Source organism: Scyliorhinus torazame, chromosome 7 (assembly GCF_047496885.1).
Source record: "Scyliorhinus torazame isolate Kashiwa2021f chromosome 7, sScyTor2.1, whole genome shotgun sequence".
In the NCBI taxonomy this organism is placed as follows: domain Eukaryota; kingdom Metazoa; phylum Chordata; class Chondrichthyes; order Carcharhiniformes; family Scyliorhinidae; genus Scyliorhinus; species Scyliorhinus torazame.
Genome location: NC_092713.1, coordinates 131,621,764 through 131,765,942, shown reverse-complemented (window position 1 = coordinate 131,765,942; position 144,179 = coordinate 131,621,764).

Below are 144,179 nucleotides of genomic sequence, written 5' to 3'. Positions count from 1 at the left end.
ACTGCCCTGTCCGAAAGGCCGCAGTGGAAACAGATTCAACAGTCACTTTCAAAATTAAATCAGTTCAGAATCATCAAATTTACAGTGCAGGAGATTTATAATTAGATTAAAGTTTTTGGATAAATACTTGAAAAAGAATACGTGCAGGTCTTTGGGAAAGAGCAGGAGAGTGGGATTAAATGGATAGTTCTTTTAAAGGGACGACACTGGCATGGCAGACTGAAAAGCCCATCATCTGTGCTGTGTGATATGATTCCAGAAAGCATGCCATGTCATGGACCAAGGCAACTAAATGGGTGTCCAGCTTATCACTCAGAGGTTGTGTTGACTTGAAAACTCTCTGATGAATAGAGTTTTGCCAATTCTTCCCAGAAGAATCTCCTTTGGTTTATCAATCTAATAATCATGAAGGAATTAAGGGCTCTTGAACTGAGCATGTTATTTGAGGTAGATTGGGATGGTAGGACCAGGACACAAGAACATAAGCAATAGGACCAGGAGAAGACCATGTGGCCCTTGAGCCTGCTCCATGATTCGATATGTATCTGGGCAGCCAAGTGCCAGAAACGTTGGGAATTTCCATAAGAATTATTGATTAATTCACTTGTGCTGTGACTCTGGGGCACCTGGGCTGGAATTGACCACACACTTGCCCAGGGTGGCATAACATGTCCCACTCATTTCCCATTCCCCTTGATTCCTTGAAAGACCAAAAACTGCCAGACTTAAATGTACTCAACTGTGGGGCATTCACAACCCTTTGGGGTTGAGAATTCAAAACATTCCCAACCCTCTGAGTGAAGAAACCTCTCTGTATCTCAGTCCTAAATTATCAAGCCCCTTACCTGAAACTGTTCGCCCATGTTCTGGATTCCCCAGCTAGGGGGAACAACCTCTTAGTGTCTACCCTGTCAACCCCCTGCAGAACCCCTGTTTCAATGAGATCATCTTTCATTCTCCTAACACCGAGAGAGGATACGGGCCATATTTACTCAGCCGTTCACCATAGGACCCAGGGACCAATCTAGTGAACTTTCGCTGTAACTCCTCCAATGCAAGTATATCCTTCCTCAAGTATGGAGACCAACACTGTACAGAGTTGCTCCAGGTGGGTCTCATCTGGGCAACTGTAACAACTTTCTTGTTCTTATTCTCCAATCCTCTTGCAATAAAGGCCAACATGTCGTTTGCCTTTCTAATAATAATAATAATCATTATTAGAGTCATAAGTAGGCTTAACACTGCAATGAAGTTAGTGTGAAAAGCCCCTAGTCACCACACTCCGGCGCCTGTTCGGGTACACTGAGGGAGAATTCAGAATATCCAATTCACCTAACAAGCACATCTTTCGGGACTTGTGGGAGGACACCAGAGGAAACCTATGCAGACATGGGGAGAACGAATAGATTCCGCACAGACAGTGTACCAAGCTGGGAATTGAACCCAGATCCCTGGCGCTGCGAAACAACAGTGCTAACCATTGTGCTACCATGCCGCCCCTAATTGCTTGCTGCATCTACGTGCTAACTTCCTGTGTTCCTTGTATGAGTAAGCATAAGGTTCCTTTGCAAGAAACTTGCCTTTTAAGAAATATTCAACTTTTCTATCCTTAATACGAAAGGAATAACTTGCTCTACTAATATTAATCTCCTGACGTTCCTCATTCTTATTAATACCTTGGATATCCTGTATTTCTGCTGTGTAATTTGTGTCTTCTACTGTGAAATCAGACACAAAATATTCGCTCAATGCTGAGGTGAAAAGTTCATGAGATGTTCAGAAGTAATTCTTTTCACTGAGTTAGTTGCGCTTTGGAACAGATGATTAAATATGAATCCTCTGAGATTCTACTAAAGGGACTGGGACAGGTTCCTGAGAGAGGAAAGCATTTCCATTTGCAGAGGGCAAATTGTGTGTTAGCTGAAGTTAGTAGAGTTTATGGATGACTGTAACCGTTGGAGATTATTTGATCGCCTTTGGGAATCAAAGAAATTTTGCCAAAATCGGCCTGAGGACCTTTCTATTTTCTTTGATTTGTCCTGGGACCTTACATGACTGAACAATGCACATGGCTACACCATATTTAAATGGGATGGATGAATACATAGAAGACATAGGCTTTTTCAGGCCAACCAGTTAATTCCAATGCTTAACTTCAAAGGAAGTAAATACCACAGTTCTAATTGCATTTACCCAGCCTGCCCCCATATCCTCCATTCTTTATTCCTTCATCCACCTATTGAACCTATTCATGAATCTCAACAGAGTTTCTGCCGGAACCATAATCAGAAAGTGAATTCCCATCTCACAACCTCAGACTCAATTCAAACATATGAATCAGGATGAGGAGCATACGCAGTGGGACCGGCGCCAATGCGCGCATGCACAATGGCTCCCTTCTCCGCGCCGGCCCCGACGCAACATGGCGTAGGGCTACAGGGGCCGGCGCAGAACAAAAGAGGCCCCCAGCCCGAGAGGCTGGCCCACCGATCGGTTGGCCCCGATGGCGGGCCAGGCCATAGCGGAGGCCCACCCCCGGGTCAGACCCCCCTCCCCCCACCAGGCCGCCCCCGGATGCATGCACGCTGAGATCCCGCCGGGGAAGAGCAGATGTGAACGCCGTCTGCGGGACTCGGCTTTTTTGGCGTGGCTGCTCGGCCCATCCGGGGCGGGGAATCGCTCTCCGGAGAATCGGCGGACTGGCGTCGGGGTGGCGTGGTGTGATTCGAGCCCGTCCCAGCGATTCTCTGACCCGGCCTGGACTGAGAGAATCCCGCCTAGAATTACCTGCCCTGCATTCCCTACTTAATCTAAACCCTGTACTCTGGCACCTATCCTGGATTCGATGCCTGGGCCCAGTTTCCTGAAAGACAATCTGCAATACCCAAAACACAACTTTCAGCTACTCTCTACCAGCAGGCACTGATATCTACATTATTATGAGGCCTAAGGCCTAATATCCAGGAAGGCTCAGCCTCACTGATTATGTGCTGTTGTCTCCAGGTGTGATAAAAACTGGGTGTGCCCAAATACCTCGTACAATAGTACCAGTTTTTGGAGAAAACACTCTTTTGTACTGTATCTGTGCACACTCTGTGTTTTTCTACCATTCTCTTGCACTTCCATTTGCTTCGTTCCTCTATATTTTTTTCCTCGCATCTTTCTCCATTTTTATTTCTCCATTGCTTTCTTTCCTATCCTGTCCTGTAAATACACAGGCTTACATCACCTTGCAGTGCCTCAGCCAATCAGCCATTATTCATTCCTGCTTGTATCTTGACAATGAGCATTCACAGGCTGTTAAACTGCATGTATATCACGCTTATGTGTCTGAAGCCAATCCCATCCTTAACCGACACCGACACAAATAATGGTCAGGACCAGGAATGCCAGCCACTTTAATTCACCCCTGGTGGGGCGGTCATTTATTGTGTTCCTGATATATACTCCCCAGCGTGATGAATGTCTAGTTCATGGTTCATGCTAATATTGTGGAGGTAATCTGCAGTTTTGGGAAGAATATCATTGCGAAGGTAAGGCAACTAAAATGCTGGGTTTTAGAAATTGCCAGGATACCTAAAAGAAAATTGCAGTTCAGAAGGTTTTCAATGTTCGTTTAATCGGGGCAGAGTAGAAGAGATGGAGCCAGAACATAACGGGTGGGCTCATTTAGATGAGAAATGGAGATGCGGAGCGGGACTCTCCGCTGGTGGGATTCTCCGTTTTGCCGGCAGTGCACCCACGCGAGTGGGTTTCCCAGAAGTGTGGGATGGCCACAATAGGAAATCCCATTGGCATGTAGCGGGAACAGAGAATCCCGTTGGCAACAAGGGCACGCCACCGAGGGACATGGGGCTGGCGGACCGGAGAACAGCCCGCGATATCTACACTGCTCGCAGAGATTCGGCTTCCGATGGGGGAAGAGGAGCTCCTGGAGGGGAACAAAGTTGCGTCTCGCTCCTCACCAAGAACTTGCAGCCAAGCGTGCAAATTCACCCGTTTGGGCCCCCCACAACAAGAGAGTGGGGACAAAGAAAAATCCGGACACCAAAGCTCATTAAAGCGGGATAACTGAGCGCTCAGGAGCAGAGCGATCCGGTGGCAGACCCCACCCCCCCCCCCCCACCCCCACACCCCCCCCCCCCCCCCCAACACGGCAGCATAGCACAGGGCAGGACGAGCAGCAGCCCGGACCAAAGCGGGGACCAAGCCAGCAGCAGGGACCGAGCCAGCAGCAAGGACCGACCCCCCCACCCCCGACGGCGACCACCACGAGGCAGGAACAAAGAGGGACTCCCGGCCCGGCCAGGAGCCTCTCTCTCTCTCAACCCTGGGTAAATGAGGGAAAAGAAAAAAGAACTTCCCCTTTTTCAAAAAAAAAACTTTGAAAAGAAAACTTTAGAAGAGAAAGAAATGTTTTCACTTTTTAAAAATAAACACATTCTCTTGAAAATAATTTTATTTTTTAAAAATGTGGTAAAGGAGAGAAGGGAGGGGAAAAGAAAGGAAAAAAAAGGGAGGGGGAAAAAAAATGCCACAAGAGAGTCAAAGCCGAGGGAGAAGGGGCACCAAAAACAGATGGGGCAATGTGCAAGCCCATTCAGACGAGCTAATCAGTGCACGAAGTGGCGGAACGGAAGGTTAGCCACAACAAAAAGAAATGGGCAGATAGGAGCATTTTCCCTCTGGGCAAGGGGGGAACTGGAACTGGAAGGCAGCCTTTGCTGAGGTGCTGGGGGAACTGTGGTAGTATGTATTGGGGGTCATGTGGGACTGGAAGCCCTAATGTCATTGGCTGACAGATCCCGGGTCCTGGTTGGCCGTTGACCTCTCGCTCCGCCCTGAAGGCGGAGTATAAGAAGCCGGAGTCCTCCCCCGCTGGCCATTCTACTATCTGCGGGGGAACAGACACGCTTAATAAAGCCTCATCGACTTCACTCTATTCGTCTCACGGAGTCTTTGTGTGCTACAATTTATTAAGCGTGTCTGTTCCCCCGCAGCTCGATAGTCCCTGGAGAGCGCAGGTGGTAGTAGTGAAGACAGGGGAGAAACAAAGGATAGTCATAGACTATAGCCAGACCATCAACAGGTACACCCAACTAGACGCGTACCCTCTCCCCCGCATATCCGACATGGTCAATCGGATTGCCCAATATAAAGTCTTCTCCACCGTGGACCTCAAGTCCGCCTACCATCAGCTCCCCATCCGCCCAAGTGACCGCAAGTACACAGCCTTCGAGGCAGACGGGCGATTATACCATTTTCTAAGGGTCCCATTTGGCGTCACAAACAGGGTCTCGGTCTTCCAACGGGAGATGGACCGAATGGTTGATCAACATGGGTTGCGGGCCACGTTCCCGTATCTTGACAATGTAACCATCTGCGGCCACGACCAGCAGGACCACGACGCCAACCTCCAAAAATTCCTCCAGACCGCCAAAGCCTTGAACCTCACGTACAATGAGGACAAGTGCGTTTTTAGCACCAATCGGCTAGCCATTCTGGGCTACGTAGTGCGCAATGGGATAATAGGCCCCGACCCCGAACGTATGCGCGCTCTCATGGAATTCCCCCTCCCGCACTGCCCAAAAGCCCTGAAACGCTGCCTGGAGTTCTTTTCATACTACGCCCAGTGGGTCCCCCAGTACGCAGACAAGGCCCGCCCCCTAATACAGACCACGACCTTCCCTCTGTCGATAGAGGCTTGCCAGGCCTTCAGCCGCATCAAAGCGGATATCGCAAAGGCCACGATGCGCGCCATCGACGAGTCCTCGACGCCACAAGTCTGTCGGGCGGTCTGGTCGTCCGTGTCGATCGCCTCGGCCCCGGTGGTGGTGGTGGTGCTTGTACCGGTGTTGTCATCCCCGGTAGCCTTACGGTTTCAGCTTGGGCTTTATCCTTGGTCGGGCCTGAGGGAAGGGGAACCGATCCTCCTGGGAAGGGGGCGGTCGCGGGGTGCGGCGGTGGCAGGAAGGGGGGGGGGTTGGGTGAATGGTGTCAGGGGGGTGTGTGGAGTACCCCGACGGCCGACAGGACACGGTCTCCCTGCGGGATCTGGCGCCCGCCGGCAACACACACACCCCCCCGACACCATTGACCCAACCCCCCCCCTTCCTGCCACCGCCGCATCCCGCGACCGCCCCCTTCCCAGGAGGATCGGTTCCCCTTCCCTCAGGCCCGACCAAGGATAAAGCCCAAGCTGAAACCGTAAGGCTCCCGGGGACGACAACACCGGTACAAGAACCACCACCACCACCGGGGCCGAGGCGATCGACACGGACGACCAGACCGCCCGACTGACTCGTGGCGTCGATCTAAACCAAAATATGGACTTTTCACAAGAACATTTTTACTTTTCTCCCTATTCCCTCTGTAAATAGTTGAAACAGGACAAAATTGTACAATGCTGTATTGCCATGTGAATGTTTTTCCTCCCAGGACCAGCCCTGTAATCCCTTACCACCATATGAAGCATCACCCCGCCGGGTTCATTTTTGACAAGGGGTGAATGTGGTAGTATGTATTGGGGGTCATGTGGGACTGGAAGCCCTAATGTCATTGGCTGACAGATCCCGGGTCCTGGTTGGCCGTTGACCTTTAGCTCCGCCCTGAAGGCGGAGTATAAGAAGCCGGAGTCCTCCCCCGCAGGCCATTCTACTATCAAGCTGCGGGGGAACAGACACGCTTAATAAAACCTCATCGACTTCACTCTATTCGTCTCACGGAGTCTTTGTGCGCTACAGGAACATCAGCAGGAAAACAAGGCAGAGGCTAGGGCAGACATAGAGGCCACAGTGCAGGCAGCAATGGCCAAGGCCCTGGCGGAGGTGCAGATCGCCCTGGGCAGGGCAGAGGAGAAACTGGAAAACCAAGAGGAGAAACTGGAAACCCAAGGGGCGACCATGAAGGAGCTGGAGAAATCCGCGACTGTCATGAGCGACCTCAACACGGCCCTGAAGAAGGACGTGGCGAGACTGGGCACAACACAGGGGAGCCTGAAGGGCAGAGTGGACGATCAGGAAAACCGCTCGAGAAAGCAAAATGTCAGGATAGAGGGCCTACCAGAGGGGATCGAGGGTAGAAACCCCACGGCATACATGGCCAAGATGCTGGGCAAGTTAGTGGGGAGGAAAACTTTCTCCAACCCACCAGAAATGGACAGAGCACACCGGTCGCTGTGCCCGAAATCCAGGGCGGGGTAACACCCGAGAGCAGTTATAGCTAAACTGCACCGGTACCAAGATAGGGAAACAATCCTACGCTGGGCCAGGAAAAACAGAACCTGCAAATGGGAAGGACATGCCATTAGAATTTACGAGGACATTGGGGCAGACCTAGCCAGGAGACGGGCCGAATTCAATAGAGCGAAAACAGCTCTTCACAAGAACGGTATGCCGTACCCAGCGAAACTCTGGGTCACATACCAAGAAAGAGAATACTTCTTCACAGCCCCCGCCAAAGCAAACAAGTTTGTCGAGGAAAACGGGCTGGAAAACCAACAGCTAGGGTAGAAATAAGGGGCCCCTGGCAAGGGGCAACAACATGCGGACTGGGGGGGGGGGGGAGGCAATGCCAGGCCCCCCTGCCCCCACCCCCACCATGGCGAGCACTGTGGTGGTCTGTATTAGGGGTATTACGGTACCTAGGTTGAGGCTGTAAGACCATTGGTGTGGGAGGTACCTGAGGCATGAAGATCATTGGTGAAGCCTGCCTGCTGGTTCCGCCCAGTGAGGCGGAGTATAAGAGCCTGTGTCTCCCTAGCAGCTGCATTCTGTACCTGCGCTGCTGGAGGAAACATCTAGTCCAATAAAGCCTTCAATTGTCATCCAATCTCGCTTCTGGAGTTATTGATCGAGCATCAAGCACACCCTGAACAAAAAAACAAACCACTGCCTGAGGGATCGCTTCATGTGTGAGACTAGGCCCCAGCGGAGAAGGTAGAGCAAGCTAGAGGAATGCAGGGTAGGATGGGGGAAGAGCGGGCAGAAAACCACAGAGGCTGGGCAAGGGAGAAGCGAGACAGTAACTCCCGAGAGGAGGGCCACCTCACTATCAGGAAAGCTAGCGCCGGGGACATGCAACAAAGCAGGGCCGCAGTGCGCCCCCAACAGGGGGGAAGGCGCCAGGCGGGGGGGGGGGGCACTCAACAGAGGCGGGAGAGCAAACGGGGATAGGAACAGGGGAAAGAGGGACAAAGGAGGGGTACACGGGAGAGGGGGGAAAAAGGGGGGAAAGGGAGAGACCAGGGGCGGGGGGAGACACAGTGAGGCAGAGACCGGGGGGGGGGACAGGGAAGGAGGGACAAACAAGGCTATAAAAGGAATAGCAATAGGGCTACAAAGTGCCACAACCAAGGGCTCGAAACAAGGAATCGCTGCAAGCACCCACCCAGTACGGTCTCTGGACGAAGGGAGACCGCAGAATGCAGGAGACTACCCGCGTGGCGGACGCACAGTAGGCGGCCATGTCGGGTGCCCCCTGGACAAAGGGAAACCCCAGAGTGCAGGGAACTGATCGCATGGAGAGAGCAGTGACAGCGGCCATCCTGGACAGCCCCCTAACAAAGGGAAACCCCGGAGGGCAGGGGCACATGCACCAGGTAAGTATGGTTAATCCCACAGGTGCGAGGGAGCAGAAGTCCTCCACCAGAATAGTCACCTGGAACATAAGGGGACTCAACGGCCCAGTGAAAAGATCCAGAGTCCTCACCCACCTAAGAAATATGAGTGCCGACATAGTCTTCCTCCAAGAGACACACCTGAGAGAGCAGGACCGACTGCGGGTAAGAAAGGGCTGGGCGGGACAAACCTACCATTCCTGCTATGGGACGAGGGCCAGGGGGATGTTCATACTGATCGGCAAGAGGACGATGTTTAGGGCGACAAAGACGGTTACGGACCCAGGGAGACAGTACGTCATGGTCAGCAAGGCCCTGGATGGGGCACCGGTAGTACTAGTTAACGTGTACGCACCCAACTGGGACAACACGAGCTTCATCAAGAAGACCATGGCAGAAATCCCTGACATAGCGACGCACCGACTAATCATGGGGGGGGGGGGACGGGACTTCAACCGTGTACAGGATCCAACGACAGACAGATCAAACCCCAAAACGGGGAAAACCTCAAGCATGGCAAGGGAACTCAGTCACTTTATGGAACAGATGGGACCGGTGGACCCCTGGAGGTTCACCCACCCAGGGGAGAAGGAGTTCTCCTTCTTCTCCCCGGTACACAACGTATATACCAGAATTGACTTCTTTGTGGTGGGGAAACGATGCTTCCGGGGATAGACAAAGTGAAATACTCCGCAATTGTGATATCCGACCACACTCCACATTACATGAACGTGAGGCTGGAGACGGGCAGGGCCCAGCGTCCCACATGGAGGTTGGACACTGCCCTACCAGCTGACAAGGCCTTCAACGAAACAATATCGCGGGCCATTGCAGAGTACACGGAGAACAACCAGAACGGGGAGGTCTCACCCTCCACGTTCTGGGAAGCGCTAAAAGCACTAAGAGGGGTAATCATTGCTTTCAAAGCGTGAAGAGATAGGGTGGAAAGGGCAGCTGGGCAGCAGCTGGTCGACTCCAGAGTGGAGGTAGACTGTAAATACTCCGAGACCCCGACCGTAGAGCTCCTGGCAGAGAGGAAAGAGCTGCAAAGGAACTTTGATCTGCTCTCCACCAGGAAAGCAGTGCACCAACTCCGCCAGGCACGTGGGACCCTATACGAACGCGGATGCAAAGCCAGCCGCCTGTTGGCACACCAGCTGAGAAAGCAGGCAGCCACCAGAGAAATTGCACAAATCAGGGATACCAGAGGCACATTAGAAACAGAACCAGAAAAGATCAACAAAACCTTCAAGGCCTTCTACCAAGGGCTGTACACCTCAGAGCCCCCAACGGGGGAGTCCAGGATGAAACGGTTCCTTGATGGACTGGACATACCAGTCGTGGGGAAGGGCAGGAAACGATGCTTGGAAGCACCACTAGCACTGGGAGAGATCATGGACAGCATTAGCTCCATGCAGGCGGGGAAGGCGCCGAGACCAGACGGGTTCCCGGTGGGCTTCTACAAAAGATTTGCGACAGCCCTGGCCTCGCATCTGCGGGAGATGTTCACAGACTCGCTAGCTAGGGGCACACTGCCATCCACGCTAGCACAGGCCTCAATCTCGCTGATACCTAAGAAAAACAAAGACCCAACGGAATGTGGGTCATACAGACCCATCTCACTGCTGAACGTAGATGCCAAAATATTGACCAAAATCCGAGCCAAAAGGCTAGAAGACTGCGCACCAGGGATGATCGCAGAGGACCAGATGGGCTTTGTCAAAGGTAGACAGCTTACCTCGAACATCAGGCGCCTGCTGAACTTGATAATGACCCCCTCCGGGGAGAGAACACCAGAGGTGATCGTCTCCCTAGACGCAGAAAAGGCCTTCGACAGAGTCGAATGGAAATAACTCATAGAGGTACTGGAGCGGTTCGGGCTTGGAACTGGGTTCACCTCCTGGGTAAAGCTCCTACACAACGCTCCCATGGCGAGTGTACGGACCAACAATACCATCCCCCGATACTTCCAGCTGCACAGGAGCACCAGACAAGGATGCCCACTGTCCCCGCTGCTGTTCGCTCTAGCGATCGAACCACTAGCAATTGCGCTCAGAGCAGCAAAAAGCTGGAGGGGGATCTGAAGGGGCGGCAGAGAGCACAGAGTCTCACTCTATGCAGATGACCTGCTCCTCTACATTTTGGACCCACAAAGCAGCATGGACGGAATCATCGCGCTCCTGAAAGAGTTTGGCGCCTTCTCGGGCTACAAACTCAACATGAGCAAAAGCGAGATCTTCCCGGTACACCCACAAGGCGGTGGGGGGTACTGCCGTTTAAACAAGCCCAACACAAATTCCGCTACCTGGGGATCCAAATAGCCCATGACTGGAAAGGGATCCACAAATGGAACCTCACCAGTCTGACAGAGGAAGTAAAAAAGGACCTGCAAAGATGGAACACACTCCCACTCTCCCTCGCGGGGAGAGTCCAGACGATCAAAATGAACGTACTGCCCAAGTACCTCTTCCTACTTAGATCCATCCCGATCTACATCCCCAAGGCCTTTTTCAAAGCGCTGGACAAACTAATCATGGTGTTCGTATGGGGGGGGGGGGAAAAATGCTAGGATCCCAAAGACGGTCCTACAAAAAACAAAATCCAGGGGGGGCCTAGCCCTCCCAAACCTACAATTCTACCACTGGGCGGCGACAGCCGAGCGAATAAGGGGATGGATCAAGGAGCCAGAAGCCAAGTGTGTGCGCACGGAAGAGGCCTCCTGCATGGGGACCTCCCTCCGGGCTCTCGCCATGGCAGCACTCCCATCCCCACCCAAAAAACACTCCAGCAGCCCGGTGGTGATAGCCACCCTCCAATCCTGGAACCAACTACGGCAGCAATTTGGCCTGACCAAAATGTCGGACAAAGCTCCCATCTGCAACAACCATAGGTTCACACCAGCACTGACTGACACCACCTTCAAAAGGTGGGGACAGGACGGAGGGACACTGACAGCCAGGGACCTATACACGGACGGCAGGATCACAACACTGAACAAACTGACAGAGAAATTCCAGCTAGCCAGGGGGAACGAGATAGGGGGCGGGATTCTCCGATATCGGCGCAATGTCCGCCGAACGGCACCAAAAACAGCGCGAATCAGTCCGGCATCGCGCTGCCCAAAGGTGCGAAAGTCTCCGCATCTTGAGGGGCCGAGCCCTCACCTTGAGGGGCTAGGCCCGCGCCGGACTGATTTCCGCCCCGCCAGCTGGCGGGAAAGGCCTTTCGTGCCCCGCCAGCTGGCGCAAAACTGACTTTGCCGGGCAGCGCATGCGCGGGAGCGTCAGCGGCCGCTCACTGCATCCCCGCACATGCGCAGTGGAGGGGGTCTCTTCCACCTCCGCCATGGTGGAGACCATGGCGAAGGCGAAGGAAAAGAGTGCCCCCACGGCACAGGGCCGCCCGCAGATCGGTGGGCCCCGATCGCTGCCCAAGCCACCGTGGGGGCACCCCCCGGGGCCAGATCGCCCCACGCCCCCCCCACTTCCAGGACCCCGGAGCCCGCCCGCGCCGCCTTTTCCCGCCATCCCAAAGGCGGTTCAATCCACGCCGGCTGGTGTGGGTTGACAGCGGCGGGACTTCGGCCCATCGCGGGCCGGAGAATCGCCGGGGGCTGGCGCGATTCCCGCCCCCGCCAAATATCCGGTGCCGGAGAATTCGGCAACCGGCGGGGGCTCGGAGAATTCGGCCCCCGGCGATTCTCCGACCCGGCGGGGGGTCGGAGAATCCCACCCAAGGTATCTACAACTCAAAATCTTCCTACAAAAGGAGACAAGGACATACCCACAACCGCCACGACAGACATTACTGGAAGAGTTACTGGACGCAAGCATACTAGATAAAGAAAACTGTCGCGACATGTATGACCGACTGGTAGAAAGGGCCGACACCGTACTGGACGCAACAAGAAAGAAATGGGAGGAGGACCTGGGGATTGAAATAGGGTGGGGACTCTGGAGCGAAGCACTGCACAGGGTCAACTCCACCTCCACGTGCGCAAGGTTCAGCCTGACGCAGCTAAAAGTGGTACATAGAGCCCACTTAACAAGAACCCGTATGAGTTGATCCTTCTCGGAGGTGGAGGATAGATGTGAACGGTGCCAAGGAGGCCCAGCCAACCACACCCACATGTTCTGGTCTTGCTCCAGACGTGCTGGGTACTGGACAGCCTTCTTCGAGGCAATGTCCAAGGTGGTGGGGGTGAGGGTGGAGCCATGCCCGAAAGTGGCGGTCTTCGGGATTTCAGACCAGCCAGATCTATTCCTGGGGAGGAGGGCGGACGCCCTTGCCTTTGCCTCCCTGATCGCCCGCTGCAGAATCCTGTTCGGCTGGCGGTCAGCAGCACCACCCAAAGCTGCAGACTGGCTGTCCGACCTCTCGGAATCTCTCCAAATGGAGAAAATCAAATTCGCCATCCGAGGGTCAGACGACGGCTTCCACAGAACGTGGGAGCCATTCACCCAATTGTTCCGGGACCTGTTTGTGGCCAACGAACAAGCAGAAGAATAGCCAGGTAGCCAAGGATCAGGGGAAAGTAGCCAAACCATGAGAGGGAGAGATAGACCGGGGGGGGGGGGGGGGGGGGGGGACAGCTAAACCTAAGAGGAAAGAAAGGCGGACCACAGGAAGGGGGAGGGGGCAGAAGTGGGGGGGGGGGGGGGAGGGAGAGGGAAGGGACAGGGAACAAAAGAGGAGAACCAGGGAGGTGGGGGGTGGTGGGGGGGGGGGGGAGGCAGGGAAATGACAGCCGGAAGGAGGGCACGGGATACGATAACAAACTTGGCATCTCCAGGAACAGAGAACAAGGAGAAATCAGGCGAAAGACGGGAGGAACGGCTGAAGAGTAGGTGAGCGCGAGATGACAACGGCAGTGATATCCGCCCGGGAGAAGCAAGTGACAACACCAACACCAAACCCATTCACGTATTCCCCACTGTAATTGTTTCTCCCGCACCCAAATGTATATTTACCTCCCCCCCCCCCCCCACCCCCCCCCTCCTCCCCCCCCCCCCCCCCCCTCCTCCCCCCCCCCCCCCCCCCCCACACACACACACACAAACAGTCGCCTACTTATGTGTTGTAAATAATTTTGCCAGGTGTACAGAGCTGCTGCTGTTGAGCTGGTGCACAATACCCTACCAGTTATTCTATATTACTTTTTATTTTATTTTTTATTATTACTTTTTTTGGGGGTATGTTTGGGTGGGCCCTTCTTTTCTATATATGTATATATATATATTTTTTAATTCTGTGTACATAACGGTAAATAACTTTGTTCAAAAACCCAATAAAAAAACATCTATATTAAAAAAAATACTCAGCTTGCAGAGAGGTGCTTTGTTTTGGGAGTGCTAAATTAGTCGAAATGCATTTATTGAACCTTAAACGGCTACATCATTATGGACATGGATGAAACTTAAGGAGGTCCTCTGGTTTCAATTTTCTGGGAGAGTGGATTGGTTGCAGTTTGGACCTCATGTGATGTGTACTCACCGAGAATCCCTGGGAGCTGTTAGCAGGCTCCCGGCAGCGGGGGGGCTCCGAATGTTTTTCTTCACATCTGCCATTTAATTGACAGTGTGGTGTCTGCAACCACTGTTTGTCTATTCATTCATATTTATCTTGTGTTAATTCTGAATGTCTGAGTGCTAAATCGATATTGTCGATTGATTTTGTTTTCAAACTTTGTGCAGTAAAGTTTATTTTGTTTGTTTAAAACTGTGGAACCTTGTGGCCTTACTCTCCTAGTGGGGAGCCGGGATTTCAAGCTTTGTTTACTTTAAAGGAAAAGTTACTGATCCCTAACCAGATCATAACACGTCAAATTTTGAGTTATGCTCAGAAGCACTATGATCCTCACAAAAGATGACTCATGATTAAAGTAGTTAATGCTTTGTCAGATGACTTTGCTCATTAAAGAAATTGCTAAGTACAAAGCTCCTCACGCCCATCGGAAGTTAAACCATTTGGATAACTTTATGCCCTGTTTAAACAGCTTACCAAAGGGCAAAGTATGAGCAATGACCTTAAAATGGCAACTACACCACAATCCTGTTCTCCAGCCTTGCTCTGAGCAGCATGACAGGAGTGTGCAAGAATTGGAAGGGACTGTACATTCAGTCCACTTTGACTGTCTTGAACTCTAGTTCTTCAGAACACTGCAGATCATGGGCGTGATCTACCTCAATGGAAACGGAGTTCCGTAGCGAGTGGTTAGCCAGGGGTTTCATGGCGTTTGGAGCGCCATGGAACACCCTGCTATCTAACACCCACCTGGGTAGATCGGGGTTTCAGCAGGGAATACGTAGCCGAGGCCGCACTTAACGGAGCTGAGCTCCTCGGTGCAGGGAGAGATCGGGGCGCCATTTTGAAATGACATCCTAATCTCTTAAGCCCGCAACGCACTTCCCGAACCTCCTCCTAAAGCCGCAACTCACTATAAGAGGGTCCTCCACTTGTGCCCCCACACAGAACCCCCCCCCCCACAAGCCCGATCCCTGCAGTGTGAAATATGCCAGCTTGGCACCATGGCCATGCCAGACTGGCACTCTGGCAGTGCCCCTGCTAGCTGGCAATGCCACTGAACACTGCCAGGGTGCCAATCTGCCCAGAGGGCATGCACCTGGGGTCCTCCCATCCTCTGGGAGACCCCAACAAGTGCCTTCCGTCTGGTCCCTGTTTGTGGAAACCAGCACTGATTGGCACTGGCCCAGGGTTTCCAAGGCGAGGGGGTTAGATCCCACATCTTGGTTAGATCTCGGGAACACATATTAAAGTGAGGTTAGCTGTCTCACTCTAACATGCAAATTTGCCAGAACGCCTCACAAGATCACATTAGATCTCGCAAGACATGGTGAGCCGGGTAGATCCCAGAAGTGGGATCGCCCGGCATCTGCCGGCTGCGCTATGCTGTCTTTCGGGCACAACGGGGCTAGTAGATCCCCCCGCCCCATATTTTGGCAAATCCACCTATTCCCTTTACCTGTAGCAGGATATGTTCCAGTTGACGTGATCATCTATTTTACTTGGCTAAGCAGCTAAATCAGGTAAAGGTTTTTTTTAAACTCTTTTTATTGGCTTTTCTCATATTTATGAACAGTTACAGTGTATGTACATTACATTTTTCTTGCCCACGCTAATTTACTTTATTTTACAGAAGTTTGTTTTGTCCTTCATTTAACTAACTCGATGTACATTTTGTTGCCCTCTGGATCGGTCTATGATTCACCCCCCCTTCCTCTCCCCCTTTCCTCCCCCCCCCCCCCATTGGCTTCAGAGCCCTTCCTCTACTCTTGTGGTTTCCCCGCCTTCCTTCCTTCCCCCTCGTTGGTTACTCCTCGTTGCTGGCCTCGAACAGGTTTTGGAACAGCCCGACAAACTGTCCCCAAGTATCCAGGAAGCCTTCCTCTGACCCTCGGGTGGGGTACTTAATCTTCTCCAGGTGCAGAAATTCCGAGAGGTCAGCGAGCCAGTCTGCAGCTTTGGGTGGTGCTGCTGATTGCCAGCCGAGCAGGATTCTCCGGCGTGCGATTAGGGAAGCGAAAGCGAGGGCATCGGCCCCCTTCCTCATGTGTGACTCTAGCTGCTCCGATACCCCGAAGATTTCCACCATTGGGCATGACTCACCCCCACAACCCTGGACATTACCTCGGAGAAGGTTGTACAGAACCCAGCAAGCTTGGGGCAAGCCCAGAACATGTGGGTGTTGTTGGCTGGGCCCCTCTGGCATCGTTCACATTTATCCTCCACCTCCGGGAAGAACCTGCTCATTAGGGTTCTGGTCAGGTACACTCTGTGCATCACTTTGAGCTGTATTAGGCTGAGCCTTGCGCAGGAGGAGGTGGAGTTCGCCCTGCTCAGTGCTTCGCTCCAGAGTCCCCATCCCACCTCTGTCCCAGTTCGTTCTGCCATTTTTGTCTGGTCTCGTCCACTGGTGTTCGAGCTCTGTCCAGTAGCTGTCCGTATATTTTCCCACATAGCCCCCCCTTTTCGCTGCTTACGCCTATCATGTCCTCTAGTAGTGTGTTTTCTGGGGCCCCGGGGTACCCTACTGTCCCTTTGCAGAGGAAGTGTTTTATTTGGAGGTGTCTCAATTCCTGTCTTTTTGCTAGTTTCCACATCCTCGTCAGTTCGTCCAGTGTCGCCAGTCTGCGCCTTACGTAGAAGTCCCCCACCGTCAATGTGCCCCCGTCCCGCTTCCATCTTCTGAAGGTGGTATCTAGCATGGCTGGGGGGAATGTGTGATTGCTGCTGATTGGGGCCATGGGTGACATTTTGGTTATCCCGGTGTTGTCTGAACTCGGTCTACGCTTTCAGCGTGGCCTCTACCACTGGACTTGTTGTATATCTCGTTGAGGAGGATGGGAGTGCTGCTGTAGCCAGGGCCCAGAGGGTCGGTCCTTTACAGGATGCCTCCTCCATTTGTGCCCAATCTGTGTCAGCTTCTTGTACCCATCCCCTCACTCTCTCTGCCGTTGCTGCTCAGTGGTAGTATTGTAGGTTCGGGAATTCTCAGGTTCTTACCCCCCCCCCACACAAACGCCATGATTAGACTGTCTATGTTTTGGAAAAAGGCCTTCGGGAAGAAGATTGGGATGGATCTAAACAGGAAGAGGAATCTTGGCAGTACATTCACCTTGATCGTCTGCACTCTCCCCGCCAGGGAGAATGGGAGTGAGCCCCACGGTTGAAGGTCTTTTCTTACTTCTTCCACCAGGCTGGTCAGGTTCCACTTGTGGATCTGTGTCCAGTCTCTGGCTATTTGGATCCCCAGGTAGCGGAACCTGTTCTGGGCTATTTTAAATGGGAGCCCCTTCAGCTCTGTCCCTCCCCCTTTTGGGTCCAGCCTTTTGGCCAGGACCTTTGCCAGTATTTTCGCTCCCACATTCAGCAGTGAAATGGGTCTGTATGATCCACATTCCGTCAGGTCTTTATCTTTTTTGGGTATCAATGAGATTGTGGCCTGCGCTAGCGTGGAGAGTAGGGTGCCCCCCTGCCAGTGAGTCCGCGAACATGTCCCTTAGGTGTGGTGCCAGGGCTGGTGGGAACACTCGTGGGAAATATCGCAGGTTAAAGATAGGAAGACTGGTAACAGAGCCAAAGGAGGTCAATCGGGCATTTAAGACCTTCTACCGGGGACTGCTTTTTCAGCTGGTGAGTCTGGTGGTGTATATTAGGGGTAGTACGGTACCCAGTGATGCCGAGAGGCTATTGGTGGACAGACACTGGGTCCTGATTGGATCTGCCGCCTACTGGCTCCACCCAGTAAGGAGGAGTATAAGAGCCCGGGTTCTCCCAGCAGCCGCATTCTGTAACCGAGCTGCTGGGGAACAAGTCTGCGTAATAAAGCCATCGATTGACTTCATCTCATCTCGCTGCCGCTCCCGTCCCGGGTGGATCGGTCCTCCTCCCGTGCTCGCCCAGGAGTAGTGAAACAGGAACAAACATCACAACGCTCCCAGAGACGACAGTGCCTGAGCAAGCGCCTGCACCACCACCGGGGCTGAGACGATCGGCAAGGACGACCACGGCACCCATTCGACACATCGCATCTGCGTGACAAAGCAAGATCTGTAAATAATTCAGTGGCCCAGTAAAAGCGGCATTGTGAATAGTTAACAGTTGATATCGTTGCATAGGCACTGTGTTAATGGAATCCCAGTACCGACCTTGTAAACCCCTACCACCATGCGATCCACCACCCCGCCAGGTTCTTTTTTAACAAGAGGTGAATGTGGTGGTATGTATTAGGGGTAGTACGGTACCCAGTGATGCCGAGAGGCTATTGGTGGACAGACACTGGGTCCTGATTGGATCTGCCGCCTACTGGCTCCACTCAGTAAGGCGGAGTATAAGAACCCAGGTTCTCCCAGCAGCCACATTCTGTAACCGAGCTGCTGGGGAACAAGTCTGCGTAATAAAGCCATCGATTGACTTCATCTCATCTCGCCTCGTGAGTGATTGATTGTGCTACAATTTATTACGCACACTTTAAAAGACTATGGAGCTCCGGATCACCCCGGAGTGTCTGCGGATCAGCCCCCACGCAGCAAACTCAGCGGCCACTTTTAAACACTGGCTAGCGTGTTTTGAGGGATACCTCCGAATGGCCCCCAGCAGACCAACAGGAGACCAGAAAATGCAGGTCCTGCATTGCAGGGTGAGTCCGGAAATCTACACGCTCATAGAAGACGCGGAGGATTTCCCGGCGGCGCTCACCATTCTGAGGGGGATCTACATTCGGCTCGTCAATCAGGTCAATGCACACTACCAACTCGCGATGAGATGACAAATCCCCGGGGAATCGCTGGACGAGTTCTACGGCGCGCTGTTCATACTGGGGAGGAACTGCAACTGCCCACCGGTGACGGCTAACGAACATACGGAACTCCTCATCCGGGATGCTTTCGTAGCAGGTATGACCTCATCCCAAATTCGCCAGCGACTGCTGGAAAGAGACTCACTAGGGCTCATGGAGGCATGGGCCCTTGCGGCCTCCTTCGATGTGGCATTGCAGAATGTCCGGGCTTACGCCCCCGACCGCGCGGCAGCCCCTTGGGCTCCGTGGACTCCCCAGCACCCCCCATCCCCCCGCAAGCCTGCGCAGCAGAGCACCAGACCACCCGGGGGGGCACCGCTGCTACTTTTGCGGACAGTCGAAACACCCCCGGCAGCGCTGCCCGGCCCACTCGGCCATCTGTCGCCGCAATCTCCGGGGGAGAACTGGGACCACAGACTCAACCCCCCCAACGACTCATGTGCGGCTAATGGGCGCCGCCATTTTGGGTCCCGGACTCCATGCGGGGGGAATGGGCGCCGCCATTTTGTGCACCCCCGGCCGCGTGTGATATGTGGATGCCGCCATCTTGGCTGACAGCCAAGGACCCCAGCATGGACGGCTCCACGGAGCCTGAAGAAAATGCCCCGATGCAGCAACCGCAGCTGGCTTCAGTGACCTTAGACCAGTCGCAGGCCCGGACGCTCCAAACGGCAATGACGACGGTGCTGGTTAACGGGTACGAAACGCCATGCCTGATCGACTCTGGGAGCACGGAAAGTTTTATCCATCCGGATACGGTAAGACGCTGTTTTCTTTCAATCCACCCGAGTACCCAAAAGATTTTTCTGGCAGCAGGATCCCATTCCGTAGAAATCAAAGGGTTCTGCATCGCGGACCTCACGGTGCAGGGGAGGGAGTTTAAGAATTACCGACTTTATGTCCTCCCCCACCTCTGTGCTCCCACACTCCTGGGGTTAGATTTTCAGTGTAACCTCCAGAGTTTAATATTCCAATTCGGCGGCCCTATACCCCCACTTACTATCTGCGGCCTCGCGACCCTCAAGGTTGAACCTGCCTTCCCTGTTTGCTAACCTCACCCCGGATTGCAAACCCGTCGCCACTAGGAGCAGATGGTACAGCGCCCAGGACCGAACATTTATCCGGTCAGAAGTCCAGCGGCTGCTGAGGGAAGGCATAATCCAGGCCAGCAATTGTCCCTGGAGAGCTCAGGTGGTAGTTGTAAAGACCGGGGAGAAGCAAAGGATGGTCATAGACTATAGTCAAACCATCAATAGGTACATGCAGCTGGATGCGTACTCTCGCCCCCGCATATCAGACATGGTCAATCAGATTGCACAGTACAAGGTCTTTTCCACGGTGGACCTTAAGTCCACATATCACCAGCTCCCCATCCGCCCGAGCGACCGCAAGTACACTGCCTTCGAAGCAGACGGGCGGCTCTAACACTTTTTAAGGGTTCCATTCGGCGTCACTAACGGAGTCTCGGTCTTCCAACGGGAGATGGACCGAATGGTTGACCAGCACGGTTTACGGGCCACGTTCCCGTATCTTGACAACGTCACCATCTGTGGCCATGACTAGTAGGACCACAACGCCAACCTCCGCGAATTCCTCCAGACCGCTAACGCCCTGAACCTCACCTACAACGGGGAAAAATGCGTGTTTAGCACCGACCGTCTAGCCCTCCTTGGCTACGTAGTGCGTAATGGAGTCATAGGCCCCGACCCTGAATGCATGCGCCCCCTTATGGAGTTCCCCCTCCCTCACTGTTCCAAAGCCCTGAAACGCTGCCTGGGCTTTTTCTCTTATTACGCCCAGTGGGTCCCCAACTACGAGGACAAGGCCCGCCCGCTAATTCAGTCCACGACCTTCCACCTGTCGACAGAGGCCCGCCAGGCCTTCAGCCGCATCAAAGCGGATATCGCAAAGGCCACGATGCACGCAATCGACGAGTCCCTCCCCTTCCAAGTCGAGAGTGACACATCCGACGTAGCTCTGGCGGCCACTCTCAACCAAACGGGCAGACGCATGGCCTTTTTCTCCCGTACCCTCCACGCTTCAGAAATCCGCCACTCCTCAGTGGAAAAGGAAGCCCAAGCCATAGTAGAAGCTGTGCGGCATTGGAGGCATTACCTGGCCGGTAGGAGATTCACTCTCCTCACTGACCAACGGTCGGTAGCCTTCATGTTCGATAATGCGCAGCGGGGCAAGATCAAGAACGACAAGATCTTGCGGTGGAGGATCGAACTCTCCACATATAACTATGAGATCTTGTATCGTCCCGGAAAGCTGAACGAGCCGTCCAAAGCCCTATCCCGCGCACATGTGCCAACGCACAAGTGGACCGTCTCCAAGCCCTCCACGAGGACCTCTGCCACCCGGGGGTCACTCGGTTCTACCACTTCGTGAAGACCCGCAACCTCCCCAACTCCGTCGAGGAGGTCCGAACAGCCACCAGGAACTGCCCAATCTGCGCAGAGTGCAAGCCGCTCTTTTTCAGGCCAGATAGAGTGCACCTGATAAAGGCTTCCCGTCCCTTTGAGCGCCTCGGTCTGGACTTCAAAGGCCCCCTCCCCTCCACCGATCGCAACACGTACTTCCTGAATGTGGTTGACGAATACTCCCATTTTCCTTTCGCCATCCCTTGTCCTGACATGACCGCGGCCACGGTCATTAAAGCCCTCTGCACCATCTTTACACTGTTCGGTTTCCCCGCCTACATCCATAGCGATAGGGGGTCCTCCTTCATGAGTGACGAACTGCGTCAATTCCTGCTCAGCAAGAGCATTGCCTCGAGCAGGACGACCAGTTACAACCCCCGGGGGAACGGTCAGGTAGAGAGGAAGAACGGAACGGTCTGGAAGTCCCTCCTGCTGGCCCTACGGTCCAGAAGTCTCCCAGTTTCCCATTGGCAGGAAGTCCTCCCGGATGCCCTTCACTCCATCCGGTCACTGCTGTGTACCACAACTAATCAAACACCTCATGAGCGCCTCCTTGTCTTCCCTAGGAAGTCCTCCTCCGGAATGTCACTTCCGACCTGGCTGGCAGCCCCGGGACCCATCCTGCTCCGAAAGCATGTGCGGGCGCACAAATCGGACCCGTTGGTCGAGAGGGTTCATCTCCTCCATGCGAACCCTCAATACGCCTATATAGCATACCCCGGCGGCCGACAGGACACGGTCTCCCTGCGGGACCTGGCGCCCGCCGGAGCTCCCCACACCCCCCCAACACCAGTCCCCCTCTCCCTCCCGCCGGTGCATCCCGCTGCCGCTCCCGTCCCGGGTGGATCGGTCCTCCTCCCGTGCCCGCCCAGGAGTAGTGAAACAGGAACAAACATCGCAACGCTCCCAGAGACGACAGTGCCTGAGCAAGTGCCTGCACCACCACCGGGGCTGAGACGATCGGCAAGGACGACCAGCGCACCCATTCGACACACGCATCTGCGTGACAAAGCAAGATCTGTAAATAATTTAGTGGCCCAGTAAAAGCGGCATTGTGAATAGTTAACAGTTGATATTGTTGCATAGCCACTGTGTTAATGGAATCCCAGTACCGACCTTGTAAACCCCTACCACCAGGCGACCCACCACCCCGCTGGGTTCGTTTTTAACAAGGGGTGAATGTGGTGGTATGTATTAGGGGTAGTACGGTACCCAGTGATGCCGAGAGGCTATTGGTGGACAGACACTGGGTCCTGATTGGATCAGCCGCCTACTGGCTCCACCCAGTAAGGTGGAGTATAAGAACCCAGGTTCTCCCAGCAGCCGCATTCTGTAACCGAGCTGCTGGGGAACAAGTCTGCGTAATAAAGCCATTGATTGACTTCATCTCATCTCACGTCGTGAGTGATTGATTGTGCAATAGTGAGCCAATAGGCGGCCAGCCTTGTCTCCGTGTTCGTAGAAGGTCCCCCGTGTCTGGCGGAGCTGGTGCACTGCTTTCCTAGTGGATAGCAGATTAAAGTCCATTTGCAGCTTTTTCCTCTCTGCCAGCAGTCCTATGGTCGGGGCCTCAGAATATTTTCTATCGACTTCCAGAATGGAGTCCACTAACTGTTGCCTGGCCACCCTCTCTTCCCTATCTCTGCTTGCCTTGTAGGCAATGACCTCTCCTCTGATCACAGCCTTCAGTGCCTCCCAGAATGTGGAAGGTGGGATCTCCCCATTTTGCTTGTTACTAACATAATCACCTATGGCCCACGATATTTTTTGGCAGAAGGCCTTGTCGGCCAGGAGGTCCGTGTCCAGCCTCCACGTGGGGCGCTGGGCCCGGCGGCTCTCCAACCTCACATCCACATAGTGTGGAGCGTGGTCGGAGATAACGATCACGGAGTATTCCGTTCTGTTATCCCTGGAAGCACCGATTTCCCCACTGCAAAGAAGTTGATACGGGTGTATACCTTGTGCACGTGCAAGAAGAACGAGAACTCCTTTTCTCCCGGGTGCAGGAACCTCCACGAGTCCACCACGCCCATCTGTTCCATGAAGGCTCCGTGCACCCTAGCCATGCCAGACATTTTCCCCGTTCTGGGATTTGATCGGTCGGTCAGTGGGTCCAGCGTGCAGTTAAAGTCACGCCCCATAATCAGTCAGTGTGTGTCAAGGTGGGAATTTCTGCCATGGTCTTCTTCATGAATTCTGTGCTATCCCAGTTGGGAGCGTACACATTTACCAGTACGACCGGTGCCCCTTCCAGGACACCGCTGACCATGACGTAGCGTCGATCTGGGTCCATAACTGTCTTGGTTTCCGTAAACCTTGTCCTCTTGTTAATTAGTATTGCCATCCCCCTAGCCCTTGTCCCGTAGCATGAATGGCACGTCTGTCCCACCCAGCACTTCCTTACCAGCATTCGGTCCTTCTCCCTCAGGTGCGTCTCTTGCAGGTAGATTATGTCTGCTTTCAGGCTTCTTAGGTGGGCAAAGACTCTGGATCTTTTCACTGGGTCGTTGAGTCCTCTTACATTTCAGGTAACAATCCTGGTGGGGGGTTTCTGACACCCCCCCCCCGGTCCTGCGGGATCACCCATACTTACCTGGTGGACCCGCCCCTGCACTTCGGGGTTTCCCTTTGCTAGGGGGCCGTCCAGAATGGCCAAGGTTGCCGCTCTCACCAGGAGGTCAGGCCCCAGTGCACCAGGTTTTCCCTTTGTCCAGGCGGCAGCCAATGTGGCTGCCAGCTGTGTGTACGCCACGTGGGTGCGTCCCTGCACTCCGAGGTCTCCCTCCGCCCTAATGCCCTCCCGAGTGGCTGTTTGCAGCGCCCTCTTGGTTCCTCGCCTTGCTCCATGCCTGCCGAGGCCTATGTCTGTACTGCTTCGCTATCTCACCTTTATCTTTGCCTCCCTTTTGTTCTGCGCTGTCCCCTCGACTCCTCTTCCCCCCCACCCCAGCCCCCATCCCTCTGTCCCCCCCCCCCCAGGGTTCTCCACCCCCTTCTGCCCCTCCCCTCCTTGTGCCAGGCGCTCCCTCTCCCCTGAGAGGCGCGTCGCGGCACTCCTTCCTTCCTGCCCCCCCCTGCTGGCCCTCCTCGCTAGTACGGTGGCCCTCCTCCCAGTTTCGCCCAGTTCTGGCCCTGTTTAACCATCCTCCTACTGGCCCTTGTCTCCCCCTCCTGTCTGCTTTTCTCACCCTCATTTCCCTCGCTCCACGCCCCCCCATTGCACTGAGAGAGGAGACAGGCCCTGCAACGAGGCAGCACAGTCCTGCGCAAGGCATAAAATACATGTGCACAGTTCATAATCCCATCGTTCTTGTTTGCGTTCGTCCTCCGCTCTTTGTTCCGGTTTTCCCTTCCTTTTCCGTCCCCGTGCGTTTTATCGCGGTTGCGTCTGCTCCTCCCCCAGCTTGTTCGCCCCAACGAACTCATCAACTGCCCCAGGGACGTTAAAATACAGCTCCTTCCCCTGAAATGTTACCCAGAGTTTGGCCGGGAATAACATCCCAAATTTCACCTTGCTTTTGTGCAGTGCTGATTTTGCCTTGTTGAACTCAGCCTTTCTTTTGGCCAGGTCCGCCCCAATGTCCTGATACACCCTTATGGTCTTCCCTTCCCACGTGCTCTGTTTCGTTTGCTGGGCCCACTTTAGAATTTTCTCCCGGTCTTGGAACCGGTGCAGCCTTGCGATAATCGCTCTGGGCTGGTCCCCGGCTTTGGGCTAGGGTCGGAGCAGCCTATCTATTTCTGATGGGTTTGGGAATACCTCCTTTTCCACTAGCTTGCCCATCATTTGGGCGTCATCTCTGCCAGCGCCTCCTTCACCAATGCTTAGAGCTCCGACCAGAGCGCCTCCTTTATGCTGGCCGCTGCATCCTGCTCCCGCTCCGCTGCTTAGTCCGCCATCGTTTTCTGAACCTCCGTCTCGTCTTGTGAGGCCGCCTGCCTGCACGTCCGCCACTCCTGCACTTTCCCCTCCCTACTGTTGCTTGCGTCTCGCGGTCCCTTCGCTTTCGTGTTTTTCTTTCCTCCAGCCATCTGTCTCTCCCCCTTTCCCCGCTGCTGTTCCTTACCCTGGGGTTGCTCTCACTTCCCCCGCTCCTCTGTTCTCGCTGGGTCTGCCTCAGGCTGTTTTTTTTTTGTTTGCGGGGGGGGGGGGGGGGGGGGGGCGGTTTGTAGTTGGTTCCTTTCCCTCCCTTCTCTTTTCTTTTCTCTTCTCTTTTGTTCTCTTTTCTTTTTTCTTCCCCCTTCTACTTTCTCCTCCTATTTTCCCTTCTCTCTCACTGGGTCAGGGGGGTTCGCGAGAGAAGTTTCCTGGTCTGGATGGGAGTCCCTCTTTGGCTCGCCGCTCACCACGTGGTCGCCGCCGGTCCGTTGCGGGGGAGGGGGTGTCTCTCTCTCTCGCTGGCTCCGCTGCCGAACGCTTTCGTCTCCAGCTCTGCGGGGGTGGTGGGAGGGCATGTTCCTCTTCTGCCGCCGCACTCTCCTGCTGTGGTCAGGCAAGTTCGCGCTCTTAGGCCCAGGTTAAGGTTTTTACACATATATATTAACCATGGCACCAGATCACAAGTCACTGCATTGAATTTTGATGATATCAATGCAAATTCTCAAGTGTCAACAAGGTAATAAACAACTGGCAACATTCTGAGGCAATTCCTCTCCCATTAACACCGGACTAAGGGAATGAAAATCAGCCTCGATTAATGAGAGTCGTAGCTCCTTCTAACCTTGTCGAGGTGTAGCTTTTAAACACATAGCAAGTAAAGTGAGTAGCAAATATCAAAACATGGTGGGAATGGATATCTAATTGGACTGACCTTGAATGGAAACCCATCTTAAAAGGTTGGTAGGTGTTGTCAGTTATTTGATTGTCATATTGGATTGGATTGGATTGGATTTGTTTATTGTCACGTGTACCGAGGTACAGTGAAAAGTATTTTTCTGCGAGCAGCTCAACAAATCATTAAGTACATGGGAAGAACGGGGAATAAAAGAAAATACATAATAGGGCAACACAAGGTATACAATGTAACTATATAGGCACCAGCATCGGATGAAGCATACAGGGTGTAGTGTTAATGAAGTCAGTCCATAGGAGGGTCATTTGGGACTCTGGTAACAGTGGAGAAGAAGCTGTTTTTGAGTCTGTTCGTGTGTGTTCTCAGACTTCTGTATCTCCTGCCCGAGTGAAGAAGTTGGAAGAGTGAGTAAGCCAGGTGGGAGGGGTCTTTGATTATACTGCCCGCTTTCCCCAGGCAGCGGGAGGTGTAGATGGAGTCAATGGATGGGAGGCAGGCTCGTGTGATGGACTGGGCGGTGTTCACGACTCTCTGATGTTTCTTACGGTCCTGGGCCGAGCAGTTGCCATACCAGGCTGTGATGCAGCCAGATAGGATGCTTTCTATGGTGCATCTGTAAAAGTTGGTAAGAGTTAATGTGGACATCCGAATTTCCTTAGTTTCCTGAGGAAGTATAGGCGCTGTTGTGCTTTCTTGGTGGTAGCGTCGACGTGGGTGGACCAGGACAGATTTTTGGAGATATGCACCCCGAGGAATTTGAAACTGCTAACCATCTCCACCTCGGCCCCGTTGATGCTGACAGGGGTGTGTGATATGCCACCAATGAACACACGACGTGTGGTGAATGTAACTGAGGCTTTAATACACTAAACAGAAAGCCTCCTGGCCTCTGGTCCCGAACTGGATCAGAGGCGGAGACCAGCCACCTTTATACATGAGCCCGATGGGAGGAGCCACAGGCGGAGCCAGCCAGGACAAGCCCAGGCATGTAACAATACAATACAATACAATCCAGTGGTTTCCCACAGTGTATACAGTACTTTGCTTATGAAGTCAATGACCAGCTCTTTAGTTTTGCTGGCATTGAGGGAGAGATTGTTGTCGCTACACCACTCCACTAGGTTCTCTATCTCCCTCCTGTATTCTGACTCGTCGTTATTCGAGATTCGGCCCACTATGGTCATATCGTCAGCAAACTTGTAGATGGAGTTGGAACCAAATTTTGCCACACAGTCGGGTGTGTACAGGGAGTAGAGTAGGGGACTGAGTTCGCAGCCTTGCGGGGCCCCGGTATTGAGGACTATTGTGTAGGAGGTGTTTTTGTTCATTCTTACTGATTGTGGTCTGTAATTCAGAAAGTCGAGGATCCAGTTGCAGAGTGAGGAGCCAAGTCCTAGGTTTTGGAGCTTTGATATGAGCTTGGCTGGGATTATGGTGTTGAAGGCAGAGCTGTTGTCAATATATAGGAGTCTGATGTAGGAGTCCTTGTTGTTGCGATGCTCTAGGGATGAGTGTAGGGCCAGGTAAATAGTATCTGCTGTGGACCGGTTGTGACGGTATGCGAATTGCAGTGGATCGGGGCTGTTTAGCACAGGGCTAAATCGCTGGCTTTGAAAGCAGGCCAGCAGCACGGTTCGATTCCCGTAACAGCCTCCCTGAACAGGCGCCGGAATGTGGCGACTAGGGGCTTTTCACAGTAACTTCATTTGAAGCCTACTTGTGACAATAGGCGATTTTCATTCATTTCATTTCATCAAGGCGTTCTGGGAGTATGGAGGTGATGCGCTTCATGACCAACCTCTCGAAGCACTTCATTACGACTGAAGTCAGGGCCACCATATGGTAGTCATTGAGGCACGTTGCCTGGTTCTTCTTTGGCACCGGTATGATGGTGGTCTTCTTGAGGCAGGTGGGGACCTCGAAGTGGAGTAGGGACAGGTTAAAGATGTCCGCTAACACCTCTGCCAGCTGGTCGGCGCAGGCTCTGAGCGCACGGCCAAGGATCCAGTCGCCTTCCAAGTGTGCACGTTCAGGAAGGCCGATCTGACTTCGGAAGCTGTGATGGTGGGTATGGGTGAGTTATGGCTGCTGGGGCACTCGACTGAGATTGGCTGCAGTAATCTGAGAGGCAACGGCAAAACTGTATGTTAACAAATGTCAATGAACATGGTCATTTTTTAAAATAACTTGCAAGGGTGAATGTCACTGTGTTTGAACATGCAAAACTAAGGTCAACTTTAATAGAACCATCAACAAAAATTAAAGAATGGCAGCAGTCCCAATAGGAAAACTGAATTGACTTATTAATACTGTTCAGGATTTCTTTTCAACTGAGGAAACAGTTACTTACTGCAGAATGGTTTTGTGGCATTTTAAGAAACTTATTTAAAATCTGAATATATCCAAGAGGTTCCTCACCTCAACCCAATGGCACATAATTTTCTCCCTCCTAACCGTTGTTGATGTTCAACTTGCCCAATCACTGGTCGATGCCCAGTACTTCCCTCCAAGTGGCCAATTGTCATGAATCGCTCAGTCAGTGGGAGTTGACTAGTTATGTAACCGAGGAGGCATTAGAGCTGAAGCTGGCACTGCCATCATTTCACACATGGAAGCTTTCTGATAATGCTCACTGGATAACAATCAGGCGTGGCAATCCTTGCCAAATTTTGACACCCTCCTCGCAAGGACAACAAGGGTGGAGATCGAACACGAGACGTTATGACTTAGTATCATATTAGTATCTGTATTTATCCTTTAAATTATGATAGAGGCATCTAAAACCTGTTGTGTTAAGCTGCTTTGGATAACACAGGCTGCTATTTGATGCAGTCTTAACTAAAGGATGCTCCAGACTCTGAAATGAGTTCAACGTGTTTATTGAACTATTAACACAGTTCTCAAATGAGTTCGACTCTCTGCTAATCTAACTGTAGTAACTCAGTCTAACTGTACCAGCTTGCTCTAAGCCACGTGCTGGGGTGTGATGCTGCTGATCAATCCTGTCTAACTCTCTAGATGTCTGTCTGTGGAAAGAGGGAGGGTGTGAGTGCCTCATCCCTTTTATAGTGTTTATGTCATGGCCCCTTGTGGTGATGCCACCTCTGAGTGTCCTGACTGCCCATTGGTTGTGTCCTATTCTGAGTATTCATTGGTTGCATGTTTGCATATCATGACAAAACTTTTAAAAGTCAGCAAACATTCTAGTCTGTCCCTTCAAGCAATCTCCAGCAGCATTAAGAGCAAATGTAAAACTGCTTTCAACGCAGCTTGCTTTATGAAGAGCAACTTTCCTACGTTGCCAGACATTCCTCTTGGGTTAGCCTGCAGCTTAGCACAATCATATCTGACCAAACTGATACCAGTTTGAAGCAATGAACCTGGAGCTAACCAGACTTGTGGTTCCATTCCAACTAGAATGTGACATGGATGACTTGCAAAATGATGTAATTGGCCTTTTCTATAATTCTAATCTGGAATCTGAAATCCGTGTGAATAAAACAGGCACATCTCTCATGTTACAGAAACCTTTGATGATATATATTTTCATTCATATTATGAAGACTTGTGTGAATAACACTTGAACTTATTCTTACAGATTTAAATTGTCATGTGGGAGGTAAAATAATCAATTTGTCCCCATTTAGCTGGGGTTTAAAGATGGCTTCAGGTGCTTCTTTTCCCTCTATGAATTGGCCCCCACTATATAACTAACAAGTAGAATACACGAGTGCCATCAGACAATGTCAATCGGGTTAGATGCTAAATCGAGCCAGGAATTCATCATTATTTTAGAGTTCATTTGCAGAGCTGGAAGTGACCTGAGTGGAGGAGGAGGCTATGCTGGAAGCAGACACCTCACCCACCTTGGTATGATTGTAACCACTGCATCCCAAGATGTTTGCTTAATGCCTTGTGCTGCCATGTGCACACTCTCAGCCCCTCTCTCCAGCAGCACGGACACATTCTAACTCAAAGATGTCCTGGTTTGCAGTTCTACTTCATTCTTTGCCTCATCCAATACTTTACTGAATTATTTTTGCTATGTTTTACAAAGAACAAAGAACAAAGAAATGTACAGCACAGGAACAGGCCCTTCGGCCCTCCAAGCCCGTGCTGACCATGCTGCCCGACTAAACTACAATCTTCTACACTTCCTGGGTCCGTATCCCTCTATTCCCATCCTATTCATGTATTTGTCAAGATGCCCCTTAAATGTCACTATCGTTTCACCCTCCCCTCTCTCACCCAAAATGATCTGTCCTCAACAAAGGCCACAGCTTCATCCCCTTATGCCTCCACCTCAGCTCTTCTTCTGCCACCTTTGTCCTTGTGCTCACTTGTTTGACCAGGGATTATCCTCCTGCACAATGGACCCTTTCTCCTTTCTTACGAATTCTTGCCCTACCTGGACCCATCCATCAGACCTCTTTTCCTCGCTAGATCTTTTATCGGGAACTGCCGGTGTGACATTGGTTGTCTCAATTTCTCTGTTCCTCTCACTCATTCGAACCGGTCTCCGTTTGAACTGCCAGCACTGCATTCTCTCAGGTCCAACGTTGACATCATCATCATCATCACACCTGCTGACAAGGCTTGCACAGTTTTTGTTTGATGAACCATCGTCTAACGTGCAGAGCCTGAGCAACAATTCCCGAACTTCTCTTCCTACCTATCTCTCAGCCATGACACCATCAGTGAACATTAAGCCATTGCTTCCAAGTCTGTCACAAATAGATGATCTTATCTTCTCTGGAAATCTCCCCTCTATGTTCCCTAACGTTCTTGCTCCCACCTTGCACAGCCCAGTTCTACCTCCTTTGCAAGATTTACAAACACTTGGTAGACCTATGAATTTAGCCTGTTCTTCCCCCAGAACATGTGGAATGATTGTTCTTCCAGTACTACTCAGGACCCCTCCACCACCTCTTTTTCTGATACATTGATGACGGTATTGGTGTCCTTTCATGCTCTTGCCCTGAACTAAAAAGATTTTTCAACTTTGCTTCCAATTTCCACCCTTGCTTCATCTCTATATGGTTGACCTTCAATTCTTCCATTTCCTTGATCAACTTGTGTGCCTCCATTTCTGGGGATGGGGATAGGCTATAAACCAATAACTAAGAAATCTATTCCATTCTCCCAGTTACGCCATCCCCATCACAACTATTGTAACAATGTCATCTTCCATATCAATTAATCAATTAATCATACGCTGTCATTTCCATTACCTCTAGCAAGATGCAATCACAAGGCACATCTTTGTTTTCCCTCCCCTATCAGCATTCTGAAGGGACCATTCCCTCTGTGACTCCTTGCTCCACTCCTCTGTGACACCCAACACCTCTCCCATTCCCAAAACTCCTTGTGGTGCAAGTGCAGGAGGTGCAACTCCTGCCCTTTGACCTCTTCCTGTCTTGCTATCCACAGCCCTGAACACTCCCTCCAGGTGACGCAGCAATTTAATTGTACTTCTTTCAATTTAGAATGCTGTATCCTTTGACATATGTTCAGCCTCCTCTACACCAGGGAGATCAAATCCAGATTGGCTAACTGCTCTGTGGAACACCTACACTAAGTCCACAAATGCGACCCCAAGCTTCCAGGCACTTCATTTCTTTGACCTATTCCATTCTGACCAGTATGGCCTCAGCCTCTTACAGTATTCCAATGAGGTTCAACATAAGATGAAGGATTAGCACCTTTTCTTTCAATTAGCCTTTTAACTCAATACTGTGTTCAACAAATTCATAGAACCTTAGAATTATAGAATGGTTACAACACAGAACATGCCACTTTGGTCCATCATGTCCATACTAGTTCTTTGCAAGAGCAACCCTGCTTGCCCCACTCCGCTGCCTATTATCTGAGGTCATGCAAATCATTTCTCTTCAGGCAATTATCCATTTTCCTTTTGAAAGCCAGGATTGAAACTGCCTCCACTACATTCTCGGGCAATGCAGTCAGACCTTAATCACTCCCTACGTCAAAAAAGTTTTGTTCTCGAGTTGACTTCCGGTGGCGTTCGCAAATGGAGCGGCCGCAGCAAAGAGGGGGGGTGATAGGACAGAAGGGGGGGAAGATCACGGGGGGGGGGGAACAGAGGGACAGTGACTATGGGGGGGGAGAGGAGTCGGGATGAGAGCGCAGAACAGAAGAGATGCAAAGAGAAGGGTGAGGTAGATAAGCAGCACGAACCCGGGCAGCTTGGCGGGCATGGAGCAGGGCGAAGAACCAAGATGGCGCCACAAACAGCCACTCGGGAGGGCTGCAGGGTGGAGGGAGACCTTGGAGTGCAGATCCACAAAATCGCAGCTTTTTTCGGGGGGTTTCCCGGCGGGTTCTTTAAAAGAATTAAAGCCCCGCGAAATCGGCCCTGCCTCCCTCGCCCTGCCCGGGTGCCAAAGCTCTGTTCCACGGTGTTGAAGAGAAAAAGAAGAGGAGAGACTTGTCCTGGTCAGCGGAGCAGCTGCACGTGGAGGAGGAGTGGGGATCGCAACAAGAAACTACCTGAAAGTCGGAGCATGGAGAGAATAAGACAAAAACAAAATAATAATTTTTTTAATTCAACTTTTTTTTCCCCTTTCCTGAAAATTTAAAAAACTTTTTTTTAAAAAAACTCTCTTAAAAAAAATAAAATTCCTTTTTATAAAAAAAAAAATCATTTTTAAAAGGAGAAAAAACCCTTGGGAAAAAAAGAGAAAAGCACATAGCAGGAATATGCCTGCAAATAAGAATAAATCAGGGGGACGGCGAGATGCAAGAAGGAGCAGCAGGAAAAAAGCAGGAGCTGCGGCCGCGCAGGTAAGCGACCCCACGGGGCGAGGCCGAGGTTCAGGCGAACCAGGAAGCGGAAAGGCTGGCCAGCTGAGCAGCGGAGCAGGAAAAGGACACGGCGACCACCCCCCCCCCCGCCCCCACCACACAGGGGGAGGAATGGAGAAGCGTGCTGAAAACGGAGATAAACGCCATAAAAGAGAAGATAAAAACGGAGATAAACGCCGTGAGGAAGGCACTCAGCACGGAGCTCCACACAATGATGAAGGAGATGTTGGCGGAGACAACGGACAAAATGCAGTGAACCATCGATGGCCTGGAAAGGAAGGTGGAGGCGCAGGAGAAAACGATTCAGGAGTTGGAGAGGCTCAGACCAGAGCAACAGGATGGTAACTCAGGAAACCGAGGTGAAAAGGCTGGTAACGACCCAAGGGAGCCTAAGAGGGAAAGTGGAGGACCAGGAAAATAGGTCCAGGCGGCAGAATGTTAAAATAGTGGGTCTGCCAGAGGGGATGGTGGGCAGAGACCCAATAGGCTACGTCACCCAAATGCTGGGCAAGCTAGTGGGAAGGGAGAAATTTCCAGGCCCCCCCAGAAATCGACAGGGCGCACAGGTCGCTCCGACCCAGGCCCAAAGCCAGGGAGCAGCCCAGAGCGATTATCGTGAAGCTGCACAGATTCCAAGTTAGGGGAAAAATCCTAAAGTGGGCCTGGCAGGCGAAATCGAGGATGTGGGAAGGGAAGATCATAAGGGTGTACCAGGACATTGGGGCGGACCTGGCCAAAAGAAGGGCTGAATTCAACAGGGCCAAATCAGTACTCTACAAAAGTAATGTGAAATTTGGGATGTTAATCCCGGCCAAACTCTGGGTAATATTCGAGGGGAAGGAGCTGTTTATTAACACCCAGCGGCAACAGAGGAGTTCGTTAGAGCGAACAAACTGGGGGAAGGACAACCGCAACGGTCATCATGAAAACACCGGGGATGGAAAAGAAAGGAAGAATCGGAACAAAGAGCAGCGGGCTGACCGCAAACAGAGACAATACAATCACAAACTGTACACATGTGTTTGGTGCACTGTGCGGGACTGTGCTGACTCGTTCCCGGGCTCGTTCCATCTCTCAATGCAATGGGGGGGAGCGGAGCAAGGTGAACGAGGATGAGAAAGGCGGACAGGAGGGCGAGACAAGGGCTAGCAAAAGGAAGGTAAAACAGGACCAGAGCAGGGCAAATACTGGGAGGGGGCCACCGTGCTAGTGAGGACAGCCAACACGGGAGGGCAGGGAGAAAGGAGGGCCATGGCGTGCCTCTCAGGGGAGAGGGAGCGCCTGGCACAAAGAGGGGGGGTGATAGGACAGAAGGGGGGGAAGATCACAGGGGGGGGGGGGGGGGACAGAGGGACAGCGACTATGGGGGGGGGGAGAGGAGACGGGGTGAGAGCGCAGAACAGAAGAGATGCAAAGAGAAGGGTGAGGTAGATAAGCAGCACGAACCCGGGCAGCTTGGTGGGCATGGAGCAGGGCGAAGAACCAAGGTGGCGCCACAAACAGCCACTCGGGAGGGCTGCAGGGTGGAGGGAGACCTTGGAGTGCAGGGGCACAGCCACGTGGTGTACACACAGCTGGCGGCCATGTTGGGTGCCCCCTGAACAAAAGGAAGGAAACCCCGGAGCCCTGGGGCCCGACCTCATGGTGAGAGCAGCGACCGTGGCCATTTGGGACGGCCCCCTAACAAAGGGAAACCCCGGAGTGCAGGGGCGTGTCCACCAGGTAAGTATGGGTAATCCCGCAGGACTGGGGGGTCGAAACCCCCCCCCCCCCCCCCCCCCCCCACCAGGATTGTTATCTGGAACGTAAGGGGTTTCAACGGCCCGGTGAAAAGATTCAGAGTCTTCACCCATCTAAGAAGTCTAAAAGCAGACATAATCTACCTGCAAGAGACCACCTGAGGGAGAAGGACCGACTGCTGGTAAGAAAGGGCTGGGTGGGACAGACATACCACTCATGCTACGGGACGAGGATGAGGGGGGTGGCAATATTAATTAGCACGAGGACGATGTTTACGGAAACCAAGGCAGTTACAGACCCAGGGGGACGGTACGTCATGGTCAGCGGTGTCCTGGAAGGGGCACCGGTCGTACAGGCAAATGTGTACGCTCCCAACTGGGACGATACAGAATTCATAAAGAAGAACATGGCAGAAATCCCCGACCTTGACACACACCGACTGATCATGGGGGGCGACTTCAACTGTGTACAGGACCCACTGACCGACCGATCAAACCCCAGAGCAGGGAAAAAGACTGGCATGGCTAGGGAACTAGGAGCATTTATGGAGCAGATGGGGCGGTGGACCCATGGAGGTTGCTGCACCCGGGAGAGAAGGAATTTTCATACTTCTCACAAGTACACAAGGTATACACCCGTATCGACTTCTTTGCAGTGGGGAAATCGGTGCTTCCAGGGATCACGGGAACGGAATACTCCGCGATCGTTATCTCTGACCACGCTCCACACTATATGGATGTGAGGTTGGAGACAGGCCGGGCCCAGCGCCCCACGTGGAGGCTGGGCACGGACTGCCTGGCCGACAAGGCCTTCTGTCAAAAAACATCGCGGGCCATTGGCGACTAAGTTAGTAACATCCAAAACGGGGAAGTCTCACCCTCCACGTTCTGGGAGGCACTGAAGGCCGTGATTAGAGGAGAGATCATAGCCTACAAGGCAAGCAGAGATAGGGAAGAGAGGGTGGCCAGGCAACACCTGGTGGCCTCCATCCTGGATGTCGACAGAAAATACTTCGAGGCCCCGACTGTAGAGCTGCTGGCGGAGAGGAAAAAGCTGCAAATGGACTTTAACCTGCTATCCACTAGGAAAGCAGTGTACCAACTCCGCCAGACACGGGGGACCTTCGATGAACACGGAGACAAGGCTGGCCGCCTATTGGCTCTCCAGCTGAGAAAGCAGGCAGCCACAAGGGAAATAACACAGGTAAAGGATAGCAGAGGCAGACTGGTAACAGAACCAAAGGAGGTCAATCGGGCATTTGAGACCTTCTACCGGGGACTGAACGCCTCCAAGCCCCCCAACGGGGACGCGGGGATGAAACTGTTCCTAGACGGACTACCAGTTGTCGGGGAAGACAGACGGGGGGAGCTGGAAGCACCAATAGACCTGGGAGAAATCATGGAGAGCATCAGCTCCATGCAGGTGGGGATGGCACCGGGACCGGACGGGTTCCTGGCGGACTTCTACAAAAAATCTGCACCAGTCCTGGCCCCACACCTAAGGGATATGTTCGCAGACTCACTGGCAAGGGGCACCCTGCCCCCAACGCTAGCGCAGGCCACAATTTCACTGATACCCAAAAAAGATAAAGACCTGACGGAATGCGGATCATACAGACCCATTTCACTGTTGAACGTGGATGCGAAAATACTGGCAAAGGTCCTGACCAAAAGGCTGGAGGGCTGCGTACCAGAGGTGGTTGCAGAGGACCAAATGGGCTTTGTCAAGGGTAGGCAGCTCACAGAGAACATCAGGCGGCTGCTGAACATAATAATGACCCCCACCCCCCCACCCCACCCCCCCCCCCCCCACCCCCGGGGAGAGAACACCAGAGGTGATCGTCTCCCTGGACGCAGAAAAGGCCTTCGACAGAGTCGAATGGAACTACCGCCTCGAGGTACTGGAACGGTTTGGGCTCGGAGCGTGGTGCACGCCTGGGTGAGGCTTCTTTACAACGCTCCCAGAGCGAGTGTCCGAACTAACACCACCAGCTCTGAATACTTCCAGCCACAGAGAGGAACAAGACAAGGCTGCCCCGTCCCACTCTTGTTCGCGCTAGCGATCGAACCCCTGGCGATAGCTCTGCGGGACGCGAAAAGCTGGAAGGGAATCCGGAGAGGAGACAGAGAGCAAAGAGTCTCGCTCTATGCAGATGACCTGCTCCTCTATGTCTCGAAGCCACAGGAGGGACTGAAGGCAATACTACAAATACTGAAAGAGGTTGGCACCTTCTCGGGCTACAAACTTAACCTGGGCAAAAGCGAGGCCAAACGGGGGAGGGAGAGAGCTGGAGGGACTCCCGTTCAAAACAGCCCAGAACAGATTCCGTTACCTGGGAATCCAGATAGCCAGAGACTGGACACAGACCCACAAGTGGAACCTGACCAGCCTGGTGGAGGAAGTAAGAAGAGACCTTCAAAGGTGGGGCTCACTCCCACTCTCCCAGGCGGGGAGAGTGAGACGATCAAGATGAACGTACTGCCAAGGTTCCTCTTCCTGTTTAGATCCATTCCGATCTTCAGCCCCAAGGCCTTTTTCCAAAACATAGACAGTCTAATCATGGCGTTTTTGTGGGGGAGTAAGACCCTGAGAATTCCCAAACAGGCACTGCAAAGAAGGAAAATCAAAGGGGGCTTGGCCTTACCAAACCTACAATACTACCACTGGGCAGCAACGGCAAAAAGAGTGAGGGGATGGGTACAAGAACCCGTCACAGATTGGGTACAAATGGAGGAGGCATCCTGTAAAGGAATGACCCTCCGGGCCCTGGTCACAACAGCACTCCCATCCTCCTCAACAAGATACACAATGAGCCCAGTGGTAGCGGCCACGCTGAGACTGTGGACCCAGCTGAGACAACACTTTGGGATAGCCAAAGTGTCCCCCATGGCTCCCATATGCGGCAATCACAGATTCCAGCCATGCTGGATACCACCTTCAAAGGATGTAGGGCACAGACTGGCGACACTCGATGAACTGATGAGGAAGTGGAGGCTAGCAAAAGGACAGGAAATTAGACGCCTCCAAATAAAACACTTCCTCCGCAAAGAGACGGTAGGGTATCCCGGGACCTCAAAACCACACAACTAGAGGACCTGATAGGCACAAGCAACGAGAAGGGGGGGGGCTATGTGGGAAAATATACAGGCAACTACTGGACAGAGCTCGAACACCACTGGACGAGACCAGACAAAAATGGGAGGACGAACAGGGGACAGAGGTAGGGTGGGGTCTCTGGAGCAAAGCACTGAGCAGGCCTAACTCCACCTCCTCCTGCACAAGGCTAAGCCTAATGCAGCTCAAAGTGAGAGCACACCTGACCAGAACCCAAATGAGCAGGTTCTTCCCGGAGGTGGAGGACAAATGTGAACGGTGCCAGAGGGGCCCAGCCAACCACACCCACATGTTCTGGGCTTGCCCCAAGCTTGCTGGGTTCTGGGCAGCCTTCTCCGAGGCAATGTCCAGGGTTGTGGGGGTGAGGGTGAAGTCATGCCCAATGGTGGAAATCTTCGGGGTATCGGAGCAGCTAGAGTTACACATGGGGAAGGGGGCCGATGCCCTCGCTTTCGCTTCCCTAATCGCACGCCGGAGAATCCTGCTCGGCTGGCGATCAGCAGCACCACCCAAAGCTGCAGACTGGCTCGCTGATCTTTCGGAATTTCTCCACCTGGAGAAGATTAAGTACCCCACCCGAGGGTCAGAGGAAGGCTTCCTGGATACTTGGGGGCAGTTTGTTGGGCTGTTCCAAAACCTGTTCGAGGCCAGCAACGAGGAGTAACCAAATACATTTTTTTTTAAAACACCAAAATAGATGAGGTACTAAAAGACTGTGCAACCCAGGGGGAGGGGAGGGGAGGGGGGGCAACGGGGAAGGGGGAGGAACCATAGACCGATCCAGAGTGCAATAAAATGCACATACGGTCAGTTAAACGAAGGACAAACTAAACCTCTTTGTATAATAAAGGAAATTAGCACGGGCGAGAAAAACGTGATGTGTATAAATACAACTGCTTATAAATATGGGAAATGGCAATAAAAAGATTTATAAAAAAGAAAGAAAAGAATTTGGTGGTCGGAAGTCCTGCATTAGAAACCTTTGAATGTAAATAAAAGGTTTCTTTTGTAACTATGTACACCATTGTAAATAAGGAAACGTGATTATGAAAACTATGGTCACAGATGCGGGGACAACCGGTGATATATATGTTGTTGATGTGCTTGGTGATCTTGTTCCGTTTTAAAAATTTATCTCTTTCCAAGAGCCGGCGCAGACTCGATGGGCTGAATGGCCTCCTTCTGCACTGTAAATTCAATGATAATCTATTCTATGATGATAATTTAAATGTTGATATTGCGTTAAAATTCCAATAAAAATACTTTAAAAATAAAGTTTGTCCTCTGTCACATCTTGATGTTTTGTGAATCTCCTTAAATTGTTTCCCTCTTGTTCTCAATCCTTCTGATAATGGGAACAGTTTCTCCCTAATAATTCTGACTAGACCCCTCATGTTTTCTAAATAGATTGCAACTTTTTCCAAATTTCTGGATGGAAACCAGTAGTGATGATTCTGATATTCCCATTTACACTATTCTCTAGACCAGCACCTTTTTCTTTTTTTGTCCCATTACCATCTTTTTTTTTGTGTGCCATTATTCCCTTGGTCAGTTCATCTCTCCCGCCCCTATCATGGAACTTCCCTTTTCTGCTTCCACCTGTTGTCCTTTTACCTGCCTCTGTGCTTGCTTAAGACCAGTTACATCTCTAACTTTTTTCAGTCCTGACAACAGTTCAGCAGCCTGAAACCTTGGGTGAGATTCTCTGGCCTCCCCGCAGTGTGGTTCTCAGTGGCGGGAAGTGGCCATTGTCCACTGGCGGGATTTTTTGGTCTTGCTGCTGGCAATGGGATTTCCCATTGAATCCACCCCACGCCGCTGAGATACCCATGACGGGGGTACGCCGTCAGCAACACCGGAAGATCCCGCCGGTGTGAACAGCCGGAAGATCTCGCCCCTTTGCTCCGCTTCTCCCTCTCTCCGGGTGCTTCCTGAGCTGCTGTGAGCTTCCAGCGTTTTCTGTTCTTATTTCAGATTTCGTGTTGCTCAGTAATTCGCTTCCATGGACTTGGTGGAGAGTGGCAAATCTCAACTGCTTGCCGAATCTGACCTTAAGTAACCAGACTCTCAAAATAGGGGATGTCCCATCAGGGTTCTCTGGAGGCAAGGGGCTGATTCACAGCTCAAAGAGAACCAAGAGGAGAAATATATTTAAAACCAGCCAGTTCAGCATTTCTCCCGGGTGTATAATGTTGGTGTTTGTGTGGAAAGTTCCCATGGAGTGAACTCAGCCCCCACATTTAAATTCTCTGTCGTGAACGCAGCTCCAGGATCAATTTAATTATGAACTGTATGAACTGAAGGGTTATGAATTAAATGCTGAACTGTAAGGTGATCTGCTGTGTTTACCTTTTGTATCAATCGATTTACCATTCTAGTAATGGTAATTCATAGCTTAAATCCGAACCCACAGGCATGACAGAAGTGATGACTCCTCTGTTATCTAACAGCTAGGAGGACATGAAAGGACATGCTTCTATTGTTTCCAGTGAGTACATACGGTAACCAGACTTTTCCCATTGATCATAGGGACTATGACATCCGCAGTTATTGCGCACACAAAATCGCACTCTTAAGCTGCACAAGTGATCTTTACTCACGGGAGTGATTGTTTGACCTATTCCATGTTAACACCCTGTCCACTTGGCTTCTGCCAGGCATGAGGAGTTAGAATTCCCCTTACTACTTCAGTCAAAAGACTTAAAAGCAACAAGCTGTGCCAGATAGGAAGATGGCCCAAAAGAGATTTGTTTAAATAATTCACATTGAAAGCTTTCCTTCGTGGTACTCTTTCATATCAACCAGGTTCTCAGTCACTGTGTTAATTACACAGTGTGGGTAAGTAAAGCAGATCAGGTTTAGTAATTGAGTGAACTCACTCTGCAATAATCTAAGGAATTAGTTCACAACAACCTTTTCTGTGAAAATAGGTTAAACGGTACTGACGCAAGAGGACCATTCCTGTCTGCCGTGCATTGATGATTGGAGGGACAATGTGGGTTTTGTAATACTGGAGGCAATGAGAATGAGGACAACAAGCAATTTGACAGCACCTGGTTTATTTCTGCATAAACTACTGAATTATTTAGCTCAACCTCTTAAAAATCAGCAAACATCCATTTATGTAATAGGCCTGTAAGAGCTGGATTTGTAATTTTGCTGCTTTGGTGATTATTGAAAAAACAAGCCTTGGATTATTTTTCTTCTCTGTGAGTTTGGTGAGGGGCAGGAAATACATGACAGAGGGGATGTGGTCTGACGTAATAGTAAAAGTACACGAAAAGAGATAGATTAAGAGAAATGACCTTGAGCTACATTTGATTTAGCAATTCAGTCTGCGTAAAATCTGAACTCAATGTGCAAGGTAATCTGCTAGCCTACTTTGCCACTCACTTTCCTGTATTAAAGAATGTGTCAGGTCACTATAAGACATGCTGTAGCAGTTTCAACTTCATATTGACAGCCTCAGCCAGGAAGTGGTCATCAATAGTGGTTAGGGTTGTTGAAATTGAGTCTTGCAGACCAGCTCATTCCAAGGTCCAGGGCTACATGCTGAGGGACAAGCTAAACCTTGGGGCAACCACTGCAAAGGTGCAAAGATGAAAGGCCACTGATACCCATTGTGGACCGAGGGGCTGGAAACTGTGTAAGCTTCCATGGGATGTACCTATCCTCCTTATGACTCAGAGACATGGGGCGCGATTCTACCACCGCGTTGTGCCCGGTTCTAATCCGGTGGCATCGGGTGCATCGCGGGAGAGACCCAAATCAGACTTTGTGCTAAGTGCGAAACCCCACGTGAGTCACCCGACTCGTTATGCCTGGCGTGATCTGGATCATACCCTCACTGGGCATGATTCAGATATGGATATTTATATGAGCCATTCAGCTCATTTAAAAATGCTCAGCCCACTTGTGGCCATATTCACCGGCGTCCGGGAGTCAACGGCTGCACCGGTGAAGCCTCAGCCAGGCGCCGATTAGTACTGGTCTCCATGAGTGGAGACTAGGTGTGACCACCACTCCAGGGATGCCAGAGGCCATTGGAGCCCCCCTGGGTTGTTGGGGAGAGGGAAAGGCAGCACCTTGGCACGTCCCCTGCACTCAGGCGCCCTGGCACTGCCAGGGTGTGTGGTTGGCATTGCTGGGTGGGCCACATTTCCCGCATGCTTGACAGGAGACTTCTGAAACAAATGCTCTCCTTGGACAGGGCAAGTGACCTGCAAGAGGGCAGAGGTTTCAAGGACACCCTCAATGTCTCCTTCTGATAGGGCAACATCCTTGGCCCAAGATCACCCAATGTGGGGGAAAAGCATCTGGGAAGGGGTTGAACCCAAGCTGTTGGTGTTCTGCATCACAAACCAGCTGTCCAGCCCACTGAGCTAAACTGGACATTTTAAAATGCTGCAGCCAACTTGGGTTACTGTTTCCTTGGATGCAGTCAGATGTCGAAGTTGTTACATTTATTTCAAGATTTTGGTTTGTCGGTCGGTTTCTGGTGGAGTCGGCTTCTCAAACTGAGCACTATGATTATTTGAAAAGCGAGAGGAGAGAAAGCAGCCTTCAGCCTGTTTCCTCTGCTGAACACTTTCTTGATACCACCTGTGATGCTGCAAACGTTTTCTTCTTTGTTTAGTGTTTTTATTGGGTTTTCAACATTTTGTATTCCACAACTCATACGTTACACTTGGCATAATCGCACCAAAAGAGGAAGAAAAAACAACAAACAAGAAATAAAAGGAGATAAAATGACAGGCAGAAGTCAGTACATATATTTACATACAATTCCTTTCCCTCCTGCTGTCGCTGTGACCTCCCCACTTTGGTTGGTGTACCTTTGTTACAACTCCTAGCTTCGCCCAGGCGCATATTTACAGATGTCTATCTCCAATTTCTGTCCCTTGTCCCCCTCATTTTCCTCCTGTGCAAATCCCCCCTTCCTTCTAACCCCTGTAGCCATGTAAAATGGCTGCGTTCCGATTAATCTGGCCAAAACCCAGTTTAAAATGGCTAACCCAAAAGACTGCTGGGAAAAGCAGCCAAAAAGACACAAGCAGGCAGCTGCAGACAGGTTTGCAGCTTCAGCTCTGGGAACGTAGCCCAGATCGATACTCAGGGCTATCAACAGCCCATCAACCCAGGTATCCGCAGTTGCATTCAGGACTGTTTACACCTAATCTCCTCAGACATCCACAGTTAAATCGGCTATCCCCGGGAACAATTGCAACATATTAGCAATTGAATACCGGGCCAGACCTGTCGGCGCCTGCAGTGGCCGAAACAAAGACAGGTGAGCGACCAACCCCCGATCGAGGAATCGCCTCACCATTGGACACATTGACCCCAGAGACTGGGGACAGAATCCAATCACTTGGGACTCAGGGTCAAGGGCTGCCCCGGGAGGCGGGAAGCCCCTGGGCCCTATAAAAGTAAAGGTCCAAGTTCAGATCTCTCTCTCTCTCATCTTCGCCTGCTCGAGACCTTCACAAGGCCAGCCACCGGCAAGTGTAAGTTTGAATCCAACGATCGCTATCCGGTAGAGACACCTAGCCACCGACCTGTAGCAGCCTTTTGAATCCCGCGGGCCAGATTTGATTGGACAAGCCATTCGTTTCCCTGACCTGGTGGGCTCTTCCTAAGTTAAGTATTGGCCAGTAGTGTTAGGTTTGTTATATAAATAGTAGTATTAGGGGATTAATATTGCTTGTTGTATATAATAAATGACCGTTGTTTTAATCCTTACTAAGCGGTGTGATGTGTTATTAATCATAACCTGAACTTGAACCACGTGGCGGTATCATAAAGATACCTGGCGACTCATGAGCAAAGGTGACCTAAACAGAGCAAATAGACTAAAGCTAGAAAGAGCAACACCCCCCCCCCCCCCCCCCCCCCCCCCGCTTTTCAACTCCATCTTTATCCCAAGACTCACTTGTGTCTCCCCCTCACCTTACTCTGCTGGTTGCTGGCTATGGGCAGATCTTGGAAGAAGTTGGTGAACAGCTTCCACATCCTGTGGAAACCCTCTTCTGACCCACGGATGGCAATTTCATTTTCTCCAGTCTGAGAAATTCTGCCACGTTGGACAACCAATCTGCAGCCTTGAATGGTGCTGCCGATTCTCCGTCGGGCGATCAGGGAGACAAAGGCTAGGGCCTCGGCCCCCTTCCCCACGTAGAGTTCTGGTCGGTCTGAGACCCCGAAGACTGCCACTTTTGGGCATGGCTCCACCCTCACTCCCACAACCCTGGACATTGACTCAAAGAAGGTCATCCAGTGCCCGATAAGTCTGGGGCAATCCCAGAACATTTGGGTGTGGTTGGCCGGTCCTCCCTGGCACCGATCACATTTGTCCTCCACCTCCGGAAATAACCTGTTTATTCGGGTTCTGGTTAGGTGCGCTCTGTGCACAACCTTTAGCTGCGTTAGGTTGAGCCTTGTGCATGTGGAGGTGAAGTTTGCCCTGTGCAGTGCTTCGATCCAGATTCCTCCCCCTATTTTTCTGTCGAGTTCCTCCTCCCATCTTTCCCTAGTCTTATCCAGAGGGAGCGTACCTCCTCCAACAGTCACCCATGTCTCCCACATTTCTTTTCTTTGTAGGACCTTCTTTTGGACCCTCGGCTCCCCCCCCCCCCGCCAATACAAACGCCATGATTAGTTTGTCTACCGTGTTGAAAAAGGTCGTAGCGATGTAGATCAGGAGAGATCTGAACAGGAAGAGGAACCTGGGCATTACATTCATTTTGATCACCTGCACTCATCCTGTCAAGGAGAGTGGGAGTGGGCCCCACCTCTGCAGGTCCCCATTGACTTCCTCCACCAGACTCATCGGATTCCATATGTGGATCAATGTCCTTTGATGGGTCATTTGGATCCCCACGTAGCGTACTTTGGTTTGGGTTTATTGTCCTTCCAGCTCTGTCCCACCCCCAGCAGGGTCACAGGGAAGATCTCACTTTTGCTCAGGTTAAATTTGTAACCCGAGAAGGCTCCAAACTCCTTTAAGAGTTTCATTATCCTTTCCATGCTGGCCTGGTGGTTCAAGATGTAGAATGGCAGATCATCCGCAGAGAGTCAGACTCTATGTTCTCTGTCTCCCCTTTGGATACCATACCTCTCCACCCCTTCGCCGCTCTGAGAGCGATTGTCAGTGGCTCGATTGCCAGAGCAAACAGCATCGGGGAGAGTGGGCATCCCAGTCTAGTGCCAGTGCCTTCCTTGCCTGCATGGAGTTCATACTCTCCATGACTTCCCCCAGTTCTAATGGTGCATCCAGGTCTCTTATCTTCCCCCACAACCAGCATGTCCAGTCCGTTGAGAAACTGCTTAATCTCTGAGTCCCCCTCGGGGGACTCAGAGGTGCACAGCCCTTGACAGAAGGTCGCAAAGGCATCGATGACCCTTTCCGGTGTGGCAACTAGCCTACCGCTTCTGTCTTTGGGCCCTTGGCTGCCTGCTTTCTCAGCTGGTGTGCCAACAGGCGGCTGGCTTTGTCTCCATGTTCGTAGAAGGTCCCCCATGTCTGATGGACTACTCTCACAGTAGGGAGCAGGTCAAAGCTCATTTATAGCCCGTTCCTCTCCACCAGTAGGTCTATGATCAGGACAGAGAGGTACTGCCAATCCACCTCCTGTGTGGAGTCGACCAGCTTTTGCCTAGCCCCGCTCTCCTTCCTATCTTTGTGTGCCATGTATGTAATGATTTCCCCCCTTATCACTACCTTCAGTGCTTCCCAGAACATGGAGGGTGAGACCTCCCCATTCTAGTTGTTGGTAACATACCCGTTTATGGTCAGTGATGTGGCCAGTGGTATCTGTTTGCAGAATGACTTGGGCCATGTCCAGCCTCCATGGGGGGGCGTTGTGCCCAGCCCGTCTCCAACCTCACATCCACGTGATGAGTCGGTGTGTGTCTGCATCGTGGATTTCCGCCATGGTTTTTTTCATGAATTCCACGTTGTCCCAGTTGGGAACGTACACATTTAAGAGAACCATTGGTGCCCCTTCCAGGACATGGCTAACCACGACATACCATCCCCCTGGGTCCTTAACCAACCTCGTCCCTGTAAACACTGTCCTCTTATTCAGCAGTATGGCCACCCCCCAGCCCTCATCCTGTAGCACGAATGGCACATCTGTCCCATCCAGCTCTTCCTTACCCGCAGTCGGCCCTTCTCCCTCAGGTAGGTCTCCTGGAGGAAGACCATGTCTCTCCCTATGTTGCCAGGCACCCTCTCCCTCGCTCGTACGTCCTTGTGTTAGCTCACCTGCCCCCCCACACCGGGATCGATCTATACCTCCCCCTGACCGATGCGTGTCTCTTCCCCCCTTTCCTTCCCCTCACCCCCTCCTGTGTCCTACTGCTCTCACTCCCTCCTTTATGAGGCTCAACATCAGATTTGAAGACGAGGCGGTTCAGTCCCGCGCAAATGGTCTCTCTATTTTTTGTTGTCCGGTGCGTATAAATGTCTGGTTCACTGCTGGTTTTGTTGCATTCCCAGCCCATGCTTGTGCCCAACTTCATCTGCTTCTGTCGGTGCGGTGAAATAGTACTCCCTGCCCTGGAAGGTCTCCCAGAGATTGGTGGGGTACAGCTTTCCAAATGGCACATTGTTCTTATAAAGCGCACCTAGGCTTGGTTAAACTGGCCAGGCCTGCCCCAATGTCCTGGTGCACTCGGATCAAATGTCCCTCCCATTTACAGGACCATGTGTGCCTTCCCCAGTTCAGGATCTTTCCCCAGTCTTGGTACCGGTGCAGTTTCGCAATGATGGTCCGCGGCTGCTCCCCGGCCTTGGGCTTTGGCTGGAGCGACATTTTGGCTCTGTCCACTTCTGGGGGTCTGGGGAAGTTTTCCCCTCAAACCAGTTTTTCAAGTTTCTGGGCCCGTATTCCGTTAGCTTGCTGCTCTTGGTGCTCTCCGGTAGGCCCACGATGCGGAGGTTTTGACAGTGCGATCGAATTCCTTGGTCCTTGACCTTTCTCATTAGTGTCCTTTGCGCTACCACCAACCTTGCCATCTCTGTCTCCAGTGAGGTGATCTGATCGTTCTGGTCAGTCGTGGCCTTCTCCAGCTCTCTGATCGTCACCCCCTACATCTCTAAACGCCGCTCCGTCTTTTCCAGCGCTGTCTTCAGGGTGACTAGCGCCTCCGCTACCACCACTTTCATCACTATTTCAAGATTGATGGCGTCCTTGAGTTCCTGTGTCCCTCCATTCCCTCCAATTGTTCTTCAGGAGGCAGCCTGGCATATGCCCTGGTAGTCCATCCCGCTCGGGTGTGGCCGGAACCTTGTCACACCGCGTGTTCGCCATCTCCTCAGTCTTTCTCTCCAGGCTTTTACTGCCTCTGCCGCCTCTTTGGCTCCTCAGGTTGTTGTTGCTGGCATGTTTCATTCGTTTTGGTGGTGTTGGAGAAGGGTGGGTTATTTCCCCCTTGGTTTAGTGGGCTATTTTGGGTTAAAAGTGCCTAATTTCATATTTCCGGGAGGGAAGCCCGTTTTGTGCGTCCGCTCAGCATATCCCCCTCACCGGAAGTCACAATCTCTTTCAAATAGCTGGGTTGCCTTGTGTTGAAATACTTCATCCATTGTGTATTTCCAAGAGGTTTTGGGTGTGTCTTTTTGCGGCAGCCATTGTTTTAATACCTCGTACTTTTCATTTTTAAATTCTCTTCTTTAGATAGTTACAAGTTTTGATGAGTTTCTAGATTATGGAAAATGTCTCTCTCTTCACACTACCCTGACGATATTTGTTGTTTTCTCACCTTAACCTTGGAATGTGGGCGTACATTTTTAAGCTGTTTGTTCCTTCTCAGTTCAAATTGCAAAATTACAACTCGGTTGCAAATAGAAAAATCAAAAGGCATAGCCTTGTGACACCATCATGATTATTTCAACATGTTCTGGAATTTTTTTTAGATAATTTATTAATAAAGTATATTTTTGGGAAAAAATTAGTGACAAGAACAGCACCTTGCATCTTTTTAATATATTGGTCGTGCCATTGGTTGCAGAAGGACGGAAGAGCTGACTGCCTGACAAGGAATGATGTTTCAGGTGATTAATAGTTCATGAATGAGGGACCTCATATTGAGGACAAAATGATTGCAAACAGGATAATAATCAAAAACCATAAATAAGATACATTTTTTATTAGAGCCTGGTTCTTTTGCAGATCTATTGGAAAAGATCAATTCTTAGTGACAGAAATGCAATTTCTTCCTTTTCCATTTAAATGTGATTGGTGAAGGAGGGATGCAATTCAGATCCAACACCTCAATCCCTCACTAAAGGGCAGACCTAGGAATTTGATCTGAAGAATTGGGTTTGAAGGAAATGTGTTTCAACGAAGATTGTCCAAAACTAAGATCAATTTATAAACCATGGCTAACCCAATCGGCGTCCTGCTATTAGCCTTTATTGAACGAGTGCTTTTTTCAATAGAACGTCGTTTCAGAATGAAACGACAAGAAAAAGGCAAAGATTTCTCACGACAAGGGTTAGGATGTGGGTTCAAAGGCTAGCACTACGTTAAGCCAGGTTGTCAAAGTGTTCTGGGAGTCAGTGAGTGTGTGGTTAAACACATTGAGACGAGGTGGGGATGCTGCCAATAAAGCCTGATCTGGCAGCTGTCCAGCTCAACCATCTCCAGTGCTGATTGCGGTGCATTTTCCTATTATGCCATTGAAGGCCTCTTCCATACGGATGAATGTTCATAGGGCGGGGAGATCTCCTAATACTGATTGTCTCCCTCTTACAAACAGCAATAAAAGGGTTAATTTGTGTATTTGCAAGAGGCTTTCAACCTTTGCAATGTGTGAGCTAGCTCACTAATGACAGAAGAGCCGAGCATGACCAGAGTGAGAAATAGCTATAAGGACAGCACGGCTTTCAGAAACATAGAACGATTTACGGTACAGAAGGAGACCATTCAGGCCATCTTTTCTTTGTTGACCAAAGAAATTTGTCCAACTCTTGCTCCATGGTGTAGTTTAGGGCACCAAGCACATAAGAAATGCAGTAACATTTTCTCTGCTGATTAGGGACAACTATGGGGAGAGGAGAATTGAGAATGTCGAGCGATAGATGGATTCATGTTGTACTCACTGCACTGACTCTGCGTCAGCATAGAAAAACTCCGCTGGAATCTTTTTGCAGCCAGACACCATGCTACAGTTCCACAGTTTTGCCTCTCTGCGTTGATTACAAAAAAAGAGAACTTCCCCTTTTTAGATCCTGAAGATCTTGCTTTCCCTTTGTTCACCTCCTGCTGCTTTCCCAGTGGGAGACTAAATTCCGTTCAGCAGTTCGTCAATGGAAGTTCTTAATGCAGTCTGCGAACTATGTACACTTTATTAACCATCACATTATCACATCTGCCATCAGCAGATCTGATACTCCATAGTTGCTGGAACTTAACTCCAGCTGTGAATTGTCACTGTTTCACTCATGTTGTGCATCAGTGAGATGACGCAATGAAGCACTCTTAGAAGGTGAAGCTATCTCAGCATCCTTAGCACAAATAAAAGGCCATATGGCAACTTTAAACTGTAGCATGAACAAAGTGAGGAAGAATCAGCAATTGTCCAAATCTGGATGCCATCACCGAAGGAACAGCATATTGCAGCATCCCAGAGGAAGATCCAAGAGACCAAATTACGGCACAAAGCCCTGACTCTTGACTAAACAACACTCCGTGATATTGGTCATGTTGCTCAGCAGACGTAGACAGCTCTTCATCGTTAACTCCTGATGCGCACTTCCCATCACTAAAACATGAACATGTATTCATCGCTGAATCACCATGGGTGTGATTCAATGGGGAAAAAAAATCTATGTCCTTTTTTTGGCACGTTTAGCGGGGTGTTTCCCGGCAGCTGCAGGGCCGGGAAACACCCCGCTATTCAATGGTACTTGCCGTTTATTTGGCCTTTCTCTCCACCGAGGCTGCACTTGATTCATTTCCTGCTGGCTCCTCGTAGATCGGGAAACCATTTTATTTGGCTGCCTCGATTCCCCCCCCCCCAAAACTTTCAGATCCCTCTCGCCCGATTTCGACCCCGTCAACCTGCAGGATGCCACCAGGAACACCCCAACAACCCCCTCCACCGGGAAAGCCCCCCGGCCTGAACCCTGACAGTGTCAACCTGGCACCTGGGCACCCTGGCACGGCCACCATGGCAGTGTCCTTACCAGGTTGGCAGTGCCACCCTGGTACCCTGGTAGTGCCAGGATGGCAATATCAGGATGCCCAGTTGGCACTGCCAAGGGGCCAGGTAGGCAGTGCCAAGGTGTCTGGGTGCCAGGGGGAGTGCCAAGGTGACAACCTGCCCTGTCCCTGACCATCCAGGGGTTTCCCATTAGAGAGGTGCCATTATAACTGGTCCGCATGCTGGCGAGGTCTTCTAGGTGTGGCCATAAGGTCCCAGGCACCGGAAGAGTCCTACAAACGCATTTTTAAAAGTTGTCTAATGGCTCACTTAAATATGAAATCTGGATCACACCCAGTGACGGCAAGATCCAGATCGCGGCATCTCCAGGGATTTTGTTTAACAAAATCCCGCGAGGCGTTTTGAGCGTCACAAATTTCGCAAGAGGCCTCTCGCGAGATTAAATGGCCTCGTCTCGATACCAAGTCAGATTGGATGAAGCCGCTGAATCGCACCCCATGTATTTGATAGATGCATCACCATTTTTAGACTATCAACCAAAATTCTACAGCTAATATTTAATGAGGACTCAAGGTGGCCAGGTTCCAGATGCACCCACATTGCAAGAACAAATATAAAAATTGCTTGGCCTGTATTTGTTTCACAGGATATAGGGGCCAAAATTCTCTGATAATGGGGCTATGTCCCCACGCCCGCAAGAAAACAGGCGCGATTCACTCTGGACTTTGCTGGAGAAAGACCAGAGTGATTCTCCGTTTTGCAGGGGGCCAGCATGATGCACAATCAATCACTCTCGAGACAAGGTGAGTCATAACTAATCGGCTTTAATCAGCTAGAACTGTTCCCCAGCAGCTTCGATACAGAAAGTGAAGGCTGCTGGGATGGCATTGGTTCTTATACCCCGCCTCTCAGGGCGGAGCTATGTACGTTAGCCAATGGTAGACTCCTAGGTCTAGCCGGGCATCCACCTCTCAGGTACTGCAATACCTGGTATTACCACACAGCAGAGCCCCGGAGTGCTCCTCGCAGCTCCGGCTGCCGATACAGGGCCCTGCACTTCTGGCCGCGGGTCCGCGCATGCGCGCGGCGGCTGCCTGTGGCGGCCGCCCCGCGCAACATGGCGGACCCACGTCGCGGGTAAGCCCCGACAATATAAGCCTCCCCGAGATCACTGGGGGCTATTTAGCACAGGGCTAAATCGCTGGCTTTGAAAGCAGACCAAGGCAGGCCAGCAGCACTGCTCGATTCCCGTAACAGCCTCCCCGAACAGGCGCCGGAATGTGGCAACTAGGGGCTTTTCACAGTAACTTCATTTGAAGCCTACTTGTGACAATAAGCGATTTTAATTTAATTTTCATTTTTCAGATCACGCGCCCCGCGGAGGCTCGGAGAATCCCGGCCAAGGTGTTTTAGAAATGGCATGGTACAAAACACATCATGGGGTCATCTTTTCTGCTTTGGGCATGAACCCCAATCTTGAGGAAAACTGTGCTCAAATCCGTTACTTTTCAGAGTGCTTCTTTGCTTACATTCCGATCAAGCTCATTTTCATATCACGGGTGAAATTCTCCGGAAACGGCGTGATGTCCGCCGACTGGCGCCTAAAACGGCGCAAATCAGACGGGCATCGCGCCGCCCCAAAGGTGCGGAATGCTCCGCATCTTTGGGGGCCGAGCCCCAACCTTAAGGGGCTAGGTCGGCGGCGGACGAATTTCCGCCCCGCCAGCTGGCGGAAAAGGCCTTTGGTGCCCCGCCAGCTGGCGCGGAAATGACATCTCCGGGCGGCGCATGCGCGGGAGCGTCAGCGGCCGCTGATGGCATTCCCGCGCATGCGCAGTGGAGGGAATCTCTTCTGCCTCCGCCATGGTGGAGACCGTGGCGGAGGCGGAAGGGAAAGAGTGCCCCCACGGCACAGGCCCGCCCACGGATCGGTGGGCCCCAATCGCAGGCCAGGCCACCGTGGGTGCACCCCCCGGGGCCAGATTGGCCCGCACCCCCCCCAGGACCCCGGAGCCCGCCCGCGCTGCCTTGTCCCGCCGGTAAGGTAGGTGGTTTAATTTACGCTGGCGGGACAGGCATTTTAGCGGCGGGACTTCGGCCCATCCGGGCCGGAGAATCGAGCGGGGGGGCCCGCCAACCGGCGCGGCGCGATTCCCGCCCCCGCCGAATATCCGGTGCCGGAGACTTCGGCAACCGGCGGGGGCGAGATTCACGCCAGCCCCCGGCGATTCTCCAACCCGGCGGGGGGCCGGAGAATCTCGCCCCACAAGCATATTAGCGTGTGATTTTTTTAAAATATTCCTTTGCATTCAAAAATATTCCTTGATATACTTAGAAGTGACATGCTGGGACATTTTTCTATTCCTTACCTCTGTAACACCACTGTGGATGTATGATTGGCTGCAGCGGCTCCAAAAGAAATCTGAGCACCACCTTCTGAAGGGCAATTAGGGATGGGCAATAAATGCTGATCTAACCAGCGCCACCCACATCCCAGGAGAGAATTACAAAAACCATCTGGAAATATGTTTATTACAAAAAGAAGCATTTTTATTCAGCGTCTAGACCTCCACTTGATTTGAAATCACTGAAAATTAATTTTAAAAGCTATATTGAGCCAGTATAATAAGTTGCTTGGTGTACTGTAGACAGTTTTGTAGTAAATTAGATATTTTTTATATTAAAAAGTGGCCTTACACCACCAATTGATTCAATTTTCAGAAGCTCCACAAAGGTCCACTAAGGGGTGCAATTGGAAAAAACTTGCCCATAATTATTAATTCTATCGGAAGTGTGGCCAGTTTTGAGGATGGGGCCCACTACTAACATTTGATTTTTAAACTGGTGCAAAAAGTTGTGGTAACTTCAGTTTGATCTGGATCCAGTTTTGCACTTAAAATTCCTTGGTCTTGTGCATGATTTGGCCAATTTTTGGGAGTGAGGAGGTCTTCGTAGCGAGAGGGTGTGAATGGCACTGAGAAAAACCAGCACCACCTAGTGGAAACTCCAGGCCTACACGATGCACAATGTACCCTCCGCACATGACCAACAGGATCTTCTAACGCTGTGAATTGATGCCAGGATGAGATACTGTGACTTCGCGGGGTTATTCCAGATCACTCTCGGATTAAAATATTTGAAGTCTAAACGTGTTCATCTGAACTAATTGTCAAACATTCTTTCATAGGCACAATCAGTTTCTAGACAGTCGATTTACAAATTTTAGGTCTGAAATAAATAAACAGCCAGAATGAAGATTGTCACTTTAGGACAAATATTAAAGATAATTCTCGAAAATGTTTCATGAGAGTTCAGTCAGCAACACTGGGCACGAAGAAAGTAATGTGCTGGTTGAGAGAAAGCAAAGATTATTCTCAGGCCTGAAAATTTAATTATATTGATGAAAAGTAGACCTGTTCTACACTTACATATTGAGTGTACATTTGCTTTGCATTATAATGATATGGCTCATTGTACGCCAGCTGGAACAATTAATTACAGTTATTGTAACCTCATGATTTATGGATCAACAAATAAAAATATGAACACGCTGTTTAGTGGAAATGATGCAGTGCTGGGAGAATTCTTTAATTACTGAGCAATTAAACTATGTATGAGAACCTTCACACCTCAACAAACTGCCGCAGAGTAACTTCCTGAACTGTGCAGTCAAATCAAGTTTCTTTGTACGGATGTGGTATGGGGGCTTTCCATCTAACGCCCAAGTGACGTGAATGCCTTGGGTCCTGCAGGCTTACTTTATAATCTCCCATTTCCGTGTAAATATAAAATTAAGAAACGTTTACAGGCAGAAGAGGTTTTCGTTTATGCTTAAATTTGTCCGGAAATTCTTATTTCATTGTTTTTGTTGTTGTTTGTTCTTTGCCTTTTGCAGCTGAAGTGAATTTTGTATTCCATCACAGAGGTGGTCAACTCACACTGATTTATTTTTCCGTCCATTGTCCCCTTCATCTTCGGAGATGAGCTGCTTCTACTAATTCTGGTTAAGCTGCTCTGCCCACTCTGAACTTGTTGTACCTGAAACCTCAATTCAAAAAAAAAATTGTGAATGGGGAACAATTGACAGGAAGTGCAAGGGAGTGGGACCAATTGTTAGCTTGGGAGAGAAAAAAAGGACACAGGCACAATTAGCTGAATGGCCTTCTTCTGAGCTGTAAGATTTTATGATTCTATATCAGGCATTCACCTTCAGTCAAACACTTCTTAATCCCAGGGAGGTGTGCTTGGTTTTTACCTTCTATTACACTTCCTTTTGTGCAGTTATGTCGGAGGAATGGCCTTTCTGAACACTTGGCATCAACATTTTCAGATGTTTTTTGTATAAAATAGAGGCAAAAGGTACTGATTTAGGAGCGGAGAGGCCTGCATCAAATCTGTACAGATGCTGTTCTCATTGCTAAATCTGTGGGGCCTGTCTTTTTGGGCATCCTGGTTGGTGCTTTGAGTATGTTAATAAGCGGCCTGTACAGAGCTGGTTGCTATTGAGCACCACTCAGGTTGTTGAGCCAAAATAGTTCATGATTCTTCAACAGCCCCGGTGGATTCCAAATAAAGATAGGTGTTTAAATTTATAGGAAATTTTAAGAAACATTTCTGTGGAGCAGGAGGAACGTGACTGTCATATCGATCAACCCGATCGCTCCCACCACTGATACTCTCCCATGTCCATTTGGCGCTTACCAGACGGACCCAGATGGGCTTTCCTCGTAGAACGAGCTGCCCTGTGGAAACATGAGCAGCACCCGAAGACAGCGTCAGATACGTAGATTAGGCTCAAGGATAAATTCCTGGTAATCCTCATGTCACACTATTTTCAGACCCCGAACATATCCAAATTAAAGAACAGATTCTGACCCACCTTTACCCTCTGTTCGACATGATAGGGATTAATGATTTGAATGGAGGAGCTTCAAAAGAAGAGGAGATTACAATCTGATCCACACGAAGTGCGGAACAGGAGCCTATGCCTGGTTAATGATGTTGATAAATGTAGTATGATGCAAATTGTGGGGAAAATACTCAGCATGTACACACCATGAATTAAGTCTGTCGAGAGGGATAGAAGCCTCAGTGGCACTCGTCTTTAAACAGCCACATTGAGTGTGGTGAACCTATAGCCAAAACAAATAGGGTGTTAGAATGAATAAAGTAATATTACCCTATACAAAACAGAAAGCAATATAGGGCTGAATCTTTGATCCTGAGTTGGGAAATGTATATAAAAATATAATAAAAACAATAAAGCCTGGTTCTCACCCCTCACACCCTCTCACCTCCCACGCACTTCACATACCCATCCATGCCAACTCATGCCATGCCTTCCACCCAATCCTCTCTACCTCTATCCCCATGACCCCTCGTAACCGTCATCCTAATCTACGTTCCTATGCTCCTTGCCCCTCATAACTTCCATGGCATCCTGTGCCCCTCATAACCTCCAAACCAACCTATGCCCCTCTACCCACCCCCATGGCCTCTTACAACCTCCATGCCAACTTATTGCCAACTCATGGAAACCTATGACTCCCACTCATCCTCACAGCCCTTTACAGCTCCTATGCCAACTTGATGCCAACTCATGACCCCACCCACCACTCTTTGCCCTTACATCTTCCCAGCCAACACATTCAGTATCCATCATGGAGCAGACCTCGGGAGCAATGCTGAGATTTTATAAAATAAAGTTCCAAGAGTCTACACCAGACTTCATTAAGGACGCGATCTACCGGCTGTGACGTGCCGCCATTCAGGCGAACGGGGGCACAGCACAGCCGGTAAATGCCAGGAGATCCCTCTTCCAGGGTCTACCCAGCTTGCCATGCCTTGTGAGATCTAACAGGATCTTGTGAGACGTCGCGATCTGAATCCTGGTCGTTATGGTGGGATCAATATTTGGCAAATCTGCATGTTAGAGAGAGCAGCTAGTTTCACTCTAATATGCACTTGCTTGATCTACCGAGTCCCTGAGATCTAACCTCTTTGCCTCGGAGACCTTAGGTGAGCGCCATGCAGCACTGGTCCCCACAAACGGAGACCAGGCGGAATGGCACTTTGTGGGGTGGAGGGTCTCCCAGAGGATTGGAGGACCCCAGATGTTTACCCTCTGAGCTGGGTGGCACTCTGGCACTGCTCGTGTCACCTTGACACTGGCAGTGCCAAGTTGCCAGGCTGACATTGTGCCTGCGCCAGGGACCGGGCCTGGGGTGCCCTAATCATGTGGGGTGATGGGGGGCCCGAGAACCCCCTTATAGGTGAGCTAGGGCTTTGGGGTGTCCAGGGGTCACCTCGTGGTGGTCGAGAGTTTGGGATGCCATTTAAAACTGGCGAGCGGAGCTCCTCAGCATAGGAAACAGGACTAAGTGCAGCCTCGGCAGGGCGTTCCCCGCTGAGACCCGGATTGCAACAAAGTTTAGTGTGGTCATTTGCGACGCTGCAAGTGTCGGGAAACACCTGGCTAAACGTGCTTGATACGGGATTCTGTTGCAATTTGGTTAGATCACGCTCTATATTTTAAAAATGCAAACTAATTAATAAAAGTTCAGTCAATAGATTTACATCTCTTCAAGTACTTAATCCATTATCAAAATGTATATATAGCCGCCCATTAAAGACAACAAATTCCTTTATAACCATGTAGAGTTGTCAATAAATTGTGAACTTACAGCCACCCCCAACGCCACACCAAAAAGGAGTTTTGGTAGGTGCGATCAAAATTTCAAAATTATTTCAGATTTCTGGGGCATTGGGCCTTTGCCTGGGAATGTGGGATCTGTGTTTATAACTGAACAGGACCACGTCAAGTCTCTTTGCAGGAAGATTCAGTAATGTTGTTCGTGAGGGTTTAAGCTGGATTGGCAGGGGGATGTCAGATTCAGATAGAAAAAATCAAGAGCACGGCGTGGAAGAGAGGAAATTATGAGTGACTACAAAACTGAAGCAGCAAAGGTTAAAATGTGCACAGCACAAGAATTTGGCAGTGTTAAAAGGTGTATATCGAAATGCAAGGATGTTAGCAAACAAAGCTGAGGGCACAGATAGACATATGGCAGTGTGTTATCTTTGCTATTATGGAAATTTGGCTTAAAGAGTGGTAAAACTGTCAATTCAACACCCTTCGATAAGGTTTTCAGACAGCATAGAATGGAGCTAAAAAAGGAGGGGGTGTAGCATAATCGGTTAAATGATTGATTGCAGCTGTGAGGAGGGTTAGAACTAAATGAATCATCAAATGAGACCACATGGGTTGAGCTCAGAAATAAAAATGGGGCATCCAAACTACCAGGAATATACTACAGACCACCAAATAGTGTGAGCGAGATAGAGAGCAAATATGTAGGCACATTTTTGAATTCAAAAACAATTGGTCAGTAATAGTTGGGGACTTCAACTACCCTAATATCAATTGGGATACGAACTGTATGAAGGGCACTTTGGGCACTAACTTCTTAAACTAGATTCGAAAGAACTTTTTAGTCAGCACGTAACAAGCCCAACGAGAGGGAGCACAATTCTCGATTTAGTCTTAGGAAATGAAGCTGGACAAGTGGGTGAAGTAGCAGTGGGTGATCATTTCGGAGATGGTTGTTATATGTTTTCGTACTGTGACAATGATTGAGTCAGCGTACCAAAGAACATCTACCTCTTGGCTAGTCAAATTTATTATTTTATAACAAACTGTGGGTTGGAAACTAATATTAACAAACTGGACCAACGACAAACACAACTAACCACAACGACTTCTCCTACAGACTCAACCTAGGTTACAGTGTCACATGGTCTGACGTGCCTGCCACATAGTGGTCAGAAGTCAAACATATTTACATAAACAATTGCTTATGCATATCACTACAATAGTGACCATAATATAGTCAGATTTAGTATAATTATGGAAAAGGATAAAGGTAGAACGGGATCAAAAGTTCTAAATTGGAGAAAGACAAATTTTACGAAGCTGAGGGATTATCTGGCGAAGGTAGACTGGTTGAAACTACTTAAAGGAACATCAGTGACCAAACAATGGGAGGCATTCAAAATTGAGATTCTATGGACACAGTGCAGACATGTAACCACAAAGTAAAAGGACAGTACAGCCAAATCTAGACGCCCCTGGTTATCTAGAACAGTGGGGCAAATTCTCCATTTGGGAGAACTGACGCTGGGACTGAATTGCGAGTGTTCTACATTGGCAAAGTGCCAGTCCCAGGGTAATCTGGGACCTCCAGTGGTGCCATGTGGAACTGGTGCAATTCGGATGCATAATTGCATCTGATTCACTGGGGTCGGGATTGGCACTCGAGAACCGGACAAGCTGCAGCCGCATATTCGCACTCCATTCCCCACACACACCATCCCAGCCAACAAGGTGGCACACCGTTTCGCCGATGTGGAGTTTGAGACCTGGCTGGGTGCCATGGAGGAGAGGCAGGGCACCTTGTTCCCCAGGGTGGGAAGGCAGCTGTCACCAATGGACGTCAACCGGGCCTGGGCGCAGGTGGCACAGGCCATGTGCGCCGTGGGCCCCACTGCCAAGACGGGCCTGCAATTTCGCAAGAAACTCCATGACCTCTTTAGGGCGGTCAGGATAAGTAACCAGTTCCGCGCCCCTGGCACCACCCGGTCCCACCCCCCCCCAGACACATACTTCCCCTCTCCATGCCGTCCCCACCACGTGGACCAGGCTGCACTGGGAACGGGTGGGCAACCCCCCAGACAAGCCAAGACCCATCATGCCCCTGGCCTCTTCCCACACACCCTTAGCACCCCCCACTCCGAGGGCGATCAAACCCGACCCACCGGCAGGCCATCCACACCCCACCCCAAACTACATGCCAACAACCATATTGCCCACCATGGTCAGGTGTCCTGTATTCACAGGCCAATAGCCGCGAACCCCCTGTGCTGCCCCCATCCAAGTGTCTCACACTGTTCATTATCTGACGCCCAGGAAAAGGTGGCCCGCAACCGCAGGGAAAGAGAGCAGACAGGAGGGGATCTGCCAGACCTACGGCCCCCCGAGCAGAGTACGTTAGACTTGGGTCAGTGGGCCAGAGAACGGGTAGTCGCCGAGGTGGAGATCGTCATCAGGGAAGCAAGTGAGCTCCCGATGGATTGCAATGCCCCATGACACTTGAGGCACCCCCATACCTCCATCATCCCCCTCGCCCCCCACCACCCATCCCACCACCCTACGTACCACGCCAACCACCATAACCCCCTCGCCCACAACCAGCCCACACCCACCACCAGCCCCGTGACACCCACGAACTAACCTTGCATTGTGTCTTATGTATTGCAAGATCAACCGGCAACAAGGAGTGCCCATCTGATGCCACCCCCCCCCCCCCCCCCCCCCCCCCCCCGCCCCCAGCCCCAACTCCAAAGACTCTTCCAGCAATGAGGCAGGACCTGCTGGCATTGCAAGCCCCTAGCTGCAGCCCCGTGACAACCTGGAGGACAAACACTGGCTTCATGGCACTGCTGGGATGTGACAGGGCTGCCCTGTCCTGTACATCAGCCTCCACCCGCACAGAATTCCCCAGGCCTTGGACATCTTGTACCATGGCTGATACCTTTGCACCCAAGGCCACCACCACGGACGCCACGCCGTGCATGCATTGTTGGCCTGGGTGTCACCGCCTCCTGCCCCTGCAGGCGGTTGGACTCCTCCAAATGCTCCTGTAGGCACTGGATGTTTGCAGACAACCCCACGTGTTGTCCCTGGCTCTGCTCCAGCATTGATGGCACCGCCATTTCCAGACGCCTGGCCACTGGCAGCCCTACCATCCAGTCCCATTCCCCCCCCCCCCCCCACCCCGCCATCCTCCCTCCACAACCCTCCACCTTCAAACACCCCCTCCCCTTCCCCCTCCCCACCATCACCACCGCACCGGTCCATCTCCCCTGCACCCACCAACCCCCCACAGCTCTTTCTGACCACACACCCGGCCCAGGTACCATCGGACACCCCAAGAGAGGACAAGGTGTTGGGGCCCATGCCGATGACTCCCGCAGGGGAGGTGCTGAAACACCGCAATGCCTCTGAATCTCCCTCCTGTCCCTGACGCGTTCATTGGGCAGCGGGCCGAACAGGGTGGCGCCATGCCACCTGGAAAACCCGCGAACAACTGCCAGGAATGTCCAGGTCCGGACGTTCCAGAGGATGGCCGCCAAAGGAGGCCCAGGTCACAGGGCAGGATTTGCAGTAAGCCGTCTCCAGTCCTGATGTACCGCCTGGAGACCCACCTAGATGGAGCGTGATGTACCATCAATTCACTACAAGACGATTATCCAAGAACTTGTCTGCCTGTGACTTCTGTAACAATGAGGACCGCCCACGGGCGGCAGATCTATATACTGCCCCGGGGGGGGGGGGGGGGGGGGGCAGAGCCAGAGGCGGAGCCCACCAGGGTTCCAGTACAATACATGGAAGGAGGTCATATTACCATTCCCTGGCCATAGGTCACAGTACTATACAGACAGCTTACATTATGGTGAATACATTCACCACATTCACCCCCTGTGTGGTAGTCACCACTATTGTATTATATTGTATATATGGGTATTACAGTAAGGCCCCTGTACTACAGGTACGGGGGTAGATCCCTGCCTGCTGGCTCCGCCCAGGAGGCGGAGTATAAATGCGTGTGCTCTCCGAACAGCAGCCATTTCGTAAGCTGCTGTAGGAGGCTAACTTACAACAAGGAGAAGTGTGTGTTCAGCATGAACCGATTAGCCATCCTCGGCTATGTGGCTCAGAACAGAGTTCTCGGGCCCGACACCGATCGCGTGCGCACCCTCATGGAACTCCCGCTCCCCCACTGCCCCAAGGCCCTCAAACGATGCTTGGGGTTCTTTTCGTATTACGCCCAGTGGATCCCAAACTATGCAGACAAGGCCCGCCCACTCATTCAATCCACCGCTTTCCCACTGACGGCCGAGGCTCACCAGGACTTCAACCGTATCAAGGCCGACATCGCCAAGGCCACGATGCACGCCACCCTCAACCAGACAGGCAGGCCCGTGGCATTCTTTTCCCGCACCCTCTATGCCTCTGAAATTCGGCACTCCTCCGTCGAAAAGGAGGCCCAAGTGATCGTTGAAGCTGTGCGACATTTGGAGGCATTACCTGGCCAGCAGGAGATTCACCCTCCTCACAGACCAACGGTCGGTTGCCTTCATGTTTAACTACACACAGAGGAGTAAGATCAAAAACGATAAAGTCTTGAGGTGGAGGATCGAGCTCTCCACCCACAATTACGAGATTTTGTATCACCCCAGTAAGCTCAATGAGCCCCCCGATGCCCTATCCCGAGGAACATGAGCCAGTGCACAAGTGAACCGACTCCGGACCCTGCACGACGATCTCTGTCACCCGGGAGTCACCCGCTTTTACCACTTCATTAAGGCCCGCAACCTGATCTACTCCATCGAGGAAGTCAGGGCTATCACACCGCACTTTTACAGGCCAGACCGTGCGCACCTGGTGAAGGCATCCCGCCCCTTTGAACGCCTCAGCGTGGACTTCAAAGGGCCCCTCCCCTCCACCAACTGCAACACGTACTTTCTTACTGTGGTCGACGAGTATTCCCGATTCCCCTTCGCCGTTCCATGCCCTGATATAGACATTTTTATTTGTTTTTATTTTTTATTTTTATAAATTTAGAGTACCAAATTCATTTTTTCCAATTAGGGGGCAATTTAGCGTGGCCAATCCACCTAGCCTGCACATCTTTGGGTTGTGGGGGCGAATCCCACGCAAACACGGGGAGAATGTGCAAACTCCACATGGACAGTGACCCAGAGCCGGGATCGAACCTGGGACCTCGGCGCCGTGAGACTGCAGTGCTACCACTGCGCCACCATGCAGCCCCCATGCCCTGATATGACGTCTGCCACAGTCAACAAAGCCCTCAACACCATCTTTGCTCTGTTCAGTTTCCCCTCCTACGTCCACAGCGACCGGGGATCCTCATTTACGAGCAAGGAGCTGCGCCAGTACCTGCTCAACAGGGGCATTGCCTCGAGCAGGACGACCAGCTACAACCCCAGGGGAAACGGGCAGGTGGAGCAGGAGAATGGGACGGTCTGGAGGGCCGTTCAGCTGGCCCTATGGTCCAGAAGTCTCCCGGCCTCCCGGTGGCAGGAGGTCCTCTCCGACGCACTTCACGCCATTCGGTCGCTCCTGTGCACCGCGACCAACGAAACCCCCCATGAACGTCTCTTTGCCTTCCCCAGCAAGTCCACCTCCGGGGTTTCACTCCCAACGTGGCTGGCAGCTCCAGGACCCATTCTCTTCCACAAGCACGTGCATCTCCACAAGGCGGACCCGTTGGTTGAGAGGATACAGCTACTCCATGCGAACCCGCAGTACGCCTACATAGCGAACCCCGACAGCCGCCAAGACACAGTCTCCCTCAGGGATCTGGCACCAGCTGGGTCCCCCCCCCCTCCCCACCCCGGCGCCACCCTCCCCTCCCCCAGCGCACCCCACCACAGCCCCCGCTCCAAGACAATCTGTCCTCCCCTTGCTCCCACCCGGGGATGAAGAGGATTGCGACACGCTCCCGGAGTCACCGAAGACCAAGCTGACGCCTGAGTCACCACCAGCACTGCGGCGCTCTCAACGACAGATCAAGGCACCCGATCGTCTAAATTTGTAACCTTCTCTGTAATTTTAAAACTAATCTGTATGTATATAGTTTTCCACCACCCTTGCTGGACTCATTTTCAACAGGGGGTGAATGTGGTAGTCACCACTGTTGTATTATATTGTATATATGGGTATTACGGTAAGGCCCCTGTACTACAGGTACGGGGGTAGATCACTGCCTGCTGGCTCCGCCCAGTCGGCGGAGTATAAATGTGTGTGCTCTCCGAACAGCAGCCATTTCGTAAGCTGCTGTAGGAGGCCACACATCTCTGTGTAATAAAGCCTCGATTACTCTCTACTCTCGTCTCGTCGTAATTGATAGTGCATCACCCTGTTAAAAATGAAGTCCAGCGGGGGTGAAGTGGGGTCATCATACGTTCAGACTGTCTGGAGGCCAGATTGTTCTTTTGGACCTCCTCAGCTCTGGCGGTGCGGCGGGTACGGGCGTTGTAGTTGTTGACTCCGAGAACGTGTTGGCTGGAGCTTCGGTCCGGCGTGTCGGCGACGGTTGAGGGGTGGGGTAGGCAGTGAGGTGGTGGATGGCGGCAGTGTAGGCGCGGGACAGTACAGGAGCTCCAGGGGGGTGTTAGGGATTCGGGGGGTGGCGGTAGGCGGTGGGGAGGGACATGGGAACCAGCGGGCGCCAGGTCCCGGAGGGAGACCGTATCTTGCCGTCCATCTTGGTGCGCGACGTAGGCATATTGGGGGTTGGCGTGCAGCAGCTGGACCCGCTCGACCAGGGGTTCGGTCGCATGGCTCCTCGTATGCTTCCGGAGAAGGACAGGTCCCGGAGTTGTCAGCCAGGATGGAAGCGAGACCCCGAAGATGGACTTCCTAGGGAAGACAAACAAACGGTCGTGAGGAGTCTCGTTCGTGGCTGTGCAGAGGAGCAATCTAATGGAGTGGAGCGCGTCAGGGAGGACCTCCTGCCAGCGGGGAATCTGGAGACTTCTCGACCGAAGGGCAAGAAGAGCGGCCTTCCACACCGTCGCGTTCTCCCTCTCCACCTGCCCGTTTCCCTGCGGGTTGTAGCTCGTAGTCCTGCTCGAGGCGATGCCCTTACTGAGCAGGTACTGACGCAGCTCATCTCTCATGAAAGTGGTGCTCCGGTCACTGTGGACGTATGCAGGGAAACCGAACAGGGTGAAAATGCTGTGCAGTGCCTTTATTACAGTCATGTCGGGATGTGGGATAGCAAAGGGGAAGCGGGAGTACTCGTCAATGACGGTCAGGAAGTATATATTGCGGTTAGTGGAAGCGAGGGGCCCTTTGAAGTCGATACTGAGGCGCTCAAAGGGCCGGCAGGCCTTTACCAGGTGGGCCTTGTCTGGCCGGTAGAAGTGCGGTTTGCACTCTGCGCAGACTTGGCAATCCCTGGTCATGGCCCTGACCTCCTCGGTGGAGTAGGGCAGATTGCGGGCCTTAATAAAGTGGATAAGCCGAGTGACCCCCGGGTGAAAGAGGTCATTGTGGATAGCCCGAAGTCGGTCATCTTGCGCGCTGGCGCATGTGCCGTGGGACAGGGTATCTGAGGGCTCGTTGAGCTCCCCAGGATGATACTTGATATCGTAAGTATAGGTGGAGAGTTCGATCCTCCACCTCAAGGTTTTGTCGTTTTTAATTTTGCCCCGTTGTGCGTTGTCGAACATAAAGGCTACCGACCATTGGTCAGTGACGAGGGTGAACCTCCTACCGACTAGGTAGTGCCTCCAATGCCGCACAGCTTCCACAATGGCTTGCGCTTCCTTCTCAACAGAGAAGTGTCGAATCTCGGAGGCGTGGAGGATTCTAGAAAGGAAGGCTACTGGCGTGTCCGCCTGGTTGAGGGTGGCGGCCAGGGTGACGTCTGACGCATCGCTCTCTACCTGGAAGGGGACGGACTCATCCACCGCGTGCATCGCAGCCTTAGTGATATCGGCCTTGATCCTTGATAGGGCTGAAGGCCGAGCGGGCCTCAGCTGTCAGGGGGAATATCGTGGCTTTGATAAGTGGGCGGCTTTATCTGCATAGTTGGGACCCACTGGGCGTAATAGGAGAATAGCCCCAGGCACCGTTTGAGGGCCTTGAGGCTGTGGGGAAGGGGATGTTCCATGAGGGGGCGCATGCAGTCGGGGTTGGGCCCTAGGACCCCTTTTTCCACGACATAGCCGAGGATGGCTAGCCGGGTTGTGCGGAAAACGTTATATGTGAGGTTGAGGGATTGGGCGGTCTGGAGGAACCTCTGAAGGTTGGCGTTGTGGTCCTGCTGATCATGGCCGCAGATGGTAACATTGTCCAAGTACGGGTATGTAGCCCGCAGCCCGCACTGGTCCACCATTCGGTCCATCGTTCTCTGGAAGACCAAGACCCCATTAGTGACGCCGAAAGGGACCCTGAGGAAGTGGAAGAGTCGGCCGGCTGCTTCAAAAGCAGTGTAGTGGCGATCTTCCGGGCGGATCGGGAGCTGGTGGTAGGCAGACTTCAGATCTACTGTGGAGAACACCCGGTACTGTGCGATCTGGTTGATCATCTCCGCTATGCGGGCGAGGGGGTACGCATCAAGTTGCGTGAACCGGTTTATGGTCTGGCTGTAGTCCACACCCATCGGATTCTTTTCCACGGTCCTGACAACCACCACTTGCGCTCTCCAGCGGTTGTTGCTGGCCTCGATGACCCCCTCCCTCAAGAGTCGCTGGATCTCCGACTTGATAAAAATGATGTCTTGTGCACTGTACCGCCTGTTCCTGGTGGCGACGGGCTTACAGTCGGGAGTGAGGTTCGCAAAGAGCGAAGGGGGGTACCCTTAAGGGTCGCGAGGCTACATACAGTGAGAGGGGGTAGGGGTCTGCCGAACTTAGGGTCAGGCTTCGGTGACTGAATTGGAAGCCGAGTCCAAGCAGTAGGGGGGCGCAGAGGTGAGGGTGGACATACAGTTTAAAACGGGCGTACTCAGCGCCCTGTATCGAGAGGTTCGCGACACAGTACCCCCGGATCTGTACCGAATGGGATCCGGAGGCAAGGGAGATTGTCTGGGACGCGGGGTAGCTGTGGAGGGAGCAGCACCTTACCGTATCGGGATGGACGAAGCTCTCTGTGCTCCCGGAGTCGAAAAGACAGAGGGTCTTGCGCCCATTGACCTGGACGGCCATCATCGAATTCTTCAGATGTTTTGTCCGCGACTGGTCGAGGGTGACTGCGCCGAGCTGCAGGTAGTCTGCGTGGTCGGAGGTATCGGGGTCACAAGATGGCGGCCCCCATCGGTCGCACGTGTCGGTTGGTGTTGAAGATGGCAGCCAATATGGCCGCCTCATGGGTCACACGTGTCGGGCTGAGTCAAAGGCTCACGAGCTGCACGAGGCGGATGTTGCGTCTGAAGGGGGCGGTACCGGCAGGCATGCAGCCACATTGTGGGGTCTGTGGGCCTGTGAGTCCGTGGATCGGGCCTGGTAAGCTTTTGACTTCAGGGTTTTGGATCGGGCCAGACAGACTCTGGCAAAATGTCCCTTTTTGCCGCAGCCGCTGCATGTCGTGGTGCGGGCTGCGCAACGCTGCCGGGGGTATTGGTTCTGACCGCAGAAGTAGCAAGACGGTCCCCCGGGCTGAACGGGCAGCCGTGCGACACAGGCCTGGGATGTAGTCGGGTCTGGTGAAGGCCACGTCTGTGGTGCTCACGAGGGGTTCGCTGGGTCTGCCGGGAACGCGCTGAGGCTCTGATAGGCCACCTCTAATGAGGTGGCTAGTTTTACCATGTCCTGTAGATCAGTGGCCCCGTTTTCCAGCAGTCGCTGCCGGACGTAGTTAGACCGGACCCCAGACACGTAGGTGTCCCGGATCATCAGCTTCCTGTGCTCATCGGCCTTCACATCCCTGTAGTTGCAGTTGCGGGCGAGTAGTGTCAGGTTCTCTAGATACTCGTCCAGCGATTCCCCGGCGCATTGACGGCGGTTAGTGAGGAGGTGCCACGCGAACACTTCGTTCACGGGCTTCACGAACTGTCTCTTCAGAATCGCGACCGCCGCTTCATACGTGACTGCGTCCTCAATCATACCCGAGATTCGGTGTCTCACCCGGGCGTGGAGGAGGCGCAGCTTGAGGGCGTCGGAGGGAGGTGTTTCAGAGGAGTCGAGGTCGGCCTCAAAACAGCGGAGCCAGTGGGAGAAGATTTCCTTAGCTTCTGCTGCTCGTGCGTCGAGTTCCAGTTTATCAGACTTCAGAGCGGCTTCCATAGTGATGTCTTTGGATAATAAATTGATGTCCCATCAATTCACTACAAGATGATGAGAACGTGTGAACATAGAATCATAGAATTTACAGTGCAGAAGGAGGCCATTCGGCCCATCGAGTCTGCACCGGCTCTTGGAAAGAGCACCCCACCCAAGGTCCACACCTCCACCCTATCCCCATAACCCAGTAACCCCACCCAACAATTTTGGACACTATGGGCAATTTAGCATGGCCAATCCACCTAACATAGGCTTTATTATCCAAGAACTTGCCTGCCTGTGACTGCTGTAACAATGAGCGCCGCCCACAGGCTGCAGGTCTATATACCGCCCTGGGGGTATTTGGATTCACCCAATAAACCCAGCCAGGGTTCCAGTACAATACATGGAAGGAGATCATATTAGCATTCCCTGGCCATAGGCCACAGTACTATACAGACAACTTATATCATGGTGAATACATTCACCACCGAGCGTTTGGGCCCGTAAGGCCAGAAAGCTAGACATCATTTAAGTTGGCATGGTGCAGCGGATAGGATAGGGTTAGGGGCGAGGGCACAGGTATATATCACATTAAAAACCTCTGTACACTAAAATTCCGCCCTGCCCCGGTGCTCTGTCTGCAGGATGTGAGGGATGGGCTGGGCAGGGAGCAGAGGTTGTGCTGGCTGCGGGAGGGGTGGTGGTGGAGGTTGGGTGGGGGGGGGGGGGGAGGTGATAATAAGAGGCCACTGGTGGTCACGGAGGTGGTCATGGGTCGAGGTTCCCAGAGCAGCCACCGTTCTCCGCCCTGGTCCCCAGACCCGCCTCCCCCACTCCCACCCCCACCACCGTACCCCGGTGCCCGCAAGGATTCGATGGGACAGTGCATTGGAATGGCCAGCTCGCATATAGGGATCACCCAGGTGGACAGGGGAATATGCTATCAAGGGCAGGAGTCAGACTACGTCCAATGATGCGGAACACCATTGAGCTTATTGCGGAGCGGGTAAACATCATCCTCTATCCCATGGATCAGACCCGCCGATACTGCCAACCTCGGGCCAGCACCATGCAGTGAGGCAGGTATGGAGCACGGAGGAGGGGGGGGGGCATAGCTGTGGGGGCGGGGGGTGGGGGTTAGAGGGAGGGTGGACAGGTGAGGTGGTGATTGGGGAGGGGTGCAAGGAGAGTGGACAGGGGAGGGGGTGTTTGGTGGGGGGAGGATGTAGGGGGGGCGAACGCGACTGCTGGTGGCTAGGCCCCTTAGTCGGTGAACCTGTTGGGCAGCCGGCTCCCCATCCTCACTGGCTGGCTTCTGTTCCTCTGGGGCAGGCTCCAGTTCTGCAGGGCCCTTTCTGAGAAGCTCCTGCTCGTACAGCCTCAGTGCGTCCACCAGGGCTGCAGCGGTCAGGATGATGGCAACCATGCCTAGTTGGATATCGAAATCCATTGTCTGCAGTGGGTAAAGTGCGGATATGTTAGCATGGTGGGTACCCCCGCGCATGTTCAGGCCCAATGAGCTACACGGTGGTCCTGGCTTGCATTGCAGGCCCTGCCCCGCATGTCCCCCTCCCACCTCGCTGGGCGTGATCCAGATAATCATACTTAAATGATCCATTAGGCTCAGTTAAACATGCGCGGCCTGTTTGTGGCCCCATTCTCCCAGCACCCAGGAGGCCTCAACCGGGTGTCTCATTGGAGCCCCCCGGGTGGTTGGGGGATAGGGCAGGACAGTACCAGGCTGGCACTGTCAGAGTGCTGGGGCACTGCCTGGGTGCCAGGCTTGCACTGCCAGAGTGCCAAGGTGCTAGGTTGGCACTGCCAAGGGTCAGGCCCTGAGGGGGGCCATGCCCATGAAAGGGGAATGAATGAGGGTTACGAAGGATTCGGAGCTGAAGGGGGTAAGGGGGTGGGTGACATATGAAGGTGCACCATAAAGGGTGAAGAGTGATTCGGAGGTCCTGAAAGGACAGGCCTGAAAGGAGGCAGATGCTGAAAGGGGTGGGGGTTTGCCCGCAGTGAGTTCATAGAGGGATGTGCTCATTTGGGGGGGGTTAATGTGCATGTCTGTGGGGGTGGGTGGGGGCCATTGTCCGTGGTTGAGGCGCCCTGGAGCTCACTTAGAGAGCGGTACACCATTTCAAAAGGGCCCCGATCTCTGAAGAATGAAAGAATTTCTAATGCGGGCTAGACCGGGGAGAAACTCCCCAAGTCCCCCCAAAAATGACTAAGTATGGGTGAATCCAGGTCTGGATCTCATCCAAAAAGGCAATGGGAAATACCCTGCCAAACCGCCCAAAATGAGGTGTGGGGGACGGCTCCAGTGCCAGCGGGAAAAGAGAATCCCAATGACCGGAGAATTCCGGCCAGCATCTGCAAGGGAAGGAATCCTTTTGAAATAATCTTAATGCGTTCAAACAAGGGGGTTGGATAAAGAAAGGGAGTTGGTTCATCCATGCAGACTTTAACAAATTTGGGCTCGTGCTGATGCAGTTCCCACACAGGGAATGGAGGGTAACGAATTTGGAGACCTCGCCCAGGGACCGGTAGTAATCAGTACTACAGTCATTAATTTTCCCCGTATCTCGCTGTCGGAAGACCAGGTTCAAAGTATACAATGCTAAGCTGTCATTTCAAATGATGACCTATCTCAGACACAAAGTAGAAAATTGCGATCTTGTCCATTGGTTCAGTATTTTCCCAGGATGCTGTCCTGTAGGTTGTCGATCAACGACAAGGAATAGCCAAGTGGTTCCCTCAGACTGCAAAAAACAAATACTGTGGATTTGGGGGATCAAAACAGAAAATGCTGGAAAGGCTCAGCAGGTCAGGCAGCATCTGTAGAGAGAGAAACAGAGGCCAAATATTTCCTGCCCTTCCTGCCGGTGGGATCTTCCATGCCACAATCACGCAAATCAGCAGGCAGCGCCAAGTTTGCGTGCTTCCTGCCATTGCTTTGAGCGGCGGCAGGAAAATCTCCGATCATGATCTCCACATCCCATTGCAGGCACTTTCCCTACCAATTGTTTGGTGTGTTCAAGTTGATGGTTTTGTGAGACCTGTAGCGGATTGTTCAATGCTTTGAGGGAGTAACAAAGATATGCAATTTTAGCAATTGAGATCATCCTCAGCAGTTACGCTGGTTCGTCAGTAAAGAAAACAAACTCAGTGGATCTGCCAGGTCTGTACCATCTAATATTATCGTGAAGATTTCTGACTGGAGTGGTGGGAACCTACTGCAAATCTATCCAAGTATGTGTGAGAATGTAATTAAATGCAATTATAAAGAATCCATCAGATGACATATTTTCGTTCACGGGATGTGGGCGTCACTGGCAAGGCCAGCATTTGTTGCCCATCTGAGTGTTGTTTCACTATCAGAGGTTATTGGTTGTGTCATTCCTGTACTGATCACTGGGACTGGCAGTGCCTGCCGAGCATCCGTGCTGCTTATGCAGCAGAGCAGAGATTTGCCTTTTAGAGTCAATCACATCTGATGAGGTGGAAAAGTTACACGCAGAACGTAAAGCCCAGAGGCAGGCCATTTGACTCTTTCCATTCTAGTTTATAAGACCCACAAAATACAGGTCCAGAATTAGAGCATTCACCTCATCGAGTCTGTCCTGCCATTCGATCATGGCTGATATGTTTCTCATCCCTATTCTCCTGCCTTCTCTCTGTAACGCCTAATCACTTATTAATCAAGAACCTATTTATATCTGTCTTAAAGACACTCAGTGGCTTGGCCTCCACAGCCTCCTGCGACAATGTGCTCCCCAGATTCACCATCCTTTGGATGAAAAAATTCCTCTTCATCTCAGTTTTAAAGGATCGTCCTTCAGTCTGAGGTTGTGCCCTCTGGTTCTAGTCTCGCCTACCAGTGGAAACATCTTCTCCACATCCAGGCCTCTCAGTATTCTGTAAGTTTTAATGAAACCTCCCCCTATCCTTCTCAATCCATCGAGTACAGACTCAGAGTTCTCAAATGCTCCTCATATGACAATCCCTTCATTCCCCGGATCATTCGTGTGAACCTTCTCTGGACCCCCGCCAAGGCCAGCACATCCTTCCTTAGATTTGGGGCCTAAAACCGCTCAAAATATTCCAAATGGGGTCTGACCAAAACATTAAGGGCAGCACGGTAGCATTGTGGATAGCACAATTGCTTCACAGCTCCAGGGTCCCAGGTTCGATTCCGGCTTGGGTCACTGTCTGTGCGGAGTCTGCACATCCTCCCCGTGTGTGCGTGGGTTTCCTCCGGGTGCTCCGGTTTCCTCCTACAGTCCAAAGATGTGCAGGTTAGGTGTATTGGCCATGATAAATTGCTCTTAGTGTCCAAAATTGCCCTTAGTGTTGGGTGGGGTTACTGGGTTATGGGGATAGGGTGGAGGTGTGGACCATGTTATGGTGCTCTTTACAAGAGCCGGTGCAGACTCGATGGGCCAAATGGCCTCCTTCTGCACTGTAAATTCTATGAAATTATACAGCCTCAGAAGTACATCTCTGCTCTTGCATTCTGGCCCTCTCAAAATGAATTTTTGCATTTGCACATTGCATTTGCACATTGCATTTGCCTTCCTAACTGCCAACTAAACCTGCATTTTAACATGAAGAGACTCTTGAACTGGGACTCCTAAGCCCCTTTGTGCTTAGAAATTAATCTATGTCTCTATTCTTCCTACCAAAGTGCATAATCTCACACTTCTCCACATTGTTTTCCATCTGCCACTTCTTTGCCCACTCTCCTCGCCTGTCCAAGTCTTTCTGCAGCCTCCCTGCTTCCTCAACACTACCTGTCCCTCTACATATCTTTGTATCATCTGCAAGCTTAGCAACAATGCCCTCAGTTCCTTCTTCCAGATAGTTAATATATACCGTGAATAGTTGTGCTCCCAACACTGACCCCTGCAGAACACCACTAGTCACTGGCTGCCATCCAAAAAAAGGTACCTTTACCCCGACTCTCTGTCTTCTGCCAGTCAGCCAATCCTCTATCCATGCCAGTACCTTACCACTAACACCATGGGCTCTTATCGCATCTCACCCGATCAGCCTAACCTTCTATTCCTTTTGCTTCATGTGCAAGTCTAACTTCCTCTTAATGCAATTCACTTCAACTACCCCTTGTTAATAATGAGTTCTGCCTCCTAACCACTATCTGGGAAAAGATGATTCTTTTGAATTCCTTATTGAATCTATTAATGGCTATCTTAGATTTATCGCCCCTAGTCTTGAACTCCTATCAAGTGGAAATATGTTCTCCTTGTCTACCCTATCAAAATACTGTAGAATTTTAAAGACCTTCATTAGGTTACTCCTCAGCCCTCTCCTTTCAAGAGAAAAGAGCCCCTGTTTCTTTGGCCTTTCCTGATAATATTCACTTTTTAGCTCTGGCATCTTTTTTATACGTTAGCCAATGCCTCCTCATCCTCTTTATAAAATGGAATCCAGAAATGGTCACAGGGCCTGTACTCCACTGTGTACTCTAAGTTCCATACAAGTTGTCATAATTTCTCTGCTTTTCAATTCTGTTGCTCCAGAAATGAACATCAATGCTTGGTTTGCTTTTTGGTGGCCTTCGTATTTATTTTCTTCTTCTGCCCCAACCACACTGTAAACACTACAGTCCTTCTCCCTCCCACCGCCTGTTTTTCTTTGGCATCTTCTTTGAACATTTCTCTTCACCAGATATAAAAATGTTGCAAATAGGGCAAATAAAGTTTGTTTGGCTGACATTCATGCATCATCCAATTGGGTAATGTGTTTTTGCTTCCCTATTGGTGTAGGACGTGTTATGGGCCAAGGCTTAGAAACTCAAAAGTGTATTATGAAGCTCACCTGACCTATAACCTTTATGTTGAATTTGGCTAGGATGGGCACAAGAGCCTTCACTTCAGGTGTGATTCATCAGACTCCCTAGGTGCTTTTATCAAAACAAAGTTTATTATAAGAATGTCGTTAACATATATAAAACACTTAGAAAGAATTTGTTATCAATTACAAACGTGAAAAAAACATTGCAGTTACAGTAATCTATGTACATAACTCTTAATGAATCCCCCTTAGCTGTTCCAATTCAATACAAAATCCAATAAAACCAAAACCCCTTTCAAGGGCATGGCCCACCACACTGTAATCTCACTTGAATGGGACTGGTCCTTTCCCTAAGATTCTGGTCCAGTTTCCAACCAGCAGATTCAAAACTCCTTCAGGAAAGCAACTCTAGCTTTAAAGTTACCAAGGCAGTTTTCCACATCCAATGTGCTTTCAGTTCCCAAGAACAGCTTTAAAATAAAACAGAGAAAACAGGGAAAACTTCCTGCAGCTGAACACGGTGCTTTCCATCACTGCTTCTTCTTCTACAGTCCAAACGAACAAACCAAAAATGAAACCAAAAAACGAATCCCCCCTCATCTAACAGCCACAGCACAGCTCCACCCACAAATGACATCACTGAAGCCGTGCTTCAAGCCATGTGGTAAAGCCAAACCTTTCTTAAAGGGACACTCACATGACAGAAGGCACAAGGATGGATGTGCTGTGTGACTAATGGTTGGGGCATGGGGGCAGGTCATGTGAATAAGACATCTAGGAATAAGGTCACAGTTGGCAACCCTAATAATCTTTAGTGTCACAAGTAGGCTTACATTTACACTGAAATGAAATGAAAATCGCTTATTGTCACAAGTAGGCGTCAAATAAAGTCAATGTGAAAAGCCCCTAGTCGCCACATTCCAGCACCTGTTTGGGTACACTAAGGGAGAATTCAGAATGTCCAAATAACCTAACAGCACATCTTTCGGGACTTGTGGGAGGAAGCCGGAGCACCCGGAGGAAACCCACGCAGACACAGGGAGAACGTGCAGACTCCACACACACAGTGACCCAAACCGGGATCGAACCTGGAACTTTGGAGCTGTGAAATAACAGTGCTACCCCTATGCTACCGTGCTGCCCCGCTCTTTGAGTGGGTTTTTGGGCGCCTGTCCTAAATCACTTTGTGTTTACTCATGATTCAGGGACTGTTCATTACATTAAAGGTGCTATCTAACTGCAGACTGTTGTTGTCTCTATAGTATGTTAGTCTCACAGGTTTGTAAGGCAACCTCTTAATGGATCCTCAGAGCTTTGAGTCTACCAAACCAGTCAGAAAATTGTGCAAAACTGCCACATAGTGCAATCAGATTCATGGATTAGGTTGTTCCTGGAATACTGTCTTGCCAATAAAAGTTGAAATGAGCAGAAAGTAGCCAATATGGCTAGATTCCTACCAATTATTATGAAGAGCTGGATAACTTTCTAAAATTAATTTCAAGTGTCCAATTCTTTTTTTTTCCAATTAAGGGACAATTTAGCGTGGCCAATTCACCTACCCTGCACATCTTTGTGTTGTGGGAATGGTACCCACGTAGACATGGGGAAAATGTGCAAACTCCACACGGACAATGACCTGGGGCCTGGATCGCACCCGGGTCCTCGGCGCTTTGAGACAGCAGTGCTAACCTCTGCGCCACCGTGCCACCTGGAAGAGCTGGACAATGTAACACAAGCCTATAATCATTGTGGGCGTATTGGGTTCCCAAAGACAGGCAACCAAGGACTTGTAACAAACAGTACTTTATTCACTAGTTGAGCAACTACTTCATGCTTTTGTCCACCCCGCGTTCTGGACAGAACTTCCGCACATCCAACACATGAGCCTTTAGTAACAACATCATACTTGACCATTCGGTCTATAATCACACACCCCTATTTCCTGCATTTAATTCTGGCTGCAAAATATTTTGCACGTGTTTTTGAGGAGATTTCAAGATGTCCTATCAGAAACTTAGGTTGCATCCCAGTTGTCTATATATTTTTTGATTGCTGTAAGAATAAATATTAGCTTCAAACAAGGTGGCCCAATAAAAATAAACCATCAGTGGTGTCAACTGGATAATTCATGAGTTCACAGTATAAGTGGATTGTTTGAGCTGTTTTATTGCCAGCTCATTTTCCGTAAACATCTCTGCCTTCTGTATTTGCGCTTGCAGATAAATGTTAATTCAAATGAATGACTGTATTTTTTAATACTCTGAAATGATGTAATGTAATGCATTGATAATTAAAGACTAAAGTATATTACAATATATCTTCCACTGCACATTTGGGAAAAGAAATAAACATCGTAAATATTTAGGTTGTTGCCAAACCCACTGCATAATTTAGCTTGACTCCTCTGGCACACTAATGTCGTGAGCAATTGAGTCTTCAGGAGCAAACAGGTGCTTAGGAATTGAGCAAGAACCAAGTTTAGCTCACCAACTCAGAAAGTAAAAACAGTTTAATTAGGTCAGAGAAACAGAACGGGACTTTACATCCTTTCATGCCCTGGATCTCGTGAAAGCTGCTCTCTCTGGCATCGAGATGAACAAACAATACTGGAAGTGCGTAGCAGGTGAGTCAGCATTGGAGAGGAGAAATGACAGATTAATGTTGAATGTACAGCACGGTCTTTGAGAGAATTGAATTCAACTTCTTCTCCCTCATTGCACTGATGTATTTGTTTCAGACTTCTCACATCCAAAGTCAAGGAAGGCCAGAAAGAAAAACTCAGCCGAGAGTCTCCAAACCACATTGCATTGCGCAGGGCTGGAAACATTCACACAAAATGCTACACTCCCATTTATGAGTCAGGGTTAGTCATTGTAGTGTTCTTGTCACATGTGGTTGGATGAAAGAGGTTTATCGAGGTCGGGAAATTCAACCTGATGGCACTAGGATACAGGCAGGAAGTGGGAAAGATAGAAGATAATGGTTCTTTCCACTCAGTTTTGTACATGAAATGTGCTTCTTTCAGTTACTTCATTAACTTCATTCTAATTTCAAGAGTAATTCTTTCTGTAAAAACCCTCATTTGCTTAATAGAGTCATAGTGATCTACAGCACAGAAAAGACCCTTCAGCCCATTGCACCTATGCCAGTCAACAACAACCACCTAACTATTCTAATCCCATTTTCCAGCACTTGGTCCTTAGCCTTCTATACCTTGACACCACAAGTGCACATCTAAATACTGTAACTGTTATGAGGGTCTCTGCCTCCACCACCCTTTCAGGAAATGAGTTCCAAACTCCCACCACCCTTTAGGGAAAAAGGTTTTTCCACACATTGCCTCCAAATCTCCTGCCCCTTACCTTTAATTTATGCCCCTGGTCACTGGACCTTCCACCAAGGGGAAAAACCTCTTCCTTTCTACTCTATCTATGCCCTCATAATCTTATACATCTCATTCATGCCCCCCTCAGTCTCCTCTGCTCCAAGGAAAACAATTCAAGTCTATTCAATCTCTCTTCATAGCTAAAACTCTCCAGCCCCTAGCACTGAGTGAGTTCCAGTCAATATTGGGGAAGTTAAAGTCTCCCATCACAAAACCCTGTTGCTTTTACTCCTTTCTAAAATCTGTCTACCTATCTACTCCTCTATCTCCCACTGGCTGTTGGGAGGCCTGTAGTAAACCCTCAACATTGTGACTGCACCCTTCTTATTCCTGATCTCTACCCATATAGCCTCGATGCCTTCTGAGGTGTCCTCCCGCAGTACAGCTGTGATATTCTCCCTAACCAGTAGCGCAACTCCTCCACCCCTTTTACATCCCCCTCTATCCCGCCTGAAACATCTAAATCCTGGAACGTTTAGCTGCCAATCCTGTCCTTCCCTCAACCAGGTCTCTGTAATGGCAACAACATCATAGTTCCAAGTACTAATCCAAGCTCTAAATTCATCTGCCTTACTTGTTATACTTCTTGCATTAAAACATATGCACGTCAGGCCACCAGACACGCTGTTTTCAGCAACATCTCCCTGTCTGCTCTTCCTCAGAGCCAGAGTGGCCCTATTTCCTAGTTCTCCCTGAATTTTTTCACCTTCTGACCTATTTCTCCGGTGCCCACCCGCCTGCCATACTAGTTTAAACCCTCCCGTGTGACACTAGCAAACCTCGCTGCCAGGGTATTTATGCCCCTCCAGTTTAGAGCAACCCGTCCTTCTTATACAGGTCACACCTACCAAAAGAGCTCCCAGTGGTCCAGATAACTGAAACCCACCCTCCTGCACGAGCTGTTATTATTATATTATTATATTATTGCCGACATCTGACGGAACTCGATTTAGGAGTGACTGCCACTCCACGAGAACCCGCAAAACTTTGAAATCCAATTGCGAGAGAAAGAAAGAACCACAAGTGCAAACCCATATCGACCAAATCACCGAATTTCGGACGTGTGTCTAACCTGCATGCGTACTAACAGGGATATAAGGTAAACTCGTTAGATTGTGTCAAAACTATCGAGGGAATTGTGAATCGGAAAGTAGCTTAGGCCATACCCGCAGTTTGAATCACCGCCTTATCCGTCCCAAATTAATGATGGGAAACAGAGATTAACGGTAGGAAACGAGAGGAAAGAGACATTAAAAAAAGAGATATTAGAAGCAATGGCCACTAAAGCGATGGAACGTTTAATGAACCCACAGGAACCCGAGGTCGCAGCGACCAACAGAGCACAGCAGTGCCCCATATGGAAGGAAGAGTTGAGGGAGTACTTGAAGGGGAATGGATGGCCCCTTTGGTCCAATTTCGTTGGAATGATGAGTCAGGTCCAGGAAGCATAGGAAAAACTTGGTGGGACAACCTAACTGAGGTCCATAAGAAAAATGCAGCAAAAGTCCGAAAGCCGATGGCAATAGTGTCCTGTTTGGCACAGTTGCGAGGCACAGAGGAGGTCATGAAGACGCTCCGCAGGCAGTTAGTTGAGAAGGAAGAGAAGAATGAGGGAAACAATAGTGAAAGCGAAAAGATTATTGAGCAACTTCGGGAACAGTTAGCAGCTAAAGATAAAGAGATGGCTGATGTGAAACGTGCACACCAATCTTGTTTAGTTCACCTTAGTAGCTTTCAGACCCAGTACAATGAAGCCTACCAAGATACACAGCGCGCAGTCTTAGTAAGAGAAGAAACAGAACAGCAGGTAGCCCAGCTAAGTAGTCAATGCGCGGATTTTAAAGCAGCTTTGTGAGCGTTCCACAGCTCCACGAAAGAACAGAAACAGAGCACAGTAGATCACGCGAAATGCCGACAACAGATAGACAAATCACAGTCACTGCTATCAGTGCAGAATGGATTTAGATATACCTTTGGACAAAATTTAGATGAGGAAGATGCCCCCGATTGGCAAGACTTAAATGAAAGTGCCCAGAGGTATGTAGAGGATACAGGAAATCAGAATCGAGCCCCCAATGCCCCAAAAATGAAAGCACCCGCACCACCGACTGCATAGGCAGCACACACCCCCATGAATCAGGTTACCAGACAGCGCAAACCTGACTTTGTTTACACCACCCCACTATCCATAATCCAGTTGAGAGATGCTTGCACCAAAATCGTTCCATTCCAGCCCACCGCAGACCCGCACAGCTTCTTTGAGGAAGTGCGCCAGCAAAAAGTTATGTCCGGCCTAGACAAGAGAGAGGTAGTCAAACTCATAGTTATGAGCCTTAGCCAGTCCGTAAGATCAGCTTTGCTCGAACCCCAGAATGTAGCAGGAGGAACCCTACAGGAAATGAAAACGGCCATTTTAGACGCAATCGGGTACAACAAGGGAGATCTGATAGAAGGTTTAAACCATTGTAGGTAAAAGAAGGGAGAGCATCCGACCGCATTTGCAGGTCGCCTTTGGATCCATTTTAAAGCAGTATTTGGGGTTTGAACCGCGCACGCTGAAATGAGGACGACACCACTAAATGGTCCCGCACTTTAGTCTCACATGCCACAGAAGCAGGTCAAAAGGCTTGTGTGAATTACGACCCCGCAGGCCACATACATAATGAAATTTGGGTATTAAAGAGACTCTCCAGAGCTTGGGAACATGTACACAGGAAGGCAGATCAGGAACAGATAGAAGCAAATATGCACCCAGTCAGGACTAACCAGGACCCAGCATGGATAAACGAGGGTAGACATGAAGGACAGCACGCGAGAGCACAGGCATCACGAGGTTGCTACAATTGTGGACACATGGGACATTACGCCCGCGAATGCCGACAAAACCCCCCGAACCAGCAACGATACCAACAACCAAACCCCCACCTAGGAACAATGTTAGGCCCATACACAGTTTTAGTGCCCGTTCAGACAATTCAGAGGTCAGTTCCACAGATTGACGGTGTTCGGACTCCCCAACTTAGGTCTGCGACACACTCTGGGACAAATCAGGTAGACCAGTAGTCACAGGCACAGTCCGGGGACATCCAGTCGAATTTCTTTGGGACATAGGAGGGTCCCGCACCACTTTAAACTCCTCCACCATGTTTCAACGTGACAAATGGCCCACCACAGACACCATCACACTTAGTGGATTACTGGACATATACAACAGGGATACATCACAGCCCCCGTAGATATTCAGATAGGGAACATAAGCACCAGGCAACCCCTTGGTTTTAGTCGAGTTGCCCCAAACAGTTGAGCACATTCTAGGAATCGATTTTATGAGCTCCCATAATCTTTCCTTTGATCCAGTGAATAAATGTGTATGGAGAATGGCCAAAGCAGTTAGAGCCCCCGCTGCACTCACAGTAGGGGATTATGAACATAGGATTTGCTCAGTAGGACACTATTGGTTTGATCCGCAAACAATTAGTACAGACCAAACAATTAGAGAGGTCCTCGCGAAACACAAAGCTTCGTTCGCACAACACAGACACAATTGTGGGAAGATCCCAGGTACGGTCACAATTTCAGGTCCCGATCCAAAGCCACAGAAGCAATACAGTTTCCCACAGCAAGCCGAGGATGAGATTTCTAAAGTTATTCATAGTTTATTAGACCAAGGAGTTATTCGGCCCGTAGTGTCAACAAATAATGCCCCAATTTGGCCCGTAAGAAAACCCGAGGTAACCCCTTTAGCAGCCCCCACCGTTGCCTCGAGTCCCAAGACCATGCTCAAGCAGGAAGTACAGGCAAAGTACATCACAGTGCTGGACATCAGCAATGGCTTTTGGTCCATCCCGTTAGACAAGGCCTGTCAATATAAGTTCGCGTTTACATTTCAGGGGCAGCAGTACACGTGGACATGCCTCCCGCAAGGAGTCCACAACACCCCCTCCATTTTCCACCGACAATTGGCCAACGGACTTTCCAAATTTTCCCGACCCGAATGCCTTATACAGTATGTGGACGACTTACTCCTACAGACGGACACAAAAGAAGAGCATGTAAAGCTTCTTTCGGAATTTCTAGGTCTTTTGCAATCCATTGGATGCAAGGTCAACCCCAAAAAAGCCCAGAAAAGAAAAGGTTCTTTACTTCGGCACCATTATCACCCACGGGAAGAGAAAAATTGAACACAAACGAATCGAATCAATCGTTAAATTGCCCCTGCCCCACAATGTTACTGCACTCCGGTCATTCCTAGGTTTAGTAGGATATTGTAGGAGCCACATAGATGGTTTTGCCACAAAAGCAGCCCCACTCTCAGAGCTCCTTAAAAAGAACGCCCCATGGGAATGGCTTCCTCAGCACACAGATACCATCGATGAATTAAAACGCGCCCTTGGCACAGCCCACGCTTTGCAAGTTCCACACCCACACTCGCCCTATGCCATAGAAGTGGCAACCACCGACCGAACCCTATCAGCAGTACTCCTGCAGGAAAAACATGATCGCTTAGGACCCGTAGCCTATGCCTCAAGAGTTTTGGACCCAGTAGAGCAAAGATTCTCAGCCTGCGAACGGTACTTGCTCGCAGTCTTTTGGGCAGTACAGTATTTCGCGTACATCACAGGCCTTAACCCAGTAACGATCTTAACCGAGCACATCCCAACACAACTCTTGTTAGACGGTAGATTAAAGGACGGTTCAGTCAGCCAAATCAGAGCAGCTCGCTGGACACTGCTGTTACAAGGAAGGGAGATTACAGTCAAACCAAGACCCACACATTTCTGGCCGACAATCTTCAGTATGCAGGGACCACACATGAGTGCCAGATCATGTGGGCAGCACGGTGGCGCAGTGAGTAGCACTACTGCCTCACGGCGCCGAGGTCCCAGGTTCGATCCCAGCTCTGGGTCACTGCCCGTGTGGAGTTTGCACATTCTCCCCGTGTTTGCGTGGGTTTCGCAGCCACAACCCAAAAGATGTGCAGGGTAGGCGGATTGGCCGCACTAAAATTGCCCCTTAATTGGAAAAAATTAATTGGGTACATTAAATTATTTTAAAAAAAGAAAATGAGTGCCAGATCATAGCAGCCCAACACCACACAGGACCCTTCATTCCAAGGTCACTACACCCACGTGCAGGCAGTAAACCACAGGATTCCCAGACCACAGGCAACGCTTTAAAGATTTATGTAGACGGTTCCGCCATGACAGAAAATGGAAAGAGAGTAACTGGTTGTGGAATTTATGTAGAAGACGCGTGTGGTAGTCACCACTAACTGTATTAGATGTAGTACGGTAAGACTCACATACTAGAGGTACATGGGTAAATCCCTGCCTGCTGGTTCCGCCCAGTAGGCGGCGTATAAATGTGTGTGCTCGCCTGTGCTGCTCCCATTCTGGTAGCAGCTACAGGAGGCAACACATCTTTGCTCAATAAAGCCTTGATTATTCACTACTCTCGTCTTTGTAGTAATTGATAGTGCCTCAACGCGCAGGGACGCACATTAGAAGAAATCTCTTTAAAATTGCCCGGCCACCTAGGTTCACAAGCAGCAGAACTCGCAGCCATAACATGTGTCGTTCAACACCCAGATTCTTTCCCAACCCCCGCAGACATACATTCGGACAGTCTATATGTATGCAATAGTTTGACAGAATTCCTGCCCCTGTGGGAATCTCGAGGATTTGTTTCAGCCGATGGAAAACCCCTATCTTCTGCCCCATTGTTGAAACACATTCTTAGGACAGCCTCAGACCGCACGTACGGTATAATTAAAGTGAGAAGCCATCATCGTTCGTCCCCGCCCGGTAATGTAAAGGCAGACGCCATAGCCAAGGCAGGATCACGCCATGGTCACTTTTGGCAGCCCCCCCCCCGAAAGTGAACCGATGCACGCAGTCCAGGTTCCCCAGACCAATATTGAGGATCTATCTCAGGCCCAAAAAGCAGACGACACTCTCAAACAGGTTTTAGATGGCAACTTCCCAGCCCCTATGATAAATGGAACGACTCACTGACGGCATAGTTTTAAAAAATGGAATTTATGTGGTCCCCACCCAGGACAGAAACAAGATAATTTACCAGTTTCATGACGGACATGGACACCAGGGGATACAAAGAACAAAGAAATGTACAGCACAGGAACAGGCCCTTCGGCCCTCCAAGCCCGTGCCAACCATGCTGCCCGACTAAACTACAATCTTCTACACTTCCTGGGTCCGTATCCCTCTATTCCCATCCTATTCATGTATTTGTCAAGATGCCCCTTAAATGTCACTATCGTCCCTGCTTCCACCACCTCCTCCGGTAGCGAGTTCCAGGCACCCACTACCCTCTGTGTAAAAAACTTGCCTCGTACATCTACTCTAAACCTTGCCCTCTCACCTTAAACCTATGGCCCCTAGTAATTGACCCCTCTACCCCGGGGAAAAGCCTCTGACTATCCACTCTGTCTATGCCCCTCATAATTTTGTAGACCTCTATCAGGTCGCCCCTCAACCTCCTTTGTTCCAGTGAGAACAAACCGAGTTTATTCAACCGCTCCTCATAGCTAATGCCCTCCATACCAGGCAACATTCTGGTAAATCTCTTCTGCACCCTTTCTAAAGCCTCCACATCCTTCTGGTAGTGTGGCGACCAGAATTGAACCAGAATAGGCCAAGTGTGGCCTAACTAAGGTTCTATACAGCTGCAACATGACTTGCCAATTCTTATACTCAATGCCCTGGCCAATGAAGGCAAGCATGCCGTATGCCTTCTTGACTACCTTCTCCACCTGTGTTGCCCCTTTCAGTGACCTGTGGACCTGTACTCCTAGATCTCTCTGACTTTCAATACTCTTGAGGGTTCTACCATTCACTGTATATTCCCTACCTGCATTAGACCTTCCAAAATGCATTACCTCACATTTGTAAATGCATTACCTCACATTTGCCTTACCATTGCCCATTTAAGACCATTGTGTTGGTGGCCCGCTTTAAAAACCGCTAAAACACATTATGTAGAGAATTGTCTTATCTGTGCTCAGAACAATCCGGGATGATACACAAAGAAAGGACAATTACTCCACACCCGACCTGTGAATGGCCATTGGACAAATTTGCAACTCGGCTTCATTGGCCCCCTCCCCCCTTGCAGAAATGGTTTCAAATACGTGCTAGTTGTAATCGACACCTTTACTAAATGGATAGAAGTATTTCGCTCACGGACAAACACAGCAAAAACCACCGCTAAGATTTTGACCCAACAGATATTTACAGGCTGGGGTCTCCCCCCGCAGCATTGAGTCAGACCAAGGTTCCCACTTCACCGGCAGAGTCATGCAAAATGTTTTAACGATTTTTGGAATCGGGCAAAAATTCCACATAGCGTATCACCCCCAATCCAGCGGCATTGTTGAACGAATGAATCGCACTTTAAAAGCGACCATTAGAAAGATTGTGCAGCAGAATAACACCACATGAGACACAGTTTTCCCATTCGCCTTCATGTTTATTCGGAACACCGTTTCCAGTTCCACAGGTTTCACCCCCCACACTCTGATGACCGGACGACCCATGAAAGGAATTGAATATTTATTAGGTCTCGATTTGGCCAGACCCACAGTCACCGCCCTCACCCACGAAAAAGCAGTCCAACAAGTCACAGAGAATATTAGAGCAGCACAGCTCGCTGCAGCTGTCCGACTAGGCGCTAGAAGAAAGCAGAGTAAAGCCTGCTTTGACAAAACCATTCACCCCATAGAGTATACAGTCGGTCAGCAAGTAATGGTTTCCCTCTACAGCCCCAGTTCTTTCCTCTCCCCAAAATTTGCAGGACACTACTCCATCTCGGACAAAGTGAGCCCAATGGTAAAACTGGTTGGTTCCACATCAACCAACTCAAAGTCTATGGAACCCAATGTAGCCACTCCCACCACATCTCTCTGGCAATAGGAGATGATTCCGCCCCGCCCATCGACAACCTAGTCCAACCCTCCCCAGCCCTGACAGCACGTCCACGCCCACAGACCCGACCTTGTCTCCGCCCACAGGTACAGATTTTCACCTTGAACTTGACTCCGACGACAGCGACAGCCTCCCCGAATTGATCACTATCCCTGACCACTGGAGCAATTTCTCTGCCCCCAGACACCCCAGCCCCCAGAACCACGACTTAGATATCTTTGGCCCCCTATATGCCCTTCCCCAGCCACCGCCACAGCCACTGCCACTGCCACCACCCGACGACAATAACTTGCCCTCCACTCCCACCGCCCCTATGCCTGACGACAAAAACACCCCTCTTTGGCACCACGACAACTCTTGTAGACTGGTAAGACACGACGATTCAGATTATCCGACGGCCCACGCGGCCATGGCACAAAAACAGCAGACACGAATCTGGCAACCGGGAGATGGTGATGATTCAGATACTGACTCTTGTTTCGGTAATGCTTTTACAACACTATTTGGTACAGAACTCTGAGGTGTCCAGATGATGAGAAAGAGACACCGCCTAAGTATTAAGGTGTCCTAATTTCTGATGGGGCCTGCCCGACTTTTTCCTTCTTCTTTTCTTCTCAATACATGGTTTTAATTGATATCGGCCTGACACCCACTTTCTTGATACAGTCATAGTTACTTTTCTCACAGAGACACAGACGCAATTTACTGACCAATGGCCGTTAAAGGCACAATTGTTGGATCTCACATGACTACAAATTCTTTCCGCTCGTTAGGTCACCCAGGTAGGGAGTCATGGCACTAATCCCCGCCCTACCTGAGGACCCCAAGTACATCCGGTCAGTTAAGCTCAGGTAGTGGAGCAACGGCACTGATCACTGCCCTACCCGGGGATTCCACACATTCTTGCCCTGCCGCGCCCACACGCACCTTATGTTCCCGTCACTTCGAGTACGCTGGAATGGTTCTTTACACTTTTCACTGTCTTTGGCAGGTCTTAGTTTTCCCTTCTCTGCTCCTTTATTGTGGTTTAAAGAATGCCCTTTTCCACAGTCTGTACACTCATCCCTTTACGTACCGCGACCCTCTAGTCACTCCCCATCTGCTATTTACACATATGACACACTTGGTTGCCACATATGCTGCTACACGCGAACTACCTCTGGACCCTGGGACGAAGAAACTTTATAAAACTGGCCACCCTAAAATTCGGCTGGTTAAGATGAGCCTCAACCACCACTGGTTGCAAGTAAAGAAAAGACTGGTCGAAGAAATTGTCCGCCCACTCCCCGCATTGACCACAAGCTGCGAGAGTCTCTGTACTTTAGAAATTGGTATTTCTTGTCTCTCAAAAAGTTATTTCCAAAAGAAAATGAGGGAGTCACACATGGTGATGATCATAATGGGAAATTGGATTAAGGAGAGAAAGACAAGTAAAACAAGATATTAACCGAAGATAATAACAGATACTATGCTTGCACCCCCAGGATCACACGGAACACGGAAGAAGACAAGATGAAGCAAGAACCGCTGACATCTGTTTTGATCATCGCTGGACTTCTGCAACAGCGCGCGCAACAGACTATTTTAATGTACCCCACACCAGGCCCGAACACTACCACACAACATGACACCCCTAGCCCGGACACTACACCACACATCGAGATAGACACTGACACCCCGCTTGGTGTGAAAACATTGCCAAATGATAGCCCCTTTCACACACAGTAGAGGCCCTGCTAGTAATTGCAATAATCTGCAGTGTCATTCAGACACTTCGACTCCGTAAATGGCCAGCGAAAGCCTCCCGCTCCCCGATATATACATTCCGAGTCCCCTTCTTTGAGATTCAACAAACTGAACAAACATTTTAACTGCTGCTAAGAATTGAAACCATGTACCTCTGTAAACTTTGCTAGATTAAATAGAAATGTAATGCTGCTGTTTTAAAATGTTTGTACTGTACTTAAGTTCTTTTTGATATTCGGCAGCAGCATTATTGTAGTTTAGATAGTGTTAGTTAGAGATTCAATTGTGCGGATAAGTTAAATGTTTAATAGTGAAATGTTTTGTAGTGACCCGTTAGAAATTAGTAATTTGTGATGTGTTAATAGAATTAGGTAAATGTCCCAAAATATAGGACAGACTGGTGTAGAACCTGTCCTTGACCAAGGGTCAAGGCTGCAGAAAGATTTAGACAGTTTAGGAGAGTGGTCCAAGAAATGGCTGATGAAATTCAACGTGGGCAAGTGCGAGGTCTTGCACTTTGGAAAAAAGAATAGAGGCATGGACTATTTTCTAAACGGTGACAAAATCCATAATGCTGAAGTGCAAAGGGACTTGGGATTCCGAGTCCAGGATTCTCTAAAGGTAAACTTGCAGGTTGAGTCCGTAATTAAGAAAGCAAATGCAATGTTGTCATTCATCTCAAGAGGCTTGGAATATAAAAGCAGGGATGTACTTCTGAAGCTTTATAAAGCATTAGTTAGGCCCCATTTAGAATACTGTGAACAATTTTGGGCCCCACACCTCAGGAAGGACATAATGGCACTGGAGCGGGTCCAGCGGAGATTCACACGGATGATCCCAGGAATGGTAGGCCTAACATACGATGAACGTCTGAGGATCCTGGGATTACATTCATTGGAGTTCAGGAGGTTGAGGGGAGATCTAATAGAAACTTACAAGATAATGAATGGCTTAGATAGGGTGGATGTAGGGAAGTTGTTTCCATTAGCAGGGGAGACTAGGACCCAGGGGCACGGCCTTAGAATAAAAGGGAATCACTTTAGAACAGAGATGAGGAGAAATTTCTTCAGCCAGAGAGTGGTGGGTCTGTGGAATTCATTGCCACAGAGGGCGGTGGAGGCCGGGACGTTGAGTGTCTTTAAGACAGAAGTTGATAAATTCTTGATTTCTCGAGGAATTAAGGGCTGTGGAGAGAGAGCGGGTAAATGGAGTTGAAATCAGCCATTATTGAATGGTGGAGTGGACTCGATGGGCCGAATGGCCTTACTTCCGCTCCTATGTCTTATGGTCTTATGGTCTTAAGGGTGACTGGCACACCAAGGATGATAAGGGATAAACAGCGTGATCCACCACGCTTCGCGTTCAGGATGAAGAGGACGGGATGTAGCCATCTGAGATGGCCACCTGCAAAGGACCATGGGAATTATGGCCAACCCAGGACTCAGACAGATACAGAGCTTCTGTGTATTTGAAACACAGGTAGCTAGACCTGATCGAAACCTCCGCTCGTTTGCATTCTAATGGCCCATTTCCCCAGAACAATAGGACTGTACTGAAGAAACTGATACAGCCACAGACTGATCGACGCTACTCCCTTTACTCAGAGAGCCCAACTGCCAAGGTCAATGACCGCTAAGGACCCGCCCAGCCACCAAGGCACCCGCCCCTTTATTGGCCAAAATCGAAGGCAGTGATCGAAGCCTGTCGAATTATTGGGTCCAAGATTAAGGACCGCCCCAAAGAGCACAAAACCCTAGAGGGATAAAAGGGGACACAGCCATGTGTTCAGTCTCTTTTGGACCCGGCCTGTGCCAGCCTCCTTTGAATCTGGCCTGTGCCAGCCCAACTGATGCAATGAAAATTATGGTTGTCAGCAACATTCATAACCAAAAGAATTGAAACCAGATGGAAAAAAGAAAAAATCAAAACGGGGAAATAAGAATACCTGCCCAAACTGGCCTTGTATACCTTAAAATGGAGCACAAAATGGAGCACGGGGAAATAGGGAAACTGGTCGGAACTGTTTCTTTCCCATTGGGAAACCAGGATTTAATCTATGGAGATTGGAAACAATGAGTAAACAGGCTGCAATTGAAGATCAGAGTTCCTGTCACGTTTACCGTGGGCAGCACAGTAGCACAAATGGATAGCACTGTGGCTTCGCAGCGCCAGGGTCCCAGGTTCGATTCCCCGCTGGGTCACTGTCTGTGCGGAGTCTGAATGTTCTCCCCGTGTCTGCGTGGGTTTCCTCCGGGTGTTCTGGTTTCCTCCCACAGTCCAAAGATGTGTGATTTAGGTGGATTGGTCAAGATAAATTGCCCTTAGTGACCAAAAAGGTTGGGAGGGGTTATTCGGTTACGGGGATAGGGTGGAAGTGAGGACTTAAGTTGGTCGGTGCAGACGCGATGGGCCGAATGGCCTCCTTCTGCATTCTATGTTCTCGATGAGTCAAGCTTCTGCCTCAGGTGGTTAATTCAGTTGTGTACCAGATACAGTCAAATCTGTGCCTTCTGGACCTGAGGAGACAAAGTTGGAGGATATAGTTGACTAAACAACGAGGTTGCAGGAATGGTGAAGGTAAAAATTTGGCACCAAAGATGGAGATGAATAAATGCACAGCTCCAGATGTATCACAGCGATTGGAATGCCAAAAATTGGGACGTTGAGAGCTTGGAGGTAGCCAGCTCGCAACGCCTCGCGCGATTCAATGAGATCATGCGAGACGTTGCGATGTGAATCATGTCCACAGTCGGTGGGATCACTTTTTAGCAAATCTGCATTTTAGAATGAGGCAGTAAGCCTCACTGTGATGTGCAGATTCCCGAGGTATCTGAGGGTTTGAGATTCAGCCCCTTTGCCTCAGAGACGTCGGGCGAGCGCCGTTCAGCCACTGTCCTTTTGGCTAAGATCAAGTGTATATTTGATCAAGGAAGGCTGAGGATTTTGATGTCGATCGTGGATTGGCGAACACGGAGGGATTGAAGTCGTCGAAGAGGAAACATTTAGAGCTCGGCTGCTATTGGTGGATCTCCATGCTGGTCTAAGCCTCTGGTTTAGGCCTAACGCCGATACATTTTAGACTCAACGTGTGAGCTATGGCTGCAGCTGCATCCCGACCACCAGGCTGGGGAGTGCGAAACACTGTCCGAGGCAAAGCGAAGAAGGCGGAAGGAGAGTCACCTGTGGACCGAAATTTCTCCGTGAAGCGGGGGCTGCTCGAGTGCTGCGGGTTTCAAGCAACAGATATCTTCTGCTTGCAAGACTTCCCCAACAATGGATATTTTGATGTCACCTTCAAGAGTGTCGCAGCTTGCATCAAATTCTTGAACGTGTTCATAGAAAAAGGTAACCAGAGCCCCCTGTCTATCCTGACTGCGGAGCCTCTGTTTACGCTACCGTCGCAGCAAAGCCAGGTTGTTACACTGCACACGTACAACCCCCACGTCCCCGTGTCCGATGTGCTCACGTTCCTCGCCAGGTACGCTGAGCTGAAAAGTAACAGCGTGCAACTGAAGGACACCTTTGGCATCTGGACAAGTGAGCACCAGATCAAGGTGACTCTGAGAACAGACGGCGACGGAACCATCCTGCATCCCCCCTCCAGTTTTGCCATTGGAGGAAATCGTGGCTACCTCTATTACGTGGGACAGCCACGAGTATGCCACACCTGTGGCAAAACGGGGCATGTTGCCGCAAACTGCAATGTTACCATCTGCAAAACTGCAGGAAGGAGGGACATATGACTAAGGACTGCAAGGAAGACAAGTGCTGCAACCTGTGTGGGGAGGCCGCCCATCTTTACAGGGCCTGCCCAAAACGCGGGGCAACGTACGCATAAATCATCAGCAGCAGAGTCAAAAAGGCGACCAGAGAGGAGGTTCATACACCCTCCATCGACAAAGACACCACAGCAAAGAATGCGGAAAAGCAACAGAAGGGCCCTCAACAAAAAGGGGAGGCCCCAGCACGCCCTGACAACTCAACCCCAACCTCATCTGACGAAGAACATTCAATGGAAGAGGATGGGACTGTAGCGCACAAAGACTCCGTGAGACGAATAGAGTGAAGTCGATGAGGCTTTATTTAGCGTGTCTGTTCCCCGCAGCTCGATAGTAGAATGGCCTGCGGGGGAGGACTCCGGCTTCTTATACTCCGCCTTCAGGGCGGAGCTAGAGGTCAACGGCCAACCAGGACCCGGGATCTGTCAGCCAATGACATTAGGGCTTCCAGTCCCACATGACCCCTAATACATACTACCACATTCACCCCTTGTCAAAAATGAACCCGGCGGGGTGATGCTTCGCATGGTGGTAAGGGTTTACAGGGCTGGTCCTGGGAGGAAAACATTCATATGGCAATACAGTATGTATAATTTTGTCCTGTTTCAACTATTTACAGAAGGTATCGGGAGAAAAGCAAAATGTTCTTGTGAAAAGTCCATATATTGATTTAGATCGACGCCACGAGTCGGTCGGGCGGTCTGGTCGTCTGTGTCGATCGCCTCGGCCCCGGTGGTGGTGGTGGTGCTTGTACCGGTGTTGTCGTCTCCGGGAGCCTTACGGTTTCGGCTTGGGCTTTATTCTTGGTCAGGCCTGAGGGGAGGGGAACCGATCCTCCTGGGAAGGGGGCGGTCGCGGGGTGCGGCGGTGGCAGGAAGGGGGGGGGGTTGGGTGAATGGTGTCGGGGGGGTGTGTGTGTTGCCGGCGGGCGCCAGATCCCGCAGGGAGACCGTGTCCTGTCGGCCATCGGGGTACTCCACGTAAGCGTACTGCGGGTTCGCGTGGAGGAGGTGAATCCTTTCGAGCAACGGGTCCGCCTTGTGTGAGCTGCGGGGGAACAGACACGCTTAATAAATTGTAGCGAACAAAGACTCCGTGAGACGAATAGAGTGAAGTCGATGAGGCTTTATTAAGCGTGTCTGTTCCCCCGCAGCTCGATAGTAGAATGGCCAGCGGGGGAGGACTCCGGCTTCTTATACTCCGCCTTCAGGGCGGAGCTAGAGGTCAACGGCCAACCAGGACCCGGGATCTGTCAGTCAATGACATTAGGGCTTCCAGTCCCACATGACCCCTAATACATACTACCACAGGGACAAAGAATAAAGAGCCCTGGGAAACGGTGAACAGGGACAAACGAAAGAGGAAACAAAAAAATAAACTGAAGAACCCCCCAAAGGGGAGTGGCAAAAAGCAGCACCTTTCAGCCAGCGGACTTAGCGCCGACACCTCCTCCGATGAGGGAAAACAAGACAAGAATCGGCCTCAAATAAAGAGGCAAAGCACCAATGTGGAACGGGATGCACAGATCCCCCCAGACCACAGACAGGGAAGAAAATAAAACACACCAAGATCATCAACCTCTGGCTCATGGGAACAGCAATATGACCAACGGCCACCAAACGCCGGACATCGAAAACAAGGTCACAGACCAACTCCCGAAATTAACAAGCAGCAACAACCAAGGCAAAAACCGGCCTGCAACCCCAACACCCACTGACTGCCACAACGGACACCAGGGCTACCCCCCCCCCTCAATGCATCTGCATCAAGTTCACGGGGCCAGTGCGGACCAGGACAGTTTTCTCAGCCCTGCAACTGTGCAACAGTTTGCGAGCACCACCGGCATGCAGGGGAACATTCACCAGCTGGAACACCCAACTGCATAGACTCTGGACTCTGAGACTGGTAATTCTACCTTTTTTAAAATGGGGTTTAAAATTGCATCCATTAATGTGCGAAGCATCAAAGATACTTCGCGGTGTGTAGCCACACTCAACTATTTAGCAAATGTGAAAGCTGACCTACTGTTCCTGCAGGAGTGCGGAATTCCGCACCTCAGCAACTACAGGCGCTGGTCAAGCTGGTGGCCCCACAGGCCATCAATCTGGTCAGGAAGAAACGACTGCCGCTCCTCCGGCCTGGGTATTCTACTGTGGGGAGGCAACTTCACCATCTCCGACGTTAAGGAGGTGGAGGGCGGGCGCCTCCTCGTAGCAGACGTCAAATACAGAAACGCCCCTCTCAGACTTATTTATGTGTACGCCCCGGCCATAAAAAGTGAGCGGCTGGCAGTCCTTCAGCAACTCCCACTGCTGTTGGCCACCTCCAAGCCGGTCATTCTGGGCGGTGACTTCAACTGCATCATCGATGCAGCAGGACGATCCGGCAGAGCCGACAGCAAACTAGACACTACGTCCAGACTCCTGATGGAAACGGTAAAAGACGGCAAGCTGCTCGACGTCTGCAGCAACCCTGCAGACGGAGCGCAGCGTAGATACACATGGTCACAGCCAGACGGGTCCGTCCACTCCAGGATAGACTTCTTCTTTGTGTCCCGTGCTTTCACGGTCAGGTCCACCGATGTAAAGTCGGTGTCCTTCTCTGACCACTGCCTCCTACTGGCCGACTGCCACCTGCAGGAAAACCAGTGGGTAGGCAGGGGGACATGGAAGCTGAACGTAAAACTGCTGACCCCTGAGAACCTCGAGGAACTGAGGAGGGATTACAAAGGTTGGAGAACCGTGAAACCCCTCTTTGAGTCTCCACATCTCTGGTGGGAAGCAACAAGGGGAAACATCAAAAGGTTTTTCATCCTCAAGGGCGTTCAAAAGGTGAGAGAGAGACGAGGGGTCATGTCCAGGCACCAGAAAAGTATGCAGAATTTGCTCCAGCTGCAGTCGATGGGGGTGGATGTCAAGGAGGATCTCCAAGAGGCGAAGAGCCAGCAAGCCTCGCTCTACACCTCGGAGGCCTCCAAGGTTATCTTCCGTTCCAGAGTCCGCTCCGTGGAGCAGGATGAAAAGTGCTCACGCTTCTTCTTCCAAAAGGTGCACAGAGAGACCTCTGTGATCCGCAGCCTGAAGGAAGAAGATGGCTCTGTAAAGTCATCGCAGTCTGACATCCTGAGGATCAGCCAATCCTTTTATGCCAGACTGTATGACCTGAAGCCAACAGATAGCATTGTTTCCCAGACCTTCCTGTCGACTATCACGGAGGTCTTAGGCGACAGCGAGCCGGAAAACCTGGACAAACCGCTAACTCTGGATGAGCTGACAAAAGCCGTCAAGTCCTTTAAGACGAATAAAACTCCCGGAAGCGACGGCTTACCGGTTGAGTTGTACTCGGCTCTGTGGGACTGGATGGGCCCAGACTTGCTGGAAGTGTACGAGAGTATGCTTCTGGAAGGCAGCATGTCAGAGTCCATGAGGAAAGGCATCATCACCCTCATCTACAAGCAGAAGGGGGAAAGGGAAGAAATTCGAAATTGGCGACCCATTTCACTGTTGAATGTGGATTACAAAATTCTAGCCAAGGTCATCGCCAATCGGGTCAAGTCTTCTCTGGAGTCGGTGATCACCCTGACCAGACCTGTGTTGTACCCGGCAGGAAGATCTCTGATAGCCTCGCGCTACTCAGGGATACGATCGCCTACATGCAGGACAGGAGGGTGGACACCTGCCTCATCAGCCTTGACCAGGAGAAGGCTTTTGACAGAATATCGCACACCTACATGATGGATGTGCTCTCCAAAATGGGGTTTGGGGAGGGAATTCGCAATTGGATCAAACTGCTCTACACAAACATCTATAGCGCAGTCTCAATCAAGGGGTGGGAATCAGAAAAGTTTCAGATCAAATCTGGAGTCAGGCAGGGCTGCCCTCTCTCCTCGGCCCTGTTTATGTGCTGCATAGAACCTTTTGCCGAGTCCATCAGGAAGGATCTGGGTATAAGAGGAGTGACGATCCCAGGCAGTGGAGGCATGCAAGTTAAGGCCTCCCTGTACATGGACGACGTCGCCGTCTTCTGCTCGGATCCTGCGTCTGTACGCAGGCTCTTGAATGCCTGCGACCAGTTTGAACTGGCCTCGGGAGCCAAGGTAAACTGTGGCAAGAGCGAGGCCATGTTCTTTGGGAACTGGGCCGACCGGTCCTTTGTCCCCTTCACTGTCAGGTCAGATTACCTGAAGGTGCTGGGGATATAGTTCGGAGCTGCTGGGGCGTGCACTAAAAACTGGGAGGAGCGCATCGCCAAGGTAAGACAGAAACTGGGCTGGTGGGAGCAATGCTCCCTCTCCATTGCGGGCAAAACCCTGGTCATCAAGTGTGAGGTACTCTCGGTGTTACTGTACGTGGCGCAGATCTGGCCCATTACCCGAACCTACGCCACAGCAGTCACCCGGGCCATCTTCAAATTTATCTGGAGATCCAAGATGGACCGTGTCTGAAGGGATACCATGTACAAACCTCTGGAGAAGGGAGGGAGGAACGTACCCAACACCTCCCTCATCCTGTTGGCCACCTTTGTGTCCAGCTGCATAAAGCTGTGCATGGACCCCCGGTATGCAAACACCAAGTGTCACTACATACTGAGGTTCTACCTGTCCCCGGTGTTACGAAGGATGGGCCTGGCCTCATTGCCGCGGAACGCTCCAAGTAGTTGGACCGCGCCGTACCACCTGTCCTTCGTGGAAAAGCTTTTGAAGGAAAACACCTTTGACCACAAGGCAATGAAGCAGTGGTCATCACGTAATGTCCTCGAGGCCGTCAGGGAAAAGGAGACCGTGGAGGACGTTGGACGGTTCCCTGAGCAGACTGCCAGAGCCATCTGGCAGAACGCCTCATCACCAGAACTTTCAAACAAGCACCAAGACATAGCTTGGCTTGTGGTGAGAAGGGCCCTCCCTGTTAGATTCTTCATGCACACCCGAAGGCTCAGCGCCATTGCGCGCTGCCCTCGGAGTGGCTGTGGGGGAAATGAGACGGTCACCCACCTCCTTGTGGAATGTGCCTTTGCAAAGAAGGTCTGGAGAGAGATGCAGTGGCACTTGTCAAGGTTCATCCCGAGCAGCTCTGTGACACAGGACTCTCTGCTCTACGGACTGTTTCCAGGGACACACACTGAGACAAACATCAACTGCTGCTGGAAGGTCATCAATTCGGTGAAAGATGCTCTTTGGCCTGTCCGAAACTTGCTGATCTTCCAGTGCAAAGAACTGTCCTCGACCGAGTGTTGCAGACTAGCACATTCCAAGGTCCAGGACTACGTGCTGAGGGATGCACTCAAGCTTGGGGCAGCTGCCGCCAAGGCGCAATGGGGAAAGACCACTGTGTAAGGTCTTCCCAGCAAATGTACACCGAGGGGCGGGTAACAGTGTAAACCCCCCTCGGTCTGGGCCACCAACACTCCAACGTAAAAAAGAAACATGACAATGTAAATATTTAAGAAGGAATTGTAACGTAAAGAGTGATATGTGTATAATATTATCAAAATTGAATGGAAGAAAGTCAAGGGAATGTGTAACTCTGCCGGAAATGTACAGTCAAGGCAATTCGAAATGTTCTGTAATGTTTATGATAAATTTCATGAATAAAGTATATTTTTTTGAATTAAAAAAAAACCTGTCCCCACAAATGGGGACCAGATGGAACGGTACTCGCGGGATCAGAGGCCCCTAACTGCATGACTATTGGGCAGCTGGTAGTGCCAGCTTGGCACCCTGGCAATGTTAGCCTGACACTCTGGCAGAGGCACTGCCAAGGTGCACAGCCAGTTGACAGTTTTTGCAAGTGCGCGAGTGGGCTGGAGTTGCCCTGCACAGGTGTTGCGGGTTATTGGGGGAACCTCCTATGCTGCGTTCCTCAGACCTCCCTTCCTATACTGCGTTCCCCAACCCTCCTATACTGTGTTCAGGTTGGGGGAGGTTGGGTATCGTTTTAGGGGTCTTGGAGATCTGGATGCCATTTAAAAATGGTGTCCTGATCTCTCACTACCATGGGAAGAGCTCCCCACTGTACAATACGGGGCTATGTGTGGCCGCGACTGCGCATTCAGGCCCCTTATTCAACGCGAATTGCGAATGGCATCCTGATCCCTGGAGCCCCCGATGCAAATTCTGACCCCCCCCCAAGCCCCAACTCACTATGAGGGGTCCCTGTTCCCCCCCCCCCCCCCCCCCCCGCCCCCACATCATGTCAGGCACCCCAACCCCATCGCCACCGCACATAAAATGCCAGCTTGGCTCCTTGGTAGTGCCAACCTGATACTGCCACTGCCAGCACCACCTGGGCACCTTGGCAGTTCCAAGCTGACACACAGGTTGCAATGCCAGGCTGGCAGTGCCAGGGTCCTTACATGGCATCAACAATGTCAGGGCACCACCCTGCCCAAAGGCCATGCACCTGGGAGTCTCCAATCCCCTGGGATACCACCACGAGTGCCACTCCATCTGGTCTCCATTAGTGGAGACCCCTACTGAACGGCGCTTACCTAAGGTCTCCGAGCCAAAGCTGATAGATCTTAACGCCTCGGGAAACTACATATTGGAGTGAGACCAACTGTCTCGCTCTAATATGCAGATTTGCCAAAAAGTGATCCTGCCCACAATGGGCGAGATTTACATTGCAACATCTTGCGAGAGCACGGTAGATCTGGCGAGGCATTGTGAGCCGGGTAGATCCGTGGCTGTTTGGTCACACCCAGTTTAATTCAGAATGACTCTCCTTGACAAATTAATTTATAGCTTCCCATTCTGCCGAGGTCCATCAGGGCTTCTGCACATGAAAGCATGAAATGAGGCTGAATAAGTAATGTCAGCTATGTCAGACGACCAATGGACCTTCTTTTTTGGCAGTATTCCTGAGGCTGTTTTCTAATGCTGATCTGTCAGACGGTGGAGGACAGATAGCAATGATCTGTCTCAGCACTAGGGGGAGACACTATCATGCACATTGTTCACCTATTAATGTGGGGAGTTGAGACGTTATTCTCTGAACTTATCGGAACTCAGCTGAGTGACTAGAATGACCGGGCCGGGTCGGAGAATCAGCGGTGGGGGGGGGGGGGGGGGGGATTCACGCGACGCCGCCCCAACGCCGGTGCGCCGATTCTCCGGTGGCGCCGGTGCGGTCGGCGCGGCGCCAGTCGGGGGCCGCTCCACGCAGTCCCCCCCGGCGATTCTCTGCACGCGTTGGGCCGAGTAGCCGTGGAGATAGGCCGAGTCCTGCCGGCGCCCGACGCCGGGAGGGGCTTCCACTGTGGCCTGGCCCGCGATCGGGGCCTACCAATCGGCGGGCCGGCTTCTCCTGGTGGGGGCCTATTTTACTCCATGCCGGGCCCCTGATGGTATCCGCCATGTTGCATCGGGCCGGCACGGAGAAGGCAACTAGCGCGCATGCATGAATTCGCGCCGGCTGCAGCACGCATGCGTAGACCCGCGGCGCCCGTTTGATACCGTAATCGACAGCGGGAGTTGCGTGAGTCGCTGCAGTGCCATGCTGGCCCCCTGTGAGGTGCAGGATCGTTGATCCTGCAGGCCTGTGTATGCCGTCGTAAAACGCAACAGCGTTTACAACAGCGTCAACACTTAGCCTCAGGATCAGAAAAACCCACCCAAGGTTTAATACTAAAAAAAGGAGCCAGGATTCTCCAAAAGCCCAGCCAAGTGTTGACGCCGGTGTCAAAACCGGCGCGAGAAACTCCAGCGTCAACGGGCCTCCAGACTGGTCGCCTGAGAATTGGCCGCCCTTCATCGGAGCGGCATGGCGCGATTCTTGTGCCCCCCAACCCCGGCGATTCTCCGATCCAGCGCGGGATCGGAGAATACCGGCCAGGATCTATGCTATCAAAAGAAGTAAAAAGAAAATCATCAAATATTTATCACAACAATATAAGATTTGCATTCATATAGTGCCTTTCATGTCAACTGGACCTTACAATCAATGAAATACGTATAAAATGTAGTCACTGTTGTAATGTAGGATGTGCGAAGTTGTGCACAGCAAGCTCCCACAAACAGCAGAGTAATAGTGACCGAGTAATCTGTTTTGTGACGTTGATTGAGGGTAAATATCGACCAAGGCACCAGGCATAACTCCTCTGCTCTTTGATGAAATGGTGCCATGGAATCTCAGTTTAACATCTCAGCCAAAAGATGGCACCTCCAACAGTGCAGCACCCCCTGGGGTACTACACTGGAGTATCTGCCTTAATTTTTATGCTCAGGCTTTGGATTGGGACCTTAACTCAGAGGTGACTAACTGAGTCATACTGGCATTTTAAAATGAACTTACCAAAGCTAGAAATGACCATTGAGTGGTCAGGGAGTGCTGTACTGCTTACAATAATGTTTTTGAATTATTGGGCACTTTCTATAAATTTCCCTGACATTTCCAGCCATTTTCTCTGCTACGTGTCATGATATTCAGGTAAACATCATAGCACCTACATACTGATGGACAGATCAACGGACCAATCAACACACACACAACACCACAGCCAATCAAAGGCAAGAGCATACACAGTACAAAACAGGGAACACAACACTTCCTGAGCATTCCAGCAGGAGACAGCTCAGGGCACAGAGCTCATAGCAAGCCACTCAGACATCCACCATGTGCTGAGTGCCACTACAAGATAGTATTAGGAATAGGTCCACAGATTCTAGGGTTATGATCGAACCTCAGTAACCAGTTTACCACTGTAAATAAATGTTAGCAATAAAACTGAGTTGTACCATTCGCAACCGTGTTGATTCGTCTGTGTAGCAGAGTACCCAATTCATCACTACGTGAGGCAGAGGTGGAGTTCCACGTTGTTCCAGTTTCCAGAGAATTGGACTGATACCAGTCCTCTCTGCCTGAGGGAATCAATTCCAAATGGTATCTGTGATCTGTTCCCCTGCACATTCTCTGCATATTACATGATATCAATGGGACAATATTAAAAATTTGGATCAAATAAGTCACCTCCACTGAAATGAAATTATTCCAAGTTTTAGATCAATAAATGGGGGTACAAAGAAGCTTGGTGCTGAATTGCACTAATTCTTTCCAACACCACCTTTAAAGCGCCAGAGCAGCCCACCCCCATCAAACGCTGTTAACTGTACACCAGCCCACACCCTCCTCAATCTCACCCTCTGTCCTCCCCAGTCAAGACTGGACAATTCTCTCCTGGCACAGTCCTCACGTTCAAGTTGCCCCACCCTCTGAGTTCCTTTTACATATCTATCTGAAAACCGTGGTTGGTGTTGCAACAATCCAATCATTCTACTTTGCCAGCATGCTGTCCACAGACGCCTATTATAGGTGTCCACATCTCATTGAGTCAATGATTATGAGGTCAAAGACTCAATATTGGGTGCACCTCAGATCTACCCATTCAGATGCAGGAATAGATTCCAGCATTCAAGTTTCTAGACCAAAGTTTGACGGACACCGGCCATTTTGAGACTAAGCGCATTGGCGGGTGGTTCCGGGGGGGCCTGTCCTGCCAACCAGAATGGCGGGATCCCACTCTAGATTCAGCTCTTGGAATCTCAATAATTACATATAGGCGAGATCCCCTCCCACTCTCCTGGCGGGCCAGCAACTGATTCACCCTCAGCCGAAGAGTTCAAAGGACTCGGTGCCATATTTGAGCACCAGTCATGAGTCACACAGCACAGAAAAGGCCCTTTTGGCCCATCGAGTCTGCGCCTGTCCAAAACACCACCTAACTATTCTAATCTCATTTTCCAGCACTTGGCCCATAGCCTTGTATGCCTTGGGATCTTAAATGTTATAAGGGGCTCTGTTTCCACCTCCCTTTCAAGCAGCGAGTTCCAAACTCCCATCACTGGCTGGGTAAAAAGGATTTTCCTCACATCCCCTCTCAACCCCCTGCCCAGTCAAGCACACTCAAATCACTCTCACCTACCCACCTGTCTTCACCACACCATACAGGATGTCAGGAACTCAGAGGGAAAAGGCTCGTAGCCTCAAGAAAAAGGCTGCACCAGCTTTCAGAACTAGGGCCTTGAGGCCCTTATTCGGTGAGTGCAGGCCTATCGGCATGTCCTCTACCTCAGGGACGTCTTAAAGGAGTACACCAATCTCACCTATAGAACATAGAACATAGAACATAGAAAATACAGCACAGAACAGGCCCTTCGGCCCACGACGTTGTGCCGAACCTTTGTCCTAGATTAATCATAGATTATCATTGAATTTACAGTGCAGAAGGAGGCCATTCGGCCCCCAGAGTCTGCACCAGCCCTTGGAAAGAGCACCCTACCCAAACTCAACACCTCCACCCAACACCAAGGGCAATTTTGGACACTAAGGGCAATTTTTCATGGCCAATCCACCTACCCTGCACATCTTTGGACTGTGGGAGGAAACCGAAGCACCCGGAGGAAACCTACGCAGACACGGGGAGGACGTGGGTTTCCTCCGGGTGCTCCGGTTTCCTCCCCTATCTGATCTGGGAAGCTATTGCCCAGTAGGTCAGCGTGCTGTCACCCATCCACCAGTGCCATCCAGTGCAGGAATCAGTGAATTGTCTCATCCGCTCAATCAGTGTAAATCCTCTCTCAGCTCCATCCACTAGCAAACTCCCAGCATGGCATCATGTACTCAAATGGCTACTCGCTTCACAGATCTCACACATGCATTAGCGGGGGACACAGATGAACACTCATTCCCTCAACAAGACTTTCCCAACACCACCATCAAACTGTCTTGTTGCTTGAACTCCTATCTCTGTCCCTTCTGGGTCGGGTATACCAGACACAGGGGACATGCATTTCACCCAGTCCGCTCCATCCTCTCTGATCACATCTCTTTCTTTGTCCCCACACAGGCAAAACCCAAGCACAACAAACAGGAGCGAGCCCAGGCAGGGGAGGGAGAGTAGAGATGGGCAGCACGGTAGCATAGTGGTTAGCACAATTTCTTCACAGCTCCAGGGTCCCAGGTTCGATTCCCGGCTGGGTCACTGTCTGTGCGGAGTCTGCATGTTCTCCCTGTGTCTGCGTGGGTTTCCTCCGGGTGCTCCGGTTTCCTCACACAGTCCAAAGACATGCAGGTTAGGTGGATTGGCCATGATAAATTACCCTTAGTATCCAAAAAGGTTAAGTGGGGGTTACTGGATTACGGGGATAGGGTAGATACGTGGGCATGAGTAGGGTGCTCTTTGTAAGGGCCGGTGCAGACCTGAAGGGCCGAATGGCCTCCTTCTGCACTGTAAATTCTATGATTCTATACTCACCCTCAAGGGGTTCGAGACGGTAACTGCAGAGCTCCCACCAAGGACCGGGATCACTCGTGTGGCAACATAGAGCTTGGTTTCTCACAACAACCTAGTACTCAGCTCTATCACTTCGCCCAATCCTGCAATTCACACTGAGCACTATAAACTCTGAGTTAGCGTCAGCTACTACACTGAAACAGTCCTTTTATCTTTTGCAGGTATCAGGAGATCGCAGTCAGCTAACCAGTCCAGCAACTCTCCGAGCCCCGAAGAACATAAGAGGATGAGGGACTCAGGAAGAACCGTCACAACGCGCACCCGCACCCTCCACCAGTACATCTCGATGAGGCATTGTTCAAGGTTAGAGTTGGGGACACTGTAGCCACCTCAGTTGGCCACTTCCCGACTTAAAATGGAGAACCGCAAAGGCTGAAGGGAAATTCAGCCAACACAGGCAAAGACTAGCAAATACAGGAATCATGTATATTGGAACCTGCAAAACAACCAGACAGCATCGAAACCAGCAGCCATCTACATAGTAATGGAGCATCCATCTACATAGTAATGTGCGATTCCCAGGCACAATGGCAACAGTTAAGGTAAACAAAGCCAAGCCAGACCCCTCGGCGCCAGCAGGAGCCAAGACAAAGGAAGGCTAACGGACACTTAGGACCGCCCAGCGATCAGGGAACCGCTCCAGCATTGGAGAAATCGATCCAAGTGATCGGAAAGTAGTCCAATCACTTGGAACCAGGTACGGGGTCCGCCCCGAAGGGCGGGAAGCCCCTGGGGACTATAAAGTAAAGCCCCCAAGTTCAAATCGTCCTTCTTTGGCAGGGTCACTCAGCAACTTGAACCAACCCTTGACAGTGACCTGTTTTGTTGCCTCCAAGCAAGTCAACGCTCGCTACGAGATAGGCGCTACTAGCTACCAGTCCATACCAGCTTTTGAATCCCGTAGACTCAGGACCTGAACGAAAGGCCATTTGTTCCCCTGACCTGGTGGGCCAATTCCGAAGCTAAGTACAGGCCTGTTAGTTATAGAAATAGCCTAGAAAGTAGAGGCTATGCATGAGTAGCGATTTACTGTGTATAATAAATATGTTTTGATTTGAATCTTACTAATTGGTGTGTTGAGTTATTGATCATTACTTGAACTTGAACCTCATGGTGGTATCATAAAGATACCTGACGACTCTAGAGCAAAGGTTATAAAACAGAGCCAATTGAACTAATCAAAAGTTAGCAACAACACTCTCTGGGGAATACCTCACGGACACACATCTCGGTGAGACGTTGTTCAAGGTTAGACGTGGGGACACTCTCTGGAGAACACCTCACGGACACACCTCAGTAAGGCGTTGTTCAAGGTTAGACCTGGGGACACACTCTGGAGAACACCTCACGGACACACCTCAGTAAGGCGTTGTTCAAGGTTAGACCGGGGGACACACTCTGGGGAACACCTCACGGACACACGTCTCGGTGAGGAGTTGTTCAAGGTTAGACCTGGGGACACTTTCTGGAGAACATGCTCACGGACACACATCTCGGTGAGGCGTTGTTCAAGATTAGACTTGGGGACACTCTCTGGAGAACACCCTCACAGACATACATCTCGGTGAGGCGTTGTTCAAGGTTAGACTTGGGGACATCCGCAGCAGTCGGAGAGAGCGACAGCCTACGTCTCCGGCACTCAGAGGGCTGGAGACCAGTCAGATGTTGAGCCTCTGGAAGCAGCTGCCAGCTCACTGGTGGAGATGCAAAGAGAGGCAGCGGAACATTGGGCAGAGCTTCAACAGTTACTCATCAGAGTAGAGCGCATAATGGAGGAGTCCCTCTGCATTCTGTCTGATGCTCTGCCTCCGACATACGAGAGCCTCGAGACCACCATGGGAAGGTTGGCAACCACCATGGAGACCTTGATCCAGCAGGTCTGCTGCACCAAGGCTTATTGGTCGGGTTAGTTGAACTTTGTGAAAACTATTCCATAGGTTTGTGAATGTTATGGTCAGATGAAAGTATTTTATTTGGATCTTTATAATCCTCTTATTCTGAGGTTCAGCCTTTCTTACATTCACAGTGTTCCATTCTAAGATGAACGTTCATGTGACACCAACCTCAGTGCCACTTGGTACTGGACCCTTGTCTGTTGTCTGGGTGATGTGTGTAATCTTTTATTCTGAGTCTTTGATGGGTGAGATATCAATCTGTAGTCAAGGAATAGCAATGTCTATTGAGGGCTCATTAGGTATGTGACTTTGCACATCTGGATTTCTTAACCTAGTATCCCAAACCGTGACATGCATTTTAGGATAAGCGCCCTATGCTGGTCCGCACTTCCTGCACAGCAGTGTTTGCAACTTTACATGGCATGGGGAACATCCAGCTTTAACTCACACCGCTGTTCTTCCCATCTGGAATTTAAGTTGGCAGAGTGAGCACATTACCAGAACATCAATGACCACAGCTAAGATCTGACCCGAGTAAGTCACGAGCTCTTAAGCCCAATTGTGAAGGCCCCGTCCTCTCAGTGATGGTTTGGCTATTCCCTCAGAAGTCACCAAATGGTTTTGAGGGCGAGAGGAGATGTCACCTCATGATCAGACTTTTATTCCTTTTGGAACCTTTCACCAAGAGGGTATCATGGGCACAACTCCCACATTTCCCCTTCCCCATGCCTTCATGGCATTTATGTTGTCTCTCAGCATTCCCCTGGGCTTTCTGCACAATCCTCATCTGTTCACCCTCGGCCAAGGCCTCATCTCTAAGTATAGCCAGATTGTGAAGGGCACAGCAAACTGCAATGACGGGACAAACACTCTCCAGTGCGTATTGCAGAGAGCTACCTGAGCAGTCTATGCGTCTGAATCACATTTTCAGTAGTCCAATGGTCTATGAGGGAGTATGTTGAGTAGCATTGTACCTTCCACAGCTGGAATCTGAGGGAAATACACCAGAGTCATGAGTCACTGAAAGTGGGTAGCCCTTATCCCCCAGCAACCATCACTACAGACATTCTGGCTCCTCAAAGATCACAGGCATTTGGAAGTGACTGAGGATGCGGGGGTCATGGCAACTCCCAGAAAACCATGCAAAAATGTGGAGGATGTGCTTTCGATGGCCACACACCAACTGCATGATGACGGAATGGTAGCCTTTGTGGTTGCTGAGCATTAAGCTCATGCCAGGGAGCCTATATAGCCACTACGGTGCAGTATTTCAACCCTGCATTCTTCAGAAGGTAGAGATTGCTGCGAATCCAGTGAATCTCTTGAGCCTGGCTATCCTCTTACAGAACAGAATTCACATAATGATGGGCCCTCCTGTAGAGTGGATTGATCACTTCCCAGATGCACCGATGTATAGCTGGCTATGAAATGCTGCACAGATCCCCAGGGTCCTCAGTTGATCCCTGGAAAGAGTCAGATCTAATAAATTGAGCGCTGCAGTCACCTTCAGTGCTACTGGCAGGGGAAAGCCTCCAAACGCGTGGTGTCCGGTCTTCTCGGAGCAAGTGGTATGTGTAGTGGACCAGATCTCTGGACAATCACAGCCTTGCCCTGCACTGCCTCTCACTCATTTGTAGAAAGGAGACTCGTGGACATAGACCCTTGATTATGCCAGTAATCTCTGCAGTCTGGGTCTCTGCTCCTCAGCCTCCTATTACTGCCCATGTGCCCCCTGGTCTTGTCTCACATGTAGTGCCTCCTGCTGGACCTGAGTGTGCAGACGCCTTTCCCTCCTTCACCTCCTGCCTCGAATGAAAATTTGTAGAAAGGCTCCCTGGACAACTGGATCCATTCTCACTTTTGGCTCCTCTCTGAAAAGGGATATCGAAAACCAGAATGGGTAAAGGCGGCTGAGTGCAAAGGTGTGATCGAGACAGCTATGGGAGAAGTTGGGAAGCTAAGCTTTGGCACCTTATTTTGCATTGTCCTTCATGCTGCCTTACCCCTGGGACTCTAGCACACACAAAGGTAGCAGCATCCATTCCACAGGTGGTACATCTGGAATCGTTTATGGGGTGAGACACTGTGGACCAATGTAGCTCTGAGCTGCACTCATTGACTTGGTACAACTATGAGCACTCGTTTGCCCATGGCAAATAGATAGAATCCGTTTGGTCACTAACCAATGGCATGGTTAACCCATGACTCACCTTCACTGGTGGAATGACAGAGTTAATGCAGCTGTACCCCCTTGACCATGCTCTTCACTCTCCAAGGCTGCATTACTGCCTTCTACTATGTAACCTTTCAAAATCTGACGTAAGCCTATTGAGTTGTCCCAATCCCTTTCAGATTAGAAATCCCATTAGAAATCTGGCTTGTTTTTGCTTCCTGAGCAATGGGCTCTGAGTCCTGCGTAATTGACCTGAAGGCACCAACAAGTGAGAATGCATTCCAAGAAGGAGCCCCAGAGCCCAGCTTAGTGGTCCTCCCACACTTTTGGCTCCTGACTGTGAGGTCCACATAGCCCCTGGACTGCCTGGATTTTGTGACTCCTCTCTATTTTGCAGCAGAAATGTCTGCACTCTGTGACTCATGTTCGCCTACCCCTGAACTTAAACAGGAGCCTTGATGTAGTTCCTGTTTCCAAAGAGGACTATGGACATTAACCTTCAAAAACCACTGCAGCCCTGACCTGTTCAATGTTTGTGCATACCTTCCCTAATGTGCTACACTAACAGGCACCCATTCCATAATCTTCAGCTTGCATTCATTCCCTTCCAGTAATACATGTGCTATCCACTTCCATACTTTGTCGGGATTTCATGCAGCCTTGTCGTGGTCTAAATTCCCTCCCCTCAGTCTTTTCTCTGCTTTCCATTGTTCGACCTCTTCATCCATCTCTTTGCCCCTCTGCCTGTATTTTGAGCCCTTGTGTTTAGTAAGTTTGCGGATGGCACAAAGATTGGCCGGGTGGTGAACTGTGAGGTTGAGTGTCTTGGGTTACAAGATACAGACGGGATGGTCAAATGGGCAGAAAAGTAGCAGATGGAATTCAACCCTGAAAAGTGTGAGGTGATACACTTTGGAAGCAGTAATGTGACAAGGAAGTATTCACTGAATGGCCTGACACTGGTAAGTTCCGAGTAACATAGGGACCTTGGCGTGGTTGTCCATAGATCTCTGAAAGCGGGAGGACATGTTAATAGGGTGGTGAAAAAGGCATATGGGACATTTGCCTTTATCAGTTGAGGCATAGATTACAAAAGCAGGGAGGTCGTGTTGGAGTTATATAGAACATTGGTGAGGGATCAGCTGGAGAACTGTGTGCAATTCTGGTTGCCACATTATGGGAAGGACGTGATTGCACTGGAGGAGGTGCAGAGGAGATGCACCAGGATTTTGCCTGGGATGGAACATTTAAGTTATGAAAAGAGGTTGAATAGGCTTGGGTTGTTTTCACTGGAGCAGAGAAGATTAAGGGGTGACCTGATTGAGGTGTGCAAGATTATGCAGGGAATGGACATGGTGAATAGGGAGCAGCTGATCCCCTTAGTTGAAGGGTCAGTTATGAGGGGACACATGTTCAAGTTGAGGGGCAGAAGGTTTCGAGGGGATTTGAGGAAAAACTTTTTTACCCAGAGGGTGGCGACGGTCTGGAATGCACTGCCTGGTGGCAGAGGCGGGTTGCCTCAGGTCCTTTAAAACAAACCTGGATGAGCTCTCGGCACATCCCAATATTCAAAGCTGTGGGCCAAGTGGTGGTAAATGGGATTAGGTAGGCAGGTCAGGTGTTTTTCATGCTTTGGTGCAGACTCAATGGGCTAAAGGTTCTCTTCTGGGCTGCATTAGTCTGTGATTCTGTGATACCGCCCCCTCCCTTTGTATTAACCTTTGTATTCTACCTGCTTGGTCCATGCATGCTACTTTGACTGATTCTACAATTACATTACGATCAGTTTGTGCACACTGCACTTTCACCTGTTACAGGCTGATATTCAGGACTGGCTTATTTGAGTCGTGAACTACTTTGAGACTTGTGCTAACTCTGATATTCTGACGAAAGGTCATTGTCCTGAAATGTTAACTCTGTTTCTCTCCCCACAAATGCTGCCAGACCTGCTGAGTATTTCCAGCACTTTCTGCTTTGACTTTGAAATTGTCAGTTATCGTTTTGCCGATTTCCCAATTGGGCTGGCATTGAACCACAGCTGAAAGTGTCGGAGCGGCGGCAGAAACCAGTTCTGGTCATGACATTTTCATATCATGAGGTGAGTTATGAAACTGATAAATACCAACATGCTTGTTTGAGTTGAACCTCTCTTACAGTAATGCTGAGGTAACCTTCCAGTAAACGTGAATTAAAACCTGTGAAACTCAAAGGGCTCCTATCAGCCAAAGTGTGTTGGTGGCCATTTCTCAGCATCATACTGACAGTCAGTTTAATCAGCAGGACCGAGTATTCTCGGAAGTACAACGATTGATTGGGCTACCCATTAAAACAAAGTACAATAAACCTTTGTGGAGATGGTGGTGGCGTGACAATGTTACTGGATGGATAAACTAGTGATCCAGACTTAGCGCTCTGGGGACACAGGCTCAAATCTCACTCCAGCTGGTCAGAGTGATCATGAAACCATCGGCGTAAAAACCCATCCGCTGGTCTGGCCCATGACTCCAGACCCACATCATCGAATTAACCGCCCTCTGAAATGGACCTGGCAAGTCGCTCGGTTCAAAAGCAATTGAACAATAAATGCCGGAGGATGTCTTGTGGCGCAATGGGACAGCGTCCATCTCTGAGCCAGAAGCTCTGGGTTCGACTCCCATCCCAGGACTTGATGACGAAGGAGGGTTAATTTATAATGTGGCCCAACAGATTGAGTGTCAACCTGCAAAAGCCCTTCCAAACACACCAATGGCTGCCGGTAAGAGCGGGAGAGACTCCTGGTCAGTCACGCTTGATGCGGAGTGAAGCCCCCTCAAGATATGAGCCTCAGGCGACAGGCTAGCGACCTGTTCTGGGAATTACTAGCTGTGAAAAAAAATAAAAGTTTGCCTTCGTGCACCACTAGTTGCAGGAAGAGAAGGAAGAAGAATGAATACTGGCCTTGCCTGTGCCGTGAAAGAATAAAGAATTGCCAACACGATTCTTCATACAGGACTTCTGGTGGCGGCCATGGAGTGAGTGGTCGCACAGGGCAGTTCAGGCTTGAAGGCATGAATATGAGCTCTATTTACCCGAAAACAGGAGAATTTTTCCTCCTGTTTTGGGGTACAAAGTGTAGCTGAAGGTGTGGAGGGGAAGATCCCCCTCGGGATCAGACCGGGCAGAAGAAGGTTAAAGACCAGGCTAGGGAATTGGAAGAGACCTGTGGCACGGCAACAATTGGAAAGATGGTGGCTGGGAAGGGGGTTGCACAATGGAAAACCCCAGATGGAGCAGTTGATGGCATTTCTCAAAGAGGAGTCCCACCAGTAACGAAAGGAGATGCAGGAAGACCGACTGAAAGCCATCGAAGGAGCGGTTGCACCCGAGCATCTCTTGATGGAGAGAGTCGAGAAGTGTTTGGAGGCACAGGGGTCACAGATCTGGGAGATGGAGAGGGTATCTGACCACAGTGATCGGGTGGTGGCATTGGAGGCGGAGGTGGGGCTCCTGGGGGACCTTTGTAAGTTGCTAAGGGCAACGGTATAGGAGCAGGAGAACATGTCTAGAAGGCAGAACCTGCATACCGTTGGCCTGCCTGAAGGTGTGGAAGTTACGAGTGCCACGAGATATGTCTCGAGGATGCTGGTGGGGCTGGGAGTGCAGCGGGTGCTGGACAAGTTCCCAAAGGTGGATAGAGTGCATAGGTCTCTAAGGCAGAAGCCAAGAGGGGGGAGCCATGGTGGGCGGCGGTGATTGAGAGACTCCACAGGTTTGTGGAGAAAGAGAAGATCTTGCAGTGGGCCAGGGAGAAACAGAACTGTGAATGGGAGGGGAACAAGGTCCGAATATACCAGGACATTGGAGCGCAGATGGTGAAAAGGTATGCTGGGTTTAACAGAGCCAAGTCGGCTCTTTATCGACAGCCGATCAAGCTTGGGGAGCTGTACCCGGGGAAACGTTGGGTGACTTTTGAAGGCGGGGAGTATTATTTCAAAACACCAGAGGCGGCCAATGACTTGATTAGAGATCATAAACTGGGGGAGAACAGGGGCGAGATTCTCCATTGGCTGACGGCGAAATTGCAAAACATGATTGGGCAAAGAATAGGTTCCGATGGCAAAATCACGGTGGGCGACGATTTAACGCCAAATTGCGATTCTCCGTCACCTCAACAGCGGCGTCCATGTTGTCTGGAACGAACGTACAGTAAACACCATTTGCATATCATTGACATCGGCCTATTCCACCCCCACCCCCCACCCGCCCCCCGCCCCCATCTCTGGACAGTCCAGACCAGACCACCCCTCACACGCAACTAACAGATTGTGACAATGTAAACAGTGTTTAATGTGACAAACTATATCCAGATTTGTGCCCTAGCCCCTATAACTAAATTATGCCCTGCACCCATGCCGACTTAAGTAGTGTCTAACTTTCTGGCCCGACGGGTCCTAACGTTACGTCTTGGTTGATGGTGCAGCATGAGTGGTGGCGGCCCGCTTTGACTTCCCCGCCCGCGACCTGGGTCTCCATTGGCAGCCGCCTTCTGGAGCGCCGGGTACCAGTGACTCCCGCAGGGGAGGTGCCGGACCACCGCAGCACCTCGGAATCCACCCCCCCCCCTCCTGTCCCTGGTGCATTTGGTGGGCAGCGGGTAGAACAGGGGGGCACCGCACCACCTGGGATGTCCGAGCAGTACCATGGTGTGGGGCCGCAAGTCCAGTCTTCTCCCGCTCCCGGCAGTTGTGGGCAGTCTTCTCCTGGGGCGGGGGTGCAAACAGAAAAACAGAGTGTTAGACATTCCAACGCATGCAGTCCAGGGGATGGGCAGCTGGTGGCCTCTCGATGGCCAGGGCACCCAGCATTGGTAGCCAGTATGGGTGCTGGCATGTGGTGCAGGTTGGGGGTTCTGTCACCCTCTGCGTTGGGGGCCATAGGGTTATGGGTTTGTGGTTCGGGGGTTGGAAGAGAAGCGTGGTCATGAAGAGAAGCGTGGTCATGAGCAGAGTAGGGGGCCATCTTGGATGGTCCCGGTTTAGGGCAAAATTAAAGGCGATAGAATCGGTAGGGGAGGATGGCGGACAGTAGAGTGGAGTGGAGGCGCAAGACTCCGGAAAGGTTCATAACATGGAGAGTACAGGGGCTAAACCGGTTAGTGAAGAGACCTTGTGTATTTGGGCACCTAAGGAGCTTGAAGGCGGTGGAGGTCTTTCTGCAGGAGACGCGCCTCCCGGTGAAATGTATTGAAAATGAAAATCGCTTATTGTCACAGGTAGGCTTCAAATGAAGTTACTGTGAAAAGCCCCGAGTCGCCACATTCCGGCACCTGTTCGGGGAGGCTGGTACGGGATGAGGTTACGTGAGAAAGGGGTGGGTGGGTCAGGTGTCTCACTCTGGTTTTGACTCAAAGTCGCGGCGGGGGGGGGGGGGGGGTGCTGGCCATTCTGTTGAGTACGAAGGGTTTGTAAATGCCAAGGCAGTGCGGGACCCGGGTGGGAAATACGTGACAGTGAGCGGGGTGTTGGAGGGGACGTTGGTGGTGCTAGTGCACTGCATTGGGATGGCGTGGGGTTTGTGAGGGGCTTGCTGGGAGTGATTCCGGACTTGGCCACACATCAGTTGATTATGGGAGGGAATTTTAATTGTGTGCTGGAACCGAGGGTGGACAGGTCGAGCCCCAGGTCAATGGGAAGGCTGCAGATGGTGAAGGACCCGTGGAGCTTTAAGGACCCGGGGGAAGAGGGCGCACTCCTTCTTTTCGCCTGTGTACAAAGTATATTCCAGAATTGATTTTTTTTTTGTGGTGAGCCGTGTGGGGTTGGTGGGGGTGGTGTGGAAAGAATATGCGGGAATCGTAATTTCGTACCACGTGCCAGGCTGTCTGGAGGTTAGACTCAGCTCGAGGTAGGAACAGAGGCCGGGAGGGAGATGAGACTCGGGGCTGTTAGCGGACAGGCGTTCTGCGATAAGGTGCGGTCGGTGATCAAGGACTATGTGGAGCTGAACCAAAATGGGGAAGTATCGGTGGCCACATTCCGGGAGGCATTGAAGGCGATGGTTCGGGGGAGATTATCTCGTTCAAGGCACATGGAGATAGGAAGAGGAGAGAAGAGTGTGGACGATTATTGGATGAGATAGTCGATGAGATGCATGAGATATTTGACAGGGAATATTCGAGGGCCCCCACCGTGGAGGGATTGGCGAAGAGAAAGAAGTTTCAGTGGCAGTTTGATAGGCTGACGACGGGGAAGGCAGTGAGGCAGCTATGGAGTGCGAGGGGGGTGCAGTATGAATGTGGAGAGAAGGCAAGTTGTGTGCTAGCCCACCAGCTATGGAGGCAGGCCGCGTCCAGGATAAATCCTGAGAGTACAGACAGGGAAGGGGAGGTTGTGTCGGAGCCAGGGACGATAAATGAGGTGTTCAGGGAGTATTATGAGAAATTATATAGGGCCGATCTGGGGGGTGAGAAATGGGATTAGGGGTGGTTTTTGGACGGATTGGAGTTTCCATGGCTGGATGAGGAGAGGAGGCAGGTGCTGGAGGAACCATTAAGGTTGAGAGAGGTGGTGGATAGCATAGAGGGACAAAGTCAGGGAAGGCCCCAGGGCCAGCCAGTTACTCAGCTCCAACACTACCTCCCCTTCCCAGTCTGTACTCTCAGGGTTTTCCTGGACGCGGCCTGCCTCCATAGCTGGTGGGCTAGCACACAACTCGCCTTCTCTCCACATTCATACTGCACCCCCCTCACACTCCGTAGCTACCCCACTACCATCCCCATCATCAACCTGTCAAAGTCCCCCTGTGTGGTGGTATGTATTAGGGGTAATACGGTACACCATGAATGCCGAGGAGCTATTGGAGGACAGATGCTGGGTCCCGATTGGATCTGCTGCCTACTGGGCTCCACCCAGAGAGACGGGGTATAAGAACCCGGTTTACTCCCCGCAGCTGCATTCTGTGACTGAGCTGCTGGGGAACAAGTCTGAACAAGTCTGCTCAATAAAGCCTCGATTGAAGTTCTCTACGTCTCGCCTCGTGTGTGATCGATGGTGCTACACCCTGTAACCTCTTTCTCTTCGCCGATCCCTCACGGTGGGGTAAGGTTTTATAAGGAGCTTGCAGTGGAGTTGGCACCACACTTGCTGGGGGCATTTAGCGAGGCGCTGGAGAAGGGGGAGCTGCCAGGTACAATGACACAGTTGACGACCACGCTCATCCCGAAGAAAGGGAAGGACCCGGTTGAGTGTGGATCATATAGGCCTATATCACTGTTAAATACAGATGTGAAAGTGTTGGCTAAGTTAGTGGTGGGGAGGATGGAAGAATGCGTTCCAGGGGTGATTGCAGAGGATCAAACGGGCTTCATGAAGGGTAATATTAGGTGTTTATTGAATGTGATCATGACCGCGTCGAGGGGATGGGTACCGGAGGTAGCGGTTGTCGTGTTATTCACCCTGGGGTAACACGGACTGCAACTGGATGCAGTTGTACTAGAAAGTAGACACTAAATTTAGACGGTGGTTCAATACGTTTTATTGAACTTATTTAACAGTGCACACAGCTTGCTGTGGGTTGACACTCTACTAATCTAAGTGTGCTAACTATAACTAACTAGACCAGATTAACTCTGAGCCACGTGTAGAGGTGCTAACTGATAGATATACCCTGACTGTCACTACAGTTTTCACCATTGGAAAGAGGCAGAGTGCTGATGCCTCGTGTGTTTTATAGTGGGAAACCCCCCTCTAGTGTTCTGCCTGGTGATTGGTTGTGTTCTGTCCTGTGTGTTGATTGGCTGTACTGGGTGTCTGTCACTGCCTGTCTGTATCTCATTATGTGCAGTAGTGCATATCATGACATCCACCTTTAAAAAAAATGTTGTTGGTTGCTTAGAGCAGATGCGACGGTATATACAGATATAACTATTTACAGTAAATGGCGAGTGAATATGTACATGAAAGGTGTCTAGCGTGCAGATACAAAACAATATGTACAAGGTAAATGTCGATAAGTCCAATCTTTGGGGCTGGCGTTGGATCCGTGTCGACCGCCTGAGAGGTGGAGGTGGGTATGACGGCGCCTTGACAGGCGGGATTGCAGCCAGATTCGTGGCCTCGTGGAGCGAGGTGTCTGGAGGAGGCATAACAACATCTGGAAAGGTGAGATTTGGTGGTGGGCAGGCAGGTTTGCGTAGTGCCCTTCTGTTGCGCCTGACAATGGAGTCATACGAACCACAAACGACCTGGGAGCAGCCTGTCGAACAGTAAAGGCTGGGGCTGACCAGCCTCCATCAGGTAGCTTGATGCGAACAGTATCTTCCGGAGATAGCACAGACAAATCGGTAGCATGAGCATCGTATGTCAGCTTTTGCCGGTTCCTGAGTTGCTGCACCTTTTGCAGCACTGGGAGGTAATCCAGGTCTGGTAAGTGTATGGCTGGAACAGTCGTCCTCAGATTTCTATTCATGAGGAGTTGTGTCGGAGACATACCGGTGAACAGAGGGGTTGCCCTGTATGCCAGCAGCGCAAGGTTGAAGTCAGAAGCAGAGTCCGCAGCCTTGCAGAGCAGTTGCTCCACGATATGGACCCCTTTCTCGATCTTCCCGTTAGACTGCGGGTAGTGTGGGCTTGAGGTAATGGGGGCAATTCTCCTAGCCCCGCGCTGGCCGGAGAATTGCCGCAACCACGCCATGACGCCCCGACGCCGGCGTGAGATTCTCCAAGGTGCGGAGAATCGGCGACATTTGCGCTGGCGCATTTGCCGCGGTGCCGGCCGTGGCCCGCTGGAATCGGCGGGGCCGCCGATCCTCCGGCCCAAATGGGCCGAGTGGCCGTCCCGATGCGACAGAGTCCCGCCGGCAGTGTTCACCCCTGATCGCTGCCGGTGAGAACTCTGCGGGAACGCTCGGGGGACGGCCTGTGGGGGGGAGCGGGCCTCCTTCACTGGGGGGGGGGCCTCCGAAGGGGTCTGGCCTGCGATCGGGGCCCACCGATCAGCGGGCCGGCCTCCCCCCCCCGGGCCTACTTCCCGCCACGGCTGACCTCTGAACACCGACCCCATGTTGGGTCGAGGCCGGCGCGCTAAGAAGTTCCCCGTGCATGCGCAGGATGGCGCGGCCCAACTGCGCATGCACAGATTGGCATGGTGCCAATTTGGCGCCGCGTAAGGAGGCGTGAGCGGTGTGAACCGCTCCAGCGCTGTGCTGGCCCTCTCTGGGGGCCAGAATAGGTCATGCCCGGGCCCTGTTCAAGCCGTCGCGTTTCACAACGGCGTTCACGATGGCACAAACACTTGGCCTCAATATCGGAGAATCGTCCCCAATGTGTTTGAATTGGTATGACTTGGCGAAATTGGACCACTCTTGGCTGTGGAAGCAGGGACCGTTGTCACTCATGACAGTGAGTGGAATACCATGCCTGGCAGGCTTTGATGACTGTCCTGGATGTGAGGTCTGACAGCCTCACAACATCCGGGTAACTTGAGAAGTAATCTATAAAGAGCACATAGTCACGCCCATTGGCATGAAAAAGGTTGATTCCCACCTTGGACCACGGAGAGGTTACGATCTCATGTTGCTGGGTATTTCTTTTGTTTGAGCAGGCTGGAAACGCTGGCAGGTCACACAATTGAGGACCATGTTGGATATGTCCTGGTTGATGCCAGGCCAATAGACAGCCTGCCGTGCCCTGCGCCTACACTTTTTGACACCGAGCTGTACCTCGTGGATTTGTTTGAGCACTAAGCTCTGCAGGCTGTGAGGAATAACGATACGATCTAGCTTGAGGAGGATCCCCTCGACGACTGTCAGGTCATCCTTGACATTGAAGAACTGGGGGCTTTGCCCTTTTTGCCAACCATTTGCGAGGTGGTGCATTACACGCTGCAGAAGAGGGTCCATGGCAGTCTCTTCACGAATGTTGATAACTCTTTCATCTGAGGCCGGGAGGTTGCTGGCACACAGCTGCACCTGTGCCTCAATTTGGAGGATGAAGTCAACCTGTTCACAGGGCGAGGTGATGGAGCGGGACAGGACATTCGCAATTATTAGCTCCTTACCTGGTGTGTATACTAATTCAAAATCGTACCTGCGGAGGCGAAGGAGAATGCGCTGAAGCCTGGGCGTCATGTCATTCAAGTCCTAATGAATGATATGAACCAAGGGTCTGTGGTCAGTCTCCACTGTGAAGGTTGTTAGACCGTAGACGTAGTCATGGAACTTTACAATGCCGGTTAAGAGGCCCAGGCACTCTTTTTCTATCTGGGCGTAGGAGTCATGGCCCTTGACACATAAGCAACTGGAGCCCAGGACGAGGAATCATCCTTCTGGAGGAGCACCGCACCAATGCCGTCCTGGCTTGCGTCTGTGGAGATTTTTGTCTCCCTGTCCGGGTCAAAAAACGCTCGTACCGGAGCAGTGATGAGCTTTGCCTTTAGCTCGAGCCACTCTGCTTGATATGTGGGTAGCCACTGGAATGCAGTGGACCTCTTCACCAGATGCCTGAGAGCTGTGGTGTGTGATGCCAGATTGGGAATGAATTTTCCCAAGAAGTTTACCATACCGAGGAAGCGTAGTACCGCCTTTTTGTCTTCCGGGGTCTTCATGGCATTAATGGCCTTGACTTTGTCCGAATCTAGTTGGACACCCTGCTGGGATATCTGATCGCCCATGAACTTGATGGATGACATGCCAAAGGAGCACTTGGCTTTGTTCAACTTGAGGCCGTTTCCATGGATACATTGAAAGACTTGTTTGAGACAAGATATGTTTTCCTCGGGGATCATGGACTATATGATTACATAATCTACGTAGACACGCACACCCTCAATGCTCTCCATCATCTGCTCCATGATCCTGTGAAAGATTTCAGAGGCTGAAACAATGCCAAATGGCATCCGGTTATAACAGTACCTTCCGAAAGGTGTATTGAACATGCAGAACTTCCTGCTAGACTCGTCCAGTTGTATCTGCCAGAAACCACGCGCTGCATCTAGCTTCGTAAAGAATTTGGCGTGTGCCATCTCACTGGTCAGTTCCTCCTGTTTCGGGATCGGGTAGTGTTCCCACATTATGTTCCGGTTAAGATCTTTGGGATCTATGCATATCCACAACTCTCCAGAGGGCTTCTTCACACACACCATCGAGCTGACCCAGTCAGTCGGTTCCGTCACTTTAGAGATTATGCCCTGGTCTTGGAGCTCCTGCAGCTGTGCCTTTAAATGTTCCTTCAGAGGAGCCGGCACCCGGCGTGGTGCATGGATTACAGGCGTAAGATCTTGTAGCAGTATGGCAGCATGCCCATTCCACTAAACACATCCGGGTCTTGCACAAGGATGTCATCAATGTCAGCCTGAAGATTCACATTGGCAGAGGACATGGCATGGACTCGCTGTACGAGGTTGAGTAGCTTGCATGCATGGGCACCAAGCAGGGATGACTTGTCAGGCTTGACGATTCCGAATCTCAGTGTGGCATTGATGACGCCGGAATGTGGCGACTAGGGGCTTTTCACAGTAACTTCATTTGAAGCCTACTTGTGACAATAAGCGATTTTCATTTCATTTCATTTTCATGGTCTTGTTGGAGACAAACCGATGACAAAATCCTAATGCAGTTATGGCATTGCCATTATAATCAAGGAGCTGGCAGGCCGGTGGAAGAATTTTGACTTGCTTTTTAATGCGGTCAAAATCTGCTTGAGAGATGAGATTGGCAGAAGCACCAGTGTCCAGCTTGAACTGGATGCTGCATTGGTTAACGTGTATGACAGATAGCTATTCGCCCGCAGAATCCACAATGAGGATAGATAGGCGTCTTGCTGAATTTGAGGAGGCATATTCACATGTAGTGATGACGCCCACACGATATGGGGACTCCAGGCAGTCGTCCTCTGGATCCGTAGTGCTACCAGGATCAGAATACAGTAGCCCTTGCTGTACATGTCGAACGTGTTTGCGTTGGAAATGGGATCGCTGGCCCTTTTAAAAAAATATATGTTTAATCAAAACTTTTCAATAAATTTTTACAAAACACTCCAGAAAGGAAAGAAAATATGCAAAAGAGAAGTAAAAAGGACATTACGCCAACATACAAAGCAAGTTAAACCTCTAACCATTAAACTATCTAACAAACGAAGAACAAAAATGGGGCAACGCCCCTTCCAATAATCAAAACCAGAGCACCCTCCCCCTTGGGTTGCTGCTGCTATTGACCTCCACCTAACGTTCTGCGAGAAAGTCTAGGAACGGTTGCCACCGCCTGGAGAACCCCTGTACAGACCCTCGCAAAGCAAACTTTATCTTCTCCAGCCTTAGAAACCCTGCCATGTCATTGATCCAAGCCACCACACTTTGGGGCTTCGCGTCCCTCCACATTAGTAAGATCCTTCTCCGGGCTACCAAAGAGGCAAAGGCCAGAACTCAGGCCTCTTTCGGCTCCTGCACTCCCGGCACATCTGATACCCCAAATAATGCTATCCCCCAGCTCGGTTTTACCCGAGTGTCCAAGACTCTGGACATAACCCTTGCGAAGCCCTTCCAGAACCCCTCAAGCGCAGGACACGCCCAGAACATACGGGCGTGATTTGCTGGGCTCCCCGAACACCTCACACACCTGTCCTCTACCCCAAAGAACTTGCACATCCTCGCCCCAGTCATATGCGCCCTGTGTACCACTTTGAACTGGATCAGGCTGAGTGTGGCGCAAGACGAGGAGGAGTTAACCATGCCCAGGGCATCCGCCCACAGGCCCTCATCCAGCTCCTCACCTAGCTCCTCCTCCCACTTGCCCTTCAGCTCCTCCACCGAGGCTTCCTCTGCCTCCTGCAGCTCCTGGTAAATCGCCGAGACCTTGCCCTCTCCGACCCACACACCCAAAATCACCCTGTCCTGTATCCTCCGGGCAGGCAGCAGCGGGAATTCCCCTACCTGCCTCCTCACAAACGCCCTCACCTGCATATACCTGAAGGCATTTCCCGGGGGTAACCCAAATTTCTCATCCAGCGCCCACAGACTGGCAAAAGTCCTGTCAATAAATAGGTCCCTCATCCTTTTAATTCCTGCCCGATGCCAGCTTAGGAATCCGCCATCCATCCTGCCCGGTGCAAACCTATAGTTGTTCCATATCGGGGACCAGATTGAGGCCCCCACCTCCCCCCTGTGCCATCTCCACTGCCCCCAAATCCTCAGTGTCACCGCCACCACTGGGCTCGTGGTGTACCGCATCAGCGGTAGCGGCACCGGTGCTTTCACCAGCGCCCCCAGGCTAGTACCCACACATGACGCCGCCTCTAGTCTTTTCCACACCGCCCCCTCTCCCTCTGTTACCCATTTCCGGATCATTGCCACATTAGCTGCCCAGTAGTAACTACACAGATTCGGTAGCGCCAGCTCACCCCCGCCCCGACTGCGCTCCAAAAACAGTCTCTTGACCCTCGGGGTCTTACTTGCCCATACGAACCCCGTAATGCTCTTGCTCACCCGCTTAAAAAAGGCCTTGGGGATGAGAATGGGCAGGCACTGGAACACGAACAAGAACTTAGGGAGGACCGTCATCTTAACGAACTGCACCCTACAATCAGGGAGAGTGGCAACACGTCCCATCTCCTGAAGTCCTCCTCCATCTGATCTACCAACCGCGCCAAGTTGAGCTTGTGCAGGGCCCCCCAACTCCTAGCCACCTGGATACCCAAATACCGGAAACTCCTCTCCCCTCTCTTGAGCGGCAGCTCGTCCAGCCCCCTTTCCTGACTCCTCGCATGCACCACAAAGTGCTCGCTCTTCCCAACATTGAGCTTGTATCCTGAGAAGTCCCCAAACTCCTTAAGGGTCTGCATGACCTCTGCCATCCCTTCCACTGGATCTGCAATATACAAAAGCAGGTCATCTGCATATAATGAGACCCGATGCTCCTCCCCTCCCTGGACCAGCCCCCTCCAGTTTCTCGACTCCTTTAGTGCATGGCCAGCGGCTCAATTGCCAAAGCAAACAGCAGGGGAGACAGGGGGCACCCCTGTCTCGTCCCACGGTACAGCCTAAAGTACTCTGTCCTCCGCCGATTCGTCAATACGCTCGCCACCGGGGCCTGGTACAACAATTTGACCCACCCTATGACCCCCCCTCCCCGAACCCAAACCTGCTCAGCACTTCCCACAAGGACTCCCACTCCACCCAATCAAAGGCCTTCTCCGCGTCCATTGCCGCCACCACTTCCGCCTCCCCCCCACTCCAAGAGCATCATAATCACATTCAGGAGCCTCCGCACATTTGCATTCAGCTGCCTGCCCTTCACAAACCCCGTCTGATCCTCATGTATCACTCCCGAGACACAATCCTCAATCCTAGTGGCCAGGATCTTCGCCAACAACTTGGCATCCACATTAAGGAGCGTAATCGGCCGATACAAGCCACACTGCAGCGGGGCCTTGTCCCACTTGAGGATCAGCGAGATCATCACCCGAGACATCGTTGGGGGGGGAGAATTCCTTCCTCCTTCGCCTCGTTAAAGGTTCTCAACAGCAACGGGCCCAACAGTTCCACAAACTTCCTGCAGAATTCGACCGGGAACTCATCCGGCCCCGGGGCCTTGCCCGCCTGCATACGCCCCAAGCTCCTCCTCCACTCTCGGGAACCTCAATTGGTCCAGGAACCGCCGCATCCCCTCCCCCCCTCTCCGGGGGTTCTGACTTGTACAGGCTCCCGTAGAAATCCCTGAAGACCTCATTTATTTTGGCCGGACTCCGCACCGTGATCCCCCCCTGTCCCTGATTCCTCCAATCTCCCTCGCCGCCTCCCTCCTGCATAGCTGATGCGCCAGCATCCGACTCGCCTTCTCCCCATACTCATATGCTGCCCCCTGCACCTTCCTCCGCTGGGCCTCGGCTTTCCCCGTAGTCAGCAAATCAAACTCCGTTTGGAGGCTCCGGCGCTCCTTCAGCAGCCCCACTTCAGGGGATTCCGCGTATCTCCTATCCACCCTCAGTATCTCCCCCACCAATCGCTCCCTCTCCATCCTCTCCCTCTTCTCCCTGTGGGCCCTGATTGAGATTAACTCTCCCCTAACCACCGCCTTCAGAGCCTCCCAAACTACACTAACCGGTACCTCCCCATTATCATTGGCCTCTATATATCTCTGAATGCACCCCCAGACCCGCCCACAGACCTTCTCATCTGCCAACAGTCCCAGGTCCAAGCGCCACAGCGAGCGCTGGTCCCTTTCCTCCCCCAACTCCAACTCCACCCAGTGCGGGGCGTGGTCCGAAATCGCAATGGCCAAGTACTCCGTTCACTTGTCTCTTGGGACAACGCCCTACTCACCACAAAGAAGTCTATCTGTGAATAGGCCTTGTGCACATGGGAAAAGGAGAACTCCCTAGCCACTGGCCTGGCAAACCTCCACGGTCCCACTCCCCCCACCTGATCCATAAACCCCCTCAGAACCTTGGCCGCAGCTGGCCTCTTGCCCGTTCTCGACCTAGATCGATCCAGTGCTGGGTCCAGTACCGTATTGAAGTCCCCCCCTCATTATCAAATTCCCCGCCTCTAGATCCGGGATCCGGCTCAGCATGCGCTTCATGAACCCAGCATCGTCCCAATTCAGGGCATATACATTCACCAGCACCACCCGGTCCCCTGCAGCCTACCACTCACCATCACATATCGGCCCCCATTATCCGCCACAATACACATCGCCTCAAACGTCACCCGCTTGCTCACCAGGATTGCGACCCTCCTATTCTTCGCATCCAGCCCAGAGTGAAAGACCTGCCCAACCCATCCCTTCCTCAGCCTGATCTGAACTGCCACCTTCAGGTGCGTCTCCTGCAACATAGCGACGTGTGCCTTCCGTCCACTTAAGTGCACGAACACCCGGGCCCTCTTGACCGGCCCATTCAGGCCTCTCACGCCGTGTGATCAGCCGGATCGGGGGACTATTCGCCCGCTCGCCTCCCCCCCCCCCACCGACTAGCCATCTCCTTTCTTAGGCCAGCCACGAGCCCACGCCTCCCACACTCTCCAGCCCCCCCAGGCAGGGGCCCCCCGCCCCGACTCTCGCTCTTACCTCCAGCTCCCCCTCGGTCAGTACAGCAGCAACCCAGTTCCACCACCCCCCCTCACCCCTCCCCTCACCGCCCCCCTCACCACCCCCCCTCACCAACCCCCCCTCACTCCCCCTCACCATCCCCTCACCTCCCCCTCACCCCTCCCCCTCCCCCCCCTCACCTCCCCCCCCCCCCCACCCCCCGGCTAGGCAATTGTCTAGCCCCCTTGCTCCCCACATTGCACACCCATAAGTCAGCTAACTCCTGCTGACCCCGGCCGCTCCCACCTCTGCCGACGATCCCCCGTTTGAATTCCCCCTCGAAGTGTGCCCCCTCCCCCTACGAGCCATTGCGGACTCCCAGCCGGTACCGCCCCCCACATTGGGCCACGCCCCCCTTCTTTAGTGCGGGAAAAAGCCTGCGTTTTCTGCCTGGGCCGGCGCCGTCACCGCCCCCCTGTGGCGCAGCTCCTTTCTCCTGCAGCCTCTCCCCACCTGCCCCCCTCCCCCCTTCAAACGCGGGGAGCAGCCCCTTCAAAACAATACACATGCCCAGAAAACACACACATCAGATCAAATCGTCCCTTCCCACTCCCCAGCTTCCCCATAACCTGCAGCAAACCATCAGTTCGAGTCCAGCTTTTCATTTTGGATGAAAGACCACGCCTCGTCCGGCGTCGGTCCTGAAAAGTGACCCACAGCCGCGGTGGCTGCAACGTCCCAAACTTCACCCCCTTTCGATGGAGAACCGCCTTGGCCCGGTTGAATCCTGCCCTCTTCCTGGCCAGCTCTGCACTCCAGTCCTGGTAGATGCGGATTTCAGTATTCTCCCACCTGCTGCTCCGCTCCTTCTTCGCCCACCTCAGGACACACTCTCTGTCCGTAAAACGGTGAAACCTCACCACCACAGCCCTCGGCGGCTCATTCGCCCTCGGCCTCCTTGCCAGGACTCTGTGTGCCCCATCCAGCTCCAGGGGCCTTGGGAAGGCTCCCGCACCCATTAGCGTGCTCTGAATCGTGGCTACATACGCCCCGACATCCGACCCCTACACACCTTCAGGGAGACCCAGAATCCGCAGATACTTCCTCCTCGACCTGTTCTCCAGGTCCTCAAACCTTTCCTGCCACTTTTTGCGCAATGCCTCGTGCCAAACACGATCTGATCCCTGATGATGGAATCAGCGGTGTCACCATCATTGCAGGACTGCGCTGTGCCACTTTCACCAGCAGATCTCATCTTCGATGTCAGAGGCTTTCTGCTGCACCTCCTTAATCTGTGCCCTCTGGGCCTCCATCATCTCCGCCTTCAACTCCGCAAAGCAATTTTTCAGAAATTCCTGCTGCTCCCAAAACCACTGAGCCCACGCTGCCTGGTCTCCGCCCGCCGCCATCTTGCTTTTCCGCACTCGCTCTCCTCTCTTTTCCAGTGCCGCTTTTCTGACCGCTCCCCTCCTGGTCCACTCCATACAGTGCTGGGGGAACCTTACTGCTGCCTTCCCACACCGGGAATCGTTGTCCAAGTGCCACTGGGGCTCCTTAAAAGGGCCCAAAAGTCCGTTCACGGCGGGAGCTGCCGAACGTGCGACCTACCCGGGCATAGCCGCAACCGGAAGTCCGGGATTGCTGGCCCTTCACTGGTGGTGCAGACCTGCACAAGGCTGCACAATGTCCAGGCTTCCCACAATTTAAACATCATCTGCCATTAGCAGGGCATTGCTGCTTTAAGGGGGCGGTGCCGCAGTTCGGGCACGTCAGGGCGTTGACGTCGTAACGCTCCGTGCGTCTTCGCACACGCGCAGTGCGGTCAGCCGACGTTCGCACCTGCGCAGTTTGGTCTTCGGCTGCTTCGTTCTCCCGTTCGTGGTGCGCATGCGTGGGACCCCGGGAAAAGCGCACGAAACGGCCACCTTCATCGATACTGAGGAGCTGCAACCGGGCGATGGCCTGTACACTGTCTGCCTCGTGGGAGGCAAGTTGTTCCTGTTCTGCCGATTTGAAACGGGAGTACCGATTTCTTGCCTGTTCATGCACTTTACACGTCTCGATTGCAACTGGCAGGGTCATGTTTTTAATTTTGAGGAGCTGCTCCCACAAAGTGTCGGAGTGGACCCCAAACACGATCTGATCCCTGATGATGGAATCAGCGGTGTCACCATCATTGCAGGACTGCGCTAATATACGGAGATGAGTTATAAAGGATTGGAAAGGTTCATTCTTACCCTGAAGGTTTTGCTGGAAGACACAGCGCTCAAAGCTCTCGTTCGTTTCGACTTCACAGTGACTCGAATTTAGCTAAAATGGTCTTGAATTTGGTCTTGTCCTCGCCGTCGGCAAAAGTGAGCGAGTTGAAAATTTGGAAGGCTTGGTCCCCCGCAGTTGATAGGAGCAGCGCAATTTTTCTGCCATCGGATGCATCCTCGAGGCCCGAGGCCTCAATGTAGAGACGGAACCTCTGCTTGAAGACCCGCCAGTTGGCGCCGAGATTGCCGGAGATCCGTAGCTGTGGCGGAGCCTGGATCTTCTCCATGCCGCTGGAAGGCACTTGCTGGTCATCACTGAATCACTCGAGGTAAGTCACTTAGATAAAGTAGACTACTGGTACCATGCCGTGCTATTCACCCTGGGGTAACACGGACTGCAGCTAGATGCAGTTGCACTGGAAAGTAGACACCAAACTTAGGCGTTGGTTTCAATACGTTTTATTGAACTTCTGTAACAGTGCACACAGCTTGCTGTGGGTTGACACTCTACTAATCTAAGTGTGCTAACTATAACTAACTAGACCAGACTAGCTCTGAGCCAAGTGTAGAAGGTGCTAACTAATATATACACCCTGACTGTCACTACAGTTGTCACCAGAGGAGAGAGGCAGAGTGCTGATGCCTCGTGTGTTTTATAGTGGAAAACCCTCTCTAGTGTTCTGTCTGGTGATTGGTTGTGTTCTGTCCTGTGTGTTGATTGGCTGTACTGAGTGTCTGTCACTGCCTGTCTGTATCTCATTATGTGCAGGAGTGCATATCATGACAGTGGTGTCTATGGACGCGGAGCAGGCTTTTGACTGGCACCTCTTCGAGGTCCTGAGGAGGTTTGGGCCGAAGTTTGTGGCATGGGTGGTCTGCTGTATGTGGCCCCGGTGGCAAGTGTACGGACAAATGAGATGAGCTCACAGAGTTTCGAGTTGCATAGGGGAACGAGACAGGGGTGTCCGCTGTCACTTACACTCAGGGGTGTTGCTTAAACTCATGGTTGAGTCCTTGGCGATGGCCCTCAGGGGGTCAGCAGAGTGGCAGGGGATTATGATGGGTGTAGTGAGAACCAGGTGTCGCTGTAAGCAGACAACCTGCTGTTGCATGTGTTAGACCTGTTGGAAAGTATGGGGAGAATTATGGGCTTATTAGAGCACTCAATTATTATTTTTTTCCCAATTAAGGGGCAATTTAGCGTGGCCAATCCACCTAACCTGCACATCTTTGGGCTGTGGGGGTGAAACCCACGCCGACACAGAGAAAATGTGCATGGGCTTATTTGAGAGGTTCAGGGCTTTCCCGGGTTAGAAACTGAACGTGGGAAAAAGCGAGGCATTCCTGGTGAACGAGGTGGGTTGGGGAGCCAATTTAGGGGTGTTGCCATTTAGGGTACACAGGAATAGGCTTAGGTATCTGGGTGTCCAGGTGACGGGGTGTGGGCGACGATGCACAAGTGGGACTTAACAAAGTTGGTGGAGGAGATAAAGGGGGACTTTAGGAGGTGGGATACACTGCACCTGACACTGGCAGGGAGGATCCAAGTGGTAAAAATGAATGTCCTGCCAAGGTTCTTATTCGTATTCCAGACACTCCCGATCTTTATTCCGAAAGCCCTTTTCCGGAAGCTGGATGCAGTAATTTCGGAGTTTTTGTGGGAAAGGACGGTACCAAGGGTGAAGAAGGCCCTGTTACAGAGGCAGAAAGGGGGTTGGCATTACCAAATCTGCTGCACTACTATTGGGCGACAAATGCGGAGAAGGTGAGGCAGTGGTGGGAAGGAGAGGGGTTAGAATGGATTAGGATGGAGAAAGGGTCCTGTAAGTGGTCCAACCTGAGGGCCATTGTGATGGCGATGTTGCCGCTGGCACCGAGGAGGTCTACTGAGAGCCTGATCGTACAATCCACGACTAGGATGTGGAACCAGCTGAGGAGACACTTTAAGATGGAAGGCATGTCGGTGTGAACACCGCTGTGTGAGAATCACGGGTACAAGCCAGGGGAGATGGATGGCATGTATAGAAGGTGGTGGGAGGTGGGGCTGGTGAGGGCGAGGGATTTATATTTGGAGGAGAGGTTCGCAAGTTTGGAAGAGCTGCTGGAAAGGGTAGAGCTCCCAAAGGGAAGTGAATTTAGGTATATACAAGTGAGGGACTTTGCATGGAAGATGTGGAAAGAGTTCCTCAGGCTGCCGAAGTATGTCCTATTGGAATGATTGCTCCTGCTGGAAGATGGATGCAGTAATTTTGAGGGTTATATGGGCGGGGAAGGTAGGGTAGGATTGGGGAGATATACGGGTGGTTGGGTAAGCAGGGGGAGTGTAAGTGGTGAAATAAAGGAGAAATGGGAGGAGAAGTTGTGGGAGGGGGAGATAAGTTGGGGAGTGTGGAGTGAGGCGCAGCGCAGGGTGAATTTGATCTCCTCGTGTGCGAGAATGAGCTTGATACAGTTTAAGGTGGTACACAGAATGCACAAAGCTCGGGCAAGGATGAGTGGGTTCTTTCAGGGGGTGGCAGACGCGTGTGAGGAGAGCAAACCACACACATGTTCTGGGGGTATGAGAAGCTAGAGAGATACTGGCCGGGAGTGTTTGGGACGCCAGCAAAGATTGTGGGGGTAGAGGCTGGGCCGGACCCTATCGTGGCAATTTTTGGGGTATCAGAAATGCCAGAGCTGAGGGAGGGGAGGAAGGCCAATGTCGAGGCCTTAGCCTCTCTGTTTGCCCGGCGAAGGATTTTGCTGGGATGGGATCAACAAAGCCACCGGGGCTGGGGGCCTTGCCAGGGAATCTATATGACTACTTCCGGTTGGAGAAGATCAAGTTTGAATTGAGGAGATCAGCGGAGGGCTTTGAGACATGTTGGGACTGTTCCTGACCATGTTTGAGGAATTGTTCGTCGTGGGGGAGCGGGGGGAGGGGGTGAAAAGGGGAAAAACTTGTACAGACTGTAAAATTGTGCGTTGGGGAGAATGTTCCCCAGATCATTTATGTTTTGTATTTTTTGGATACGTTTGGAATTAAATACATCAAAGAAAACAATTCTTCACACAGCATGTACTGATTCTAAATAGATATTTTCAAAAGGCCTTTGTTTGATGCTTAATCTCAGTGCATAGTGACACAAAAAAAGGATAAAATCAGTTAAATTATTGATGGGAAATCAACAAGGCTATGGTTCAGGCCTGTGATTTTTTTCTCCATATAATTTTCTTGCATGCGCTCCACCGAGCAATTATTTATTCTGTAAGCATGAAAAAAGAAAATTTGGCCCAATATTTTCACCAGCTTGAACAGGAATCGTTCAGTTACAATGTGCTGAACCTGCTGTACTCTCAGTCCTTTGAAAGCAGGATGTTCTAGGATTCACATTGAGATGGTTCAGGGCAGGTGCACAGGGAATGTGGCAGTGTAGTCACTAGGGGGCGACAGTATCCTATTGAATGCCTCAAATATCAGCATTTCTCTTGTTGAGGGAAAGATCCATTCTCTGGCACGTAGAGGGCATTCAACTCGAGGAATATAAAATTGGCCTTTGTTGCAACTGTTTTCCAGGCACCTTGCTTCCCATGTTTGAACAGTGTCAGAAACACACTCAGTGATTTATCGATGGGCAGCACCGTAGCACAGTGGATAGCACGGTTCCTTCACAGCTCCAGGGTCCCAGGTTCGATTCCCCGCGGGTCACTGTCTGTGTCCGGAGTCTGCACGTTCACCGTGTGTCTGCGTGGGTTTCCTCCGGGTGCTCCGGTTTCCTCCCACAGTCCAAAGACGTGAAGGTTAGGTGGATTGGCCATGATCAATTGCCCCTAGTTTCCAAAAAGGTTAGGTGGGGTTACTCGGTTACGGGGATAGGGTGGAGGCTTAAGTAGGGTGCTCTTTCCAAGGGCCAGTGCAGACTCGGGCCGAATGGCCTCCTTCTGCACTGTAAATTCTATGATTCTATGACAGATAGATATATTACAGAGACATGCATCTCCTACGGGCACTCCAGAACAAAAGAACAAAGAACAAAGAAAAGTACAGCACAGGAACAGGCCCTTCGGCCCTCCAAGCCTGTGCCGACTATCATGATATTCAGATAAACATCATGGTGCAAACACACATACACACTGATGGACAGATCAACGGACCAATCAATACACACGCAACATCACAGCCAATCACAAGCAAGAGCAGACACACTATAAAACGGGGAACACGACACTTCAGATTGATTCCAGCAGGAGACAGCTCAGGGCACAGAGCTCACAGCAAGCCACTCAGACATTCACCATGTGCTGAGTGCCTCTCCAAGATAGTGTTAGGGCTGGGTCCACAGGTTAGAGGGTAATGAACGAACCATAGTAACCAGTTTACAAATGTTAATAATTGTTAGCAATAAAACTGAGTTGTACCTTCCGCAACCATGTTGGTTTGTCTGTGTAGCAGAGCACTCAACACGACATAGTACCAGGATTGGAACCCAGTACCTGTGAGACCTACCTACGCATCCTCAGGAATCCGCCATCCTGCGCCATGGACACCATCAGCACACCGCAGCCTCTACAAGTAGCTGGAAACCTCGGCGTTAACTGGAAGTTGTTCAAACAGCATTTCCAGTTCTTCCTAGAAGCCACAGAAAGGGAGAATGCTTCAGACACCAGGAAAATCGCCCTCCTCCTCTCCACGGCAGGGCAACACGCCATCCACATCTACAACTCCCTGGTGTTCGCGGAAGGTGAGGACAAGACGAAGTACAAGACGGTCCTTCTCAAACTCGAGCAACACTTCAGCGTCGAGGTAAATGAGAGTTTCGAGAGGCACCTCTTCCAGCAGCGCCTGCAGGGTAAGGATGAGCCTTTTCAATCTTTCCTTACACACCTCCGTATCCTTGCGCAGTCCTGCGGTTACGAGGCCACCTCCGATTCCATGATTCGGGACCAGATCGTTTTTGGGGTCACCTCGGGCGCCCTACGCCAGCAGCTCCTCAAGATAAAAAGTCTCACCCTCGCCACCGCCATCGAAGCCTGCGTCCTCCATGAAAACGTGACCAGCCGCTACTCCCAATTCCAAGCGGCCGAATCGGCACGGCATGGGTCCTACGCGGCCGAATCGGCAAGGCAGGGGTCCTACGAGGCCGAGCGGGTCCAGTCCATCGAGTTCCTCCCGGCCCGCGGCCCGGACAGGGGTGGCCATTTTGTGCGCTTTTCGCGGCCTCCCGCGCTTGTACGCGGCAAAAGAGACATCGACGCAAAGGGACGTGACGCGCAGGCGCGCTCTACGCAGGACCGAACTGCGCATGCACGATGGCGCAACGAACGCCATGATGTCACGACGTGCGGCAACTGTGGATCCGCACATTTAAAGCGGCAATATCCAGCTAAGAACCGCCAATGCCTCCGCTGTGGCAAGATGGGACACGACACTGCTTGCTGCCGAGCAGCTCAACCTGCCAACGCTCCCAATTCCGACAGCCTCGCAGGGACGTGCGGACCATTCAGCCTCCATACTCTGAGTCATACCCGGACGATTTACAGACCGGCGATACAGACAACCAGGAAGCCTTCCGCCTTGCGGTCATCGACAGGAACCAATTGTCTCCAAGCAGGACCCACCAGCCAATGCCAGTGAACAGTGTCAATCCGGGTGATGAATGGTGTGCCACCCTAACGGCCGACCAATCACCAATCACATTCCGTCTGGACACTGGTGCCTCCGCCAACCTGATAGCATGATCAGCCTTCTACGCCTTGAAGGTCAGACCACCAATTTGGCCATCCTGTTGTAAAATGGTCGCTATAACGGAAACGTTATCCCGGCCATGGGATCCTGCCAGCTCCAGGTGACGCACAATGCGTATAAGGCCACACTGTCCTTCGAGATTGTTGGTTCATCAAAGGACTCCCTGCTAGGCGCACAGGCGTGCAAGGTTCTCCACCTCGTTCAGCGGGTACACGCTCTGTCTCCAGCAGGCACGTCAGTCTTCCCGGATGCTGAATTTAGGGCACAGCTCCACTCGCTCCTCGCCCACATCCAGGAGGCATTCGAAGCCATGGGAACACTGCCCTATACCTACAGAATACAGCTCAAACCGGACGCCACCCCAGTCATTCACACACCTCGCAGGGTCCCAGCACCACTCAAAGACCGCCTCAAGCAGCAGCTGCAGGATCTCCAGGACCAAGGAGTGCTATCCCAGGTCACGGAGCCCACGCCATGGGTCAGCTCCATGGTGTGCGTTAAAAAGCCCTCTGGCGAACTCCGGATCTTCATCGACCCGAAAGACCTGAACAACAACATCATGAGGGAACACTACCCCATACCCAAACGGGAGGAGATCACGAGCGAAATTTTCACAAAGCTTGATGCCTCGAAGGGTTTTTGGCAGATCCAACTGGATCAGTCCAGCCGAAAGCTGTGCACCTTCAACACCCCTTTCGGCAGGTTCTGCTATAACAGAATGCCGTTTGGCATCATCTCGGCATCCGAGGTATTCCACAGAATCATGGAATGGAGGGCATCGAAGGGGTGCGTATCTATGTGGACGACGTCATCATCTGGTCCATCACACCACAGGAGCACATCAGTCATCTCCAGCGTGGCTTCGAGCGGATACGGGAACACGGCCTGCGCCTCAACCGAGCTAAGTGCTCCTTTGGCCAAACTGAGCTAAAGTTTCTGGGGGACCACATATCCCGGTCGGGAGTGCATCCGGATGCAGACAAAGTGAGCGCCATTACAGCCATGCCGCAGCCGGCAGACAAGAAAGCAGTGCTACGCTTTCTAGGCATTGTCAACTTCCTGGGGAAGTTCATTCCCAACCTTGCCTCCCACACAACGGCTCTTCGCCACCTAGTCAAGAAGTCCATGGAGTTCCAGTGGCTGCCCGCACACCAGAAGGAATGGGAGGAGCTCAAAATTAAGCTCACCACAGCCCCGGTATTGGCGTTCTTCGACACCTCTCGGGATACGAAGATCTCGACTGATGCCAGCATTGGGGCGGTACTCCTGCAACGGGCGACACTGCATCATGGGCCCCGGTCGCCTATGCCTCGCGGGCCATGACCCCCACAGAACAGCGCTATGCGCAGATCGAGAAGGAGTGCCTGGGTTTGTTGACCAAAATAGACAAGTTCCACGATTACGTGCATGGTCTCCCCCAGTTTACCGTGCAAACCGACCTTCGCACCCTGGTCAGCATCATACATAAAGTCCGGAAAGACTTGGCCGTCATTGACGGTGTCCTCCTAAAGCTGGACCGGATTGTGATTCCACACAGCATGCACAAACTGGTCCTCGACCAACTGCACGGAGGCCGTCTCGGGGTTGAGAAGTGCAGATGGAGGGCCCGAGAAGCTGTTTACTGGCCGGGCATCAGCAATGACATTGCCAACATGGTGCTCAACTGCCCCACCTGCCAAAGGTTTCAGCCGGCGCAACCTCCTGAGACGCTTCAGCCCCATGAGTTTGTGACGTCCCGCTGGGCGAAGGTGGGTGTGGACCCCTTTCAAGCGCTTGGCAGGGACTACGTAATCTTCATAGATTACTTTTCAAATTATCCAGAGGTCATACGCCTGCACGATTTAACATCGTCCGCTGTCATAAGGGCCTGCAAAGACACCTTCGCTCGACATGGCATTCCGATTACTGTCATGTCGGACGATGGGCCCTGTTTTGCAAGCCAAGAATGGTCTTCTTTTGCTGCTTCGTATGGCTTCACACACGTGACGTCCAGCCCTCTGCATCCCCAGTCAAATGGCAAGGCGGAAAAGGGCATTCATATCGTCAAGCGGCTCCTCTGCAAGGCTGCTGATGCCGGATCGGATTTCTGCTTAGCCCTGCTGGCCTATCGCTCGGCCCCACTAGCCACTGGCCTCTCACCAGCCCAGCTGTTGATGGGTCGCGCCCTCAGGGCCACTGTGCCATCCATTCTTGTCCCTACACTCGACCACATTCCAGTACTGCAAAGGATGCAACAGCAGCGTGCTCAGCAGAAGGTGGCACACAACACTCGGGCAACTGATCTTCCAGCCTCGGCGCCTGGAGACAACATCCGCATCCACATACCGGAGGGTGGCTGGTCGGCAACTGCCCATGTTCTCTGACGCGTGGCTCCCCGCTCGTTCCTGGTTCGCATGCCTGATGGCTCCATTCGCCAGCGCAATCGCTGGGCTCTTCGCCTGCTTCCGCGCTCGCTACGTGATCATATGCCGGTGCCACGCCCTCCTGTTGTTCCTGATGTCGAATTCGTGGAGCTTCCTGCCACCATGCCCATTCCTCTGCTGCCTGTGGCCAGGCCCATTCCTCAGCCGGTGGTTCCTGACCCACCCTTGGGGCGGTCAACCCGAATTCGTCGCCCACCTACAAGGCTGGACTTATGAGCCTGTTTGAACATTGGACTCACTAAAAGTTTTATGCCACTATGTTAATAAGTTTCTCTTTTGGCGTTACAGTAGTTCGTTTTTGATGCTTGATGTTTACACTTGTTTTGTTGATGGTACAACCTTGTTGCTATGTTGCACCTGACACCTTCCTATGTATATAGTTTCGCCTCATGTACATGTTGTAGATATTGCACGCACACACATTCAGCTGCACTCAGTACACATCTATATTTATTACCACATAGGCACATATTCTTGTAAAAAAGGGAGGATGTCATGATATTCAGATACACACCATGGTGCAAACACACATACACACTGATGGACAGATCAACGGACCAATCAATACACACGCAACATCACAGCCAATCACAAGCAAGAGCAGACACACTATAAAACGGGGAACACAACACTTCCGATTGATTCCAGCAGGAGACAGCTCAGGGCTGTAGCCAGTTAAAATGGCTAACTCACGATTTAGAATGGCTAACTCCCGATTTAAAAAGAAAGCAGTGATTGCAGCTCTGCAATCTGCTTCTGGCACGTTTCGTGGTCTAATGTGCTTTGTCTTTGTTCTGTGGTGGCAGCATGGAGTGCTCTCGATGCTGCCTTGAGGTCACTACACTGTTTTTGTAATGCCTCTACCTGTTTTTCCGTTTCTTCTCAAACCAGGACTGCATGTTGCGTGTCCTGATAGGCCTTTTCGTATTGAGATTGGAAGCTGCTTAAGTGCGCCAGACAAGATTGGTGAGCCCTTTTGGCGTCATCCACTTCTCCATCTTTTGCTACCAATTTCCTTCTCAAGTCTAAATTCTCCTTTTCTACCTCGCTTACATCGACCTTACTCATCCAATGTATGCCTTCTACTTCTTTCCGGAGCGTCCTAACGACCTCCTCTGTGCCTCGCAATTGTGCCAAGCAGGACAAGATTGCCATCGGCTTGCGAGCTTTCCCTAAGCTCTTTTTGTGGATCTCGCTCAGGTTCTCCCACCAAGTATGTCCTCTAGTCCCGGGACCTGATTCCTCATTATCACAGAATTCATTCCAAAGGGGCCATCCTTTCCCTTTGAGATATTTCCTGATCTCTTCCTCCCAAATGGGACATTGTCCCACTCTACTGCTGCTGGTCGCTGCAACCGCAAATTCCTCAGGGTTCATTAGGCACTACATTGTCTGCATTGCCATCTTTCCTATCCGAATGCTTCTTTTAAATTTTGGAACGGGGAGCTAAGGCGGTGCTGTAAATACGGGTACGGCTTTCGCTACTTTCCGATATACAAACTTCCGACAGTTTTGACGCAACAAAAATCTATCAGTTTTACCTTATAGCCCTGTTAGTTACGCATGCAGACGCACATTTCCAAATTATGACTATTGATCAGAACTGCTTGAACACTTGTGGTTTTCTATTTCCAATTGGATCTCTAATTCAAATTCTGCGTTCTCCCTGTGTGGTTTTCCACTTCTAGATCGGGTCCCGCGGAGTCGCCAAATAATGTTGCTAGCTTTTGCCTTAGTTTAATTGCTCTGTTTTATCACCTTTGTTCTTGAGTCGCCAGGTATCTTTATGATACTGTCACGTGGGACTTCCGGGTGCGGCGATGACCAGCTAAGTCGCACGTTTCGGCAGCTCCCGGTGGAACGGACTTTTGGGCTCTTAATAAGAGCCCCAACGGCAATTTTAACGGCTAAAAGTACTGTACGGTAAACCAGAAGGGACTGCCCCCTGGATACGGATGGAAAAAGGAGAGGAAAGTGGCCGGATTGCGGTGGATCCTCTAGAGCAGCGGCAAGGAAGGCAAGCAAAAACCAAGATGGCGTCGGAAGGTGGCAGTTTAATATGGGGCCCTGAACAACACGAGTTTTTGAAACGCTGCGTGGAAGAGCTTAAAAAGGAGATGAAGAAGGAGCTGTTGGCCCCGATATTACAGGCGATTGAAGGGCTAAAAGATGAGCAAAAGACCCAGGAGCGGGAGCTTCGGGTCGTGAAGGCAAAGGCTGCCGAGAACGAGGACGATATACAGGGCCTGGTGGTGAAGACGGAGATGCACGAGGCACACCATAAACGATGTGTGGAAAGGCTGGAGGCGCTGGAGAATAATGCGAGGAGGAAGAATTTAAGGATTCTTGGTCTTCCTGAAGGTGCAGAAGGGGCGGACGTCGGGGCATATGTGAGCACGATGCTGCACTCGTTAATGGGAGGGAGCATACCGAGTGATGGCGCGAGGACCGAGAGCAGGAGAAATTCCCAGAGCCATAGTGGTGAGATTCCTCCATTTTAAGGACAGAGAGATGGTCCTCAGATGGGCAAAGAAAACTCGGAGCAGTAGGTGGGAGAACGCGGTGATCCGCGTATATCAAGACTGGAGTGCGGAGGTGGCGAGAAGGAGGGCGAGCTTTAATCGGGCCAAGGCGGTGCTTCATAAAAAGAAGATTAAATTTGGAATGCTGCAGCCGGCAAGACTGTGGGTCACATATCAAGTGAAGCACCACTACTTTGAAACGGCGGATGAGGCGTGGACATTTATTGTTGAAGAGAAATTGGAATAAGCGGGTTATTAAAAAAGAACGTTTGAGACAAAGTGGTGGGGCGAATATGGGGGGCGAAGAGGGGGGAAAAAGGGGGGAGAGATGATTTTTATGTTGTTAATCCTGCGACCCGGTAACTTTTCTCTCTTCCACAGGTTGTGGGGAAAGGAGGAAGGGAGGTGGAGGAGCTGGGGGCGTTGGCCATTGGGGGAGGGGCCAAAATGATAATTATGGCGGGAATAGGGAAGCAGGAAGGAGGGGGCGTCACACGGTGCGAGCCGAGGTCACGGGGGGAAGCCGAGGTCAGCCAGAGTTTGCTGACTTCTGGGAGCAACATGGGGGGTGTAACTACGCTAGTGGGGGATCTAGCGGGGGGTGGGAGGGGGGATTTACTGGGTCGCTGCTGCTGGGGAGAAGGGGGAGCTGGTATGGGGTGGGGTGGGCGGGGCAGGAGGGCACCGCCTGGCGGGGACACAGCTGCGTAGGAACCGGGTGAGGAGCTGGATAAAAGGGGATGGCTAATCGACAAGGGGGGGGGTGGGTAAAGAGCCCCCAACTCGGCTGATCACGTGGAATCTGACAGGGCTGAACGGGCCGATAAAGAGGGCACGGGTACTCGCACACCTTAAGAAACTTAAGGCAGATGTGGTTATGTTACAGGAGACGCATTTGAAACTGATAGACCAGGTTAGACTACGCAAAGGATGGGTGGGGCAGGTGTTTCATTCGGGGCTAGATGCGAAAAACAGGGGGGTGGCTATACTAGTGGGGAAGTGGGTAATGTTTGAGGCAAAGACCATAGTGGCGGATAGTGGGGGCAGATACGTGATGGTGAGTGGCAAATTACAGGGGGAGGCGGTGGTCTTAGTGAACGTATATGCCCCGAACTGGGATGATGCCAACTTTATGAGGCGCATGTTAGGACGTATCCCGGACCTAGAGGTGGGGAAGTTGGTAATGGGTGGAGATTTTAACACGGTGCTGGAACCAGGGCTGGACAGATCGAGGTCCAGGACTGGAAGGAGGCTGGCAGCAGCCAAGGTGCTTAAAGACTTTATGGAGCAGATGGGAGGAGTAGACCCATGGAGATTTAGTAGACCTAGGAGTAAGGAGTTTTCGTTTTTCTCCTATGTCCACAAAGTTTATTCGCGAATAGACTTTTTTGTTTTGGGAAGGGCATTGATCCCGAAGGTGAGGGGGACGGAGTATATGGCTATAGCTATTTCGGATCACGCTCCACACTGGGTGGACTTGGAGATAGGGGAGGAAAAAGAACGGCGTCCACCCTGGAGAATGGACATGGGACTAATGGCGGATGAGGGGGTGTGTCTAAGGGTGAGGGGGTGTGTTGAAAAGTACTTGGAACTCAATGATAATGGGGAGGTCCAGGTGGGAGTGGTCTGGGAGGTGCTGAAGGCAGTGGTTAGAGGGGAGCTGATATCAATCAGGGCACATAAAGGAAAGCAGGAAAGTAGGGAACGGGAGCGGTTGCTGCAAGAACTTCTGAGGGTGGACAGGCAATATGCGGAGGCACCGGAGGAGGGACTGTACAGGGAAAGGCAAAGGCTACACGTAGAATTTGATTTGCTGACAACGGGTACTGCAGAGGCACAGTGGAGGAAGGCACAGGGTGTACTGTACGAATATGGGGAGAAGGCGAGCAGGTTGCTGGCCCACCAATTGAGGAAAAGGGGAGCAGCGAGGGAAATAGGGGGAGTGAGGGATGAGGAGGGAGAGATGGAGCGGGGAGCGGAGAGAGTGAATGGAGTGTTCAAGGCATTCTATGAAAGATTATATGAAGCTCAGCTCCCGGATGGGAAGGAGAGAATGATGTGTTTTCTGGACCAGCTGGAATTTCCGAAGGTGGAGGAGCAGGAGAGGGTGGGACTGGGAGCACAGATCGAAATGGAGGAAGTAGTGAAAGGAATTAGGAGCATGCAGGCGGGGAAGGCACCGGGACCGGATGGATTCCCAGTTGAATTTTACAGGAAATATGTGGACTTGCTCGCCCCGCTACTGATGAGAACCTTTAATGAGGCGAGGGAAAGGGGACAGCTGCCCCCGACTATGTCAGAGGCAACGATATCGCTTCTCCTAAAGAAGAAAAAAGACCCGCTGCAATGCGGGTCCTATAGGCCTATTTCCCTCCTGAACGTAGACGCTAAGATTCTGACCAAGGTAATGGCAATGAGGATAGAGGATTGTGTCCCGGGGGTGGTCCATGAGGACCAAACTGGGTTCGTGAAGGGGAGACAGCTGAATACGAATATACGGAGGCTGCTAGGGGTAATGATGATGCCCCCACCAGAGGGGGAAGCGGAGATAGTGGTGGCGATGGATGCCAAGAAAGCATTTGATAGAGTGGAGTGGGATTATTTGTGGGAGGTGTTGAGGAGATTTGGCTTTGGAGAAGAGTATATTAGATGGGTACAGCTGCTGTATAGGGCTCCGATGGCGAGCGTGGTCACGAATGGACGGGGGTCTGCATATTTTCGGCTCCATAGAGGGACGAGGCAGGGATGTCCTCTGTCCCCATTATTGTTTGCACTGGCGATTGAGCCCCTGGCAATAGCATTGAGGGGTTCCAGGAAGTGGAGGGGAGTACTCAGGGGAGGAGAAGAACACCGGGTATCTCTGTATGCGGACGATTTGTTGTTGTATGTGGCAGACCCGGCGGAGGGGATGCCAGAGATAATGCGGATACTTGGGGAGTTTGGAGAATTTTCAGGATATAAACTGAACATGGGGAAAAGTGAGTTGTTTGTGGTGCATCCAGGGCAGCAGAGCAGAGAAATAGAGGACTTACCGCTGAGGAAGGTAACAAGGGACTTTCGCTACTTGGGGATCCAGATAGCCAAGAATTGGGGTACATTGCATAGGTTAAATTTAACGCGGTTGGTGGAAAAGATGGAGGAAGACTTCAAGAGATGGGACATGGTATCCCTGTCACTGGCAGGGAGGGTGCAGGCGGTTAAAATGGTGGTCCTCCCGAGATTCCTCTTTGTGTTTCAGTGCCTCCCGGTAGTGATCACGAAGGCTTTTTTCAAAAGGATTGAGAAGAGTATTATGAGTTTTGTGTGGGCCGGGAAGACCCCGAGAGTGAGGAAGGGATTTTTGCAGCGTAGTAGAGATAGTGGGGGGCTGGCACTACCGAGCCTAAGCGAGTACTACTGGGCCGCCAATATCTCAATGGTATGTAAGTGGATGGGAGAAGAGGAGGGAGCGGCGTGGAAGAGATTGGAGAGGACGTCCTGCAGGGGGACTAGCCTACAAGCTATGGTGACGGCGCCGTTGCCGTTCTCACCGAAGAAATACACCACAAGCCCGGTGGTGGTGGCTACTCTGAAAATTTGGGGGCAGTGGAGACGGCATAGGGGAAAGACGGGAGCCTCGGTGTGGTCCCCTATAAGAAATAACCATAGGTTTGCTCCGGGGAGAATGGATGGGGGATTTGGAACATGGCAAAGAGCAGGAGTAACACAATTGAGAGATCTGTTTGTAGATGGGACGTTTGCAAGTCTGGGAGCGCTGACCGAAAAATATGGGTTGCCCCAAGGGAATACATTCCGGTATATGCAACTGAGGGCTTTTGCGAGGCAACAGGTGAGGGAATTCCCGCAGCTCCCGACGCAGGAGGTGCAGGACAGAGTGATCTCAAAGACATGGGTGGGGGACGGTAAGGTACCAGACATATATAGGGAAATGAGGGACGAGGGGGAGATTATGGTAGATGAGCTGAAAGGGAAATGGGAAGAAGAGCTGGGGGAGGAGATTGAGGAGGGGTTGTGGGCTGATGCCCTAAGTAGGGTAAACTCATCGTCCTCGTGTGCCAGGCTAAGTCTGATACAATTTAAGGTGTTACACAGGGCGCATATGACTGGAGCACGGCTCAGTAAATTTTTTGGAGTAGAGGATAGGTGTGCGAGATGCTCGAGAAGCCCAGCGAATCACACCCACATGTTCTGGTCATGTCCGGCACTACAGGGGTTTTGGGTGGGGGTGACAAAGGTGCTTTCGAAGGTGGTGGGGGTCCAGGTCGAACCAAGCTGGGGGTTTGCTATATTCGGGGTTGCAGAAGAGCCGGGAGTGCAGGAGGCGAAAGAGGCTGATGTTTTGGCCTTTGCGTCCCTAGGAGCCCGGCGCAGGATACTGTTGATGTGGAAGGAAGCCAAGCCCCCGGGTGTGGAGACCTGGATAAATGACATGGCAGGGTTTATAAAGCTGGAACGGATTAAGTTCGTCCTAAGGGGATCGGCTCAAGGGTTCACCAGGCGGTGGCAACCGTTCGTCGAATACCTCACAGAAAGATAGAGGGAATGGAAAAGAAGAAGACAGCAGCAGCAACCCAGGAGAGGGGGGGGGAGGGAGGAATCAGAAGGACTCTCAGGGATGTTAGTGTATAAGTATAATATGTATAGGTTGTTGTTATAGGTAATTGTATACTGGACTGCTGAATTGTATTTTTGGAGAGTATTTATTTGGGACAAGGCAGTTGCCATTTAGTTTTGTTTTTTAATTTTGATGTTGTTTATATATTAATTATTTCTTGTTTAAAAAACTGGCCTTTGTTATTTATATTGTTATATTACTGTGTAAAAGATACACAATGTACTGTTATGGTTGGCCAAAAATTTTGAATAAAATATATATATATTTTTTTAAAATGATACTGCCACGTGGTTCAAGTCTGAGTAATGGGCAGCACAGTAGCATTGTGGATAGCACAATTGCTTCACAGCTCCAGGGTCCCAGGTTCGATTCCAGCTTGGGTCACTGTCTGTGCGGAGTCTGCACGTCCTCCCCGTGTGTGCGTGGGTTTCTGCCGGGTGCTCCGGTTTCCTCCCACAGTCCAAAGATGTGCAGGTTAGGTGGATTAGCCATGATAAATTGCCCTTAGTGTCCAAAATTGCCCTAATGTTGGGTGGGGTTACTGGGTTGTGGGGGTGGGGTGGAGGTGTTGACCTTGGGTAGGGTGCGCTTTCCAAGAGCCGGTGCAGACTCGATGGGCTGAATGGCCTCCTTCTGCACTGTAAATTCTATGATAAATTCTATGATCAATAATCCAATACACCGCTTAGTAAGATTTAAATCAAAGCACATTTATTATACACAGTAATCACTACTCATGCATAAATTCTATGTCTAAGCTACTTCTACAACTAACAGGCCAGTACTTAACTTGGAACTGGCCCACCAGGTCAGGGAAACAAATGGCCTTTCGTTCGGGTTCTGAGCCTGCGGGATTCGAAGTTGGTACTGATTGGTAGCTAGGAACACCTATCTCGTAGCGAGCATTGAATTAAGACTTACTAGATATCTGCTATGGCTGGACCGGTCACTGTCAAGGGTTGGTTCGCGTTGCTGAGTGACCCGGTCCAGAAGAGAAGCAGAGGGGGATTTGAACTTGGGCTTGATTCTTATAGTCCCCAGGGGCTTCCCGCCTTTTGGGGCGGACCCTGTACCTGGTTCCAAGTGATTGGACTTTGTCCCAATCACTTGGTTCGATTTTCTCCAATGCTGGAGCGGTTCCCTGATCGATGGGCGGTCCTGAGGTGCTCGTTCACCTCCCACTGTGTAGGCTTCTGCTGGCGCCAAAGAGTCTGGTTTGGCTTTATGTGTCTAAATGTTGCTTATTGTTCCCGGGGATTGCTCATTAATATGCAGATGGCTGGTGTTTTGTTATGCTGATGGCTGCCGGTATCGATCTTGTCTGGCCTTTCCAGAGGTAAATACACACTTAGCCAACAGGACACAAACGAGCAGCTGCAGGTTGAGTGTGTATTTACCTCTGGAAAGGCCAGACAAGATCGATTTGGCGCCAGCAGAAGCCTACACAATGGGAGGTGAACGAGCACCTCAGGACCGCCCATCGATCAGGGAACCGCTCCAGCACTGGAAAAAATCGAACCAAGTGATTGTGACAAAGTCCAAACACTTGGGATCAGGTACAGGGTCCGCCCCGAAAGGCGGCAAGCCCCTGGGGTCTATAAGAATTATGCCCCCTCTGCTTCTCTTCTGGACCGGGTCACTCAGCAGCGCGAACCAACCCTTGACAGTGACCGGTCCAGCCATCGCTGATATCTAGTAAGTCTTACTTCAACGCTTGCTACGAGATAGGCGCTACTAGCTACCAATCCGTACCAACTTTGAATCCCGCAGGCTCAGAACCCGAACGAAAGGCCATTCGCTTCCCTGACCTGGTGGGCCAGTTCCAAGTTAAGTATAGGCCTGTTAGTCGTAGAAGTAGCTTAGGCGTAGAATTTATGCATGAGTAGTGATTACTGTGTATAATAAATGTGCTTTGATTTAAATCTTACTAAGCGGTGTATTGGATTATTGATCATGACTCGGACTTGAACCACGTGGCGGTATCAGAAAGATACCTGGCGACTCAAGAGCAAAGGTGATAAAACAGAGCAATTAAACTAAGGGAAAAGTTAGCAACAGGGCACAGAACTCACAGCAAGCCACTCAGACATTCACCATGTGCTGAGTGCCTCTCCAAGATAGTGTTAGGGTTGGGTCCACAGGTTAGAGGGTAATGAACGAACCACAGTAACCAGTTTACAAATGTTAATAATTGTTAGTAATAAAACTGAGTTGTACCTTCCGCAACCGTGTTGGTTCGTCTGTGTAGCAGAGCACCCAACACGACACCGACCATGCTGCCCATCTAAATTAATTCTTCTACACTTCCTGGGTCCGTATCCCTTTATTCCCACCCTATTCATGTATTTGTCAAGATGCCCCTTAAATGTCACTATCGTCCCTGCATCCACCACCTCCTCCGGTAGTGAGTTCCAGGCACCCACTACTCTCTGTGTAAAAAACTTGCCTCGTACATCACCTCTATACCTTGCCCCCCTCGCACCTTAAACCTATGCCCCCTAGTAATTGACCCCTCCACCCTGGGAAAAAGCCTCTAACTATCCACTCTCTCTATGCCCCTCATAATTTTGTAGACCTCTATCAGGTCGCCCCTCAACCTCCGTCGTTCCAGTGAGAACAAACCAAGTTTATTCAACCGCTCCTCATAGATAATGCCCTCCATACCAGGCAACATGCTGGTAAATCTCTTCTGCACCCTCTCTAAAGCCTCCACATCCTTCTGGTAGTGTGGCGACCAGAATTGAACACTATACTCCAAGTGTGGCCTAACTAAGGTTCTGTACAGCTGCAACATGATTTGCCAATTCTTATACTCAATGCCCTGGCCAATGAAGGCAAGCATGCCGTATGCCTTCTTGACTACCTTCTCCACCTGTGTTGCCCTTTCAGTGACCTGTGGACCTGTATACCTAGATCTCTCTGACTGTCAATACTCTTGAGGGTTCTACCATTCACTGTATATTCCCTACCTGCATTAGACCTTCCAAAATGCATTACCTCACATTTGTCCGGATTAAACTCCATCTGCCATCTCTCCGCCCAAGTCTCCAAACAATCTAAATTCTGTTGTATCCTCTGACAGTCCTCATCGCGGTCCGCAATTCCACCAACCTTTGTGTCATCCGCAAACTTACTGATCAGACCAGTTACATTTTGTCCAAATCATTTATGTATACTACGAACAGCAAAGGTCCCAGCACTGATCCTAAATCAGACACTCTAAATGTGTCTTTGTCCTTAAGTCAGGCGTAGGGCTCTTGAATATGCCACCAAGGGCCTAACACTAGTTTTAAGGCTTTTTTCCGAAATTGGTCAGAAACTAAATGCTGGTTTTTTGCATTTCCAGGTCAGTTTCTGTTCTATTTTCTGATTGTTCCTCCTGACTTTGAAGTGCTGCAGGTCCCGTCTTGAACTCAACTCCCCACAAACCCCATTCGCCTGCAGCAGGATTCTCTGCCACCACCACTGTCAATGGGAATTCCCGTTAAAACTAACCCACACTGCCGGGAAACCCGTGAGCAAGGGTGCACTGCCAGCGGACCAGATAATCCCAACGTCCAGCGAACAGCCCAGGTTTTCCCAAACTTTAACCTTGGGCCATAAACAATTTAGCCTGAAGCTGGCCCTGTACCCCTGATCAAAAAAATAACCAAGGAGAGTTTACCCCCATTTGTGACTGTTCACTGAGAGTTTTCATGTTAAGCTTATTTTCTTGGGATCAGTGGCAACAGAAGGCATGTTATAAAAGGGTTAATATATTTTAAAATGTTTTATCTTACTGAGAAACTAGCTTGTGTACACTAATGAAAACTAGCAAATTACAATGTATTTTAAAAGTCATTATTAATTATCCAAAATCAGGTGACTCACAGGTGGAGAAACAGAAGCTTTTATTTAAAATATTTATTTTTGGTGATAAATTCCTTTTTCTTTAGCTATATTAAGAATACTCTGGGGGTGGGGTCAGGGGCTATTAGCTCAGTCGGCAAGGATGACTAGCGTGTGGATCAGATTAACGTCAACAACACAGTGTTTGATCCTTGTTCTGGCTGAAGCAGATTTGGGGCCTGCCTCCTCACTCTAGCCGCAATGAAAAATCATGGCGGTTTGGTGTATAATCGCCAAGGGCAGAGAAATGAAGAAGAATAAAACTGCGCCAGGTTATCCCTCTTAAATAGACCAGGGAATGTTTTTTCATGCAAAGATACTTTTACAAAATGATTATGCTGTATTGAGTTGGTCCATGGAAGATTTTACAATTATGATTATGCATAAGTTGAAGTGTTCCCATATTTCAAGTGAAATTTGAGCCAAATTTCTAGATTGTGCCTGAAAGAAACGTAGTTATTCCCGTAATGTTTAATTTTTCATGTAATGTGGCGCTAAAGAGAATTTAAATGCTGTGTAATTATGCTGGCCCAGCCAGTAACACCCACATCCCATAAAAAATGTATTTGAAAAAAGATCCCAATGGGTGAGTTGGGTTTCAATTGCCCTGACACATGTTTCATACTGGTAGTGGCATGGCCTGATTGGCAGAAACCAGTACCTGAATTATAAAACAGTTCTGAATTTCATTCCGGATGCCAGGAAAGAGTTCCGTCCACTTACACACATCTGAAAGGTCATGGTGTTCCCTGGGCATCCAGGCGATTCTTGAACACTTTCAACAAATCCCAACCATCAAGGTTACTTCAGGTGTTGAACCGGTGCGACATGCGGTCGTGGTGGGGGATGGGTTGTGCATGCTCGAACAGATGAGGCTGAAGGGAAATTTAATTGAAGTGTATAAAATTATTACAAGCTTAAAGAACTCGGATAGGGAGAACCTAGTTCCTTCAGCAATGGTGCCAACATCCAGTGGGGGGACAGATATAAAGTAATTGGTAGAACGATTAAAAAGAACTTGTGGAGAAATGTTTTTCGCTCAGAGAGCAGTGAGGATCTGGAACTATAATAGTGATAGAGGGAGAAACCTTCAGCACATTAAAAAGAACACTTGGCTGTACTCTTCAAGTATGGAAAACGTGAAGGTGACAGACCAAGGGCTAAAAAGTGGGATTAGGTGGGATCAATCTATTTTGATCAGGAAACACGCGGTTAGCTGAATAACACCTTTCTGTGTCATAAATTTCCCTGTTCCTATGTAGCAAAAATGGATGTTGGAGCAAACAATGATATGTCTTGAGAATTCTGGAAGTCATGGCATTGCAAAATAATAGGATAACTGCATCCATGGGGAACGTTCCATAGATTTAACAAGGATTGTTGGCAGCCATAGAATGAATCAGAGATTATTGATCTGAATGATCATTCCTGTAGTTGAACTAAAGAGGCTGGCAGGTAATTTGAGGTAATCTGTGCAAACAGCATCATTCTGTGCCATTTCAAATTTCTGCAGCCTTATAAAGGTCCTCCCTCGGATTATCAAGCAAGCCCTTCTTGTGGAGTTAAAGGGCATTTTTATATTTCAGAGTTACAATGCATAAATAAACAAATTAAATTTCCTCATATGGGTTCATAGCAACAGCTAAATCTCTCCCATGTTATAACCTGCTGATTGTCTACTGCTCCCCCAGGCCCAATCAGGAACCACTCAGTGTGAGATATTCCAGAGCACATTCTGTAAAGGAAAATCTTTCTCAGATGTTTCAGTCACATCTCTCAGTGTAAACTTCTTTAACTATACAAAGTTAATTGTTACTTTTGAAGTCATTAATCTATCAGCCAGTAAATCCATGCAGCAACTCTTTGATGCACCTT